This window comes from Eleutherodactylus coqui, chromosome 6 (assembly GCF_035609145.1).
Source record: "Eleutherodactylus coqui strain aEleCoq1 chromosome 6, aEleCoq1.hap1, whole genome shotgun sequence".
Taxonomy (NCBI): domain Eukaryota; kingdom Metazoa; phylum Chordata; class Amphibia; order Anura; family Eleutherodactylidae; genus Eleutherodactylus; species Eleutherodactylus coqui.
The window spans coordinates 171,166,207-171,310,385 of record NC_089842.1 but is presented as its reverse complement, the minus strand read 5'-3'; positions in this window follow the sequence as shown (position 1 = coordinate 171,310,385).

The following is a 144,179-nucleotide window of genomic DNA, read 5'->3' as shown; positions in this document are numbered from 1 at the left end:
TTAAAGTTCTTTCACTCTGTCAACTATTTCAATTTTAAGACTGAGGCCTGTTTTTCTATTTAGTTAGGGTAAATTCTAGTTGAGTCTCCATGGCTGTACAGAACAGAGAAGATAATTGGCCCACAAATCTATCTTCTGCCACTGATATAATGTGGGTTGAGGGTGTCAAGCGCTCGGGTGTGGATATTCTTGTTAGGGAAGTATGAGACTGTAATTTTTACCTGAAAAAAACCCCAACCTTTTGAACTTGGAGGTTTGGGGGAGTCCATGTCGGTCTGATTCAGATCTACTCTATGCTCTTGAGATCCTTGATAGTAGTAGATTAAGTTGCCAGAATAGGAAAGGTGGTTTTGAGAGCTGTAGAGGTTATGTTGGCTGATGCCATCTTGGCTTGGAGGCTGGGAAGTGAATGTGCTCAACTCTAAAGTGGGCGTCCTTGCTTGGTTGGTTGGTTTAGCAGTGTTTAAGGGGTCTGTTTGTGTAACAGAAGCAGGTGATGCTGTTTGTGAGGACAGTTATTGTACTGAAGCTAGCCAGCTGGAGGTTGGAGGTGGTGAGTAAACTGCAATTTGTGAGCACACAGGCTGCTCTGTGAAATAGGCTCGGCGAACTCATCTACTTCATGTCCCTAGTACTTAAAGGAGATGTCTCGAGGAAGCAGTTAATTTTTTTTTTTGCCCAGTCCCCCCCATTAAACATACATTACAAAGCCCCCCTGTAAATGACATTTCTAGCTGGTTCGTACTTACCGTTCCAGCGTTTCAGCAACTTATAAAAGTTTCCTCAAGATGGCCGCCGGCTCTTTCCCCGTCGCTCGCTGCAGCCCGACGTGCGCGCTCCCGAGACGCCGCCAGCTGTGTCTCCATGGCAACCGGACGCATCGCAGCCGCCGACCAGACGCCCCGCAGCCGCCGACCAGACAGCAGGTAACCGGCGCTAGCCCCCGGCTCCCCAGCGCTAGACCCTCAGCCCAGGTGAAGGCCCCGGAGCCCAGCGCTAGGTTCCGGAGCCCAGCGCTAGTTCCCCCGGCCTAGCGGCAGCCCCCCCCCCGGCCTAGCGACAGCCCCCCCGGCGCAGCCTGGCGCAGCGGCAGCCCCCCCCCGGCCTAGCGACAGCCCCCCCATCACAGCGGCAGCCCCCCCCCGGCCTAGCGACAGCGCCCCCGGCGCAGCGGCAGCCCCCCCCCGGCCTAGCGACAGCCCCCCCATCACAGCGGCAGCCCCCCCCCGGCCTAGCGACAGCCCCCCCGGCGCAGCGACAGCCCCCCCCGGCCTAGCGACAGCCCCCCCGGCGCAGCGACAGCCCCCCCCGGCGCAGCGACAGCCCCCCCGGCGCAGCCCGGCGCAGCGGCAGCCCCCCCCCCCGACCCATCACTTACCTGGGACGCTTCTCGGGGCTGCTGGGCTGGGCTGGGCTGGGCTTCTCCGCTGGGCAGCTCCAGTTTCTGCACCTTCCTCTAACAGAGGATGGTGCAGAATGGCCGCTTCAGCGCGCTCCCGAGCAGTGACAGCTCTTCTGCGCATGCGCAGAAGAGCTGTAGCGGGGAGCACACTGAAGCGGCTCGTGCTGAATGGAGAAGACCGGACTGCGCAAGCGCGTCTAAAAAAGCAAGCTGCCAGCGAATTTAGACGGAACCATGGAGACGAGGACGCTAGCAACGGAGCAGGTAAGTGGAATAACTTCTGTATGGCTCATATTTAATGCACAATGTACATTACAAAGTGCATTAATATGGCCATACGGAAGTGTATAACCCCACTTGGTTTCGCAAGACCACCCCTTTAATGTGACGGTGATATGTTTTGATTCTTATAGAAAACTTAGATCTAGATTTCTTTACCCTTCCCATAGTGAAATATGGCATTTAGAAGCAGATTTGTGGATACCAGCCATGGAGTACTAGCAAGGTACATCTCCCTTTGCCACTTAGTTAACCATGATATGGTTTTGACATTGCAGTACAAGAACTTGGAACAACGACCTCCAAGAGGAGCCACTGGTTCCATAACACAGTTATTGAAAGCATTGGCTAAGTCTACCAACCTCCCACAAAGATTTCTGGAGTGAATACTCGATGCAAGTTTGTACCTAGTAGTGAAACATCAACCTTAAGCCAGGATAAAATTACATTTTCCATTTTCACCCAGTTTCACTGTAATCTAGTACATTGTATTGTAAGATCAGAAGTAGTTTTAGATGTGGACATGTGGTTTGTTTTTATGTTTGCTTTATTTATATAGTCGCATTTCTTGTGTTTTTCCTATTCCCGTTTTGATTGTTTGGTTGAGTCTTGAAGACTTAGTTTATTAAATTTTAGAATATTCTCTGCACCTGGTTCTGTTTAAGTTCCTGACGTATGATACATTTTGCAGTATTTGTATAATGTTTTTTTCTTATGTTATCTCTTGCCCTGTCTATCTTGGAATTCCGCTTTATTTGTAGTTAAAGTCCCAATATTCCTTCTTGATAAAGACATTCTTTTAAACTTTCTCCATAAAAGACTCAGCATTTTCTAAGGATTCCATTATGGCTGCTATGTTACTCAGGCTGCTAAATTAATGGAATAACCTTGTCATATTTTCCATTACTTAATTCTCCTTTTTTATATCTATTTTCCTCTCAGAGCTTTTAAACAGTTTTACAGATATATGTGTAATTAATTATAAATAAGGAATATTAAAACGGGGAAATTAATATTCTTTAAACTGACTGGACAGTGTGTAGAAAAAAAATTATGTTCTCATCTGCGATGCAGCATATAGACAACATAACTTTTCAGAAAAGCGGCATCTACCATTTCGATGGATATTCTCAGATTATTATAGTTGTTCTATGCTACAGTAAGCTGACAAAGTGACCCTCCGGTTTCAGGACAAAATTCTTTCTCTAAGGCTGCCTGCACATGGGCAAATTTACATTGCGGAATCCGGAGCGGGCGTCCACCTACAGATTCTGCAGCAAATACCCTCCATAGCATGCTATGGAAAAGTGATTCTTCCTGCACACGAGCGAAAACCAACGCTGCTGCTGCCAGGGACTAATTCCGCATGCGGAATCCAACATGCAGGTGCAGGCGGCCTGAACCAGAGGGAATAGGGGTATATTATGCGCAGTTGTTTTTCTTTCCTGCCCTCTGACTGGTTTGGGGCCATACTTTCCGCCGTTCGAGATGACTGGAGCAACTACCTACGGCACACTATGTACTCCTCTGATTGGCCAGACCTGATCACATGAACAACTTAGGCCAATCGGAAAGCAAGTGTTGTGTATTAATAGGCTAACCTTATCAATGCACTGTGAAGATATGGTAGTCTGAAGATTGTTAGCCATCTTGGATGTCTGAAACCAGGACCAGGAACCAACGGATCAACAACTGTAGGTAATATACCTCCTTTTTTTCCAAAACCAGAGAATCACTTTAAAGGGGTTGTCTGGGATTAGAAAAATGTGTGTGTGTTAGTTTTTTCTATAAACCGTGCCAATCTGATTCATGGACTGTGTCTGGAATTACAGATCAGCCCCATTTACGTGTATTCATCTCAGCTGCAATACCAGACATACCACATGGATGGGAGTGGCAGTTTCTGGTGGGGAAAAAAAAAACAGCCAATCCAGATACCATTATGCCATAGTTACCTAAATCTTTGTAGGATAGAAAAACCTCATTTATAGGTTATAGTAACTTCTACTAGGCTCCGCTTGCTGATGAAAACTTGCAGCATGCTCTATTTTCTTGTGGTCTCTGCACGAACAGCTTCCATTACAGTCAATGGAAGCTGTCTACTCCGTGTCCCGTCTGCAAATGACATTGCAGACGGGCAGCGGATTCTAGAGGAAAAGCTGGACTTAAATAAAATAATAAATCTGTACTGTGCATGTCTGGCGGTGAGTCCTTCTGACCATACGCAGTACAGATGAAGATTCAAGAAAGCAGGTATGCGTGGACGCCACTCTGCTGTGTTCGTGTCTTCTCCAGATAAAAAGAAAACCATGTACATACAGCTTGTTTGGGGGTTCCATGCTGCACTTTGAAATTAGAAACATATACAGATATAATAGGCTGCTGCTATGGGTACTATATTACACCCTCATACAACTTTGACATTATATAAAGTCATAATAGGGCCATGTGCTTGAGCCTTGCATGTCTCTGTTTACATGTCCCTCTTATTAACAGCCAGTCAAACATATATGCCAGTAATAACACACATTCCGCTAGTTTCTAAAAGAATTATTTCCATTGCAGTGGTGGATGTAAGCTGGTTAAAGCCCACTTAGACGTGTAGTATTTCAGCTTTAAATAGCACTGCTGGCATTTGTGTAATGGTCTCCTCAGGTATCTCCCTCTAAGGAGGGTAAATCTCACCTGTAAAGTAACCCCAGCATTCCCCCTACCCAGCGGACAGGGGATGAGGCAGCGGTAATGTTTAAAACATTTATGTGTTTTGGCAATCTAAATATCTTTGACAGGTTCTTGGCTTTCTACATCCATAGATTCACCCCACGTTCAGATTCACCCTCCCCCTGCGTTCATACCATGAAATAATATATTCCAGACAAGGCTTTGTTTTGGGACTTTTATCCAGACAAAAAAATTAGTGGTTTGTACATTCTGAAAATATGAAGCAATACAAGTTTCCAAAAGAATTAATGACAACATCCTCTCATCAAGAATTATTTTCTGACTATATCAGGGTTTCACTTTTAATCCAATACAAATATTATTCTTTTCTATCTATGGGTTCTGGGTCACTGTTCTGAATTATGAAATATATGAGGAGCAAATAATGAGATTTCCCAATATATTCTACTTATCTGACACTAAACTGCAGAGTTTATAGTAGAGTCTAAAGACATTTATCATATGGAAATCTTGTTCTTTATGGTGTAAATTTCCATTTTTTTAATGGATTTCCCCCAAACGATCAGAACTCGGCAGGTAGATGATCTGCGTTTGTCCGCTTTGGAAAAATCTTTAGATGTTTAGAAGCGTCCCCAATAAAATCTGATGACAGACGGCCCTGCTGTGGAGCCCCCACAAACCAGGTGTGATCTGCCGAAAAACCTTAACAAGCATTTTATATGAATACTAGCTGATATAACCGGCCTTGCCAAAGTCAATTTGATACAGGTGTTTACCTGTTGTTTGCACGGAAAATTTTATGAAGTCAAGGTTACTTTAGAGTAAACGAGGAATAAAATATGTATACACATAGAGGAGCGTTAGATTCTCCTCAGGCTGCATGAACCAATGTTCCTCTGCAGAATGTGCCACCCCTCCCATTCGCCTCATTTAGAATGCTCACGCCAAATTTCAAGCTTGCACGACACCAAGAAGTTACATTATATAGGGGTGCACTTACTTTTGCAATTAGCATTGAATAATCGAGTTGTGACCCCTTTGCTTTTCCTATTTAGGACCTAAAGAATGATTATCCCAAATTTCATGTTTGTATGACTCCGGGAAGTTAGAGAATTAGATTAGGTGCATTACATAGAGGTGCCAAAACTTTTGCACTTAGCATTGAATAATCAAGTTGTGACCCATTTTACTTTTCCTATTTAGGACCTAAAGAATGTTCGTGCCAAATATTATGTTTGTCCACTAAAATTAATGATCTGTCCATGTAATGCATGACGGGCGGAGTCCTCCAGAAAGAGAGATCAAGAGATACTCTCCATAGCCGCTCTCTACTTTATATCATCTATTACCTCAGAATGCCCTTAAAGTGAAAAGTGCTTATTGAAATACTGTATAAGTTGTTCCATTTTTATAAAATGGCTCAGTGACTCTCTAGTATGATAGAGAGTTTAATGATGATGGAGAGACGTGACAGCACAGCATACTTTGCACATCAGTGTATTTTGAAAAGCATAGCAAACTATACTTTTCAATACGGCTAAATGAAAAGTCATGGGACAGAAAATAATATAAATAAATCTTATTTGTGTAGCGCCAACTTATTCTGCAGCACTTCAGTTAATTTTTATTTATTACAATGCCTGCAATACCAAGTCTGGCCACTGCAGTGGAAATAGAGCTGTTTGCTTCCTACAGAAATCAGCTTAGGGCACAAGCGCACCAGCTGATTGGCATGGGTTCCTGGGGATGAACACCCACCGAACTACTATTGATAACTTATCCCTGTACAAATTGACAACCCCTTTAAAGCTCCTACATATGAATACAGAATTTTTAACTGAGTTCTCCACCTACCATATGGCATTTATAATACCGGTGTCTTATTATGTGTCAGAGGAATCTTTGGGACCCCAAACCTTAGAGTTTGGGTGTGACTACTCTCTCTGTAGAGTAAAAGGAATGTAAAGGATTGTAATCTCATGTTGACTACTCAACAATCACCCGAACAACCTGTGCACAGCAGCCATAAGTGGTGCAAACTTTGGAAATGAATTCCTACAATATAATAGTATGTACTATTCTCTTTCTTACTTACTTTCCATATTACTTACAAGCTCTTTTTAATATGTTCATAAAAAATAACCCCATTTATGCAACATTTAGTTCATCATTTTGTCCAAATTACAGGTCAGGCATGAATATTATTCCATTGTGCCAAACTACTTTTATTGGAAGAACTAGTGGAAAATTCTGTATTTCAAATTAATTTAGCTTGTCGACTTTGCAACTTACAATCCAAAATATATATTACTATCCAGTGGCTCGTGTAACTTTTTAAACATTAAACTGAACTTATTAGACTAAGTATGTGGAGTATTAACCCTTTCCAATCCACTGTCTGACGTCTAAAGACATTCTGATTGAAGGCTGTACAGCTCAGATGTCACAAGACGTCCAGCAGGGTATTCTTACTGTATATTACTGGCCGCTCTGTTGTTGGGGGCCTCTCCAGCATGTCCCATACTTCAGTACTGGCTCTAGCCAGCAGATGGTGCTATTGTATAATGGCAGAAAAAGAAAGCCCCCTAGGAAACCCTGAATCCAAAATTGGTTTGCAAAGGGTTAAAGGGGAATTCCTTTTAAGGTATATATGTCAGAATGTATAACTCACAATCAATGCCAAAGGTTTGTGGAGGGTTTGGGGTAAAAGAAGGGTAGGCACTCGGATTTTTCAGAAAAAAAGGGTAAAAACATCTGTTCAGAATAACAATTACAGTATAAGCTACAATTATATTAGTAAATTGTAAACCGTAATGCCATCACGATATAACAATACCATGCAGTGTTCAAATAATACCAGTAAATAATCTTCAAAATGGTACAACTGAAACCCCAAATACTGTAGCTATATAGCGTATAAATAATATTGCCTTAGAGTGCACATTAATAACACCACTAGATGCTGCCTAAATAAGAACCCTGGATAGAACCCTAAGCTGTCATTATGGAAACGGAGAGCAAAGCTTACAGCTTTGGTCTGCGTTTCAGCAGGTTTCAATTTTTCCAGCATTGTAGCTACACAGAATATCATAATCTGTTGTTTTCTCTAAGTTTCCGTCTGAATGCTGTTTTCAGCATTTTAGACAGAACCTCTGGACAGAAACCATAGACTGGTTCACTAATGCAATTAAGCCTAACCCCCTTGTTGCAGTTTTTGAAGCTGAACATCAAAGATTTGTAGTTAGATTTTTTTCAAACTTGATGGAGGCCTCACCATTTATCCCTTTTGTCATCCCCATAATCCAGGCCTGCTTGCTATACTATGTAGAGTATAGAAAATTTTTGGAATAGATCCATTCATCTTACTCTTTGCAATAAATCTTGTTATTTGCATAGCGCCAACTTATTTAGTAGCGCTTTTAAGTAATTTATGTATTACCCCCCACCAAGCTGGGTACTCATTTTACCGACCTCGGAAGGATGGAAGGCTGAGTCAACCTTGAGCCGGCTACCTTAACCATTCAGGGATTGAACTTGCAACCTTCAGGTCGTGAGAGAGAGTTTAGGACTGCATTTCTGCTGCCCTAGCACTCTGCGCCAAATTATTGGTCCCTTATTGCTTTAGTGTGTTGAATCAACTCTCCGAGATATAAAATAACCCCTACTTCCCGTAGGTTCTAGCTCACACACCCTGACTGAGGTGCTCTATATCTGAAAAAATATATGTAGGTGTGATTCCACTTTAAAATTATAACAGGTTGTCTTCCTAATGTCTTCAGACTTGTTTTATAGGGTGGATCCCTGAGTATATTACACTGTCCATCTGAAGATTCTTCACAATATAAGCAGATGAATTTAAATAATATTGGTTGCAGCATTGGCAACCAGTTGAACGCAGTTTCGAGTCGAAGATTGCTAAAAGTTCGTTTCGCAGCAAACCCGAACCTCAGGCAGGAAGAAGTTAAAGATAGCACTGTTGCCTTTCAGTGTTGGGGCCCTAGGTTCAAATTTGACAATATCTGCATGTTTTTAGAGTATGAGAAGAAACGCATAGAAACAGAGGGAGAATATACAAACTCCATGCCAATTATGTCCTTGGTCAGATTTGAACCAATGCTATTAGTGCTAACAACTGAGCCACCATTTTTCCTTCCTGTCCCTTTTTCTGTTTTTGGTGGTGGTCATGGTTCAGAAAGGACAATGATTCGTTTGCTTCTATGAAACCGTAAATGTAGCATACTGTGATGCAATGTGTATGCTAATACTTTTTTTTAAAAATACTTTGTCGGCAATTTGGTGGGATTGGATGGGACAAGCTAGTCTTTGCTTCCATACGTGAACCTTGGAAGCCAATGACCTTGTCACTGGATCACCCGCTGTATTTCCTCTGACCACAAGATCTGCTGTTTTAGAGATGCTGTGACCCAATTGTTTAGCCTTAACAATTTGTCACTTGTCAAAGCCGTTCACATTCTGACACATCAACTTCTAGCACTGACTGTTCCAGAGGAGGAAAAAGAAGAAGGATGAGGAATAAGAAGCATGGTGGCTCAGGGGTTAGTACTGTTGCCCTGGGGTCCTAGGTTTAAATCTGACTAAAAACATCTGCATGGAGTTTGTATGTTCTCCCTGGGTTTGTGTGGATAATAATAGGTGAATATAGATTGTGAGCCCCAATAAGGACAGAAAAAATCAAGTGATACAATATACATGTGCTCTGTAAATAAAGATGATAATAATAATCTTTATTTCTATAGCGCCAACATATTCCGCGACGCTTACAAAGACGTGGAATACAGAAGGACAAAAGTACAAAAATCACAGAACCACGGTTACATAGTAATCAGTTGATGGACACAGTAGGGATAAGGGTCCTGCTCCAATGAGCTTACATACTACAAGTAATGGGGTGATACAGAAGGTAAAGGGGCTGGAGATGTGCACGGTATGGCGAGGTGGAGAGTGAGGGGTGATATACACATAGACAATGGTCAGGCATTTAGCCGTGTGACGGCAGAATCGGTATGACTGCAAATGATAGTGGCTGGCAAGGATTGCAGTCAGTAGGTCAGGGAGCATGTTATCAGGCGCCATACAGAGGGGTTTGTTTTGGGAATACGGTATGCCTGTTATTGGATGATTATTATGAAACACAAGGAAAGCATGAAAACTGCAGATGTTGTCAGATTAGAAACTAGGACCTGAGCACTGCAAGGCAATATTGATATTCACTGAATCACAGGAAGATGGCCTGGATCATTAATATTTAAGGTTATTGCTGAATTACCGTTCCAGTTGGAACTAAAAGCTAATTTAGACACAACGATTCTCGCTCAAAGCTGTTTTTTGAACGATAATCGTTGGGTGTAACTGCACTGACATCGTGCAGTTTTCGTTAACCAGTCGCTGATTGTTCTCTTTCAGCATACTGAAAGACAACAATCAGCCTTATCAGGAGTTCACAGTGGGATACAGCTGATACTATTGTTTCAGCTGTATCCCGCTCCGTGAACACAGCCAGCGTATGGAGAACACAGCGCTCCAGCTGTGTTCTGCATACCCCGTTCAGCGCTCCGAGCAGAGAACAGCTGGATGCAGAAGACAAGCGGCACCGCTTGTCTTCTGCATACCCCGCTCGGAGGGCAAAGTGATCACTCAATGTTTGAGCGATCACCTTGCCCTGTAAATGCACACGACGATTATCGCTCAAGAGTTGCTCAAAAGACATCTTTTGAGCAATAATCGTTTTGTCTAAACCAGGCTTAGCTCAGCCCAAACAAAACTTATCTCAAAAAAATTGGGTGAACTGTCAGAAGCAAACTTTTCAAAAGTTTACTCGTCCCTAATTGGGATACATCACTGACTTATAGCCTTCAACCAAGAGATTGCAGTGAATGTTCTATCTTTCAGGAAAGCTAGACATGTATCTGTATTTTCACGTTATCCTAAGTATCCAGTAAGTCATGCTTCCTGCCAAGCTTCTTGAAAACACAACCTTGTATTTTAACCATAGGTGTGAGCACACATTTTCCAGCAAACTGCTATAGGGAGAATGTTTATTTTTTAACACTTTTGTGCCTCAGCAAAACTACAAAAGTATAGTAAACTTTATAGGCCTGAAGGGAATTGGACAGAGATCTTGTGTTCTAAATCTCTAAAATTATAGCCTAAAATAGAGAGCTTTAAAAAGTTAATTGCACGTTCACCCTTGCACATCGATGCATTTTGAGTCATCAGAGAGCAGACTGTAAATCATTTTCAATTTTATATATCTCTTCTGTTTTTATCGGTGGGGGGGTTGAAGGATCTGGAAGGGGTCTAAAATATAAACCTCTTATGAGCTCTATTGGGCAATTTTGAAAGGAACCATATAAATGTCCATGAAACGTTTGTCCCACCTGCAACTTTGTGTAGGCTCTTAAAGGGACCCTAGGGAGTTCTAAAAGACTCAAGGAACTTTCTCTTTGTAGTCAGACAATTCCATTCTTTAGTTACAAGGATTTTGCTATATAGAATGTAGGAATCGTGTAAATGTCTGTCTGCATGGAAACAATTCCTGTAATTTTTTTTCTCCCTTTTTTCATGAAAACAGTAGTCCAGATTCAAGTCAAGCACTATTCCTTGGAGTCCAGCGCGGTCTAGGTTCATTAAAGCCCTTTGAAGATGGCTTTTATGATGCTTTATACACAAGCCTCTATAAGGAATAATTCATTTTCACGAGGACAACCTTTCACTAAGGTCAAAACTCTCCACTGGCAGAGTCCAGTTAAATGAATGTGCTATGTGTATGGTTCCTTAGGGAAAGACAAGCTTGGAAGGTTACAGCATAAAATTTCTATTGAATTCACAGGAAAGATGTGGAATTATAGACTTAGAGAAGAGTTGACAGCTTAATGCAGTGATTGTGCCTTGCCAGGGTCAAGAGAGAGGTTGATGAGTTTAGCTTCAGAGAAAAACCTCCCATCCCATTTTTCCATCCTAAGAACATAGTAATCACTTGTCGTGCAGACATAATTGTATGTAAGGTATGAGCCATATGTTTAAACTGCTTGTCGTCTCTTGTTATTTTTGGTCCTGCTAAATCTGTAGCCGAGGAGCAGTGAACTGAGGACTTGATTTCGTAATACGTATGACCAATTTTTTGTGGGGAATTAATTTTTTTGCAGTGATCTCAGGTCTAAAAGAGAAGATGTCTGTAGCTTGTGTACAGTTCTGATCTGACCAGTGTCATCTGTTTTGTGGTCATTTGTAAGCTTCAGCTCCCCACAACCACATTAGCTAAGGTTTCTTCTATTTGAAAAATTTTACTAATTGGTGACATCACTAATGAACTCTTTGGATCAAGTCACATTAAAGGTGATGTGAACCCTAGTGTTTGCCACAGGGCAAAAACTTTTCCTCCTGCAAAATTGATTCTCAGATATATCTACAGTTTTGAAGAGCCTTTACTGTTGGACTCTGAGTAATAAAACAGCATTCATGTCTGTAATCGCACGTTACCAGAGGCATAACTAAAGTTCTATGGGCCCCAAGACTATTTTTGAACCTCCCTCCATTTCCCCTCAAGCATATTAGTTGAATGCAAGGGCGCCAGTGGCATTACTAGGGTATATAATGATGCACATACCCCTCAAACAAACAAAAAAAAATCAATATACATACATTAGTTATATGTCAAAAACAAGGTAGCTATGTGCCCATTGTCTGTGTATGATAATATACCTCTAAGTAACACATATTGCTAAGCAAAACTCAGTATACCAAGGCCAATATTACCAATAATACCACTATACAAGGGCTAAATAATACTGTCGTATTCTGACTATTACAAATTACCACTACATAGTGACGGAATGATATGATCTATATCCTATTACTGAATAGAAATCGCTAAACAAATGCAAAATAATACTGCCACACAGTGACTATTACCAATATATGGTGACTGAATTTTATTACCTACATACTGTTACTGAACAAAAATCATTATGCAAAAGGTGACAATTACCAATAATATCACTATACAAAAGACAAATAATATTGCCACACCATGACTGCTACCATTACATAGTGACATAACATTACTACTACCTTGTTACTAAGTAAAACCACTGTACAATGACCATTAGTACAACCATATAGTGGCCATGGAGTATACTGGTAGATACCAGTCCTACACAGGCACTCCGCATACCAATATGGTACAATCATATCTATTGACTCACAAATGTTATCATGTGTGATTAGAGTCATTTTCTTTATTCTCCATCTGTCCCAGACTGCCATGACATCTTTTTTCAGCCATGATGTCTCTTTGCAGAATTTAACACACAGACTTTCCAGTACTCGCTCAACCTGTTTCCCATCTCTATGCAAACACTATCCATAGTCCTCCAGTTGGTAATAGTGCCTTCCTGGGCCAATAAAGTAATACATACCCTTTTCTGCCTTTACACAGTAATACAGCTCCCTCACAGTAATAATGCTTCGTTTGTGCTATCGACACAGCAGTATCTTCCTTTGTGCCCCAATACAGTAGTAATGTCACCCTTTTGTGCCCCCATACATAATAATGTCCCCTTTGTGCACCCTCCATATGATGCAGTCATATGATCATGCTGCCTATGTCCTCTGTATGTACTGAAGCTATGGCAGGCCATAGACATAAAGCATCTTGTGGCTTACCAGAGTAAGTGGCAGTGTAGTAGTGATGGAAATTATGGCCCTTTTTGGTTAGCTGGATAATTTGGCTCAGCTCAGCAATAAAAGTCAGCTCTTTTCGCTCCCAAACAGCTCTTCGTTTAATATACCACTGATGTTTGTGCCCTTTTCTTCTCTCTGTGCTCTGTAAACTGTACAGTCAGATGAGAGCAGTAAAGCACAGAGAAGAGGGAAGAATACCTGCAGCGTCCCATAGGGTGATTCCGGACATATATGTTGAGGAGCTGGGAGGGTAGAGTGGTCACTTTTCACGGTGGCACTTACCAGGCTCCCTCGTGGAGGGACACACATAGCCTCGGCCAGAGTAGCACTGGGTCTCTTCTAGACACCCCTAGGAGAGGGATGGCTAATAAACATAGAAATAGCATAGAAGGTTGTCTCAGTTGATGCCACCATTCCGTTACCCACCAGAATGACCCTCGGCGGTAAATAAAGGAGCCGCAGACTGTGTAACGTATCTCAGGTCCCTGGGAACAGTCAGGGCCTGGCAAAACTTTAGGAATATGCAGCAAAGACTAGGCAGCATCAGATGGATCTTCAAAACAATTTTCCAATCTTTATTCCTCCAACAAAGGTAAAACCTGCGACGTTTCGGTCATTGTGACCGAAACATCGCAGGTTTTACCTTTGTTGGAGGAATAAAGATTGGAAAATTGTTTTGAAGATCCATCTGATGCTGCCTAGTCTTTGCTGCATATTTCTACTGATTAGTTGGTCGTGATCCTGACTAAGCTGGGCTGCTGCATCCACCTGCTCCTCACCTGCATTGTTTGCAGTGGAATGACTGGGACTGGTCTGGAGTGAATCCATGTGAGTGCTGCTGTTGCCTTTATTATTCACTGGCAAAACTTTAGGAACCGCTCCTGGAACAGGAACTCTTCAGAGGAGGATAGGGGTAGGGTCAGTGAAAGGGCTTGCCCAAGAATCCGGGAGGAACCCCTTCCTCTTCAGGTCCAGTCACAGTTGCACCACCTGCTGCAGTGATTAGTATGCCACTGCACCTTAATTCTGCTACTAAAAAATTAGCTTAGATGTCTGGGTGGAAGGAGCACAAAAGTAGTAAAATGGATCAGAAACAATGGTTGGAAATTGTCCTGCTAATGGTGAAATTCAATAAATATAGCCATTGCAGATGCGGGATTCAAGGTCCCTTGCAGCTAGATGTGAAGATGTTTGGACCATGTACGAAAGGCCAGGCTGAATATTCAGAGGTCTGGGCTAAAGTTTTATATCTTTTCATATATTCCATGATTCATGTTATCCTGAGGAAATCCCAGTTGCAGCTTTGTTGTACAAACAAAAACATGTCTCTAAAATGACTCAAACTGGTATTGTATATATTCTTGGCTGAAAAGGTAGCCATTCTGTGGTCCGCAGTATTTATTGACCCTGTCAAAAACAATTTGTCATAGAATATCATTAATGGTAGCCCCTTGTTCAACAGTCCAGAGACGTTTTCATAAGTCTGGGAACCCTGGATAAGTTAGCTAACGCCTAGATGTTCACCTATTGTGGTTTAGAGATAGAATGAGTGGTGCTGCCTTTTCCCATTTTCTGAAGCTTAGCCAGAATCCAATGAACTCCCAAGCTGTTTGGCAGATTGTTAAAGAGAGGTTTGTCTCTTAGGAAAATTGTCAGAGAAAAAAAAATCACAAGGTGTAAGGTCCGAGGAATGTGGGGGCCAAGGAAAAAATTGACTATTGTCACGACCTGCACGGCCAATCCATCTGTTTGGTAGTCGCCTACTGAGCTCACTTCTTAGGTCATTGTGAAAATGAGGGGAAGGTGGGGAAACTCAGTCCTGCTGGAAGATGGAACCTGCGATTTCCTGTTCCAGCTGTGGCAGAATCTATATCTGTAGCGTCCAGGTATGAAATCCCCGGGATTGTTTCCTCATGGGGAAAGAAGGATCCGTACACTTCCCTACAGGTTATAGCGCAAAACACATTCACCTTCGGGGAGTCGTGCATATGCTCCATGTAGACATGTGTGTCTGACCCCAGATTCTGACGTTTGTTAACTGTGTCCGAAAGGTGAAAGGCGGCTTCGTTACTAAACACCAAACAATCCATGAAACTATTGTTTTCCATTACAGTTTGCTACTCTCACAGAAGGAATGTTGCCACACTTTGTTGTCCGTTTTCAGGGTTTGTAACAACTGCAATCGGTAGGGGTTATATCACAAACGTTTGCACAGTCTGCTGTGGGATGTCCAGGTCTCTGCTTGCTTTGACAGAGGATTTTCTGAGGACTTCATGTGTAACTTGCACAGACGCTCTCCGCTGTTTCCACACTTACTGGTTACGGACGGATGATTTTCGCTTACAGATGCAACCTTATTCCTTAAAATTGGAGCATCACTAATGAATTGTGTGCCAGCTGGGTGGATCTTCACCAAACTTTGCTCGAAACAGACGTTGCACACTAATAACAGACTGGTACACGTGAAAATCAAGGACACAAAACGACCTTTTGTCTTCATTGGCAGCCAATTTGTCTCATATTCCCCTAGCGATGACTATGGCAGAATAAAACTTTTTGGGCTTCATTTATCGAAACTGTCTAACAGTAAGACGGTCCTTATTGCCCATAGCAACCAATCCCAGCGTAGCTTTCCTTTTACCTCAGCAGCTTGAGAAACGAAATTGTGATTGGTTGCTATTGGCAACAAGGACGGTCTTATAGTTAGACAGTTTTGGTAAATGAAGATGTTTAAGTTTTCATTGATATTAAATGTATGTATCTGAGTGTCATTAAATGGGAGTGATGAGGGGTCACATCAGATCATTTGTAATAACCCTGATTATGTTTATTATTTTTCCACTGGCATTCATGACAAGACTATCATTGTAAGCAGGATTATTTTAGTATCCAACAATGGTGTTAGTAGGAACCAGGCTGTGAAACGCTTTCATTCCTTTTAGGACAATATAGTGCCTTCACCCACTTCCTTTTTACGTAGAAGGGAAGAGGTCTTAAAAGAGTTCGCCAAATATTAGGAACACTGTGCATCAACAGGGTCATAGAATTGTTGCAGAGGTTGTTCCATCACAAACATTGATGTCTAATCGGTGTCGCTTTACATGGCTTTTTGTAGAGGCAGCATGGTCATCCCAAAATGGTTATGACTGATGAAGTCCTGCAGAATCAGTTCAATCCCATGTGCTTCCTTCTTATAGGATTCAAGGTTTGACTGCTGCACTGAGAAGTAGTTTTGGCCACTCCAAACTCCTTGCTTTCTGCACAGTACCAAGATCTGTGTAAAGGTGCTTTCACAAGGGCAGAATCATTCCACCAGGACGCAGCACAATCTGGTCCTACAGAAAATTCTGCACCAAGATCCGCAGAGCTAACATGTGAATTTTAATGTGGAATTGAAAATAACTTAAAAGAAAGTCTGTCACTTGAATTTTTGACTAGCAAAGCAATATACTTTTATATGTGTGCCAACATGAGGAATCCAGCTATACCTTATTTTTGTTCCAATCTTGCTTCCCTCTCAATGTATCGCTCCATAAATTGTTTGCATGCCGTATGATAAATAGCATCAGACCATCTGATTGGCGGTCCTCCTCTGCCAGTGGCCTGGGCTCTCAACTGGTCTCTGCCAGCTGGAGAGGTCATGCGTTCCACCTCCATTGTGCTTGTGCCACGCTGACGATGGCGTATGTGCTTGACGTCAGTCCAGCTCAAGAAGATATCACAGCGCATGTGTCCTTTCGGTCAATGTGGCGCAAACGCAATAAAGGTGGTACGCATGATATCTCTATTGTGTTATGCGGCGACTGGGACACGGAGACTGGTCAGGGTTGATGGAAAGCAGAATGAAGCAAATGTAGTCTTAATGAAAACCTCATCCAGAGCACAAGGGACCTCAGACTGGGCAGAAGGTTCACCTTCCAACAAGACAATGACCCTAAGCACACAGCCAAGACAACTCAGGAGATGCTTAGGGACAACTCTGTGAATGTCCTTGAGTGGCCAGATCCCTGACTGAACCAAATCAAACATCTCTGGAGAGGCCTGAAAACAGCTGTCCACAGAGGGCCCCCATCCAACCTGACAGAGCTGGAGAGGATCCACAGAGAAGAATGGCGGAAAATCCCCAAATTCAGGTGTGCAAACCTTGAGGCATCATAGCCAAGAAGACTGGAGGCTCTAATCACTACCAAAGGTGCTTCAACTAAGTATTGAGTACAGGGTGTGAATACTTATGTCAATGCAAAATGTTAGGTTTTAATTTTTAAAAAATTTAGTCTACATTCACACGGGCACTTGAGTGCAATATTGGTCTAAGAAACCCACATAGATATCACGCTTGTCAAAGTCCGTTTCACCTGCAGATGCGAGGCATTTTTCATGTAAAAACGTCTTGCATCACCTTTAGGAAATTGCGATCCTCTGGCGCTTGTTTCACAAGTGTTTCCAATTGATTTCAATGAGAAACATCACATCACACTAGTGTACACATTGCACGGCATGCGATGTGTTCGACTGTCCCATTGAAAACAATAGGTGATGCGTTCCGAGGAACTAAAAAAAAAATAGGACATACAGAGATTTTTTTTGCCTCGCAGGGAAAAAAATTGCTTATGTCCATAACTCCATTCAAAAGACTAATGCGCTTGTGTGAATGTAGCCTTATAATTATTTCTACCCTTCTGGTTTCCCTTTGTCATTATTATGAGTATTGAGTGCAGAATGATGGGGGAAAACCTGAATTGTTTTTTAACAGGGCCACAACATAGCAGAATGTAAAAAAAGTGAAAGGGTCTGAAGACTTTCCAATGGATTCTATTATACAGTATATATTTAGGCGATGCTGTCACATTTTAGCATAACATGCCAAGATTTTTGTCTTGCGGACAGTGGGGCAGAATTACTATTGTTGTTTTGTAAGATTTCTGGCATTAGTTGCGGCAGCATTTTGGTGCAAATCATGTTAGACAAATTTATTAATAATTATAATTTATGCCAAAAAGAACAGAGGTTTCCTTCTCACTAGATATACTTCAGAAATGCCTAGAAAAGGAGAGGTATGAATTTGCCAAGGTATAAAATGTACCAAATTACTGGCATTTTCGACTTTTTAGGCACACAAAAGTGGTTCACAGTATACTGCTCAAGAGGTGATTGTAAGGGAAGAAACTAACAGAGGCCAACGATGTACCAAATCTGGGAAACAGGAAGCAATACTGAATGATTTAAAAGAATAAAAGTTTGGTACCGTGTTAGCCAGTTGGAAAAAAGTTTAATTGCTCTCAGTGAAACTTAATAGAAACTTAATAAAATTCTTGCAGATAAAGTTAGCAAAAACAAAATAAAGATGTTAGTGTTGTAACACAACATCTGATAGATTTGGCGCGTTTTCGGTCTGCCTACATAACCATGTATTAGACAGCCTTAGTAAATCTGCTCCAATATTTTCAAGCTTTTTGCTGGCACAATTTGCAGATGCTTTGGCTTTATAGACAATCTGTTGTAAGTCTACGTGGTGACAGCAGCTGTAGGTGGTTTGTATCCTCTGACTTACACAACCTAATCGTTTACCATTATTTGTACTTTGGTATTAAGGGCAAAAGCAAAACTTGAAACTCTGGAGTCCCAATGCAAAATTTGTATTGGGTGTCCCCACTGCCTTGTGCCATTTATAATACTATATGGCTTATTTGGTTATGCAGGGCCCGCGTGCGATTGCTACCTCTGCATTCTCATAGCTTCAATCCTGGTATTGCATGAATGTGTAGAATTGTGTAAGTTTTACTATAGAACTAATTTTTGTTATTTGTTATGTTCATCTTGTTGGTGGTTTGGGAAAGTGAAAGTGGGAGACCTCCATAGCTAGAAGAGCAGAGACAAGGGTATGAAGATATATAGAAGGGTGCTGTTACGTTCGTGTGGATTGGGAGCACCGGGCCTACATGAACATTACGCGGATAGGGAACACCAGGTGAAACAACCACCGATTAACACCTCTCCCTATCTTCTACAAAGGAAGATGACCAAGGACCTACCTGAGCAGGGATATCGCTCTAATAGGGGGGCGGCCCAGTGCTCTTCGGATCTGGGCCCTTGCTGGCCCAGGAACCCACACACCCTGGATAGGACACATACACATGCCACCACACACAGGGACAACTGGGCAGGATAAGAAAATACACAGAGCCAAAATCAAACCATACAGCAGCCAATACGCAAACACTAGTAGCAGATGTTAATGCTATAAATGCTAGGTATATGTTGAAATTTCGGCCAAAATATGGAAGCTAGCGGGCCACGTCACGGCACCTGGCTTTACCCAGCCAAGCAATCATTGGAGCACATCTAACCCCTCCCCCTTATTTTATGTATTGCAATTTCATTATGTCTGTATATGTTGGAATGATGCCTGATATAGTTATGCTTGATAAATCACCAATCTGTCACAGCACACACATCACCTTGTATTGAAGGGAAGGTTTGTCCTTAGTATCACGGTGCATGCCCACCACGATCCTGGATCCTGGATCAAATATATAGTAGAGCCAAACAAGAAGGAGAGAAGCAGCACTCCAGGGAATTATCTCAGAGTTGTCTTTATTGTGCCCACAACGTTTCAACCCTAGTTACACGGGTCTTTGTCAAGACTTGACAAAGACCCGTGTAACTAGGGTTGAAACGTTGTGGGCACAATAAAGACAACTCTTTGAGATAATTCCCTGGAGTGCTGCTTCTCTCCTTCTTGTTTGGTTATGCTTGATAAAGGTGAACTTACATCACCATAAAGCATTGCAACCTATCCTGTGTTTTAAAGAATAAAACCTTTTTGTTTCCTCAACATTCTACCTTGACCTTATGCTCTAGAGGGGGTTTATATAGACGATAGATCCCTCTTTACCCCAGTAAGTGACTTTTTTCAATCACTACATTCTTCTTACAAGCGCAGACTTTTTTTTCTGAATTGTTTCTATTATTCCAACATATAGTACAGAAGTGCCTGCATGGAGCTTATTCTAGGACAGAAGTCTCCAACTTGTGTCTCGCTGTTGTGGAATTACAGTTTTCAGTATGTCTGAGCATAATAGGAGTTGTAGTTTCACAACAACTGGAGGACCACAGGTTAAAAGCTACTATCTCTTAATAACCAGATCATTTAAATGCTGTGTGAGCAAAAGTAGCAAACTACCTTGTATTAGCTGCTCGTCTATCCTAAACATGTACTGTGTAATGTCTCCTGCACATGACTGTAAGGCATCTTTAACATACAGCCTAAAATTTATGCTGCCCATCTGCACCAAAATCTGCAATACAATCAACACATGACTTTGCTGAGGATTTTGGTGTGAATATAGTCCCAGATTTCACTCGTTGCATTGAAATGAATGGAATCCTCAGTGAAGGTCCACAGCATGTCTGCAAGAGCTAGAGTATGAGGTGGATTGCGAAATCCGCAGCATGCCAAGAATCCGCAGTGGATTTTTTTTTGTTGCTGTGAGCGAATGGGGTTTCTTAAAACCCCATTCACTAAGATTGTGCTGTATTTTCTGGTGGAATTTCGGTGTGCATTCCACAACAATCAAGAATGTGCAATGTGTGAATATATTCTAAAAGGGAATTTTGCTGAATATTGAGTGCCCGGGACTTGAATAAATCCTGTCATGAGAGACTAGAAAATTTTTTCTTGGGAAAGCTTTTCCTGATCTCCAAGGATGTAGTCCAGTCCGTTCCTTGGTTCTTAATTTATATCCCATGTACTAATACAGTCATATAAATGAATTGTAAGCGACACAGTGATGAATCAGGAATAAGTATTCTATTAAAGGGAATCTGTCACCAGGTTATTGCTGCCCGAACCACGGGCAACATGAACCCAGGAGAGGTAGGCACAGTGCCCCCATGGAAGTTTTATTCTGAAACCCTGTGGAATTTCAGAGTAGACATAGTCTGAAGTTTGATGGGGGAACTGAGCTCTGAGTCACAGAGGCCGGCCAAACTGGCCTCTCCCCGCTTGCATTATGTACACTGACGGTGCTTTCCCATTTTGTATATAGGGACAGAGCTATCAGTCTACATGCTGTGGGCGGGGAGAAGCCAACATGGCCGGCCTCTGTGACTCCAAGCTCAGTTCCCCAGTCAAACTTCAAAGTGTGTTTACTCTGAAACACTGCAACATTTTAGAATAAAACATCCACAAGAGCAATAGGCAGACTTGTCCCGGGTTCATGCTGCCCATGGTTCAGCCAGTATGAACCTGATGACAGATTCCCTTTAAATGATGAAAATATATTTTGTGCTGAAAAAAGTTCTTGTTACATTGTGAGCCTTTACATCATTTCTTGCTTTTGGTAAAAATCCAATATTGCTGTTTTTTAAAACAAATGGTCTTTAGTTACAAATATGTAGTTAATATCTCGAATAATACAGATGACATTCCATAGACACAGAGCTTGTCTAATTGGTTTGTCACATCCACAGCTGCAAAACAAAGACAGACTCACCATTACAACCAAATCCCCTGTTACAAAAACACATCTACAGAATTACTGATGTCAGCAATCTTTGGACCAAGATAAAATAGTAAAATAGGCCATCTTATCATAACGACCATTCAAAAACATTCAGAACAAAACTGAGTAATGGAAGAGTAAAGAAAAAAATGTAATCTACAGTTATTGTTAACTGATTTGTTGGCCCCATTGTTTTACGGAGGAGTAAAAAAGTAACTATACATTACTATTGAGAAGCACAATGAACAGTTGTGATAAGATGGCCTATTTTACTATTTTATCTTATTTTTAGGTCCAACATTCTGGATTCATTAATGTCATATTGTATTACAATATGGAGCTCCATAACCCTTGCATCCCTTCACATAGACTTAACTGAAAAAATTCCTCCTGCAGCTACCACTAGAGTAAGAACTAAATGGCTATTCTCATCTCAGACATTTATGGCATATTCATAGGATATGCCTGAAAAGTCTGATAGATGTGGGTCCCATCAATTGGACATGCACCTATCTGTAGAATAAGGTGCTCCTGACTCCATCCTGCTGAATGCCGCATCCAGGCTCAGCGCAGCTCTGTTAAACACTAATTACCTAAGGTGTTAAAAAGTACACTTTAACACCTTTTGTGGTTAAATGGGTTTCCAAAAATGGGCTGCAGTTTTTGCAGAACAGACACTACATCTATCCACGGTATGAGATGAGCTGCAATAGCAGAAAAAGCCCATGGACAAATACAATGCTGTTTAAGGCTTGTTTCACATGGGACGCACAAAACGTGCGCGAATGTGCACTCCATTCTTTTGAATTGACCTATTCATATGAGCGATGTTTTCCCTCACAGCGATGCTGTGAGGAAAAAAATTGAGGCATGTTCTACTTTTTTTGCAATCCTCGGAACACATCGCCTATTGATTTCAATGGGACCTTATAGACATTGCATAGCTCTCGCATGTTGTGCGATGTGCATGCGAAGGTTCCCACTGAAATCAAAGGGAAACACTTGCAATCATCTATTGTGCAAGAGGATTTGAATTTCACAGAAGCGATGCAAGTCGTTTTTGCCTGAAAATCACCTCGCATCCATAGGTAAAACGCACGTTGATGAGTGGGATATCGGATTCCTCTCATTCAGGCACAACTACGCTCCGTGCCGTTGAGCGTAGTTGCGCCTATTGCCATCTGAATAAGCTCTTAGACTGTATAGTACTCAGGTGTTCCATTTTTGCAGCAATATTGAATGTCTTATGTAAAAGCACAATTTATGATTGTATAGACTTTAAGGGTTCTTATTCTGCGTTCCGCGCCAAAATCCACAGCTTATTCTGGAGTGTAAATGTTGCACCACAACCTGCAAGGCTCAAGTCAATTCCGCATCAAAATCGGCATTGAGGCCGGATTCACACGACCATATATGCGCGTGCAATACGCAGTGAATAGAACTCTGTGATTTCAATGGGTTTGTTCACAAACATGTATTTAGTGTGCGCAATTCCGTTGCACAAAAAAATACACAGCGCAGGGAAATAGAATATATGAAATCAATTAGGCTAATTAGGCATTTCAATGAACGGGACCGTGGCTGTGTTTTTTTGCGTGCACAATTACACTGGATTTGCGCCTGCAAAAAGTACAGTAAAAATCGCAGTTATGCACGCCAATATGCAAGCCTAATGCCCAAATAAAGGCATAAATGCGCATCTGCTCATGTATAACCGGCCTGAGTCATGCGGATTTGGAATTCAGAATAAAGTCTGCTTTAGACACAACGATTATCGCTCAAAAGATGTGAGCAACTTTGGAGTGATAATCATTGTGTGCCTTTACAGCGCAAGGTGATCACTCAAACGTTGAGCGATCTCTTTGCGCTCTGAGCAGGGGATGCAGAAGACAAGCAGGGCCACTTGTCTTCTGCATCTAGCTGTTCTCTGCTCGGAGTGCCCGGCTGTTATACAGCTGAGCACTCCGAGCGGGTATGCAGAACACAGCTGGACCGCTGTGTCCTACATACCCCGGCTGTTCACGGAGCGCTCAGCTGGTATACAGCTGTGTGCTTCGCGTGGAGTATGAAGAACGCAGCTGAATCACTGTGTTCTTCATACCCCGGCTGTGGTCACGGAGCAGGATACAGTTGAAACAATAGTATCAGCTTTATGCCGCTGTGAACTGCTGATAAAGCTCATCGTTGTCTTTCAGCATGCTGAAAGACAACGATCAGCGACTGCTCAACAAAAACTGCACGATGTCAGTGCAGTTAGACACCACGATTATCGCCCAAAGGGCGGCTTTTGATCGAATTTTGAGCGATAATCATTGTGTCTAAATGGGCCTTAATTCCGCCTGTGTGAAAGGCCCCGTATAACCAATATGCTTACACTGATTCTTTGTTTGGGGTCAGCGGATGCTGTAACAGCACTGCCTTGTATGTTACTTTGCCAACTACTGTATGCCAGCAAAACGTATACCTTTCTGTCTGGGAGTAAAAACACTAATAGTTCCTCAATTCTCTGTTCTCTTTCAGCCATATTTCGGAGACCATGTTCCTGCAATTTTGCCAAGACCTGTCTCTGATCTGATGAAAATGTATTACATTCCACAGATGCTGAATGGTGGATTAGAGAAATGGGTGATTGATCTGCGCAGCTGAGGAGCAAGATTACAAACATGTTTTGCTAAAAGAGCCTGTCGCATGAGGGATGAGTTCATTAAAGCACTACGCTAAAGATAGACTTGTTGACAGGATGAATTAGTATTTTTGTTTTTGCAACAATGTTGGATGGCCAGGTTCTTTCTTGCTTGCCTTTTTACTTTATAAATCGAAGTTAACGATAAGAACAATCATCAATATTTTCACTATACTGAATGTGGATCATTAACAGTATGAAACATTTTGGATCTCTTTACTCAGCAGACAGCAGGGGGGACCAAGGTTTACTGGGAAATAGTAGCATAGGAAATCTAGCTAGAAGCTCTGGTAACTGTACTGGAAAATGACAAAGAACTTCAGATTATCGGTGTTTTTATACAGATCTACTCACTTGTGTGCTGGGATCATTTAGTAAGATGAGAACTAGGAATGTAGCTATGAGGGTGCAAAGGACGCAGCAACACCTGGTCCCTGGTGCTTGAAGGGACCCAAAGACCCAACTGCCACATAAAGCCCACCAATACACCTATCACAGTGGTGACTTAAATTAAAAGATTTAAATTTTATTTAGACAAATGTTAAAATGTAACACCTAAGGGCACAACACACAAAACAAAAACAAAGTGGAGGACGTGGTGTAAGGCTTGTGCAGCCACACCATTCACAGTCGCTACAGGTGAGTGTCTATAACGCAATGTGTGTGTGAGCGTTATGGCATAAACACCTAAGAACCAGTACTGGTGAAGAGAAATAGATCTCCACCAATACACCTATAGTATAAATTGACAGATTTCTCATTTGGGTCCAATAACTTCATAATATCATTGACTGGTAGAGCTGGAAGGGACTTTCAGGGTCATCTGGTCCAACCCCCTGCTCAGTGCAGGATTCACTAAATCATCCCAGACAGATATTTGTCCAGCCTTTGTTTGAACACTTTCATTGAAGGAGAACTCAACATCTCCAGTGACAACCTGTTAAACTCATTGATTACCCTCACTGTCAGAAAGTGTTTTTCTAATATATAATTTGTGTCTCCTCCCTTTTAGTTTCATCCCATTGCTTCTAGCCTTTCCTTATACAAATGAGAATAGGGCTGATCCCTCTGCACAGTGACAGCCCTTCAGATATTTGTAGACAGCTATTAAGTTTTCTCTCAGCCTTCTTTTTTGCAAGCTAAACATTCCCAGATCCTTTAACCGTTCCTCATAGGACATGATTTGCAGACCGCTCACCATCCTGGAAGTTCTTCTCTGAACTTGCTCCAGTTTGTATATGTCTTTTTTAAAGTGGGGTGTCCAGAACTGGACAAAGTATTCCAGATGAGGTCTGACTAAAGAGGAGTAGAGGGGGATAATTACCTCACCTGATCTAGACGCTATGCTTCTCTTAATACACCCCAGAATTGTGTTTGCCTTTTGGCTGCTGCATCACATTGTTGACTCATGTTCAGTCTATGATCTATTAGTATACCCAAGTCTTTTTCACATGTGCTGCTGCTTAGCTCAATTCCTCCCATTCTTTATGTGTTTTTTTTCATTTTTCTTGCCCAGATGTAGGACTTTGCATTTCTCCTTGTTAAAAACCATTCTGTTAGTCGCCGCCGACTGTTCAAGCTTTTCTAGATATCTTTGAATACTCTCTCTTCCCTAGTGTTAGCTATCCCTCCTAGCTTTGTGTCGTTGTTGGCAAATTTTATCAGTTTCCCTTCAATTCCCTCCTTTAGATCATTTATAAAAATGTTGAACATCAAGTTACCCCTTCAGAACAGGGAAAAAAATCATCATACACGCATCTTCCACCAGATTACAGCTTAGGCTTCATACACATGGCCAAATTACATATTATGTACAGGTCCAGATTTACATGAATTCATGAGGAAATTTAAAAAAAATCATACATATTATAGTGATCCAGAGGATCTAGTCAGATCAATGTTTCATATAAGTCAGATACTTTGATGCTTTCTTTATCTTTTAGTGTATAAATCTATATTAATGTTAATTTTGAAAATTCTGCTCAATATATTTCAGAATGAGAAAAATGAGCTATGCCAGCTAGTTGGTGAGAACTTTGTGGCCAGCGATAGCAAAAGCCCAGCATGTACGTATGAAGAGTACAGAAGAGGATGATCATCATATTAAAATAATTAAACTGGGAATAAGAAAAATATATTTTTATGTGTATATACATATAAGGATTTGTCAAGAATATAACAATAAAACAAAGCTCATACATTTTTTAAACAATACTTGAAAGTAAGCCAAGAGCTGTTGAATGTTAGAAATAGTCTAAAAATGGTGAAGCAATGCTTAGTTTTCTTTTGGTGCCCAAACATTTAGTACACTTTGTCAAAATTCTGTCTTAACTGAAGAAAATCAACTAGCAAATCAAAAAAGAAAACAGAAATAAGGGAAATAGAAGGTGACTCATGGAGGTTTAGCAGTGGAATAAGCCCTCAAGCATACCATTGTATTATGGCTCTGTGCAGCCTCCAATTTATGCAGAGCCATAGCTAGGCTACCGATCAGGGGTCACATTAATGGCCGGTAAAAATTGCAACTTGTAAGCCAGACGGTCAGCAACGAGACTAGCATTTAATTTACTTGTTCTGTAGTTCCAGTCCGGTGGCGGTGTGGGCCACCACTGCTGTAATCAGAGTATGACCCCCGATCTTTCCCCTGGCGTTTGTGTTCCTACACGCCGGCCTGTACATCGCACAAATGGAGAGGTCAGGAGTCACATCACAGCAGTGCCACTAGACCAGAACTGCAGGGCAAGTGAGTTAAATATTGTCGGGTTGTTGCCTGGATGGGAGTTACTTTTACTACCAGGACTATTAACGAGGGTCACTATTACTGCTGGATTGAGAAGAATCTTAAAAATTTGTGGACATTTATGAGGAAGGGGCTGCATCCCCTAAGTGCATTAAATAATGGCTGTTTTTTAACATTTAATAAAGAAGAAACAGGTAAAATTTATATCTATTTGAATATCATTTTACGAGAGTTGCGCCTCCATGTCCACAAAATGTTACGATTCTTCTAATTGTCATGCTCATTAATGATTTGACATTAGTGGACTGGCAGCACATTATTTTATTTTTTCCTATAAGGAAAGCTAATTTTCCTGTACAGCAGCAGCAGAAGGAGCTCCACCACTCTTTATATTTACTTTTCTTTGGACTATTACTATAGAGGCCACTATGAGGGTCACTATTACTACTGGGGCTACTAACAGGGGTCACTATTACAACTGGAGATACTATGGTGGACACTATTACTAATAAAGCTGCTATGGGGGGATTACTATTACTACTGTGGCTGCTAATGATGGTAGCACTGCTGCCACTATTGGTGGAAATATTACTACTGAATCCACAGGGTCACTACAACTACTGGAGCTACCAACATGGGTTACTATTACAACTGGGGCCATTACAGGGGTCACTATTACCACTGGGGCTACTAGCGTGGGTGACTATTACAAATGGGGCTATTATGAGGGTCACTATTACAACTGGGGCCATTACGGGGGTCGCTTTTACTACTGGGGCTACTAACGTGGGTGACTATTACAAATAGGGCTATTATGAGGGTCACTATTACTGCTTGGGCTGTTATGGGGGTCACTATTATAACTGGGGCCACTAATAGGGTCACAGTTACTACTGCGGCGAATATTGAGGGCACTGTTCTCCTGGGGCCATATGAAGGACATGATTACTACTGAGCCCACTAATGGGGTCACTTACTACTGCGGCCGCTACTGGGGGCACTATTACTACTGGAGACACTAACGGTCTAATTATTACGATTGGGGTAACTATTACTACTGGGGCCATTAAGGGGGGGTCACTGTTGTTATTGGGCCTCTACTGAGCACACTATTACTCTGTCACTTGAGACAAGTCTTAATAGTTTAAATATGTGATGGGTATCTTGTGTATTGGTGCTTTCAATGGCAATAAAATGAGCGTTTTTTTAGGGGGAGGTTTGTGTGTGTAAGGGGGTATTTTACACCTCCCCTCAGGCAGCATAAAGGCTTCGTGCACCCTGCCACTGATTATATACAGAGGTTTTCTCTGTCAGCATGCTCCATTAGATAACCCTAGGGGGTAAGAGATGCCATACAAAACAGTGCATGGAGTAGTGTGGAGCGATCTGTGTGCCTCCCTACAACCTCTGTGCATACCACTATACTCTGTGCCTAAAAGAAGAGTTTGGGAATATCATTTGCAGGTTCCATTCTCTTTGTGTAAAAGAGATGTAGGAAAAAAATCACTGCCTTTTTCAGATTTTTAAATAACCCCACGTATATTGATCTCTACAAAACTGGATATTTTTTTTCTAAACAACGCTAAAATTGAAAAAGTGAATTAGCAGCAGTAAAATTAATGTTATGAAAGACATCTTTGTTTTGGTCTGCAGAGAACATATGCCAGTGAAAAGATTAAGTTGGCCTTAAAATATTGCTTGTTTACAGACCTTTAAACCTTGGCATCTTTATCGGTTTTTCTTAGAATTATGATTTATGTGTGTGTGTCCATGTGTATATACTTAACAGCAAGTAGCCAAAATGTCAGATGCTATGCATTTTCTTTTGGCAGCTTGCATTTTATGCCTGCAACAACATCCCCTACTGGGATAAGCATTCATGCTTAAGGTTGGCTTAGTGGATGGAGGAAAAAATATAATGGGAGTACTTAATGGCAGCGACATTCATTTGTAGTCTATAATTTAAATAACCTACTAATTTCCAGCTTCCACAACAAGAGATCTGTCTGAGAATAAGAATTTAAGTTAATCTTTGAAGAGTTAAAATGTGAATTCAGGTAAAAACTGGAGCTTCCCACTGTAGGGCAGCATGGTGGCTCAGTAGTTAGCACACTAGGACACTGGGGTCCTAGGTTCAAATCTGCATGGAGTTTGTATGTTCTCTTTGGGTTTCCCCCCACAAACTCCAAAAACCTGCTAATAGGTGAATTTAAAAATTGTGACCCAATGGGTCACAATTAGAGATGAGCGAGCACCAAAATGCTCGGGTGCTCGTTACTCGGGACAAAATTATCGCGATGCTCGAGGGTTCGTTTCAAGTAACGAACCCCATTACCCCATTGAAGTCAATGGGCGACCTGAGCATTTTTGTATATCGCCAATGCTCGCTAAGGTTTCCATTTGTGAAAATCTGGGCAATTCAAGAAAGTGATGGGAACGACACAGCAACGGATAGGGCAGGCGAGGGGCTACATGTTGGGCTGCATCTCAAATTCCCAGGTCCCACTATTAAGCCACAATAGCGGCAAGAGTGCCCCCCCCTCCCAACAATTTTTACTTCTGAAAAGCCCTCATTAGCAATGCATACCTTAGCTAAGCACCACACTACCTCCAACAAAGCACAATCACTGCCTGCTTGACACTCCGCTGCCACTTCTCCTGGGTTACATGCTGCCCACCCCCCCACCCCCCCGCACGACCCAGTGTCCACAGCGCACACCAAAGTGTCCTTGCGCAGCCTTCAGCTGCCCTCATGCCACACCACCCACATGTCTATTTATAAGTGCATCTGCCATGAGGAGGAACCGCAGGCACAAACTGCAGAGGGCTGGCACGGCTAGGCAGCGACCCTCTTTAAAAGGGGCGGGGCGATAGCCCACAATGCTGTACAGAAGCAATGAGAAATATAATCCTGTGCCACCGCCATCAGGAGCTGCACACGTGGGCATAGCAATGGGGAACCTATGTGCCACACACTATTCATTCTGTCAAGGTGTCTGCATGCCCCAGTCAGACCGCGGTTTTTTATAAATAGTCACAGGCAGGTACAACTCCGCAATGGGAATTCCGTGTGCACCCACAACATGGGTGGCTCCCTGGAACCCACCGGCTGAACATAAATGTATCCCATTGCAGTGCCCTGGACAGCAGAGCTAACGTCAGATTAAATGCAGGTGGGCTTCGGCCCACACTGCATGCCCCAGTCAGACTGGGGTTCTTTATAAGTAGACACAGGCAAGTACAACTCCCTATTGTGAAGTCCGTGTGGACCGACAGCATGGGAGGGTCCCAGGAAGCCACAGGCGGTACATAAATAAATCCCATTGCATTGCCCAGCACAGCTGAGGTAATGTCATGTTTAATGCAGGTGGGCTTCGGCCCACACAGTATGCCCCAGTCAGACTGGGGTTCTTTAGAAGTGTACACATGCAGTTACAACTCTGTGTGGACCGACAGCGTGGGTGGCTCCCTGGAACCCACCGACGGTACATAAATATATCCCATTGCATTGCCCATCACAGCTGAGATAATGTCATGTTTAATACAGGTGGGCTTCGGCCCACACTGCATGCCCCAGTCAGACTGGGGTTCTTTAGAAGTGGACACATGCAGTTACAACTCTGTGTGGACCGACAGCGTGGGTGGCTCCCTGGAACCCACCGACGGTACATAAATATATCCCATTGCAGTGCCCAGCACAGCTGAGGTAATGTCATGTTTAATGCAGGTGGGCTTCGGCCCACACTGCATGCCCCAGTCAGACTGGGGTTCTTTAGAAGTGGACACATGCAGTTACAACTCCGTGTGGACCGACAGCATGGGTGGCTGCCAGGAAGCCACCGGCGGTACATAAATATATCCCATTGCAGTGCCCAGCACAGCTGATGTAACGTCAGCTTTAATGCAGGTGGGCAAAAAATTAATTGGATTACACTGTAGGCGAGGGCCCCCCAAAATTGGTGTACCAACAGTACTAATGTACATCAGAAAAATTGTCCATGCCCAACCAAGAGGGCAGGTGAAACCCATTAATCGCTTTGGTTAATGTGGCTTAATTTGTAGCTAGGCCTGGAGGCAGCCCAGTTAAAAAAAAAATTGGTTCAGGTGCAAGTTTCAACGCTTTAATGAGCATTGAAACGTATAAAAATTGTTTACAAAAATTATATGACTGAGCCTTGTGGGCCTAAGAAAAATTGCCCGTTCGGCGTGATTACATGAGGTTTCAGGAGGAGGAGCAGGAGGAGGAGGATGAATATTATACACAGATTGATGAAGCTAAAAGATCCACGTTTTTGATGGTGATAGAGAACAATGCTTCCATCCGCGGGTGCAGCCTACGTATTGTTTAGGTATCGCTGCTGTCCGCTGGTGGAGAAGAGAAGTCTGGGGAAATCCAGGCTTTGTTCATCTTGATGAGTGTAAGCCTGTCGGCACTGTCGGTTGACAGGCGGGTACGCTTATCTGCGATGATTCCCCCAGCCGCACTAAACACCTTCTCTGACAAGACGCTAGCCGCAGGACAAGCAAGCACCTCCAGGGCATACAGCACGAGTTCAGGCCACGTGTCCAGCTTCGACACCCAGTAATTGTAGGGGGCAGAGGCATCACGGAGGACGGTTGTGCGATCGGCTATGTACTTCCTCACCATCCTTTTACAGTGCTCCCGCCGACTCAGCCTTGACTGGGGAGCGGTGACACAGTCTTGCTGGGGAGCCAAAAAGCTGTCAAAGGCCTTAGAGAGTGTTCCCCTGCCTGTGCTGTACATGCTGCCTGATCTCCGCGCCTCCCCTGCTACCTGGCCCTCGGAACTGCGCCTTCGGCCACTAGTGCTGTCGGATGGGAATTTTACCATCAGTTTGTCCGCCAGGGTCCTGTGGTATAGCATCACTCTCGAACCCTTTTCCTCTTCGGGTATGAGAGTGGAAAGGTTCTCCTTATACCGTGGGTCGAGCAGTGTGTACACCCAGTAATCCGTAGTGGCCAGAATGCATGTAACGCAAGGGTCACGAGAAAGGCATCCTAACATGAAGTCAGCCATGTGTACCAGGGTGCCTGTACGCAACACATGGCTGTCCTTACTAGGAAGATCACTTTCAGGATCCTCCTCCTCCTCCTCAGGCCACACACGCTGAAAGGATGACAGGCAAGCAGCATGGGTACCCTCAGCAGTGGGCCAAGCTGTCTCTTCCCCCTCCTCCTCATCCTCCTCATGCTCCTCCTCCTCCTCAACGCGCTGAGATATAGACAGGAGAGTGCTCTGACTATCCAGCGACATACTGTCTTCCCCCGCCTCTGTTTCCGAGCGCAAAGCGTCTGCCTTTATGCTTTGCAGGGAACTTCTCAAGAGGCATAGCAGAGGAATGGTGACGCTAATGATTGCACCATTGCCGCTCACCATCTGGGTAGACTCCTCAAAGTTTCCAAGGACCTGGCAGATGTCTGCCAACCAGGCCCACTCTTCTGTAAAGAATTGAGGAGGCTGACTCCCACTGCGCCGCCCATGTTGGAGTTGGTATTCCACTATAGCTCTACGCTGCTCATAGAGCCTGGCCAACATGTGGCAGATTAAACCGATGTTGCAGGGTGCGAAGGGTGGCAGCGTCCGTGTGGGACTTGCGGAAATGTGCGCAGAGGCAGCGCACCTTTCCGAGCAGGTCTGACAAGCGTGGGTAGCTTTTCAGAAAGCGCTAAACCACCAAATTAAAGACGTGGGCCAGGCATGGCACGTGCGTGAGGCTGCAGAGCCGCCACCAGGTTACGGCCGTTGTCACACACGACCATGCCCGGTGGGAGGCTCAGCGGCGCAACCAGCGGTCGGTCTGCTCTGTCAGACCCTGCAGCAGTTCGTGGGCCGTGTGCCTCTTCTCTCCTAAGCTGAGTAGTTTCAGCACGGCCTGCTGATGCTTGCCCACCGCTGTGCTGCCGTGCCGCGCGACACCGACTGCTGGCGACGTGCTGCTGCTGAGACATTTTGATTCCGAGACAGAGGTTGCGTAGGAGGAGGAGGAGGGTGGTTTAGTGGAGGAAGCATACACCGCTGCAGATACCACCACCGAGCTGGGGCCCGCAATTCTGGGGGTGGGTAGGACGTGAGCGGTCCCAGGCTCTGACTCTGTCCCAGCCTCCACTAAATTCACCCAATGTGCCGTCAGGGAGATATAGTGGCCCTGCCCGCCTGTGCTTGTCCACGTGTCCATTGTTAAGTGGACCTTGGCAGTAACCGCGTTGGTGAGGGCGCGAACAATGTTGCGGGAGACGTGGTCGTGCAGGGCTGGGACGACACATCGGGAAAAGTAGTGGCGACTGGGAACTGAGTAGCGCGGGGCCGCCGCCGCCATCATACCTTTGAAAGCCTCCGTTTCCACAACCCTATACGGCAGCATCTCCAGGCTGATAAATTTGGCTATGTGCACGTTTAACGCTTGAGCGTGTGGGTGCGTGGCGGCGTACTTGCGCTTGCGCTCCAACACTTGCGCTAGCGACGGCTGAACGGTGCGCTGAGAGACATTGGTGGATGGGGCCAAGGTCAGCGGAGTTGAGGGTGTGGGTGCAGGCCAGGAGACGATAGTGCCTGTGTCCTGAGAGGGGGGTTGGATCTCAGTGGAAGGTTGGGGCACAGGGGGAGAGGCAGCGGTGCAAACTGGAGGCGGTGAACGGCCTTCGTCCCACCTTGTGGGGTGCTTGGCCGTCATATGTCTGCGCATGCTGGTGGTGGTGAGGCTGGTGGTGGTGGCTCCCCGGCTGATCTTGGCGCGACAAAGGTTGCACACCACTGTTCGTCGGTCGTCTGCACTCTCAGTGAAAAACTGCCAGACCTTTGAGCACCTCGGCCTCTGCAGGGTGGCATGGCGCGAGGGGGCGCTTTGGGAAACAGTTGGTGGATTATTCAGTCTGGCCCTGCCTCTACTCCTGGCCACCGCACTGCCTCTTCCAACCTGCCCTGCTGCTGCACTTGCCTCCCCCTCTGAAGACCTGTCCTCAGTAGGTGTAGCAAACCAGGTGGGGTCAGTCACCTCATCGGACTGCTGCTCTTCCTCCGAATCCTCTGTGCGCTCCTCCCTCGGACTTACTCCAATTACTATTACCTGAGTGATAGACAACTGTGTCTCATCGTCATCGTCCTCCTCACCCACTGAAAGCTCTTGAGACAGTTGCCGGAAGTCCCCAGCCTCATCCCCCGGACCCCGGTAACTTTCCAAAGGTTGGGCATCGGTCACGACAAACTCCTCCAGTGGGAGAGGATTTGGAACCATTGCTGCCCATTCTGGGCAGGGGCCCGAGAACAGTTCCTGGGAGTCTGCCTGCTCCTCAGAATGTGTCATTGTAATGGAGTGAGGAGGCTGGGAGGAAGGAGGAGCAGCAGCCAGAGGATTCAGAGTTGCAGCAGTGGACGGCACAGAATTCTGGGTGGTCGATAGATTGCTGGATGCACTTTCTGCCATCCACGACAGGACCTGCTCACACTGCTCATTTTCTAATAAAGGTCTACCGCGTGGACCCATTAATTGTTAGATGAATGTGGGGACGCCAGAAACGTGCCTCTCTCCTAAGCCCGCAGCAGTCGGCTGCGATACACCTGGATTAGGAGCTCGGCCTGTGCCCACACCCTGACTTGGGCCTCCGCGTCCTCGCCCACATCCACGTCCTCTAGGCTTACCCCTACCCCTCAGCATGCTGTATTACCAGTAGTGCAGAAACAGAACGCTGTAATTAAATGTGCCGCTTATTGGCCTGTGGTTGGAGGCTGACTTCCCTTACGGAACGCACAGCAGAGCCAGGAAACAATTTTGCGCACGCCTGTAGTGAGACATAGGTGCGTATGACTGAGCTAGTGGAATTCACAGCGCAGAAGCAGTCAAGTGGCCAAAGGCCAGTAGTAGGCCTTAAGTATTTTGCTTCTATTTTTTTAAAATGCTGAGCTGATACAGCAGAAAGATACTGTAGGCAGCGTATAATATTATGTATACTGTTTCCCTCTGGCGGGATGACGGCGGTGATGTAACGGAGACAGCAGAGCCAGGAAATAATTTTGCGCAAGCCTGCTGTAACGCTTAGCTGCGTATTAATTAGGACTACTAACCCCAGCAGACAGATACTGTAGGCAGCGTATAATATTATGTATACTGTTTCCCTCTGGCGGGATGACGGCGGTGATGTAACGGAGACAGCAGAGCCAGGAAACAATTTTCTGCAAGCCTGCTGTAACGCTTAGCTGCGTATTAATTAGGACTACTACTCCCAGCAGACAGATACTGTAGGCAGCGTATAATATTATGTATACTGTTTCCCTCTGCTGGGATGACGGCGGTGATGTAACGGAGACAGCAGAGCGAGGAAACAATTTTGCGCAAGCCTGCTGAAATGCTTAGCTGCGTATTAATTAGGACTACTACCCCCAGCAGACAGATACTGTAGGCAGCGTATAATATTATGTATACTGTTTCTCTCTGCCGGGATGATGGCGGTGATGTAATGGAGACAGCAGAGCCAGGAAACAATTTTGTGCAAGCCTGCTGTAACGCTTAGCTGCGTATTAATTAGGACTACTACCCCCAGCAGATAGATACTGTAGGCAGCGTATAATATTATGTATACTGTTTCCCTCTGGCGGGATGACGGTGGTGATGTAACGGAGACATCAGAGCCAGGAAACAATTTTGCGCAAGCCTGCTGTAACGCTTAGCTGCGTATTAATTAGGACTACTACCCCCAGCAGACAGATACTGTAGGCAGCGTATAATATTATGTATACTGTTTCTCTCTGCCGGGATGATGGCGGTGATGTAACGGAGACAGCAGAGCCAGGAAACAATTTTACGTAAGCCTGCTGTAACGCTTAGCTGCGTGTTAATTAGGACTACTACCCCCAGCAGACATGCAGTAAACTGATGACGGTCACAGGCAGCCCAAATATAGTATTTTTCCCCAATTTTTTTGAAAAAGCCCACTGCCTATATAGCCTGTATATCTCTTTCCCTGCCTCACCAGTACTGGCCCTATACTCTGTACAATGACTGCAGACTGAGTACGCAATGCTCTGCACGCCCGATATACAAAAAAAAAAAATTGTGCAACACTGCTAAAAGCAGCCTCAACAGTACTGCACACGGTCAGATGGGGCCCTAAGAAGGACCGTTGGGGTTCTTGAAGCCTAAAATCACTCCTAACGCTCTCCCTGTAGCAGCTCCGGCATCAGCAGCACTTTCCCTGATCTCTGTCAGAATGCATCTGTGGCGAGCCGCGGGAGGGGCCGATTTATATACTCGGGTGACACCTGATCTCGCCAGCCACTCACTGCAGGGGGGTGGTATAGGGCTTGACCGTCGCAGGGGGAAGTTGTAATGCCTTCCCTGTCTTTCTATTGGCCAGAAAAGTGCGCTAACGTCTCAGAGATTAAAGTGAAAGTGACTCAAACATCGCGTGGTGCTCGCCTCTAGTAACGAGCATCTCGAACACGCTAATACTCGAACGAGTATCAAGTTCGGACGAGTACGTTCGCTCATCTCTAGTCACAATTAATAATAATGTAAATTGTAGCGGAATATGTAAAAATAAAGGTGATTATTAATTATACCTTACAGGTCCCTGATGACTATATATTTGAGCTACTGCTTAATAGCAGAAGATTACACAATCCACTGTCTGACGTCTAAAGACATTCTGATTGAAGGCTGTACAGCTCCGATGTCGGAAGACGTACGGCAGGGTATTACTGGTCGCTCTGTTGTCAGGGGCGTCTCCAGCATGTCCCATACCCCATTACTGGCTCTAGCCAGCAGATGGCGCTATTGTATAATGGCAGAAAGAGAAAACTCACTAGGAAACACTGAATCCAAAATTGGATTGCAAAGGGTTAAAGGGGCTGTCCACTTTCTACTGTTCTTATTTAGTTATGAAATCAGACTTTTTTTTAAATATACATTGTGAGGGATTAGCGTTTAGAATCGGTAGCAACTTGGGCATAAGCAGTCAGAGACAGTGACACTTGCGATAAAGTCTTTAGTCCAGGCTTTGCCTGGGTTTATTTCCAAGCAAACAAAACGAAATACAGGCCTTAACATCAGGCAAACACAAAGTAAATCCTGCTCGTCTGAGCACTTACTATACAGGTAGCGTCCCTGTCTACACAGTGGTAACAAAAATGGCTCCTACACACAGCCAGCCAGGACTCTCAGACCTGCAAAGGTCTCAGCTCTCTCAGCCCACACGCTGGGCTAGCCGGGCTCCTGCTCCACAGAGCCCTCTCTCTGGCTCTCAGCCAGATGCTCTCTCTGGCTCTCAGCCAGACGCTTTCCTCCCTAGGCCCTGTAGGCCCAGGCTTTATATGGCCTGGTACCAGCCCCACCTGGTACGTGGGAGTGACCATCCCACCCTTCACTTTGGTCACTCCAGGAAAAGCCGGCCCGGATTATGTGGCTTGGAGCCACCTACTCACTACAGCGTGTCAGTAACTTAATGTTACTGACACCATACTGCCGGCTTCCTCCACCGAGCCCAGGCTGCTCGGTGGCACGTACCTGGCCAAGTGCTCCCCAAAGCCTCATAGGAGAGCATCCTAGGCGAAATATATATGCCCTCCAGCACTTTGCCGGTCACCTTCTCACATACCCTCCCCCTCTGTTCGAGCCTGTGGGGTCGGACACCTTTAGCCGTCATACAATGGGTCCTTGACAAGGCATCGGCATTGTCCTGTAGTTTTTCTGCCCTGCGTTTTATGACACCAGTACGCCCTGGTATATCGGAGAACACATCTGAACTACGTTGTATAAATTCCCTCGACTCTTGTTGTTGGGATTTGGACAGGGACCCTGATACACACACCTCTGGGACCTCACTATGGGGGGTGCTCACTGCAGTCAGGGCTTCTCTGTCCTTCCATGGCTTAATTAGGTTTACATGGTACAACCGTTCTGGTTTCCGCCTACCTGGCTGGTATACCTTATAATTTACCTCTCCGACTTTCTCAATTATTTCGTAGGGCCCTTGCCATTTTGCTAGGAATTTACTTTCTAGGGTGGGCACCAACACTAGTACCCGATCCCCAGGGTTGAAGGTTCTCACCTTGGCGGACCTGTTATATACCCGGCTTTGGGCTTCTTGAGCCTGCTGTAAATGTTCTCTAACAATGGGCATGACTGCCGCAATTCGATCTTGCATCAGGGAGATGTGTTCAATAACACTCCTGTAGGGGGTGGACTCGTGCTCCCAGGTCTCCTTAGCTACATCAAGGAGCCCTCGGGGATGTCTACCATAAACTAATTCAAAGGGAGAGAACCCAGTGGAGGATTGTGGGACTTCACGGATTGAGAACATTAAATATGGCAGCAGACAGTCCCAGTCCTTCCCATCCTTATTGACTACCTTTTTTAGCATGCTTTTTAGGGTCTTATTAAATCTCTCAACCAGGCCATCCGTCTGTGGGTGGTACACAGACGTCCGTAAGTGCTTAATATTCAGCAGCTTACACAATTCCTTCATGACCTTTCAGCTTATTGTAGTCCTTGGCATCCTGCTCACCGAGGTCGAAGTAGGCCTTTTGGGGTTCTCCCGTCAGGAAAGGCGCTACTACCTCAGCCCACTGAGGCGCCGGTAACTTCTCCAGCTACAGCAGCAAAATGTCCATTAATTGGTGTATGTCTCTTTAAGACCGCTGCCCGCATCCAAACACCATATGTGAGGGATTAGCGTTTAGGATCGGTAGCAACCTAGGCATACGCAGTCAGAGACAGTGACACTTGCGATAACGTCTTTAGTCCAGGCTTTGCCTGGGTTTATTTCCAAGCAAACAAAACGAAATACAGGCCTTAACATCAGGCAAACACAAAGTAAATCCTGCTCATCTGAGCACTTACTATACAGGTAGCGTCCCTGTCTACACAGTGGTAACAAAAATGGCTCCTGCACACAGCCAGCCAGGACTCTCAGACCTGCAAAGGTCTCAGCTCTCTCAGCTCTCTCAGCCCACACGCTGGGCTAGCCGGGCTCCTGCTCCACAGAGCCCTCTCTCTGGCTCTCAGCCAGATGCTCTCTCTGGCTCTCAGCCAGACGCTTTCCTCCCTAGGCCCTGTAGGCCCAGGCTTTATATGGCCTGGTACCAGCCCCACCTGGTACGTGGGAGTGACCATCCCACCCTTCACTTTGGTCACTCCAGGAAAAGCCGGCCCGGATTATGTGGCTTGGAGCCACCTACTCACTACAGCGTGTCAGTAACTTAATGTTACTGACACCATACTGCCGACTTCCTCCACCGAGCCCAGGCTGCTCGGTGGCATGTACCTGGCCAAGTGCTCCCCAAAGCCTCATAGGAGAGCATCCTAGGCGAAATATATATGCCCTCCAGCACTTTGCCGGTCACCTTCTCACAACATGTATTTAAAAAATCAAGTTGCATTCCTTTCTTATACCAGTGCAGTTGTCCCTGTTTACACTGTAGAATGGATCATGGACTATACCATATTGCCTTGTACTTCACTGGTAAAACAAAAGTATGCAAGCAGAATTTTTAATACTTGTATGTTAGAAAATGTTTGTGTTTTTCTGTTCTATAACCAAATAAAAAAACAGCACAATATGTACAACCCACTTAAGGTGTGACTGTCAAGGAGGGACAAATGGTTGTTAAGAGCAAATGTTGTATTGTGGAATTCATTTCTTTTACTGGCACAATATTGAATGGCAGAAAAGGACCATCTGAAACATTAGGTTGCTGTCAGGGAACGCGGTGCGGAATGGCACTCGCCGTGTCCCCCCGCCAACCTGGCTACCCAGGTGCCTGCCCCCTGGGCACGGGAGTGTGCGCCCGGAGCTGGCGTCCCAGATTGCGGTGACCAGGGGAGGTCACCAAGACCAGGGCTCCCCTGCATTGCACCCCAGCAGTCCAGGTAATAGGATTGGCAGTGCGGTCCCCTAGAGCCGCTGGCCCTGACAGTTGCCCTTCTGCTTTTACTTTATGACATGAATGAATGGCCTAATTTCTAGAAGTACCCGCATTTCTGATAAAACTACTAACGACCATTTGCCAGTTAGTATGTGAGTGTTTCTCATGCCCCACCCCTGGTGACATCATTGCTCCACCCCCTGTTGACATCATCGAAGGTCCTACAATATATATAAAACACAGAGCCTGACCAACAGAAGAACAACACACTTAGGGCTCTTGGAAGGGGAGGACAAAAATAGCAAAATGAGAATACAACTAAGTCTTTATTATCTCAGACACAACTCCGCAGTCCTGACAGAAGACACTGACCTACCGCCACCACAGAGATCCGGCAGGCTGAAGGACCTGCAGTGATGTCACTACTGTGGGAGGAGCCATTAAAGACCTGACTTTTTTAAAATTTCATCCCTGCTTTTCAAGAGACTTAAGTTCTTTATTGTTTGTCTACATAGCTATATGAGGGCCTCTTTTTGCAGAAGTAGTTGTATTTTATAGTGGCAGCATTTAATTTACCCTAAATTTACCAGAAACTGTTTTGCAAATTAAGTGGGATGAAATGGAAAAAAAATGAAATTGCGCTGTTGTTTATGGGTTTTGCTTTTACAATATTCATGTTGCTGTAAAAGTGATATATTCACTTTATTTTTCAAGGTCACTATAATTACAGTATTATCAAATTTATACAGGTTATGTCTTAAAACTGTTAAAAAAATTAAAAGCCTGTTTTCTGTCAGTAGGTTCTGTGACTATAACTTTTTTATTTTTCCTTGAATCGAGGAATGTTTTTGTTGAGCAAGCTTTAATTTGTAGTTATACAATTTTGGTAGTTATTGGACTTTTAGCACTTATTAAATTTATGTTTTTTAGGAGATGGGGCTCAAAATTCTGTGTTATGGCATTCGCTCTGCAGGCTACATACTACAATATGTTAATAGTTGCACTTTTTGCTTTGCTTATGCAGCAATATGCACTTTGCTTAGATTTTTTATGTGGAAAAAGTTGTTTTTTAACTTAATATTTAAAAGTTTTACAATTTTTTTTATTAAACATGTTTTATATATTCTTTAAAGTCTAGTAGCAGGGCTTAAAGGGGTTGTCCCGCGAAACAAAGTTGGGGTATACACTTCTGTATGGCCATATTAATGCACTTTGTAATATACATCGTGCATTAAATATGAGCCATACAGAAGTTATTCACTTACCTGTTCCGTTGCTAGCGTCCCTGTCTCCATGGTGCCGTCTAATTTTCAGCGTCTAATCGCCCGATTAGACGCGCTTGCGCAGTCCGGTCTTCTCCGTGTTGAATGGGGCTGCTCGTGCTGGAGAGCGCTCCTCGTAGCTCCGCCCCATCACGTGTGCCGATTCCAGCCAATCAGGAGGCTGGAATCGGCAATGGACCGCACAGAAGACCTGCGGTCCACCGAGGGTGAAGATCCCGGCGGCCATCTTCGCAAGGTAAGTAAAAAGTCACCGGAGCGCGGGGATTCGGGTAAGTACTATCCGTTTTTTTTTTTCAACACATGCATCGGGTTTGTCTCGCGCCGAACGGGGGGGCTATTGAAAAAAAAAACAACCCGTTTTGGCGCGGGACAACCCCTTTAATTGACTGCAATACATGGCAAGTCTCCAAAACTTCAGCAGACCCTGAGTTGCTATGTCAATCCACTGGAATCAGGCGGAGAAGGGGGGTGTAGGTGGGAAGACAAGAGGAAAGCCCCCTTTGTCTAATGACTGAGATGTCATGGTCAACATTCACCACAGGACCTAAATGGTAATGTCTCCAATCAGCATTATCTCCTATCATAGTACCTGCTGGTATAAAGTGAGCTTGGCTCCTAAGCCCGCTCCCCGTGACCACATGGTGTACATATATAAATTATGCACTCAATTTTAAAATAAACAGTGAAGCATGAATATTAAAAACCAATATGACCAATATCAATTGTGCTGGCACATATCACCTAGTCTAGGCTGAACAACCAAAGTATCAAAAAGGAGAAGAAACGTTATCTTACCACTCCTGACCAGCTCACCCCAGTAATTGCGGAAAGGCTTCCTACACTTCCAGGGGGTTAATCGTAGGTCTCTGTGGAAATTGAGTGGGACCATAACATCTGCCCCCAGTCCTCCCTAAGCACTATTATGCCCTGTTTAAGATGTACGCGGGATAATTGCCACAAAGAGGGTCACTCTGCAATTTCCTTATTGTGGAAACCCTATTGTTCCCTACAGATCTCATATTCCTATTTAGTTAATACTAATCCAACGCATTTCATACTGATAGCAGGACTCATCAAGGGGCCATACATACAGATACTAACAAATCATAGATAATGGGCATAGTGCAATGATACCAGCTGTAGTGTCAGAGGTATAACACACAGTTGTGGCTCATATGCTCACAGTCATGACCATGTGAGCAGGTGAACCAAAACTGAGACAATCCTGCGTTTTGCAATTGGTTTTCATTAAAATTTTTCTACTTTTTAGCTTCTGCCGCCTACTTGTATATGCACTACAATGCCAGCCACAGCATGCTGTTCCATCTTTATTCTGCCAGACAGCTCAGTCTGCATAGCCCTTTCTCACCACTCCTGAAGGCTAAACTAGGTTGACATCCTCTTTTATTTGCCTTTATTTTAGATTAGATTAGCTTTCAAGAGAGAAGAGCAGGGCTACAGACTAATCAGTCACAGAGCTGTCTGACGGAATGAGGTTAGAACGACATTGAGTGATAAGTGTTGTATATACATGCACACTGCAGAAGCCGAAAGGGGAGAACATTTTTAATGAAATCCAATTACAATTCTGCTTCATTTGTAAAATTACATGCAAGGAAATACAAAGGGTTCAAAATGCTTCCATAGCCTTTAAATGGGACCTGTCATAGTATAAAGTCAGCCAGGATGGTAACATCGCTATACAGTCATGACCTCTTTGACTCTATTCCTGTTTTTTTCCCCCACACTTCCCCCTGTTCGCCCTGGCCGGCTTTTCTTAAGTTCCATTTCTAATGCTGCCAATGTGTCTGGTGGGCGTCTTCTCCACCTACTATCAGTGGGTGATATCGGACTGCCATAGGTAGTCCTATGTGCCACTATATAGTATCTATTTACAGTCAAAGTGCTAACGACCACTTGTCCGTATGTCCGTGAGTGAGTATTACATGCTCTGCCCCTGATCACATGACGGTGATGTCATCACAGGTCCTAAAGCATAAAACATACAGTGTCTGACAGCAGCAGTGTGCTGACAGGACTTGTGATGATGTCACAGTCATGTGATCAGTAACCGGCTCTTAGCTCCGCCCATGATCACATGACAGTGGCGTAATCACAGATCCTAAACCAGCAGAGGTTGATGAAGAATGTATGTAGCAGAGCTATGTGTGCCACGCGCATGTAGCAGAGATGTGTGTGGTGTGTGTGACATGCACATGTAGCAGAGCTGTGTTTATGTGATGTGCTTGTAGCAGAGCTGTGTGTGATGTGCATGTAGCAGAGCTGTGTGTGACGCGCATGTAGCAGAGCTGTGTGTGATGCGCATGTAGCAGAGCTGTGTGTGGTGTGTGACACACGCATGTAGTAGAGCTGTGATAAACACTGGCAAATTGCAACATATACTGTTTGAAATATTAGTGTGATTGCTAGATCACATGGCCAGTAATTACATTGACATTGTGTTTCAGTAAAAGAATTGTCAATCAGTTATTAATAATATAAAAATCACATAATGATACAAAAACATTTAGAGGAATGTTCTCAATAAACATTAGTTTGTTGAAGTTTTGGCCAGAAGGTAATTAGTATACTTTTTTGCAAGTCTCTTGTTATTGAGAATTAGCATACCATTTTAGTAGTACAGTATTTCAATTTATTAAAAGTGATATCAGTATTAGTTTTCCCTAAAACATGTTGCTTGGCCTTACTGCCTTTAGTCGTGGATCCATTTGTTGTATTTCATCCAAGGCCTCAACTATATGAAGATGTTTGGTTTAAAAAAAAATCTATTCTGGTTTGAAGTTCACTCAGTTTGGGGAACATGATGACAAACTTTTTACATCCAATATGCCAACCTGACACATATCAATATTACCAAAAGGATATTCACCAACAACATCACATGAACAGCAAGGTTCGGTCATACCTGGACTGTGCCCTTCCTCCGGGAGATACAGATTGCAGACTCCATGAAGATTGGCAAGAACTGGCCCAGTTTGCCATGGGTATATTATCTTGCTCCACTCCAGTATAGCATCAGAGAGGGTATTGATGTCGTCACCCTGTAAGCAAACAAGACTGTCCACAAAAAGCTTGGAAAAACTCACGTTTGTGAAAATGTATCTAGCATTGCTATTGTCAACTTGCTACTACTACCACCACCCCCCCTGTTGTCAACTTTTGACTACTACCAGTGCACCACATCTGCAGCCGCCCACTACTACCAGGCCTACCCAACCACAGTATTAACCAATAACTTGTCCGCAACTGGTGGATGCGTATACCTGCAATATAAGTTCCTGGCTCATCTCCAGCCACGCTTCTTTAATTTTAGTGTTTCCTCAAGCACATGTGTTGGGATTGGCAGGCCTGCCTAGTCCCTGAAGTCTGGTGGTGTTCACACAAGATGGTTTTTATCAAGGACCACCCTCAACTTATCCCAGACCCCAGAAGAGCCCCTTCGTCTCTTACTGCAGGAACTTCCCCTGGACCACATGACCTGACCAGCCAATAACTGTTGCAGCAAACTCAACATGCTTTCAACAATGGAGGGTCAGCATCGAGATGTCGGGTTAAGACTCAATTCACATCTGTGTCGGAGGCTCCGTTCAGAGCTTCTGGCGCAGACCAGACATGAAATGCTAGATGAAAAAGTGGTGCATGCAGGCATTTTTCGTCCTGTAAAAATGTCAAACAGGTGCGGGAACCAAACGGACCCCATTACAGTCAATAGGGTTCATTCAGCACGGTTTGGTTCCATTATGAGATGGATCTGTTCATCCAGGAGATTCTGTTTCCATAATGGAGCAGAAAAATGGCATTTCTAGTGCAGATGTGAATTTAGCCTAACAGCACCCCTTCCCCACCACAGATTGTTTCCCAGTTATTTTCCATCTCCAAAGGGAAAAGTGTGCAACTGTTTCTGGACTTTCTAAAGAGAGTTTGAAGTACATAGTAAATGTGGGAGGTCTGTTTATTGTAAATGTCTAACATTTATTGCAGTTTTAGTACTTCAAGTAAATTCAGAATTCAATGTAAATTAGTTTTGAAGAGTTTGTTTCGTTTGAAAATATATTGTAGGTGAAGAAAAGTTTATAACACTGTATTATACCACTTGTCATCACTTTTTATTCTATGTAGTAAATATAGGGAAATGTAAGTGTCATCTACAAGTAGAGCTCCTCAAGCTTGATTTTCTACTGGGACCTCACCAGTGGTCCGTATCAGAATGTAAACTATTGTTTAATCCTTTAATGATGGGCCCATTTTAGGCTCTAATGACCAACCAATTTGGCAGTATTTCTGATCATCGCATTCCTAGATCCATGATTTTATTTTCCTTTCGGAGGAATTTTTGTTATTAATGGCATCATTTTAGGGTGCATATAATTTTCACTTTTTGGTGGAGGAAATGGGGGAAAAAATGTCCGCCCTTAATTCTTAGATTTCCTTTTACAGTGTTCTACGTGCAGAATAAATAATGTGGTAAAATTATTCCTTGGACAGCACAATTCTGGGGATACCAAGTTTTTAACCCCTTCCCACTCCAGGACGTACATTCACGTCCTGGAGCGTCGGGGGTATGTATGCAGAGAGGTAGCAGGGCATGTAAAGCGATGAGATCGGGGGAGCCGTGCAGGTGTCATGGCTGCCAGGGGCCTTTTAAAAGGCCTCAGGGCTGCCTTTAGAGACTGCCCATCAAGCCATCCCTGTGGGGTGGCTTGATAGGCTGCCTGTCAGAATGCAGCATTACGTCATTCTGCAGGAGCGATCAAAGAATCGCATATTCTAGTTCCCCAGGGGGACTTAAAAGTAAAATTAAAAAAAGAGCAATAAAGTTTTTTTAGTTGTAAAAAAAAAGTTATAAAAGTTTGAATCACCCCCCTTTTGCTATATCTATAATTAAAAAGTCTAAATAATAAAATAAAAATACATATTTGGTATCGCCGCGTCTGTAAAAGTCCGATCTATCAAAGTAGCACATTATTTACCCCGCACGGGGATCGTCGTCCGAAAAAAAAAATAGAGAAAACCAGAAATGCACTTTTTCAGTCACTCTTTATCCCAGAAAAAACGCAATAAAATGCGATCAAAAAGTCGTACGTATTCTGAATTAGTACTAACAGAAACTACAGGACATTCTGCAAAAAAGAGCCATCGCTGAACTACGTTGACGGAAAAATAAAAAAGTTATTGCGCGCACAAGATGACGGCAGAAAATAATTGAAAAAATTAAATGTCTTTGAAAAAAAAAAGAGGAGTGTAGTAAAAAAAAACAACTACAAGTTTGGTATCGTAGCAATCGTACTGACCCATAGAATAAAGTTATCATGTCGTTTTTGTTGCAGTTTGTGCACCGTAGAAACAAGACGCACTGAAAGATGGCGGAATGTCGGGGTTTTTTTTCACTTTACTCCACTTAGAATTTTTAAAAAGTTTTTCAGTACATTATGTGGTACAATAAATAGCACCATTAAAAAATACAACTCGTCCCACAAAAAACAAGCCCTCATACAACAACGTCAATGGATAAATAAAGGAGTTATGATTTTTTTAAGGGGGGGAGGAAAAAACGAAAATGGAAAAAAAAGGGCCATGTCATGAAATGGTTAAAAATGTTTTGCTATTTTTGCATACTACAGGTGTGTGCATGAGCTAAGCTTTTTTTGTGGAATAAACTATGCTCTTTTTGTGTACACATTGGCGTATTTTAAGGTACTTTTTCTGCCCACAAGGAAAATTCATCAGTGGAATTACGCAGTGTACCACGCATCTCCTTGCGTATTCTGTGCCCATTTGTATACCCCCTCATTGAATTTTATGGGGACATTTTGTGTGCAAATGCGCAGAAAAGTAGAGCATGCTGTGTTTTTTTGTGCAACCTAAATGCATGACCAAAATACAGAAATTTGAACAAATCCATTGAAATCAGTAGGTTCTATTCTCTGCATAATGCGCACGTAAATTTTGTGTGTGCATATACGTCCGTGTTAATACGTCTTAACTAGAGATGAGCGAACGTACTCGTCCGAGCTTGATACTCGTTCGAGTATTAGCGTGTTCGAGATGCTCGTTACTAGAGGCGAGCACCACGCGATGTTCGAGTTACTTTCACTTTCATCTCTGAGACGTTAGTGCACTTTTCTGGCCAATAGAAAGACAGGGAAGGCATTACAACTTCCCCCTGCGACGTTCAAGCCCTATACCACCCCCCTGCAGTGAGTGGCTTGCGAGATCAGGTGTCACCCAAGTATATAAATCGGCCCCTCCCGCGGCTCGCCACAGATGCATTCTGACAGAGATCAGGGAAAGTGCTGCTGATGCCGCAGCTGCTATAGGGAGAGCGTTAGGAGTGATTTTAGGCTTCAAGAACCCCAACGGTCCTTCTTAGGGCCACATCTGACCGTGTGCAGTACTGTTGAGGCTGCTTTTAGCCGTGCTGCACAATTTTTTTTTTTTGTATATCGGGCGTGCAGAGCATTGCGTCCTCAGTCTGCAGTCATTGTACAGAGTATAGGGCCAGTACTGGTGAGGCAGGGAAAGAGATATACAGGCTATATAGGCAGAGGGCTTTTTCAAAAAAATTGGGGAAAAATGCTATATTTGGGCTGCCTGTGACCGTCTTCAGTTTACTGCGTGTCTGCTAGGGGTAGTAGTCCTAATTAATATGCAGCTAAGCGTTACAGCAGGCTTGCGCAAATTGTTTCCTGGCTCTGCTGTCTCCGTTACATCACCGCCGTCATCCAGGCAGAGGGAAAAAGTATACATAATATTATACGCTGCCTACAGTATCTATCTGCTGGGGGTAGTAGTCCTAATTAATACGCAGCTAAGCGTTACAGCAGGCTTGCACAAAATTGTTTCCTGGCTCTGCTGTCTCCATTACATCACCACCGTCATCCCGCCAGAGGGAAACAGTATACATAATATTATACGCTGCCTACAGTATCTGTCTGCTGGGGGTAGTAGTCCAAATTAATACGCAGCTAAGCATTTCAGCAGGCTTGCGCAAAATTGTTTCCTGGCTCTGCTGTCTCCATTACATCACCGCCGTCATCCCGCCAGAGGGAAACAGTATACATAATATTATACACTGCCTACAGTATCTGTCTGCTGCGGGTAGTAGTTCTACTTAATACGCAGCTAAGCGTTACAGCAGGCTTGCGCAAAATTGTTTCCTGGCTCTGCTGTCTCCGTTACATCACCGCCGTCATCCCGCCAGAGGGAAGCAGTATACATAATATTATATGCTGCCTACAGTATCTGTCTGCTGGGGGTAGTAGTCCTAATTAATAAGCAGCTAAGCGTTACAGCAGGCTTGCGCAAAATTGTTTCCTGGCTCTGCTGTCTCCGTTACATCACCGCCGTCATCCCGCCAGAGGGAAACAGTATACATAATATTATACGCTGCCCCACAGTATCTATCTGCGGGGGGTAGTAGTCCTAATTAATACGCAGCTAAGCGTTACAGCAGGCTTGCACAAAATTGTTTCCTGGCTCTGCTGTCTCCGGTACATCACCGCCATCATCCCGCCAGAGGGAAACAGTATACATAATATTATACGCTGCCTACAGTATCTGTCTGCTAGTGGTAGTAGTCCTAATTAATACGCAGCTAAGCGTTACAGCAGGCTTGCACAAAATTGTTTCCTGGCTCTGCTGTCTCCGTTACATCACCGCCGTCATCCCGCCAGAGGGAAACAGTATACATAATATTATACGCTGCCTACTGTATCTGTCTGCTAGTGGTAGTAGTCCTAATTAATACGCAGATAAGCGTTACAGCAGGCTTGCGCAAAATTGTTTCCTGGCTCTGCTGTCTCCGTTACATCACTGCCGTCATCCCGCCAGAGGGAAACAGTATACATAATATTATACGCTGCCTACAGTATCTGTCTGCTAGTGGTAGTAGTCCTAATTAATACGCAGCTAAGCGTTACAGCAGGCTTGCACAAAATTGTTTCCTGGCTCTGCTGTCTCCGTTACATCACCGCCGTCATCCCGCCAGAGGGAAACAGTATACATAATATTATACGCTGCCTACTGTATCTGTCTGCTAGTGGTAGTAGTCCTAATTAATACGCAGATAAGCGTTACAGCAGGCTTGCGCAAAATTGTTTCCTGGCTCTGCTGTCTCCGTTACATCACTGCCGTCATCCCGCCAGAGGGAAACAGTATACATAATATTATACGCTGCCTACAGTATCTATCTGCTGGGGGTAGTAGTCCTAATTAATACGCAGCTAAGCGTTACAGCAGGCTTGCACAAAATTGTTTCCTGGCTCTGCTGTCTCCGTTACATCACCGCCGTCATCCCGCCAGAGGGAAACAGTATACATAATATTATACGCTGCCTACAGTATCTGTCTGCTGGGGGTAGTAGTCCAAATTAATACACAGCTACGCGTTTCAGCAGGCTTGCGCAAAATTGTTTCCTGGCTCTGCTGTCTCCGTTACATCACCGCCGTCATCCCGCCAGAGGGAAACAGTATACATAATATTATACGCTGCCTACGGTACCTATCTGCTGGGGGTAGTAGTCCTAAATAATACGCAGCTAAGCGTTTCAGCAGGCTTGCGCAAAATTGTTTCCTGGCTCTGCTGTCTCCGTTACATCACCGCCGTCATCCCGCCAGAGGGAAACAGTATACATAGTATTATACGCTGCCTACAGTATCTGTCTGCTGTATCAGCTGAGCATTTAAAAAAAATAGAAGCAAAATACTTAAGGCCTACTACTGGCCTTTGGCCACTTGACTGCTTCTGCGCTGTGAATTCCACTAGCTCAGTCATACGCACCTATGTCTCACTACAGGCGTGCGCAAAATTGTTTCCTGGCTCTGCTGTGCATTCCGTAAGGGAAGTCAGCCTTCAACCACAGGCCAATAAGCGGCACATTTAATTACAGCGTTCTGTTTCTGCACTACTGGTAATACAGCATGCTGAGGGGTAGGGGTAGGCCTAGAGGACGTGGACGCGGGCGAGGACGCGGAGGCCCAAGTCAGGGTATGGGCACAGGCTGAGCTCCTGATCCAGGTGTATCGCAGCCGACTGCTGCGGGATTAGGAGAGAGGCACGTTTCTGGCGTCCCCACATTCATCTCACAATTAATGGGTCCACGCGGTAGACCTTTATTAGAAAATGAGCAGTGTGAGCAGGTCCTGTCGTGGATGGCAGAAAGTGCATCCAGCAATCTATCGACCACCCAGAATTCTGCGCCGTCCACTGCTGCAACTCTGAATCCTCTAGCTGCTGCTCCTCCTTCCTCCCAGCCTCCTCACTCCATTACAATGACACATTCTGAGGAGCAGGCAGACTCCCAGGAACTGTTCTCAGGCCCCTGCCCAGAATGGGCAGCAATGGTTCCGAATCCTCTCCCACTGGAGGAGTTTGTCGTGACCGATGCCCAACCTTTGGAAAGTTCCCGGTGTCCGGGGGATGAGGCCGGGGACTTCCGGCAACTGTCTCAAGAGCTTTCAGTGGGTGAGGAGGACGATGACGATGAGACACAGTTGTCTATCACTCAGGTAGTAGTAATTGGAGTAAGTCAAAGGGAGGAGCGCACAGAGGATTCGGAGGAAGAGCAGCAGTCCAATGAGGTGACTGACCCCACCTGGTTTGCTACGCCTACTGAGGACAGGTCTTCAGAGGGGGAGGCAAGTGCAGCAGCAGGGCAGGTTGGAAGAGGCAGTGCGGTGGCCAGGGGTAGAGGCAGGGCCAGACCGAATAATCCACCAACTGTTTCCCAAAGCGCCCCCTTGCGCCATGCCACCCTGCAGAGGCCGAGGTGCTCAAAGGTCTGGCAGTTTTTCACTGAGAGTGCAGACGACCGACGAACAGTGGTGTGCAACTTTGGCGCGCCAAGATCAGCCGGGGAGCCACCACCACCAGCCTCACCACCACCAGCATGCGCAGACATATGATGGCCAAGCACCCCACAAGGTGGGACGAAGGCCGTTCACCGCCTCCGGTTTGCACCGCTGCCTCTCCCCCTGTGCCCCAACCTGCCACAGAGATTCAACCCCCCTCTCAGGACACAGGCACTACCGTCTCCTGGCCTGCACCCACACCCTCAACTCCACTGACCTCGGCCCCATCCACCAATGTCTCTCAGCGCACCGTCCAGCCGTCGCTAGCGCAAGTGTTGGAGCCCAAGCGCAAGTACGACGCCACGCACCCGCACGCTCAAGCGTTAAACGTGCACATAGCCAAATTTATCAGCCTGGAGATGCTGCCGTATAGGGTTGTGGAAACGGAGGCTTTCAAAGGTATGATGGCGGCGGCGTCCCCGCGCTACTCAGTTCCCAGTCGCCACTACTTTTCACGATGTGCCGTCCCAGCCCTGCACGACCACGTCTCCCGCAACATTGTACGCGCCCTCACCAACGCGGTTACTGCCAAGGTCCACTTAGCAACGGACACGTGGACAAGCACAGGCGGGCAGGGCCACTATTTCTCCCTGACGGCACATTGGGTGAATTTAGTGGAGGCTGGGACCGAGTCAGAGCCTGGTACCGCTCACGTCCTACCCACCCCCAGAATTGCGGGCCCCAGCTCGGTGGTGGTATCTGCGGCGGTGTACGCTTCCTCCACCAAACCACCCTCCTCCTCCTCCTCCTCCTACGCAACCTCTGCCTCGCAATCAAGATGTGTCAGCAGCAGCACGTCGCTAGCAGTTGGTGTCGCGCGGCACGGCAGCACAGCGGTGGGCAAGCGTCAGCAGGCCGTGCTGAAACTACTCAGCTTAGGAGAGAAGAGGCACACGGCCCACGAACTGCTGCAGGGTCTGACAGAGCAGACCGACCGCTGGCTTGCGCCGCTGAGCCTCCAACCGGGCATGGTCGTGTGTGACAACGGCCGTAACCTGGTAGCGGCTCTGCAGCTCGGCAGCCTCACGCACGTGCCATGCCTGGCCCACATCTTTAATTTGGTGGTTCAGCGCTTTCTGAAAAGCTACCCACGCTTGTCAGACCTGCTCGGAAAGGTGCGCCGGCTCTGTGCACATTTCCGCAAGTCCCACATGGACGCTGCCACCCTGCAACATCGGTTTCATCTGCCAGTGCACCGACTGCTGTGCGACGTGCCCACACGGTGGAACTCTACGCTCCACATGTTGGCCAGGCTCTATGAGCAGCGTAGAGCTATAGTGGAATACCAACTCCAACATGGGCGGCGCAGTGGGAGTCAGCCTCCTCAATTCTTTACAGAAGAGTGGGCCTGGTTGGCAGACATCTGCCAGGTCCTTGGAAACTTTGAGGAGTCTACCCAGATGGTGAGGAAACAGAGGCGGGGGAAGACAGTATGTCGCTGGATAGTCAGAGCACTCTCCTGTCTATATCTCAGCGCGTTGAGGAGGAGGAGGAGCATGAGGAGGATGAGGAGGAGGGGGAAGAGACAGCTTGGCCCACTGCTGAGGGTACCCATGCTGCTTGCCTGTCATCCTTTCAGCGTGTGTGGCCTGAGGAGGAGGAGGAGGATCCTGAAAGTGATCTTCCTAGTAAGGACAGCCATGTGTTGCGTACAGGTACCCTGGCACACATGGCTGACTTCATGTTAGGATGCCTTTCTCGTGACCCTTGCGTTACATGCATTCTGGCCACTACGGATTACTGGGTGTACACACTACTCGACCCACGGTATAAGGAGAACCTTTCCACTCTCATACCCGAAGAGGAAAAGGGTTCGAGAGTGATGCTATACCACAGGACCCTGGCGGACAAACTGATGGTAAAATTCCCATCCGACAGCACTAGTGGCCGAAGGCGCAGTTCCGAGGGCCAGGTAGCAGGGGAGGCGCGGAGATCAGGCAGCATGTACAGCACAGGCAGGGGAACACTCTCTAAGGCCTTTGACAGCTTTCTGGCTCCCCAGCAAGACTGTGTCACCGCTCCCCAGTCAAGGCTGAGTCAGCGGGAGCACTGTAAAAGGATGGTGAGGGAGTACGTAGCCGATCGCACGACCGTCCTCCGTGACGCCTCTGCCCCCTACAACTACTGGGTGTTGAAGCTGGACACGTGGCCTGAACTCACGCTGTATGCCCTGGAGGTGCTTGCTTGTCCTGCGGCTAGCGTCTTGTCAGAGAGGGTGTTTAGTGCGGCTAAATGGGGGAATCATCACAGATAAGCGTACCCGCCTGTCAACCGATAGTGCCAACAGGATGAATAAAGCCTGGTTTTCCCCAGACTTCTCTTCTCCACCAGCGGACAGCAGCGATACCTAAACAATACGTAGGCTGCACCCGCGGATGGAAGCATTGTTCTCTATCACCATCAAAAACGTGGACCTTTTAGCTTCATCAATCTGTGTATAATATTCATCCTCCTCCTCCTGCTCCTCCTCCTGAAACCTCATGTAATCAAGCCGAACGGGCAATTTTTCTTAGGCCCACAAGGCTCAGTCATATAATTTTTGTAAACAATTTTTATACGTTTCAATGCTCATTAAAGCGTTGAAACTTGCACCTGAACCAATTTTTATTTTAACTGGGCTGCCTCCAGGCCTAGTTACAAATTAAGCCACATTAACCAAAGCGATTAATGGGTTTCACCTGCCCTCTTGGTTGGGCATGGGCAATTTTTCTGACGTACATTAGTACTGTTGGTACACCAATTTTTTGGGGCCCTCGCCTACAGTGTAATCCAATTAATTTTTTGCCCACCTGTATTAAAGCTGACGTTACATCAGCTGTGCTGGGCACTGCAATGGGATATATTTATGTACCGCCGGTGGCTTCCTGGCACCCACCCATGCTGTCGGTCCACACGGAGTTGTAACTGCATGTGTCCACTTCTAAAGAACCCCAGTCTGACTGGGGCATGCAGTGTGGGCCGAAGCCCACCTGCATTAAACATGACATTACCTCAGCTGTGATGGGCAATGCAATGGGATATATTTATGTACCGCCGGTGGGTTCCAGGGAGCCACCCATGCTGTCGATCCACACGGAGTTGTAACTGCATGTGTCCACTTCTAAAGAACCCCAGTCTGACTGGGGCATGCAGTGTGGGCCGAAGCCCACCTGCATTAAACATGACATTACCTCAGCTGTGCTGGGCAATGCAATGGGATTTATTTATGTACCGCCGGTGGGTTCCAGGGAGCCACCCATGCTGTCGGTCCACACGGAGTTGTAACTGCATGTGTCCACTTCTAAAGAACCCCAGTCTGACTGGGGCATGCAGTGTGGGCCGAAGCCCACCTGCATTAAACATGACATTACCTCAGCTGTGCTGGGCAATGCAATGGGATTTATTTATGTACCGCCTGTGGCTTCCTGGGACCCTCCCATGCTGTCGGTCCACACGGACTTCACAATAGGGAGTTGTACCTGCCTGTGTCTACTTATAAAGAACCCCAGTCTGACTGGGGCATGCAGTGTGGGCCGAAGCCCACCTGCATTTAATCTGACTTTAGCTCTGCTGTCCAGGGCACTGCAATGGGATACATTTATGTACAGCCGGTGGGTTCCAGGGAGCCACCCATGCTGTAAGTGCACAAGGAATTCCCATTGCGGAGTTCTACCTGCCTGTGACTATTTTATAAAAAACCGCGGTCTGACTGGGGCATGCAGACACCTTGACAGAATGAATAGTGTGTGGCACATAGGTTCCCCATTGCTATGCCCACGTGTGCAGCTCCTGATGGCGGTGGCACAGGATTATATTTCTCATTGCTTCTGTACAGCATTGTGGGCTATCACCTCGCCCCTTTTAAAGAGGGTCGCTGCCTAGCCGTGCCAACCCTCTGCAGTGTGTGCCTGCAGTTCCTCCTCATGGCAGATGCACTTATAAATAGACATGAGGGTAGTGAGGCTATGAGGCCAGCGTGTGGCATGAGGACAGCTGAAGGCTGCGCAGGGACACTTTGGTGTGCGCTGTGGACACTGGGTGGGTCGTGCGGGGGGGGGGGGGGGGGGTTGGGCAGCATGTAACCCAGGAGAAGTGGCAGCGGAGTGTCATGCAGATGCAGGCAGTGATTGTGCTTTGTTGGAGGTAGTGTGGTGCTTAGCTAAGGTATGCATTGCTAATGAGGGCAGATGCACTTATAAATAGACATGAGGGTGGTGTGGCTATGAGGCCAGCGTGTGGCATGAGGACAGCTGAAGGCTGCACAGGGACACTTTGGTGTGCGCTGTGGACACTGGGTCGTGCGGGGGGGGGGGGGGGGGGGCAGCATGTAACCCAGGAGAAGTGGCAGCGGAGTGTCATGCAGGCAGTGATTGTGCTTTGTTGGAGGTAGTGTGGTGCTTAGCTAAGGTATGCATTGCTAATGAGGGCTTTTCAGAAGTAAAAATTGTTGGGGGGGGCACTCTTGCCGCTATTGTGGCTTAATAGTGGGACCTTGGAACTTGAGATGCAGCCCAACATGTAGCCCCTCGCCTGCCCTATCCGTTGCTGTGTCGTTCCCATCACTTTCTTGAATTGCCCAGATTTTCACAAATGGAAACCTTAGCGAGCATCGGCGATATACAAAAATGCTCGGGTTGCCCACTGACTTCAATGGGGTTCGTTACTCGAAACGAACCCTCGAGCATCGTGAAAATTTCGTCCCGAGTAACGAGCACCCGAGCATTTTGGTGCTCGCTCATCTCTAGTCTTAACGCTCTTATAATGGCACTAACTGCTGGGCTGCACTTACAGGTTCAGCCCAGCAGTTGTCAGGAAAACGCGAGTGCTAGCGCCAGCCGCTAGAGCTCATGTAACAGCAGCCTAATGGTGCTATTATAGAAGTGCTAGAGGCGGCATTTTCAAACAGTTGCCGAAATGATCTGGTAATTAGCACTATTACAAAAGCTTTAACACTACTCCTGTATTAGCCCTCTTATGAGAGCCAACTAACATGCTATAATGTCGGGCAGTACTCCCCAACGGGCAGCATATCTTCATACACCTCAAAAGAGTTAATCCCATTTTTGTTGCAACCTGATGCTTGTGCAAACCTTTGTGAAGGCCTCCTTCAGGTTGACACTTTTGATCTAGAAAGCATTTTTGCAATCCCTGTCACCCCCTCGACTTGTTAGAGCATTAGAACTCCTAGCATGCCCTAAGGCCTTAGTCAGACGGGCGTTTTTTCGCGCGATTTGCGGATTGCATGACGGATGCGCATCCACAAATCGCGTGACCGGGGCCCAAAAATCGCCCGAAAATCTGCTCCTAGCCGCGTTTCATGAATTCATGAATGGGTGTGAGTGAGACCTGCCTCTGATTGGCTCAGCGCTGAGCCAATCAGGGGCAGGTCTGACTCAAACCCCTTTCACACCCACTGCAGGCCGGCCGCGCTGAACTCCGTCTGCCGGGACAAGGTGAGTATATATATATATTTTTTTATTTTAACACATTTCTGGATGAATTGCAGGGAAGGGCTTATATATTTAAGCCCTTCCTGACAATTCATCCCGCGCACGTCGGCAGCCCATTGCTTTCAATGGAGCCGGCTCCATTGAATTCAATGGGCAAACATCGTTCTTCTCTGCCACAGCTGTTACAGCTGTGGCAGAGAAGAATGATTTGTCTTCTATATGTTCTCAATGGGGTCGGCGCTGCTGCCGCCGGCCCCATTGAGCGCATATAGAGAAGAGAACAGGAATCGCAGATCGCAGATAGGTGCGATCTGCGATTTCTGTTCTATAATTTATCGGACGAGCGCATAAAAAGCGCTCATGTGTCCGATACCATTGCAAAGCAATGGTTTTAAAAAATCGCTGGACGCATGCGCATGTGCAAATCGGGTGAAAAAATGCCCGTCTGACTGAGGCCTAAGGGTGCATTCACACGAGCATGTGCATGTGCATACATAGGTGCGCACAAAATCGCACACCCACGTACGTTCACAAACACGTGAATGCAAGTCCTGTGCAACATTGCTTGCAATGGGGCTATGGCTGATGCTGGCAACCCCTGCAGTGATTTTCAGGGAAGGGCTTGATATCTAAGCTCTTTCCTGAAAATCATCCCTGGTTTGTGTAAAAAAAAATTATATATATATATTTATATATTTATATTATATTAAAAAATATATATATATATGTGTGTGTGTATATATATACACATACATATATACTCACCTCCCCGCCGCTGCCGTGTAAATATTTCCCACGGGAAGTCCTCCTTGTCAATGAACACTGACAGCACTGTCACAGTGTTCAGTGACAAGGGGCCTCGCTGCGGGGAGTAAAGAATCCCCTGCCACAGCTGTCACAGCTGTGGCAGAGGATTTCTTCATCTCCACGGGCAGTCCCCTTGTCACTGAACACTGTGACAGCACTGTCACAGTGTTCAGTGACAAGGGGACTCTCCATGGGGAGAAAAGAATCCCCTGCCACAGCTGTGACATTTGTGGCGGAGGATCATAATGTTCTCCCATTGCGCTTCTGCAATCCCATTGAAAGCAATGGGCTGTTGGCAAGCCCTACAGGGATTTTCAGGGAAGAACTTTGAAAATAAGCCCTTCCATGAAAATCATCCCTAGAATGTGTTAAAAATAAAAAGAATATATACTCACCTCTCCTCAGCTGCCGGGGCTCAGGCGCATCCAGCCGTGTCTTCTCTTTGCACTGCTCTGAATCTCTTTCAGCAGGCAGGGATTTAAAATCCCCGTCTGCTGAAATGGCTGTATTTGATTGGCTGAGCGCTCAGTCAATCACAGGTAGCACTTAACCATTTTTTGAATGACAGCTGAGTGCTGCCTGTGATTGGTCACAGCACTCAGCCATTCACAGGCTGCTCTTAGCCATTAATTGAATTCAATGAATGGCCACAAAATGAAGTCCACATGTCATTATTATTGCTCTATGAATGCTATAATAGCAAAATCCAAAGCAGTTTGGTGCAATTGCAATTTTTTCAATTTCATTCCACTTAAAGGGGTATTCCCGTTAGAACAAGTTATCCCCTATCTGCGGGAGACAGGATAATCACATACTTGCTGGGTTTCAGACCGCTGGGCCCCCACTGATCCCGAGAACGGGGTCTGGTCAAGCACTCAGCAATCTCTGGTGCTCTCATTGAAATAAATGCAGCAGCAGCGCAGCTGTGCGACCTTCTCCGTTAATTTGGGAACCTGTTTTTGGTAATGGTAGGGATCTCGTGGATACAGGGATAATTGATTGTTCAAACTAGAATATCCCTTAAGAATTTAATGGTACCATTAAAAAATAGAACTGAGCCCACAAAAACAACTTTCATATAGCTGTGTTTAAGGGGAAAAAAATATGGCACTTAAAAGGCAGAAATGAAAAAAAAAACAAGAGTAAAATTTTTTTTTAAATGGCTGGTCATTCAAGGGTTAATGAAATAAACGCTTTCATTTTATAATCTCAAATATATATGAGTCTTCAATGAATTTGAATATAGGCCAAATATAACAATAGCAAATAGTCTTGTGGCTAGACCATTTCCAATAAAGTAGAAAAATGTGATAACTATATTGGTATTCCAAGCAGGCTCATATTTGCCACATGGTGCTACTGACAGCAGAAAGGAAATTTTTTTTTTCTCAACTCTCTCCTCTGCATCTCGCAGGACATGCTAGTAAATCTGATGCCTTTATAGGGGAGGATGGAAGGGACGGGGGCATTAACTGCAAAAGAAAAAGAAAAGCCTGAAATGTCCTCCTTTTCTTCTCCAAGAGGTGTCTAAACCGCCAACTGTCACTTCCTTCTTCAAGCATCAACATTTTAAACTCCTCCCACTTGAGACATGCACTAATCAGAGGGCAATCATTTATTAATCGTGTTGGCACTGCAAATCTGACTCTTTTCACAGTGCGATGCGCGCGCTCTCCCATACAAGTCTATGAGAGTGCATGCACGGCACTGTGAAAAGAATCAGATTTAAAGTGTTGGCATAATCTTCAGAAGAGAACAATGCTGGATTGCGAGAGTGGGTGAGTATACAAAATACCTCACCTGACTCCCTGCCACATCCCCTAACACCACCATAACCTAAGGCCCATTTACACCAGCAGATGATCGCTCAAACGACACTTTTAATGACAGCTTTGAGCGATCGATCATTTTGCATAAATTATTAAGTAGCTACTCAGCTACTTAACCCTTTGCAATCCAATTTTGGATTCAGAATTTCCTAGGGGGTTTTCTCTTTCTGCCATTATACAATAGCGCCATCTGCTGGCTAGAGCTAGTACTATGGTATGGGACATGCTGGAGAGGCCCCCCGACAACAGAGCGGCCAGTTATTTACAGTAAGAATACCCTGCCGGACGTCTTCCGACATCAGAGCTGTACAGTCTTCAATCAGAATGTCTTTAGACTCAGACAGTGGATTGGAAAGGGTTAAGTACTAATTAGGTGTGTAAATGAAGCCTTAGCTGAATGCAGTTAATAGCCCAAGGGCTATTATCTGCGCTCAGATCCTTTGTTCTCCACAGGGAAACAATGCTATCAGCACTCCCTGTGGAGAACTTCTAGCTGCACTTTAACTGCAAAATCATGCAGCTATTAGGGACCTTTTGCAGGTAGCAAATAAGACACAAAGCTGAATGTCAGTAACAATTATTTGAAAACTTCAAAATTGTACAGAAAAAAATTGATGCATTTTTAAGTTTTGGGTTTTTATTTCATTTGTTTTTAGTAAAGTTTTTCAAACTGCATGCATTTTTTTCTGTTTAATTGTGTCTTGGAGAAAACAAGGCCTGTTTGAGGCAACCTTTATACACAAGGAATGTGCCTGCCTTGTTTTGGGGCTTTGCCAGGTTTATATAAATTCTGACAAAAAATGCAGCCCCCAGAAGAAGTTGTCGTTTTGCTGTAAAACTCAGCATGCAGTTCCATCTCAGGCAGATATGCAGATGATTAGAGTTGTGGTGTGATTAGATGGACGTTCTTGTCATCTGAAGCCCTGAAAGTGGTTGCACTCTTGGCCAATAAAAAGGCTCTCAAAGACTCCTTGTGTGTAGTGACCTCTTTTTCTGCTTGTGTAGAGCTTGTTGACCACTAGACGCCTCTACAACACAATCCAAGAGATTTCGCCCAGTTAACAGAGTCTGAGAGGGGCTCATTATTGGAATGTGAAAAGCTGGATGGTCATATTGATGAATTCACCCTACCTGGGCCAATCTGACCACACTGTTAGGAGGTGTTGGGACCAGTGGATGCATGAGGGCACACAAGGTGACCAGGCTCAGGACGCTCTCAACAAACCACCAGTAGAGAGGACTGTCTGATCATCCAACAAGCACGAAACAGCTCCAACTGTTTCGTTGTCCACCATTCAGAGACAGAGGGCACCATCATAATAGGTCTCTGTGTCTGGTTGAACTATTTCCAGGCCCTTCACTGAAGGACATTTGGTCTCTCTGCGCCCAATACATGTACTGCCTTTGACACCCACCAAAACCTCTATTTATAGTTGTGCCGTGAACGACAAAACTGGACTGCTACTGAGGGGAACCAGGTTGTCTTTAGCGATTAATCCAGGTTTAGTTTGTGCACTAACAACGGCTGTGTTCATGTCTGGAGAGCTAGGGGTGAGTGCCTCACTCCTACCTTTGCTGTGGAGTGGCATACTGCCCCCTGCTGGTGTGATGGTCTAGAGGGCCATCACATACAACAGTTGGTCACCCCTAGTAGTGGTACGAGGGACAATCACAGCTTAGCAAGATGTTCAGGACATCCTGCAGCCACATGCGTTCTTCTCATGGCGGCCTCCAAGAGGCATTTTCTAGCAGGATAATGCTTGCCCGCACACACAGGGGGGGTCACAGGAATGTCCCCACAACATTGTCACACTTCTGTGGCTGCCCAATCGCCAGATCGATCACCAATAGAACATGTATTAGACTATCCAGGAAGCCAACTTCAACAGCCTAAGAGTTTGCACAATCTAGAGATTCAGTTACAGCAAATGTGGCCAATATGCCACAGGATACGATACAGAACATGTATGCCTCTATGCCCGCCCATATCACATCATGCATCCAATCTAGAAGAGGCCCAACAGGGTACTAGAGCCTCCATCCCCACCCATATCACATGTTGTATCCAAGCTAGAGACAGCCCAACAGGGTACTAGAGCCTTCACGCACGTCCATATCACATCTTATATCCAATCTAGAGGCGGCCAAACAGGGTACTAGAGCCTCTATGCCCGCCCATATCACATCTTGTATCCAGGCTAGAGGCAAAACAACAGGGTATTAGAGCCACCATGCCCACCCGGATCACATCTTGTATCCAAGCTAGAGATGGCCCAACAGGGTACTAAAGCCTCTATGCTTGCCTGTATCATATCTTGTATTTAAGCTAGAGGTGGCGCAACAGGGTACTAGCGCCTCCATGCTCACCCGTATCACATCTTGTATTCAAGCTAGAGGCAGTACAACAGAGTACTAGAGCCTCCATGTCCACCTGTATTGAATCTTGTATCCAAGCTAAAGGCAGTACAACAGGGTACTAGAGCCTCCATGTCCACCTGTATTGAATCTTGTATCCAAGCTAAAGGCGGTACAACAGGGTACTAGAGCCTCCATGTCCACCTGTATTGAATCTTGTATCCAAGCTAGAGGCGGTACAACAGGGTACTAGAGCCTCCATGCCCCCCGTATCACATCTTGTATCCAAGCTAGAGGCGGGACAGCAGGTTACTAGAGCCTTCATGCCCGCCTGTATTACATCTTTTATCCAAGCTAAAGGCAGTACAACTGGGTACTAGAGCCTCCATGCCTGTATCACATCTTGTATCCAAGCTAGTGGCGGTACGATAGGATACTAGAGCCTCCATGCCCGCCTGTATCACATCTTGTACCCAAGCTAGAGGCGGTACAACAGGGTACTCGAGCCTCCATGCCTGCCTGTATTACATCTTAAATAAATAAATTCTCCTTTTGCTGTGATATTGTAATCACTTCCTTTATCAATGTTACAGTCACCAGATTCTTGCTCATTATTACTATGTGCGAGTAAAGATAGATCTTGCCGGACTATACACGAGTATATTTTTGGTCCATATTACGCATGTATTTTTTTTTATGCACATAATTCGAACAGTAAAAACCCCACTTATTTGTGTTGGGGTATTCAAATGTGCATTTGTCCTATTTGGTCCATATCACGGACTGAATTGCTCATTAAAATCTATAAGATTGTGTAAAATGCAGCAAATATGCAGTTCTATGTGCATTCAGTGTGTTTTTATGCATTTTGGCAGAAGGCAGTGGTTAAAAAAACTGTGATATCAATTGGGCCTTCACACTTTTTATTGCGCACATGAAAAAATACAGTGAATACGCCCGCAAAAAAAACCCAGATATGCTGAAAATACTCATATACATGTAGTAAAATACACCCGTGTGAATAAGCCCTTATAGTCCTGAACTTGTCCTGCGGCAAGGCTTGTTAGAAGACGAAGCACTGATGTACTGTAAGAGTTTATTTAAATGGACGTGATTTAGTCCCGTTATGCAGCCGTGATAGTCACAGCTGCATAAGGTGGCGATATGATATCCTTGATTTCAATGGTTTCGTTTTTACTCGCAGTAGTCTTGCCAGTTAATAGTACGGGCGAGAAAAAAATAGGACTTGCCCTATCTTTCCCGCATGTAGTTAAAGCTACACGTGGGAAAGATAGGGCAGGACCTATCTTCCCTCTGTTTTATTCAAACTCGCGCGCTATAGCGGGGGTTTGAATACTCCAATAAAAAAAAAAAATGTTCATGTGCAACTACACTCCGTAGCGGCGAGCGTAGCTGTGCAACCATACAGCCATGTGAAGAAGCCCTAAGGGCTAATTCACTGGGGCAATATTTTAACTTAAAGGGGTTGTCCCGCGGCAGCAAGTGGGTCTATACACTTCTGTATGGCCATATTAATGCACTTTGTAATGTACATTGTGCATTAATTATGAGCCATACAGAAGTTATAAGAAGTTTTTCACTTACCTGCTCCGTTGCTAGCGTCCTCGTTTCCATGGAGCCCGCCTAATTTTCGGCGTCTAATGGCCAAATTAGACGCGCTTGCGCAGTCCGGGTCTTCTTCTTTTCTTAATGGGGCCGCTCGTGCAGGATGCCGACTCTGTGTAGCTCCGCCCCGTCACGTGCCGATTCCAGCCAATCAGGAGGCTGGAATCGGCAATGGACCGCACAGAAGCCCTGCGGTCCACCGAGGGAGAAGATCCCGGCGGCCATCTTCAGCAGGTAAGTAAGAAGTCACCGGAGCGCGGGGATTCAGGTAAGCGCTGTGCGGTGTTCTTTTTTAACCCCTGCATCGGGGTTGTCTCGCGCCGAACGGTGGGGGGGTGGGGGGGGTTGAAAAAAAAAAACCCGTTTCGGCGCGGGACAACCCCTTTAAGTTCTGTCTAAGTTTGTACCTGAACAAACTTGGACAGAACTCGGACCCATTAAAATTAATCAGTCTGAGCAGACAAGCAATTTTTTTTCTTTTACATGGACCAATGGACCGTGTAAAGAAATCGCAGCATGACCATAATCAGACATACGATATCCACTGCCAACGGGTATCGGGCAACATGCGAGTTGTGCCCAAGAATCTTGGATGTGACTCGCACACGGCCATATGGATACGGCCTAACTAGCAGTGAACCTTTTGTGAGCTGGACATGGTGAAAACAGTTTTTTAGCCTGAATATAGAGTTTCAATTTATTGACAGGAAGCACAGATGTTAAGGAATTGAAACGCAAAGTTTTCATTAATCAGCGATTAAGTTCAATTTAAATACAACTTTGGAAACTCTACCTTAAGGCTTCTTTCCTGTTTCTTTCTAGCTTGGAGAAACAGACATGAATTTCATTAATTATTAAAGCTTTTTGGTGTGCTTTTTAATATATATTATATATGTGTATATACATATATATATATATATATGTATTTGTATGTATGTATGTGTGTGTATATATATATATATATATATATATATATATATATATATATAAATTTTCTTCAGGCATCCTCTTCTTCTATAGAGAATATATGGAAAAACTATGGGAAAATGCCTAAAAAAAAAGGACATGATTAGCGCATGCTGCAATTTGAAAAAAAAAATGCTATGGATCCAAAGAACTCACAAATAGTGAAAAAAAACAGCACAAAGCACACTGTAGTGCATTTCATAGCTAACTTCCTATTGACCTACAGCTAATATATGGTTGTTGTGTTTTGCAAAAAAAAAAAAAAACTTGTCTAAAAAGCTGCAAAAAGGGAAATTTTTCCTAAAAACTCTATGGGGCAGATATATGAGCGATTGCTATAGGCAGGTTGTCTCACCAAAATTGTCAATGAGTAACATTGTCCACTTTATTTAGAGGGATTGATAAAATAATCCAACAGTCGGAGTAGTATGCACACTCCGACATCACACTGAGTTGCAGATTTTCTTTTGCATTGTCAAGTGCTAATGGATCAGTGCAGTACTGCCCTCAAGAGGCGATATTTGCAAACAACTTCATGAGATGAATAATGTATCTGGCATTTAACAAAAAGTTTTTCAATTCAGTGAAGTTAACGGTACATTAAGGGCCCATTTATATGGGTGAAGTTTTCTGCATTTCGCACCGCAAATCGCTGTAAATTCCACACAGCTCTGTGCGGATTTTGATGCAGAGTGAAAATGGCTTAAATCAGCCTGCAATTGTGCATCAAAATCTGCAGATAGCCCTGCAGATTTTGCTGTGGAATCCCGCAGCAGCAAATTCCGCTGCAAATAAGGGAGATGGAACAATACCTCCATACTGGAAGGCAGCAATCCAATAGGTGGCACTATGGAGGTATTGTTCCATCTCCCTTATTTGCATATTATCCAGAGAAGCATGAATGGCCTTTTAAGTCTCCTCACTCACCATCTAGGTGCTCTCCCTAAGGAGAAAAGATAGTGTTTCTCACCCACATCATAGGCATCTCTCTAGCAAAGCCAGAATCCTGCTCAACACTGCTGAGTAGCAAAAAGCCCGAAACAGCTGTTTGTGCATGGGTTCTGGCTTTGCTTTCAATTTCTGGATATTGTTACGAGGCTTGTATAAAGAGTCTAACATTGACTTTGGGGATTGCTGCCGTCCAATAGTTGGCACTGTGGAAGTATTGTTCCATCTGTCTTATTTGCGTAGAGACACGTCAAACCTCTGTGTGCCCCTCTTTAGCTGTTGGGAGGAACCAAAAAATAGCGAAGATGTCTGAAGGAGCACAGCGCTTAGGCGAACGTTGCAGCCCTCTTGTTCTAGCGATTAGTGGGGTTTCAGCAGCACTGATCATAACCAGTAACCAGAGAGTAGTGAAAAGTGTCGGGCAGAGGTCAACTGTTCCCAGAGAATTCCATATAGTGCAAAACAGTATTGTTTTTGTCTACATGAATCCATGCGCCGTCCATGGGGTCATAATTGTGTCCAGGGAGAGATGTAGTTTGCACAGATAAATATTGCATTGTGGTGCCAATTTAATGCCTACAATACTCAATGTTGGGCATAAAGCTCCTCCATCATAGAACTAGCTACCACTTCTTTCTCAATCCAACATTATTTCTGAAGCTCACACTGGCAACTCCTGATAAATCTAGTAGTGTCCTTGACCTAGTCTTGCTCACACTTAGGGCTCCTGCACACTTGCGTTTTTCTTGCACGTTTTTTTTCATGCAATATTGCTGCATTTTTCTAATGGGACTTTGTAATGTTAAAAATGTATTGCAAGTTGCTGCTTTGCAATTTTTGTGCGGTGTTTTTAACATTAGAAAGTCCCATTGACAATTGTGCGAAAAAATGCAGCGATACCGCGTGAAAAAAACGTGCAAGAAAAATGCAAGTGTGCAGGAGCCCTTAGGCTAGTTTGACACTGGCAATCACGATTGTGCCGTTGGAAAATCACAGCAAAATTGTGTCTTTGTTACCACGAATAATCTTGCATCGCATTGCTTCTGCCCGTGATAAAAACGCATGATTTTTTATCGCAAAAGTCAATTGGATTTTCTAATGTTAAAATCACATCGTAATGCAAGTTTATTGTGTTGTGATGCAATAAAAAGGAGGCTCCATAGGGAAACATGGGAGATAAAAAAAAAAACCGCAAAACACAGAAAGATAGGACATATTGTGATTTTTCTTTCACTCCACATCACATGAGTGAAAAAAAATCGCATATGTGAAGGAAACCATTGAAAATGATTGGTTTCATAATTCTGCGTTTTCACTCACTCTCGTGTTGCTCAAAAAATGCGCAATTGTCTTGCAAGTGTGAGGGCACCCTTAGGCCTCATGTCCATGGGGAAATTTCCCATGCAGAATCCCGCAGCAGGTCCCTCCTAGCCCGCAGACATGTGGCAAAGAAATAGATTATACTTACCTGTCCAAACGCTGCGGGTCTCCTCTCCATCGCGGCCGGATCTTGTTTCTTTTGCCCAGCAGATGTGCTCGGCATGTTGGTGGTGTGCCGTACACACTTTTTAAAAAAACTCCTGCTTTCACTCCGTCCCGCAGTGCAGCACAATAACAGCTGTGGGTGTGCCTTCAATGAAAGCTGGGGGAGCCGTCCATGCGGGAAGCCCGCACAAAATGGAGCACGCTGTGGGTGTTTTCCCGCGCGTGCGATCCGCACACCAGGGAAAAATTACATCTGCAGGTATTTAATTACTTGCAGGTGTCCAATGATTCCCTATGGGCGCGGATCACGCAATTTACAGAGTTGCACATTATGCCGTCCTGCAGAATATTCAACACCAAAATCTGCATTGCTAACGTTCGTATTTTGATGGAGAATTAAAAAAGGCAGAATTCTACTGGCAATTCCGCATCAAAATCTGCAGTTAGCAGTGCGGCAGAACATTTTGTCCCATGGAAACGCACCCTTTAGGTGTTTTCGCACAAGTGGAATATATGAGATACACTAAGATTTAAAAAAAAATAAAAATTAAATAGCTTTTATTGGGTTTAGTTGCATTTACTTTGAAATCAATAGGTTTCATTCTCTGCGTATTGCGTGCATAAATTTTGCATGCGCACATAACTAATATATGGTTCATATGTTTTAATGGTCATGCTGGTTATATCGGCCTTTTGGATCCCATGTATATACACATATGTGTATATGCAATATATTGACATATACACTCATTGTAAAATAAAAATCCATTCCTTAGAAGTTGAATGGAATAAAACTTTCTCAGTGTGATTGTAACATTGATATAAGTAAGTGATAACAATATCAGAGCAAAAGGAGAATTTATTGTGGAAAACTGAACACTTGCAGGGAGGCTCTAGTACCCTGTTGTACCGCCTCTAGCTTGGATACAAGCTGTGTTATGGGTGGGCATGGAGGCTCTAGTACCCTGGTGTACCGCCTATAGCTTGGATACAAGATGCAATACAGGCTGACATGTAGGCTCTAGTACCCTGTTGTGATACGGGGGAGCATGGAGGCTCTAGAAACCTGTTGGGTTGCCTCTAGCTTGGATAAAAGATGTGATATGGATGGGCATGGAGGCACTAGTACCCTGTTGTCCCACGTCTAGCTTGGCTACAAGATGTGATATGGGGGGGGGCATGGAGGCTCTAGTACCCCATTGGGCCATCTCTAGCTTGGCTACAAGATGTGATATGGGGGGGCATGGAGGCTCTAGTACCCCATTGGGCCATCTCTAGCTTGGATACAAGACGTACACCTCCAATTCAAAACAAGAATACAGTAGCACCACGATCAAAATCCCTTCTGGGAGAGCAGTAAAATTGCATATGACTGCGTGCTCTGTGCAAAGGATTCGGACAGATGGATCCAAAATTCAGCAGTCCAAAAAGAGAGTGGAGAGCAGCAGCTAAGGTACTAGGTTTAATCCATACTCACACAAGGATCATCAAATGAAAATGTTTATTCCCAGCGTAAGCTCCACTGCATAGCAACATTTCAACTGTACATCCAGTCTTTATCAAGCAAGGAGGCTCTAGTACCCTGTTATACAGCCTCTAGCTTGGATGTAATATGTGATACGGGCAGGCATGGAGGCCCTAGTACCCTGTTGTACTGCATCTAGCTTGGATGCAAGCTGTGATACAGGGGAGCATGGAGGCTCTAGTACCCTGTTGTACTGCATCTAGCTTGGATGCAAGCTGTGATACAGGGGAGCATGGAGGCTCTAGTACCCTGTTGTACTGCATCTAGCTTGGATGCAAGCTGTAATACAGGGGAGCATGGAGGCTCTAGTACCCTGCTGTACTATCCCTAGCTTAGAAACAAGATGTGATACGGGCGGGCATGGAGGCTCTAGTACCCTGTTGTACCGCCTCTAGCTTGGTTGTAAGATGTGATAGAGGCGGGCATGGAGGCTCTAGTACCCTGTTGCACCGCCTCTAGCTTGGATGTAAGATGTGATACAAGCGAGCATGGAGGCTCTAGTACCCTGTTGTACCGCCTCTAGCTTGGATGTAAGATGTGATACAGGTGAGCATGGAGGCATACAGGTTCTGTATGGTATCCTGCGGCATATCGCTCCACATTTGCTTTAGCATTAGCATGTGGAGCGGGGGAAAGTTATTGGCTCAAATCTTAGCAAATGAGATACTTTGACAAAAGATAAAGGTAACCCTGAGTTCTTTATGACAGGGCATACATAACAATGTATTTGGTTAATAGGCAGAATGTAGGTGACAGACGTAATAGCTCAGCCAATCCCTGCTGCTCTTTACTTTTTGTTAAAATGGCTCACTGCAGTCGATAGTAGAAAGCATCAGGGGAGCAGGCACTGGTGTACCAGGAGCGGCAGGGCATTGGGTGACCTGAATATTGCTTTTATTTGTGCCGCACTGTGAGCTGATGTTGAATTTCTTTCTGCCTATATAATTATTTATGGTAGTGCTGTATGGTGACTTTAGCCATGATAGGAATTACACGACCAAATATCACTGTGTAGCCCTACAACCTCAAACTCAGAGCTTATTCACACAGGTGAGAATTCATGCGAGTTTTGTTTGTTGCGAGTCAAGAAAACTTGCAGCATGTTCCATCTTTGAGCATTCCTGCATAGTGTCTTGCCCATTGTTTTCAATGGGACCTTGAAAAACATTGCATGGCACTCGCATGCCAAGTGATGTGCATGCGATTGCCATGCAAGGTTTCCCATTGAAGTCAATGGTAAACACTTGTGATCCCCTGAAACATGCGCCGGAGGATTGAAATTTCACAGAAGTGATGCGAGGTGTTTTTGAATCAAAAACGCCTTGCATCGGTGTGAAAAACGCACGTCGGCTCGATATCGTGCTTGCTTATGTGAATGTAGCCTCATATTGAAGTGAATGGGAGTCACAGCCTAAAGCTTTAGTTACAAAGACTGGACAACCCCTTTGACTTATTAAATACCTGGTGCAAATTTTAGGTGGTTTGAATGTTCACTTATTCATTAACTTGGCTGCCATAATTACACTACAGATGAATACATAACATCCATCATCTGCTATCCTGCTTGATGACTGTTTCCACTATTTTCCTTTTGTAAATCCTGTACAGTTAGCTCTAAATATACTTTATGCAACTCAACAAAAATCTTAGGGCAGAGCAAGGGGGAAAAAAGTATGTCATTCAAGCTAAATTGCAACCTAATAGTTTCTTCATGCCACATACATCAGTGGAGTTAAATCGATTTGTCTGGTGTGATTCAACACGTATATAATTGGCCCACAGCACTTGTAATACATGTACTATTGGATACAATTTTCTCCGCAGAAACAAAGCGTCTGAAATTTCAGATCACATTTAGGAATTACTGCAGGATAAATAAGGTTCTGCGTTACAGTCATGCTGTTCTCAAAATCCCTACCAAGAGGAGAAAAGTGTTCTGCAATGCAAATTGTACAGTTTGCTCTTCCTTCTATCACAGTTCATCAGGGTGGATTTCTTAGTCAGTTCTGGGCATGGTTTCAAAGCCTCAGTTGTTGCTGAAACAGAGATTTTCATCGTTCCTTGCCAGGACATGACACACATCATTTTCTAGGCAGCGGATATAATATTACTTTACTCCTTTGGTGCAGAAGACACAAATGTTTTTGCTGTTAAAGATGTTAGTTTTTGTCTAGACCGGTAGTGGTTAAAGTCTTAAAGGAGTTCTTATATAGATATGCAAATTATAAAAAATATTATTCCACTTTCATACTGTACCTTCCAAAGATGCAGTTGTCAATCATCTGGGGTGAATAAAGCCAACTAGTTTCTGAACAGCGAATGTATGAAAAAATAGGCAAAGAGCATTTCTCCTAAAGTCATAGAGGGAAGTCCTCTGTTAGGGACCCCACTCCATTAGCCACTGTGGCAGAGACGGGTGGTCCTGCATTACACGGATGCACTGGCGTAACTATAGGGGATGCGGTTACACCCGGGCCAGGACCCTTAGGGGGCCCATAAGGACTCTCTTCTCCATATAAGTAGCCCAGTACTATGAAGAAAGCATTATAGTTTTACAGTTTGTACTTTGGGGCCCAGGAGCTTCAAGTTACGCCTCTGCGTAAAGGGGTTAAGAGAGGTTGGGGGGCCCCAAGATAAACTTTTGCACCCCGGTCCATGAGATTTAGCTACGCCCCTGCACGGATGGGTGTTCATGCAGAGAAATTATCACCAACAGTAATCAGCTGATCATCTCGGCAATCTGGCTTCCAGCTAAAAGCAGGTTGCCTTCTGGATCTTTCACACAGGATGGAATATTCTGTAACAGCGCTGCGGAATATGCCCTCCTGCAAAATGCTGCTACAGTGCGGATTTTGGTGCGGAATTAAAAATAGCAGAATCCTGCTGACAATTCCACATCAAAATCTGCAATTAGCCGTGCGGATTTTGGTGCAGAACTCAGAGACAGCGTATTCCACAGCGCTGTTGCGGAATACTCTGTCCTGTGTGAAAGGTCCCTTTGGGTGCTTCCACAGGTCAGAATTAGCCTGAATCACACACCCAAATCTGCACCTTATCCGCTGCTGAAAATTTCGCATTAAAAACTGCAAGTCTACTTGCAGATTTTGATGTCGAATTGTCAGCAGAATTAAGACAATAACAAATATACGTCAGAATGGAACCTTGAGGACTTTTGTGTGGAATGTATCACAGCTTGTGGTGTGTCCTGCGGGCTAATTCCGCCCATGTGAAAGTATTCTTAGAGCATGTACATGTTTTGGAATTGGCTACGAAAAATCCAAAGAATTTTACAGTACGGATAATGTGTTTGAGATCTTAAGAAATCCCATCGACATGCTGTGGAAAAAATCTGCAGCGTAAATTGATGTGCAATGCAGATTGTAAATACGAAGCATATCTATTGTATATCCGCAGCATAAATTCCAAACAGAAGAGGAACAGAAGCCGTACAGGTAAGAGTTTTATCAACCTAAACCTAAGTGAGCCTGCGAGCTGAATGATTGGCTGACATAACTGGACTGTATCATAAGTATATGAGATAAATGTGGCTATAGGCACAACCCCTTTTAACTCAAAGAGGCACGAGACGTGTTTTTAGCTCAACTCCTTTGTTTTTATTAAAAAATAATCCAGCATATAATAATAGACGCGTTTCAGGGCCATTGCGCCCCTTCCTCAGTATTTTAGCTGGGAATACACAGCCAGCAGTGGTGTGTTCTCTTTGCAGAGGAGTGGAGTGTGACTTCGGATTAGTGACTTTGGAGTCAGGGACTTAAGGAAAGTCATTTGTATTATATTACTGTTTATCTATCTGAATTTTTGCATATACTACTTTTTTATCTAATCTATCTGTATGGTCTCTATTTAGAATGTGTTCCATGATTGACAATGCCATCCAATGAGAGCAGGATGAGCAGGCAGCTAGATTGGTGACAGTTAGGGTTCTCTCATACATGAACACGAACACAGCAAAGCCCGCGATTTCAATCTTACTTTCGCTTTTTTTAGAACACCCCATTATTGTGATGGGTGATGAGGTGCGAAAAACGGTCAAAGATGTCGCAGACTGGGCTCAAAAATCGCGGCGCTCGAAATAGGCATCCAGCGTCGCGATCAAACGCATGTCTGCAAGGCCCCATTGATTTCAATGGGAACGTTATACCACGATTAATAGGGTGTTCAAAACGCCACATTAATCATGGTAAGAAGCGCCTGTGTAAGAGAGGCCTTAGAAGGGTGGGTAGAAGGAAGAGAACCAGAGAAACTAGTCCTGAACTGGCACAACTTAACAAGTTTGCAATGTTGGCAGATGAGAGGGATGCCATTACAGGATTCGCACTGCTGCAGCACAGTATTACCTCTGACTGCCAGGGGGATGTCTGATCCTATGAGAATGAGAATAGAAGCACTGGGGAAAATGGTCTTTTACCTCACTGTCTTTTCTTTTTACCTTCCTCTGGATCAACATTGGAGGGTAATAGGCTGAGCTGGATGGACATATGTCTTTTTCCAGCCTTACATTCTATGTTACAATGTTACATGCTGTGGATTTAAAATCTACACAAAAGGTCAATTTACACTGTGGACTCTTTCTGCAGCTTGTGGATGGGGTTTAGCAACTTCAGCAAAGTTCGAACCAAAACAGAACTTTACTGGTTCACTTTACTCAATACTAGTCCTGAACACTGGTGTATAACACTGTCTAAGACAGTAATATACACCAGTTTTAAGGGTTTTGGTGAACTTACGGTTTAGTTCAAACTACTTCAGGCAACCCAAACTTTTTGCAAGAGTGACAGAATTCTGATGTAGCGTCGTAAAAAGGCGCCACATCAGAATAAAACCCATTAGTGACGGCCATAAAAAGGCATACGGGTGGTTACTGTGGGGTTAAACTGAAAGTAAAGAACTTTGGGAAGTGGAGTTCCGATGTATTTATTCATACAAACTAGGACATGTCAGGAGAAGACAACACAGCATGAAACAAAACTAGTTCAGAAGATATTTAGCCTCTCACATCTCATGAATTATCCTTTAGTAACAGTTGTCGGTTATTACATTGTCTTCGTTAGGTCAAAGGACGACAGGACCCATTCCAAGAGCAGCTTTGAATATGGTCACAGTAAAGAAAACAAAGCTGATATATTGATGTCATTTTAACCTCCGTGGCTTCACTCACGAAGTCTTCAAGGCTGATGCCACATGCTTCTAAGACCTAGCACTTTTTATCATTTTTTTTTTTGAGCAGATTATCTAACTGCTGTTGAGATAGAAAAATTGTACTCGGAAATAACAAATAACCCTATAGACTCGTTGTTGAGACTCTTGAAGGAATATCAATTATTTCTTGGTGCATAGAAAACATATCAGTTTTACCACTAGTTATTGGCATAGCTATGCACTCAATGTATTCTTCATAGGAGAGAATGGATAAATGCAGTCATTATTAACAAAATGCTATACAGTATTTTATCAGTAGTGAAGGCCTACTTATGTGCAAAATGCTCTCACGTTTTAGACCAGATGAAGGCTCATATATAGAATATCATCATAATGCAAGTGCATATATGGGCTGTATATCTCGTGGCAAGAACCTTTTAGGTTCCTGTCAAGGAAAGATTTTACACATACAACTTTGTAAGAGGCTTTCCTTATTACACTTAAAGGATCTGATCCCAACTGTATAGGCATCTCACACTCCGATTAGCATTACAAGGCTCAAACTCCTTGGATACACATTGTTTTCAGTGAGTAAAAGAAATGAAAAAGGAATGAAAAAGGAGGGTGGAGCAAGACCCAGTGAGGGTAGTGGAATATTTATGGAGTACACAGAGTTTTCAATGATTGAGTATTTTGAATGGTGGAGGTGCTGCCAACCAGATGACGCTCCACCAGTGTGGGCGTAAGTGTAGCAAAAAGGATGTGAAAAGAACTGGTATGGAGGCGCAACACTCTAAGCTACTAGAAGATGTAGATCAAAGTCCAATGTGTGATGGTGAAAGCACTTCTTTTTTATTATTTTTTCAGAAATTAAAAACCAGCAATGGAATACGCGTTTCGGGGAAGAACCCCTTCGTCAGTTCGGCTGGATAGGACTGTGTGATAAGTACAAATAGATAATGGAGGAGTGATTAACAAAGAAAGGGGAGGAGAGGGGAGAGGAAAAAAAAAAAAAATTCATATACGTAATGAAGTCTCACAAATGTGTCAATAAGAACAATAAATATATGATGAAAACATTGATCTGAACAGTGATAAGATATATATGAGACAAAAAACATAAAAGAATATGAGCATCCGTACATGTAAATTAACATGAGATTTATACAAAACAAATATCTGTTAAAATAGGATGAAGACAATCCTGAGTAAAATACCAATCTTAAAAGTACCAATATGAGAGCGGATGGACTCAAAATCGTGTGGTTGCTTTCAGCTGAATGGAATGACTACAGAATTAAAATGCATGTACAACCTATTGGGAAATATGATATGATTGCTACACCCAAGGGGGTGCATAAATAAATGTGTATATGTATGTAAAAATGAGAAAAGAAGAAAAAAAAAAAAAAAAAAAAGGGAATCTATTGGAAAGCTACTTCAGAATGGTGTGCATTGACAGCATTGGGTTCATGGTGTGGGATAAAGTTAGGAAGAGAAAAAAAAAAAAAAAAGGGGGGGGGGGGGGAGAAGGGACACCTTTATGTAACCAACCAAAATAAGAATAAAACTAATTAGAAATTGAGATAAGGGGCTCACCAACAGGATGCCTAGGGGTGACACGATTCCAAAGACATATAGGATGTGTCGGAGGTCCTGAAAATGAAGAATTGTCAGATTAGGGAAGATGTATGGATAATATATGGCAGAGGTTCTAGCAGGGTAATTAAGTGCAGGGGGGCAGTTAGATTGAACTGAGCACTAGAGGGATTTTTTTGCTCCTGATAAAGTCATACTAGGAAGGAAGGGGAAGGGGGGAGGGGGAAGGAAAGGAATTGATGTGTAAATCTAAGTTATAGGATAAAGGAGAAGTTTGCTTACCTTACATACATATACACATTTATTTATGCACCCCCTTGGGTGTAGCAATCATATCATGTTTCCCAATAGGTTGTACATGCATTTTAATTCTGTAGTCATTCCATTCAGCTGAAAGCAACCACACGATTTTGAGTCCATCCGCTCTCATATTGGTACTTTTAAGATTGGTATTTTACTCAGGATTGTCTTCATCCTATTTTAACAGATATTTGTTTTGTATAAATCTCATGTTAATTTACATGTACGGATGCTCATATTCTTTTATGTTTTTTGTCTCATATATATCTTATCACTGTTCAGATCGATGTTTTCATCATATATTTATTGTTCTTATTGACACATTTGTGAGACTTCATTATGTATATGAATTTTTTTTTTCCCTCTCCCCTCTCCTCCCCTTTCTTTGTTAATCACTCCTCCATTATCTATTTGTACTTATCACACAGTCCTATCCAGCCGAACTGACGAAGGGGTTCTTCCCCGAAACGCGTATTCCATTGCTGATTTTTAATTTCTGAAAAAATAATAAAAAAGAAGTGCTTTCACCATCACACATTGGACTTTGATCTACATCTTCTAGTAGCTTAGAGTGTTGCGCCTCCATACCAGTTCTTTTCACATCCTTTTTGCTACACATTGTTTTCAGACTGCCAAATGCATCTCAATTAGAGATGAGCGAACGTACTCGTTTAGGGCGATTTCGCAATCAAGCGCTGCTTTTTTCGAGTAAGTGATTACTCGGGCGAAAAGATTCGGGGGGCGCCGGGGGTGAGCAGGGGGTTGCAGAGGGGAGTGGGGGGAGAGAGAGAGCTCCCCCCGGCGCCCCCCGAATCTTTTCGTCCGAGTAGTCAGTTACTCGAAAAAAGCGGCGCTCGATTGCGAAATCGCCCTAAACAAGTACGTTCGCTCATCTCTAATCTCAATGCATTTTTGTGCTTCTAATATAGATGCTATGATCAATCAAGCTCAATTATGGATATCAGACATCCACCTCATCAAACACATTTGAAAAAATTCTAGCTGCTGAAGAAAACTATATACAGTATATGGAATATGTAAGCATTTAAAAATTAACATTTAATGGTATATTCTTAAAAATAGATGTGGCTTAAGACATAAAAATACATAAACACAAGTGAATGGAAATGTCTACCCAATCTAAAGTTCCGGTATACAGTGCATTGTAAGGAAGATATGTAACAGTCTCCAAGCGCTCGTCCAGAACTCGAGGCAAACTCCAAGTGATGGTTTGCTCACCCTAAGTAACCCTGTACAGTCCTCCTATAAGGCCCTAATGCCTAACAGAGGGCAACTGCTCTGAGAAGAGTGACCCTATCCAGAACCTGTCCCTATTGAGAGGTGCCCTAAACATCTCTAAAAGTGACCCGAAGCATTTCATCCCTCTGTTTAGGATATCCTCAGCGGACATATAGCAAAGAAAGGATGTACCGCAAAGTATAAAAAAATTGATGCAGGGTCTAGATGAAAAGCACTTCAACATCAAACAGAGCTCAATACTAATAGTCCCAGGTAAGTATATGCTACATGGACATAAGAGATGGTGAGTGACACAATTTGTACACCCCCTGGTAATGGGCAGCCACCTATATCACAAATCAATGCGGAGTTTCAATAAAAAGCGCTTCCGCAGTAAACAGGAGAAGAAAAGGCTCAATAAACATACACACAATCCTAGGTAAGTATCTACTTCATGGACATAGGGAATGGTAACAGAGTTCCCATACCCCAGATAACAGACAGCCACATGTCTTATAGAATATGCGCTCCTGGTTAGCCTACAGCAAAAGTGAGTGCTACTGCCCCGTAGTATTGGGCCTTACATAGTAGTCAAACAGAGAAACAGCAATTTTTGCATTGTTCTTTTTTCTTTTATCGTGCTTATTGTGCAGTACAAATAATACGCTAACTTTATTCATTGGGTCAAATGGTTATGGAAATGCCAAATGTATGTATAGATTTTTTTTATTACTTTGGCACAATAGAACTTTTTATTAAAAAAAAAGAAAAAGAATTGTATTTCCATTGCCACCTTCCACGACCCATAACATTTTAATTTTTATACCAAATGAGCCATAGGAGGACTTGTTTTTTTGCAAGACAAGCTGCAGTTTACTCTCTTACCATTAGAAGTACATGCTATTTTTTGAAAATTTTTATTGCATTTTTTGGGAGGTAGATGAATGAGATAATATTTTTATAGTATGAGTCATTACGAATACGGCGGTATGTAATATGTTTATCTATTTTTTTATGATAAAGAATCACAGACTGGTAGAGTTGGAAGGGACCTCCAGGGTCATCTGGTTCAACCCCCTGCTCAGTGCAGGATTCAGTAAGTCATTCCAGACAGATATTTGTCCTGCCTCTGTTTGAATACTTCCATTTAAGGAGAACTCACCACCTCCCGTGGTAACCTGTTCCACTCATTGATGTCCCTCACTGTCAGAAAGTTTTTTTCTAATATCTAATCTGTGTCTCCTTCCTTTCAGTTTCATCCCATTGCTTCTAGTCTTTTCTTGTGCAAATGAGAATTGGGCTGATCCTCCTGCACTGTAACAGGTTTTCAGATATTTGTAGACAGATACTAAGTCTCCTCTCAGCCTTCTTGTTTGCAAGCTAAACATTCCCAGATCCTTTAATCGTTCCTCGTAGGACATGATTTGCAGACCGCTCACCATCTTGGTAACTCTTCTCTGAACTTGCTCCAGTTTGTCTAGGTGTTTTTAAAGAACTGGACACAGAATTCCAGATGAGGTCTGACTAAGGAAGAGTAGAGGGAGATAATGACCTCACGTGATCTAGACTCTATGCTTCTCTTAATACATCCCAGAATTGTGTTTGCCTTTTTGGCTGCTGCATCACATTGTTGATTCATGTTCAGTCTATGATCTCTGAGTATACCTAAGTCTTTTTCACCTGTGCCGCTACTTAGCCCAATTCCTCCCATTCTGTATGTGCTTTTTTCATTTTTCTTGCCCAGATGTAGGACTTTGCATTTCTCCTTGTTAAATACCATTCTTTTAGTCACTGCCCACTGTTCAAGCTTTTCTAGATCTTTTTGAATACTCTCTCTTCCCTAGTATTAGCTATCCCCCCTAGCTTTGTGTCATTGGCAAATTTGATCCGTTTCTCATCAATTCCCTTCTCCATTTCATTTATAAAAATGTTGAAGAACACTGGGCCTAGGACAGAGCCTTGTGGTACCCCACTTGATGCATTCTTCCACTTGGATTTGCAGCCATTTATGACCACTCTTTGAGTACGATCACTCGGCCAGTTGTGAATTCACCTAATAGTTGCCTTGTCAATCCCATACTCGGTCATTTTTTCAATAAGTATGGTATGAGATACTTTGTCAAATGCTTTACTAAAGTCAAGATATACTATATCCACCGTATTTCCCTGATCAAACCAGTCAGTGATTCTGTCATAGAAGGAAATTAGATTAGTCTGGCATGACTTGTTTGTTACAAACCCATGCTGGATTGTAGTTTCCTGGATCCACCTTATTCCCTTTTTTGAAGATAGGGACAACATTCGCGCTTTTCCAATCTTCTGGGACTTCTCCTATTCTCCAGGAATTTTCAAAAATTATGATGAGTGGTTCAGCAATTAACTCTGCTGCTTCTTTTAGTATCCTAGGATGTAATTCAACTGTACCTTGAGACTTAAATTCATTTAAGTTAGCTATGTGTTCCCTCACCATCTCTCTGCTTATAGATAGTCTACATTTTTTTATTCCCCCAATAGCACAGGGAAGATCAGTTGATGTTCCATCTACTTTCTGAGAGAAAACAGATACAAAATAGGAATTTAAAAGTTTGGCCTTCTCAACATCATTATTAAGCAATTCGCCGTTTTCATCTTGTAAGCATCCAATAGCATCTTTGACTTTTCTTTTGCTTTTGACATACCCCCCAAATCCTTTTTTATTGCTTTTGGCCTCTGTTGCAAACCTCAATTCATTATTAGGTTTAGGTTTTCTGAACCTAGCCCTACAGTTTCTGCAGACTGCATTATATTCTTCTTTAGATATTCCCCCCTCTTTCCATTTGCTAAACATATTTTTCTTCTTTTTTAACATGTGTGCAAGTTCTGTGTTCATTTATTCTGGTCTCTTTAAATGCTTCCCATTCTTCCTTCTTTTAGGGATTGTTAACAATTGTGCTTTAAGAATCTCATTTCGCAATATTTCCCAACCTTCTTGGACATTTCTGTCCTTAAGAACATCCAGCCTTTGGATTCTTCCTACCTTCTTTCTAAGTTCATTTAAATCTGCCTTTTTGAAATCCAACCTTGATGTCTGAGTTTTCTCAGGTCTTCCTCCCCTTGTTATCCTAAATTCAAGAATAGCATGATCACTGCCTCCTAAGGTCCCAGCCACCCTTACTTCCTCAACAATTCCCTCCCTGTTGGTAAGAATTAGGTCCAAGATAGCAAATCCCCTTGTTTTTTCCTCTACCTTTTGAAAGATAAAGTTGTCAGCAAAAGCGGATAAGAATTTGTTGGATCCATTACTTTTACCTGAGAGAGATTCCCATCAAATGTCTGGATAGTTAAAATCTCCCATAATCACTGTGTCATGCTTTTTTGAGTTCTTGGCCATCCGATGTAGAAAGAGTTCATCCATATCTTCTGCTTATCCAGGCGGCCTATAGTAAATGTGTACAATGGTGTCCTTTCTGTTGTTCTCTCCTTGTATTCTTACCCAAATTGTTTCTACAGAACTCCCATGCTCTGAAGCTTGAATCTCTGTGGAGATTAATGTTTTCCTAACATACAACGCAATACCTCCTCCCCTTTTTTTAAGTCTGTTTCTTATAAATAAGTAGTATCCTTCAAGCCTTGTGTTCCAATCATGTGTATCATCCCACCAAGTTTCCATGATGCGTATGACATCATATTTCTCTTCCTGTGTTAGGAGCTACAATTATCCTTTTTTGTTTTCCATGCTCTGTGCATTTGTGTAGAAACATTTTATTTTGTGATCGGTGTCTCTTGCTCTTGCTTGAATTTTTTGTCTGTGTTCTTTCTTTCCACTTCTAGTAGCAAGGTTCTAATAGCCTTTCACTTCCCTTCCCATATTGTTCTAGTTTAAAGCTTTCCTAGTGAGTGAAGCAAAGTGCCCACCAAATATATACTTTCCTGTTTTTGTAAGGTGCAACCCGTCTCTAGCAAGCAGTCCATCATATAGGTAATTCACTTCATGGTCTAGAAATCCAAATATTTGCTGACAGCACCATCGACGTAGCCAGTTGTTCACCTCTAGAATCCTGTTCCATCTTTTTATTCCATGACCATCCACTGGGAGGATGGATGAGAAGACCACCTGTGCTCCTAATTCCTTCACTTTCCTGCCGAGGTTTTCAAAGTCTCTGCAGATAGCTGCAAAGTCCTTTTTTGCAGTGTCCTTTGTCCCCACATGTATTAGTAGGAATGGGTGGTGTTCTGTAGGACTGAAGAGTCTTGACAGCCTATCAGACACATCTTTGATTTGTGCACCTGGAAGGCAGCACACCTCTCCTGAGGTGTCAGGTATGCAGACAGCAGCCTCTGTTCCTCTCAAAAGGGGAATCCTCCACAACCACTACTCTCCTTTTCTTCTTCACCATAGCCCTTATTTTTCTCCATTCAAGAGGACTCTGTGCGCTTACTACACAGTTCTTTGTCGGGTAGAGTCATTTCTTGCTGTATCTCTTTCTCCTGAGCTCTGTTCTTTGTGGGTAGAGTCATTTTTGCTATACCTCTTTCTCCTCTGCTCTGTTCTTTGTGAGTAGAGTCATATCTTGCTATAGTTCTTTCTACCCTACTCTGTTCCTTGTGGGTAGAGTAATTTCTTGCTGTACCTCTTTCACCTAACGGCACGCGGTCTGGCGATGTCCTCCGAACAGCTAGACCCAGCTAATCCCAGCAATCTTCCCACTTAAAGTGACTCTTTGCTCTTCCCAAAATGCACAGGGAATTTGCAAATCATCTTCCTGCAGCTCTAATCTCTGGGTTTGTAGGGGGAAAGTGTTTTTTTCCCCTTTTTTTCTTTTAAAATAAACTTTATTTAACTCCTATTTTGTCCCTCTAAGGGACTTGAAGATGCAATCATTGAATTACTGGTATACTACATTGCACTACTTATGTAGTGCAATGTAGTGTACTTCTCACTTATCTGCAATTAGACCCTGACAGAAACATACCCAACACCTGAGGCCTTAATAAGGCCTTCGACGGCCATGGGATTCCATCACACCTCACAATCGCATTGTACTGTGACGATGGATGGCATGCCGTGATTGCTATTGATTGCGGCATGTAATGGGTAAATGGTCAGGAACAGCAATTTATCCACTCCTAGCTGTTATGACACCCAGAACCCGGCCCATCCCATCACAGGCTTCCCATGTGGGCCTTAGACTAGGCCAGTGTAAAAACCCAGCAGCACACTAGAGCATACTAGAGGAACAGACTTATTCTGCTTTTAACCAAAACAGCTCAAAAAATATTGTAGAGTTGAGCTAATAGGAGTGATCAAAGAAAACACTGGACTCATAATTATGAGTGCACTATATTTATAAAGGCAGTCCTACCACCAACCCTCTCAGCAGGCTACTCAGTGGTATTGATACACAGTGCCCCAAAAATCAATGCTGTTCTGCACAGAGCGAGGTGGTAAGAAGTGGTCTCCTCATGAATACACCGGACTCCTAACTAGTCCACTGTATTCCTTGATCACTCCTATTATCCAAATGGCGCAATATTGTTGCACTATTTTGGCTAATAGTAGAAGAGATGTCTCTGTAATATGTTGACCTTGCATAGGGCAGCACAAGGGGGTGACTGATGCACTGTAATGTAAGGTAGTTTCACGTGTGCTGGAGCCTCCGTTTGGAGGTTCTGTCACAGATCCTGCACATGCAGCACTTTTTTTCTACGTAAAATAACGGGGAGCTGAGCGGAAACAGAACGGTTAGAGGATCTGGGAATGTTTAGCTTGCAAAAAAGAAGGCTGAGAGGAGACTTAATAGCGGTCTACAAATATCTGAAAGGCTGTCACAGTGCAAAGGGATCAGCCCTATTCTCATCTGCACAAGGAAAGACTAGAAGCAATGGGATGAAACTGAAAGGGAGGAGACACAGATTAGATATTAGAAAAAACTTTCTGACAGTGAGGGTGATCAATGAGTGGAACAGGTTGCCACAGGAGGTGGTGAGTTCTCCTTCAATGAAAGTCTTCAAACAGAGGCTGGACAAATATCTGTCTGGGATAATTTAGTGGATCCTGCATTGAGCAGAGGGTTGGAACAGATGACCCTGGAGGCCCCTTCATACTCTACCATTCTATGATTCGAACAGACCCCATTATAGTTAATAGGGTCAGGTCGGCGCTGTTTGCTTCTGTCATAAGATGGACCCATTCGGCCGGGGGATTCCTTATTTCTGCTCTCCAAATGGAGCAGGAAAACAGAACCCCCAATACAGATGTGAAAGCACCCTCACTGTTCATTTTGAGGAACACCCCAAACACAATACATGCAGCAGACCTGTATTTGATGTTAAGACAATGAAAATAGGAACTACAGCTCCTTTCACGTAATTCTCAGAAACTCTGCCCTACAGTATGTCTCTTGACAAAAATACAGATCTTGCTTTGGCACAAGGGAGTGAGAAAACATTCCCTAAGGAGAGGTTAATGGATGTTTGCCTTCTTCTTTGTGCCATGATCAGATTCTGCTTTATATCAAAGAAGACTGGGAGGAGAGCAAAGCTCCTGAATGTAAAGTGCAAGGAGGCTGGCCTCTATGAGGTTTAACAAATTAAAAACATCAAGTAGAAAAAACGAGTGGCAAAACATAGCAGAATAAGTAATAAAACCATAGAAAAAATATTCAATATACTACAATGTAAGCACTAAAAAACACAAAAAATTATTTCAACCAGAGAATGAGAATACAATGAAACAATGTTGCAGATACCCCTGGAATTACATTTATGTGTGACAATACAAAGAGATTACCATGGTCATAGAGATAATGGCCCATTGTCAAAGGCTCAAGACCTGACAATAACCACCAGTCATGTATAGAACCTTCACTATTACCAAATGGTCAGTCTTAAAAACAAATCTGGAATAATAGCTTTCCCAAAATTATCTTAAATTGAAATTTGTTTGTCACCGAGATGAAAAATATGTATCAGTAAACACACTGAGATGGACATGGTGCCGCATAATAGAGTTGACTTTATAAGGTTTTCAACAAAAATATTGTTTTTTTTCTCATTGAATTTTTTTTTTAATGGAAAAACACAGTGCTCAGACCTCAGAAATATCTTTGAGACCGGAATGGTAAAATAAGAGATCTTGTTTCATACAGTATGTGTGCTGGGATTCTGCAATGTGAAAAACACCACAGAAATGCAGTCCTATTCAAAACAGTGATCTTTTAAACACAGCAGAAAAAAACTATTAGGCCTCATGTCCACGGGGAAAATCAGATCCGCTGCAGATTCTCCATGTAGAATCTGCAGCGGGTCCCTCCTGCCCCGCGGACATGAGCGCTGAAAATAACAATAAATAAGAATAAACTCACCTCCCATCCGCTCCGTTTCTTCTCTTCGCTGCGGCGTCATCTTCTCTCGTCGCGGCCGGATCTTCTTTCTTCGGCTCGGCGGATGTGCATGATGACGTCGGTGACGTGCCCCGCGCATGCGCCGGGCCGAAGCAAAATGATCCGGCCGCGACTGAGAGAAGATGGCGCCGCGCCGAAGAGAAGAACCGGAGCGTGTGAGTAAAATATGATTTTTGTCTCCCGCGGATCCGGATGGCTTCCATAGGCTTCAATAGAAGCCCGCGGGAGCCGTCCCCGCGGGAGACCCGCATGAAAATGGAGCATGGTCCAGATTTTTTCATGCTCCATTTTTAAAAAAATCACTTTTATTGACCATCCGCGGGTATTTATCTACCCCGCGGGTGGTCAATGCATCCCTATGGGGCGCGGATCCGCGGGCAGGAGAAGAGTTAAAATCCGCTGCGGATTTTAATTCTTATTTTGCCCGTGGACATGAGCCCTTAGGGCTCTTCTCCTGCCCGCGGATCCGCATCCCATAGGGATGCATTGACCACCCGCGGGGTAGATAAATACCCGCGGATGGTCAATAAAAGTGATTTTTTTAAAAATGGAGCATGAAAAAATCTGGACCATGCTCCATTTTCATGCGGGTCTCCCGCGGGGACGGCTCCCGCGGGCTTCTATTGAAGCCTATGGAAGCCGTCCGGATCCGCGGGAGACAAAAATCAGATTTTACTCACCTGCTCCGTTTCTTCTCTTCGCCGCCGCGTCATCTTCTCTCAGTCGCGGCTGGATCATTTTGCTTCGGGACGGCGCATGCGCGGGGCACGTCACCAACGTCATCCTGCGCAGCCACCGGGCCGAAGAAAGAAGATCCGGCCGCGACGCAGAGAAGATGACACCGCATCGAAGGAAGTATCCTGAGCGGGCGAGAGGTAAGTTTATTCTGATTTATTCTTATTTTCAGCCCTCTTGTCCGCGGGGCAGGAGGGACCCGCTGCAGATTCTCCATGGAGAATCCGTAGCGGGCCTGATTTTCCCCGTGGACATGAGGCCTTAAGGTCTATGAGAGCAAAACACACCATACACCGAGCATGCTGCCTTTTGAGAAACCAATCCAAAAGCAGCACAAAAATCTATTTAAATTTTCCGTAACATTTAGTCCATAGACAATGCCACAAAAATATCAGATACATTTTTATTAAAGTTATATGTTTGAATACAATTACCCCTTTACTTCTACACATTTATACATGCATAAGCATAATATACATAGAACATATTATTACCAAAGCCAAACAATGCAATCATAACTATATTTAAACAAATCATAATTTTCCTATCCCCAATAGAAAAAAAACATTTTTTTCTTTTTTTTGTGTGTCTAAATATAACTCTTCTCTTCCTTCTCACTTTTCTTCCTCACCTTCTCTCAATCCCAGCTTTTCTACAATACCTCAATGCAGCCAGCTCTCAATATGAACTATCTATTATATATCAGACCATTTTCCCCAAATTTCCCCTAACTTAGTCAGACCGCCTCTTTTTTGATATATCCCCCTTTCCAAAGATATAACCTCCCTTTGTCGCTTTGTGACAAAATCACCTACGGTCGGGGGGCAGGTTGTGTCCAACAAGCAGTTATCAGCTTCCATGCCTGATACAATGCTCTCTGTATTCCCCCAAAAAATGTGTGCCAATCAAACCCATCAAAACTAGAGATGAGCGAACACCAAAATGTTCGGGTGTTCGTTATTCGGAACGAACTTCCCGCGATGCTCGAGGGTTCGTTTCGAACAACGAACCCCATTGAAGTCAATGGGCGACCAGAGCATTTTTGTATTTCGCCGATGCTCGCTAAGGTTTTCATGTGTGAAAATCTGGGCAATTCAAGAAAGTGATGGGAACGACACAGCAACGGATAGGGCAGGCGAGGGGCTACATGTTGGGCTGCATCTCAAGTTCACAGGTCCCACTATTAAGCCACAATACCGGCAAGAGTGGGCCCCCCCCCTCCCAACAACTTTTACTTCTGAAAAGCCCTCATTAGCATGGCATACCTTTGCTAAGCACCACACTACCTCCAACAAAGCACAATCACTGCCTGCATGACACTCCACTAACACTTCTCCTGGGTTACATGCTGCCCAACCGCCCCCCCTCCCCCCCACAGCGCACACCAAAGTGTCCCTGGGCAGCCTTCAGCTGCCCTCATGCCACACCACGCTCATGTCTATTTAGAATTGCGTCTGCCATGACGAGGGACCGCAGGCACACACTGCAGAGGTTGGCACGGCTAGGCAGCGACCCTCTTTAAAAGTGGCGGAGCGATAGCCCACAATGCTGTACAGAAGCAATGAGAAATAGAATCCTGTGCCACCGCCATCAGGAGCTGCACACGTGGGCATAGCAATGGGGAACCTATGTGCCACACACTATTCATTCTGTCAAGGTGTCTGCATGCCCCAGTCAGACCGGGCTTTTTAATTCATAGACACAGGCAGGTACAACTCCCTATTGTGAAGTCCCTGTCGACCCACAGCATGGGTGGCTCCCTGGAACCCACCGGCGGTACACAGAAATATCCCATTGCATTGCCCAACACAGCTGAGGTAGTAATGTCGTGCTTAATGCAGGTGGGCTTCGGCCCACACTGCATGCCCCAGTCTGACTGGGGTTCTTTATAAGTGTACAGATGTAGTAAAAACTCCGTGTGCACCTACAGCATGGGTGGGTGCCAGGAAGCCACCGGCGGTACATAGAAATATCCCATTGCATTGCCCAACACAGCTGAGATAGTAATGTTGTGCTTAACCCTTTCCAATCCAATTTGTATATGGTTTTCCTAGGGGGCTTACTCTTTTTCTGCCGTTATACAACGGCGCTATATGCTGGCTAAAGCCAGTACTGCATGAGCTGACACGTAGGATAGGCTCCGACAGCAGAGAGGCTGGCAATATACAGTAAGAGAACCCCGACGGACGTCTACCAACAACGGAGCTGTACAGCCTTAAACCCTAATGTCTTCACAGGTCACACAGTGGACTGGAAAGGGTTAATGCAGGTGGGTTTCGGCCCACACTGCATGCCCCAGTCAGACTGGGTTTCTTTATAAGTGGAAACAGATGCATTTATAATTCCCTGTGGACCCACAGCATGGGTGGGTGCCAGGAAGCCACCGGCGGTACATAGAAATATCCCATTGCATTGCCCAACACAGCTGAGGTAGTTATGTCGTGCGTAATACAGGTGGGCTTCGGCCCACACTGCATGCCCCAGTCAGACTGGGGTTCTTTACAAGTGGACACATGTAGGTTAAACTCCCTGTGGACCCACTGCCTGGGTGGGTGCCAGGAAGCCACCGGCGGTACATAGAAATATCCCATTGCATTGCCCAACACAGCTGAGGTAGTAATGTCGTGCGTAATACAGGTGGGCTTCGGCCCACACTGCATGCCCCAGTCAGACGGGTTCTTTAGAAGTGTACAGATGTATTAAAAACTCAGTGTGCACCTACAGCATGGGTGGCTCCCTGGAACCCACCGGCGGTACATAAAAATATCCCATTGCATTGCCCAACACAGCTGAGGTAACGTCAGCTGTAATGCAGGTGGGCTAAAAATTAATTTGATTACACTGTAGGCGAGGGCCCACAAAAATTGCTGTATCAACAGTACTAATGTACATCCCAAAAATTGGCCATGGCCAGCCAAGAGGGCAGGTGAAACCCATTAATCGCTTTGGTTAATGTGGCTTAAGTGGTAACTAGGCCTGGAGGCAGCCCAGTGTAACGAAAAATTGGTTCAAGTTAAAGTTCCAATGCTTTTAAGCGCATTGAAACTTATAAAAATTGTTCTGAAAAATTATTTGAGTGAGCCTTGTGGCCCTAAGAAAAATTGCCCGTTCAGCGTGATTACGTGAGGTTTCAGGAGGAGGAGCAGGAGGAGGAGGAGGAGGAATATTAGACACAGATTGATGAAGCAGAAATGTCCCCGTTTTGGATGGTGAGAGAGAACGTAGCTTCCATCCGCGGGTGCAGCCTACGTATTGCTTACGTATCGCTGCTGTCCGCTGGTGGAGAACAGAAGTCTGGGGAAATCCAGCCTTTGTTCATCTTGATGAGTGTTAGCCTGTCGGCACTGTCGGTTGACAAGCGGCTACGCTTATCTGTGATGATTCCCCCAGCCGCACTAAACACCCTCTCCGACAAGACGCTAGCCGCAGGACAAGCAAGCACCTCCAGGGCATACAGCGCGAGTTCAGGCCACGTGTCCAGCTTCGACACCCAGTAGTTGTAGGGGGCAGAGGCGTCACCAAGGATGGTCGTGCGATCCGCTACGTACTCCCTCACCATCCTTTTACAGTGCTCCCGCCGACTCAGCCGTGACTGGGGAGCGGTGACACAGTCTTGGTGGGGAGCCATAAAGCTGGCCAGGCCCTTAAAGACTGTTGCACTGCCTGGGATGTACATGCTGCTCGATCTACGCACATCCCCTGCTACCTTGCCCTCGGTACTGCGCCTTCTGCCACTAGCGCTGTCGGCAGGGAATTTTACCATCAGCTTGTCCGCAAGGGTCCTGTGGTATAGCAACACTCTCGAACCCCTTTCCTCTTCGGGAATCAGAGTGGGCAGGTTCTCCTTATACCGTGGATCGAGCAGTGTGTACACCCAGTAATCCGTCGTGGCCAGAATGCGTGCAACGCGAGGGTCACGAGAAAGGCATCCTAACATGAAGTCAGCCATGTGTGCCAGGGTACCTGTACGCAACACATGGCTGTCTTCACTAGGAAGATCACTTTCAGGATCCTCCTCCTCCTCCTCCTCCTCAGGCCATACACGCTGAAAGGATGACAGGCAATCAGCCGGTGTACCGTCAGCAGCGGGCCAAGCTGTCTCTTCCCCCTCCAACTCATCCTCCTCATGCTCCTCCTCCTCCTCCTGTACGCGCTGAGAAATAGACAGGAGGGTGCCCTGACTATCCAGCGGCATACTGTCTTCCCCCGCCCCCGTTTCCGAGCGCAAAGCAGCTGCCTTTATGGTTTGCAGGGAATTTCTCAAGATGCATAGCAGAGGAATGGTGACGCTAATGATTGTAGCATCGCCGCTCACCACCTGGGTAGACTCCTCAAAATTACCAAGGACATGGCAGATGTCTGCCAACCAGGCCCACTCTTCTGAAAGGAATTGAGGAGGCTGACTCCCACTGCGCCGCCCATGTTGGAGTTGGTATTCGACTATAGCTCTACGTTGTTCATAGAGCCTGGCCAACATGTGGAGCGTAGAGTTCCACCGTGTGGGCACGTCGCACAGCAGGCAGGGTGCGCAGGGTGGCAGCGTCCGTGTGGGACTTGCGGAAATGTGCGCAGAGCCGGCGCGCCTTTACGAGCAGGTCTGACAAGCGTGGGTAGCTTTTCAGAAACCGCTGAACCACCAAATTAAAGACGTGGGCCAGGCATGGCACGTGCGTGAGGCTGCCGAGCTGCAGAGCCGCCACCAGGTTACGGCCGTTGTCACACACGACCATGCCCGGTTGGAGGCTCAGCGGCGCAAGCCAGCGGTCGGTCTGCTGTGTCAGACCCTGCAGCAGTTCGTGGGCCGTGTGCCTCTTATCGCCTAAGCTGAGTAGTTTCAGCACGGCCTGCTGACGCTTGCCCACCGCTGTGCTGCCACACCGCGCGACACCGACTGCTGGCGACATGCTGCTGCTAACACATCTTGATTGCGAGACAGAGGAGGAGGAGGAGGAGGAGGGTGCTTTAGTGGAGGAAGCATACACCTCCGCAGATACCACCACCGAGCTGGGGCCCGCAATTCTGGGGGTGGGTAGGACGTGAGCGGTCCCAGGCTCTGACTCTGTCCCAGCCTCCACTAAATTCACCCAATGTGCCGTCAGGGAGATGTAGTGGCCCTGCCCGCCTGTGCTTGTCCACGTGTCCGTAGTTAAGTGGACCGTGGCAGTAACCGCGTTGGTGAGGGCGCGTACAATGTTGCGGGAGACGTGGTCGTGCAGGGCTGGGACGGCACATCGGGAAAAGTAGTGGCGACTGGGAACTGAGTAGCGCGGGGCCGCCGCCTCCATGATACTTTTGAAGGACTCCGTTTCCACAACCCTATACGGCAGCATCTCAAGGCTGATGAATTTTGCTATGCGGACGGTTAACGTTTGAGCGTGCGGGTGCGTGGCGGCGTACTTGCGCTTGCGCTCCAACAGTTGCGCAAGCGACGGCTGGACGGTGCGCTGAACTACACTGCTGGATGGGGCCGAGGACAGCGGAGGTGAGGGTGTGGGTGCAGGCCAGGAGACGGTAGTGCCTGTGTCCTGAGAGGGGGGTTGCATCTCAGTGGCAGGTTGGGGCACAGGGGGAGAGGCAGGGGTGCAAACCGGAGGCGCTGAACGGCCTTCGTCCCACCTTGCGGGGTGCTTGGCCATCATATGTCTGCGCATGGTGGTGGTGGTGAGGCTGTTGGTGTTGGCTTCCCGGCTGAGCTTTGCGCGACAAAGGTTGCACACCACTGTTCGTCGGTCGTCAGACGTCTCTGTGAAAAACTGCCAGACCTTAGAGCACCTCGGCCTCTGCAGGGTGGCGTGGCGCGAGGGGGCGCTTTGGGAAACACTTGGTGGATTATTCGGTCTGGCCCTGCCTCTACCCCTGGCCACCGCACTGCCTCTTGCAACCTGCCCTGCTGATGCCCTTGACTCCCCCTCTGAAGACCTGTCCTCCTGAGTAAGCGTTGCACACCAGGTGGGGTCAGTCACCTCATCGTCCTGCTGCTCTTCCTCCGAATCCTCTGTGCGCTGCTCCCTCGGACTTACTGCCCTTACTACTACCTCACTGCAAGACAACTGTGTCTGATCGTCATCGTCCTCCTCACCCACAGAAAGTTGTTGAGACAGTTGGCGGAAGTCCCCAGCCTCTTCCCCCGGACCCCGGGAACTTTCGAATGGTTGGGCATCAGTGACGATAAACTCCTCTGGTGGGAGAGGAACCGCTGCTGCCCAATCTAAGCAGGGGCCCGAGAACAGTTCCTGGGAGTGTTCCCGCTCCTGAGCAGGTGTTATTGTAGTGGAGTGAGGAGGCTGGGAGGAAGGAGGAGCAGCAGACAGAGGATTCGGATTGGCAGCAGTGGACGGCGCAGAACTGCGGGTAGACGATAGGTTGCTCGAAGCACTTTCTGCCATCCAGGACAGGACCTGCTCACACTGCTCATTTTCTAATAACCGTCTCCCGCGTGGACCCATTAATTGGGCGATGAATGTGGGGACGCCAGAAACGTGCCTCTCTCCTAATCGCGCAGCAGTCGGCTGCGACACACCGGGATCAGGAGCTCGGGCTGTGCCCACACCCTGACTTGGCCCTCCGCGTCCTCGGCCGCGTCCACGTCCTCTAGGCCTACCCCTACCCCTCAGCATGCTGTATTACCAGTGATTTGATTTCAGAGGCAGGAAATAAATTGGCGCAAGACTGCAGGCCAAATATAATGTTTGCCCTTTTTGGAAAACGAAAGGCCCCACTGCCTCTAGTGAATGAATTATCTAAGTTTAATAACTGTGCTGTGTCCCTGCTAATGTGTCACAGAACGTGAGGGTAGCAGAGTTATTATAACTCTGGCAGAGCAGGTATTTTTTTCCCAATTAAGGAAAGCAAATGGCGAAGCCAGCAGTAAAGCGTAGCTGGGTGCGTCTGATTTAGCAATGTTGTTCACGCAGCTCACACGTGTCCACAGCCCTTAGGACGGACAGAGGCTGGACAAATAGATTTGTTTTCAGTTTTTTTCCACCAAAAGGCAGCACTGCGTATATTCAATGAACATGAGAAGTTTAATAACTGTGCTGTGTCCCTGCTTATGTGTCACAGAACGTGAGGGTAGCAGAGTTATTATAACTCTGGCAGAGCAGGTATTTTTTTCCCAATTAAGGAAAGCAAATGGCGAAGCCAGCAGTAAAGCGTAGCTGGGTGCGTCTGATTAAGCAATGTTGTTCACGCAGCTCACACGTGTCCACAGCCCTTAGGACGGACAGAGGCTGGACAAATAGATTTGTTTTCAGTTTTTTTCCACCAAAAGGCAGCACTGCGTATATTCAATGAACATGAGAAGTTTAATAACTGTGCTGTGTCCCTGCTTATGTGTCACAGAACGTGAGGGTAGCAGAGTTATTATAACTCTGGCAGAGCAGGTATTTTTTTCCCAATTAAGGAAAGCAAATGGCGAAGCCAGCAGTAAAGCGTAGCTGGGTGCGTCTGATTTAGCAATGTTGTTCACGCAGCTCACACGTGTCCACAGCCCTTAGGACGGACAGAGGCTGGACAAATAGATTTGTTTTCAGTTTTTTTCCACCAAAAGGCAGCACTGCGTATATTCAATGAACATGAGAAGTTTAATAACTGTGCTGTGTCCCTGCTTATGTGTCACAGAACGTGAGGGTAGCAGAGTTATTATAACTCTGGCAGAGCAGGTATTTTTTTCCCAATTAAGGAAAGCAAATGGCGAAGCCAGCAGTAAAGCGTAGCTGGGTGCGTCTGATTTAGCAATGTTGTTCACGCAGCTCACACGTGTCCACAGCCCTTAGGACGGACAGAGGCTGGACAAATAGATTTGTTTTCAGTTTTTTTCCACCAAAAGGCAGCACTGCGTATATTCAATGAACATGAGAAGTTTAATAACTGTGCTGTGTCCCTGCTTATGTGTCACAGAACGTGAGGGTAGCAGAGTTATTATAACTCTGGCAGAGCAGGTATTTTTTTCCCAATTAAGGAAAGCAAATGGCGAAGCCAGCAGTAAAGCGTAGCTGGGTGCGTCTGATTTAGCAATGTTGTTCACGCAGCTCACACGTGTCCACAGCCCTTAGGACGGACAGAGGCTGGACAAATAGATTTGTTTTCAGTTTTTTTCCACCAAAAGGCAGCACTGCGTATATTCAATGAACATGAGAAGTTTAATAACTGTGCTGTGTCCCTGCTTATGTGTCACAGAACGTGAGGGTAGCAGAGTTATTATAACTCTGGCAGAGCAGGTATTTTTTTCCCAATTAAGGAAAGCAAATGGCGAAGCCAGCAGTAAAGCGTAGCTGGGTGCGTCTGATTTTTACAGGTTGCAGACGCAGCTCACACGTGTCCACCGGCGTTAGGCCGGACAGAGACAGGACAAATTTAATTATTTTCCGTTTTTTGGCACCAAAAGGCAGCACTGCGTATATTCAATGAATAACAACTGTGTTGTCGCCCTGCCTATACAATTCTTTCCCTGCAGTATCAATGGAGGGTGCAATGGTCTGCAGAGGCGATTTTGAGAAGCAAAAAAAAATGCAGCACAGCTAACAGCAGCCTGGACAGTACTGCACACGGTTAAATATGGCCCTAGAAAGGACCGTTGAGGTTCTTGAAGGCTACACTCACTCCTAACACTCTCGTTGCCTATGCAGCACTTCTGTCCCTAATGCCAGGTGCAACGGTCTGCAGAGGCGATTTTGAGAAAAAAAAAATTGCCACTGCTAACAGCAGCCAACACACAGCTATCAGTGGCCCTAATAAGGACCTTTGGGGGGTCTTGAAGCCTACACTAACTACCAATTCTTTCCCTACAGCAGCTCCGGTACAAACAGCACTGTCCCTCATCTAACTCACACCGCATCTGAGGCGAACCGCGGGAGGGGCCGACTTTTATGTTCGGGTGACACCTGATCTTCCCAGCCACTCACAGCAGGGGGGTGGTATAGGGCTTGAACGTCACAGGGGGAAGTTGTAATGCCTTCCCTGTCTTTCAATTGGCCAGAAAAGCGCGCTAACGTCTCAGGGAAGGAAGTGAAAGTAACCAGAACACCGCATGGTGTTCGTTACGAATAACGAACATCCCGAACACCCTAATATTCGCACGAATATCAAGCTCGGAAGAACACGTTCGCTCATCTCTAATCAACACCCCCCAGTATACAAGTTCCGAGATTAAGACCAATATCAACATGATACATATTTTCCTAATTATCTCTAGTACCCTTTTCCAAAAGTTATACAATTTTACACAATCCCAGACCATATAAATCTGCACCATCCATGTCACATTTCAGACACTGAGTTTAATCTAAAACCCATATTAAACAACATTAATGGAGTACAATAAACTCTATGCACTAAATACAATTGCAATACTCATTGACTTTCAGATAGAGATATCATGTGAATCATGCACAACACTGCGGCCCATTTATATTCGCTAATATGACCTAAATTTCTTTCCCAGTTTTCTTTCACCTTTATTGGGAATTGCTGTAAATAATAAGTATGCATCTGTCTATAAATAAGATATTACAATGTTAGTAGCTCCAGAGCACCCAAGAAAATTCACCAAAGGGTGTCGGACCGTAAGCACAGATACTGACCGGGCCTAAGTTGCAAACGGACGTCATAACTGAAAGAACTGGAAAATATAAGTGTGACTTATTTCGCAGCGCTTTTAGGTAATTTGTTTATTACCCCTCAGCAAACTAGGTACTCATCTTGCCGACCTCGGAAGGATGGGAGGCTGAGTCAACCTTGAGCCGGCTACCTGAACCAGGTGGGGATTGAACCAGCAACCTTCAGGTCATAAGTGAGATCTTAGGAACATAATAAAGCTCTCTAAATTATTCAAAACTGAAAAAAGACCCCCCAGAATGTACCTATTAAAAAAAGATTACCTCTCTCTTCTCCCATGGTGAAAATTCCTCCAACTTAGAAAAAACTTTGGCAAAACTTCTCCAGAGAGGGATGTATATAGTAAATCCCTCTAGTTGCAATATCTGCTTAAATTTATTCCATAATTTAATTATTAACAGTCGGATATAATCTCTTTTTGTCTCCTTTCATCCTCCTCTGACATACCGTTATATGGGGGCCAAAGCTTGTCATTTTATAAACTAATCTACCATTATTTTTTTTTAAACATGGGGCATATTTACTATTCAAAATACAACAGTTTTCTGGCACAAATTACACCAGAAAACTGCCTTACATGCTTTGCTCCACATTGACTATGCATTTTCTATCTTGTCCAAAAAAGGGGCATGGCCTAAATTGCACCAAATATTGTGCAAATTGCAGGGAATTGTGCCAAAATGTTAAAATAAGACAACTTCTAGGTGATCTGAGCTTTAGATTAGGCAGTCTTAAATTCAACAGAGTTAGCGTTCAGCAGAGCTTCTGTGAAAAATCTAGTCTAAATTTGTCCTTTTTAATATCTATTGCTAACATAAAGAAACCAAGGCCCCCATAAATCCGGATGTCTGAAGTTGTCTATGACAATTAGCAGCAGATTGCAAATAGCTCTCGAAAATCAACTCCGAGATTGTCCCTGCAAGTTGGTGAATCACAAATGACATGTCTGCAAGTGCTGAAATCTCAAACCCAAAAGCCTACAAAATAACTGGAAGAGCTAAACGCATAAAATTATTATACAGGGTTGTTATGATTGCCAGAGAACTTTCAGACCCATTGCTGTACTCTATCTTAGAAGAAGCGTGGTTTCATTTATCAGGTCACGTGAATTCACAGAATACGAGGTGCTGGTCAACTGAAAATCCCTACCTAACTCACGAAACACCACTGCATGACCAGAAAATTTGCATTTGGTACGCAGTATCTGCAACACGAATAGTGGCTCAATTTTCTTTCAATCAACGGTGCATACCGCAGTTTATCTGGAAATATTCCAACAGTTCTTCCAGTCCCAGTATTGTCGGAGGTGGGCTACTTTCTCTATGGCCCACCCTGTACTTTGTATATAAGGTATTTTATTAGGCTCATGTCATTTGTATTTTTTTAATTCATTTTCTATAATATGTCAGGTCATATAAATAATCTTTTGGTGGATTTTTAAATCATTTTATATATTTGGTCATATAAATAATCTTTTGGTGGATTTTTACTACTTTTGATGTTTGCCTTCTCTCAGTTGTTTTTCTAACAAGGTCACAGTGACCCAGACCTCTTGATGTTAATAACATCTAAATGAGAGCTCAATAAATTTAAGTGCTGTTCCACTGCAGCAAAACCGTACAACTGCATAAAGAGATTCCGGTAGATCAGCGTGATGCTCTGTAAATAGTAAGGACTACCACTATTATCCACCTCGCAGTTGGGAATACAGTAGACACTTGTATGGTTCTACTGCTCGCTCATCTGCCTGCAGTTTATCAAACTATTCCCATAATTACAGATTAGGTGAACCACCCAGGACTTCCTTCTTGCTGTCTTATATAATTGTACTCTTACCAACTGGCTGAGAAAGTCCAGGTCCCTACGAACACTTCCTGGTTAATATTAGACTCATTTTTTCCACTTTAATCTATGATGGTTGATAGAAACCAGCCAGATATACAACAAAGCCCATGAAAGCTAAAGGTGTGTTCACTGAATAGTAACTTATTGAAATGTGCTGGGGAATAATAGATAATAGAGGAAATTGTTGTTCATAGCTGAATAGAGCACTACTGGGACCAAAATATCTAAAATCACAAAAAAAAAAAAAAAAAATCGCTGTATGTCAAGAAATCCATATTTGTCAAGGCAATACCAGCAAACAAGAAAAACTGCTGAAAAAGTCACTATGTGTGCGCTCAGACATGGCGGACTTGCTGTGAATTTTCTGTCGTGGAAAAAAATCAACAGCAAATCTGCGCCATTTGGTGTGAATTTTGACATGAATTTTTGTGTGGAATAGATGGAGATATTGATACTGATTTTTCAACTGCGGAAAATCCACATGAAATCTACTGTATGTACACTAACTCAAAAACACCTTAAATACGTGACTTAAACTTTGGGAGTGAATCCAGGACTCACACATGGCTGTATTACAGCTCTACTGAGTAGGGTAGGAACAAGGCTGTCATAGGAGGTCCATAATGTCTCTATTATATCTTCAATTTCATATGCAGTCAAACTGAGGCTTTGTGACCTGTTCCACTTTTCCTGTTTGTATTCTTCTCTGTACATATGAACTCCAACAGAGTCTGTACAACTCCATACTGTGCATGAGCCCTAATATTTGTTATTTCTACAGCTTACATGTGGGAAGTATGAAGCATCCGTTGAAAATTAATGGAGTATCTACTGGTAGTAATTTAACTTTCAACACATAGAACTAATAGATCTCCTACAGCCGTGAGCCCCATTGAAAGCAAAGGAATGCAGGCAAACCCCGCAGTGATTTTCGGGGAAGGGCTTGAAATATAAGCCCTTCCCTGAAAATCATCCCTAGCTGCTGTAAAAAATAAAAAAATATATATTCTCACCTCTCCGCCCCTTTCGGGGTTCTGGCGCTTGTTCTCTCTTCCATGTCGGCACTGTAGTGAAGCACTTTCAGCAGGCGGGGATTTAAAAATCCCCACGTCCTGAAAGGGTTGTGTCTGACTGGCTAAGCGCTCAGCCAATCACAGACAGCGCTCAGCCATTTATTGAATGATAGCTGAGCGCTGACTGTGATTTGCTGAGCGCTGTGACTAATCACAGGCAGCACTCAGCTGTCATTCAATGGCTGAGTGCTGCCTGTGATTGGCTGAGCGCTCAGCCAATCAGACACAGCCCTTTCAGGAGGCAGGGATTTTAAATCTCCGCCTGCTGAAAGAACTTCAAACCAGTGCCAGGGAGCCAAGTGTCAAAACGCGCCAAGCCCTGACAGCAGCAAAGAGGTGAGTCTATATTTTTTTCATTTTTTTACACAAGCTAGGGATGATTTTCAGGTAATATTATATTTCAAGCCCTTCCCCGAAAATCGCTGCCTAGGTTACCTGCAGCCCATTGCTTTCAATGCGGCCAGCTACAGCGCTGGCCCGATTGAAAGCAGTGGGAGAAGATCACGGTCCTCTGACACAGCTGTGACAGCTGTGGCAGGGGATTTCTTCATCCCTGCAGGGAGTTCCCTTGTCACTGAACACTGCAAGAGTGCTGTCACAGTGTTCAGTGATGAGGGGACTCACCACAGAGATATTTTACGCACAGCACGGACCTTGCTGCTGCACAGATGTGCTATCTTTTGCAGGTGCAAAGATTTTGCGCCTGTAAAAGACGTACATGTGAACACTACACAGGGAACCAATGGTAGTATCAGACGCACATAGGTGAGCGCAAAAAAGCTCTCGTCTGACTGAGCCCTAAAACAGTTAAGCTGTCAAAATGATTTTATATATATATATATATATATATATATATATATATATCACAACAAATGTAAAGGTTTCCTATGGACCCTTGCTAACACGTCAAATTGTTCATTATGCCCATTGGCACCCCAAGTTTCTAAGTGACATAAGGCAATTTATGCACCCCAAGATGTATCCTTTATCATCTCATTAAAAAAAATCCAAATTTCAGAGGTGTAGAGAAATGAAGAGAATTTCATAAGTTCAAAAAGTAATTGAATTTTTGCCTACTCACAGAAAATAATAACAGTGGATGTTGACAGTCTACAGTCTGGCATGAAAATAATAGTTTCTCTAGGATATTTACTGATGTCAAAAGTTGTAGGTTGCTGTTTCATTTGTCTGATCGGCGAATGGAAACTCTGTACTAAATTATAATCAGCAAACTACATTTCTGAGAAGAGAATTTATCAGAACAGTATCTTCAATTAATCACTTGATAATGTATTATTTCTGAAAAGGTCTTAAATTTGTCTTTAAGTTAAACATTGCCTTTTCCGCTAACTAACCATCCCTAAGCTTCCCACAGCCATCTACACAGCAATCAGAGCCGTCTGCTTCTGCTCTGTTTTTTTTGCTTGTGATAGTGGGCGCCTAAACAGCTGAACAGTCGGGTTCCAGAGAGGCGAAACATTGCCGATCAACTATGGATAACACATCCTGAGGATCGATCATAAATGCAAGTAGGCCGGAAAACTCCTTTAAGAGAATCAAATAGCGTCAGAGTTCATTGAATGATATGTAAACCTTGCCTCTGATTCTATATATTTCGCTTTGTGTTTTTTTCCACTTTGGTAAAACAGTAGTCCCAATGAGGATAAGACTACATCCCATAGAAATAATGGATTATTCCTGTAAGGTATTCGTTAACAGTTAGGCCAAAATATGTAAGCTTGAAACCCGTCTCAAGTGTCTTTATTGTTTTAAAAATTATTTATATAAGGGGCTACCCACAAGGAGTTAACACAGCCTCTATGATGGCACAAGCCAGAGTCAGTCCCTAAACATAGGGGATAGTGGAGAAGGACCTTTTGAGCCTGCCGTCTCCACAGGCCCTAAGTCACTAGCAGTTCTGAAAGATATAAGAAACTTAAAAACTGTTTCATAGCTGCAGTCCTGGAAGTGCGAGCTGAAGAGAGACCATGGACATTGCGGCCTGCAGAGTCTCATTGCTGCCCGGAGGTAGACAGCAGGTACAACTCCAGGAGAAGCCTCGTCAACAGGAGAGAGAACAGGATCTGGGACACTGCCCACAGCAAACTGTGTGAATACGCTGTAAGGAGGTTTCCAAGCTACAGGAAAGACAGCGGCTACAAGTGCCCTGCGGATGAAGCTAGTGCAGAACTAGATAAAGCTGACGGAGATCATCCATGGAGGACACTGGAACAAGTGACGAACTGTGAGTGAGGCCGACCTCCGTCTGGGCAGGGGATGTGCACACTCATACGAACTGAATCATGGTACCGGTTGTGTATATACAGACATGTTGCAGCAGATTGCATTTAAAGGGATATCACTCGCAGGTCATGAGCAGAGACCAAATGGGATCAATGTGAGCCTTAAGAATAAAAATGCTGAGCACAGCTAATTAAAATGGTAACTGAGGAGTATTAACTCTTAGTTGGGACCCAGCATATTCTAACCTGTGAACTATATATCTATATTAGTGTTATAGGAAAAATTCTTACAACAAACCGTTAGCACTGTGTTTCAAACATTGTGGCTCTTTTACTGGTTAAATGAATATTGTCCATCAATTGACAAGGTGATAGCATAGCCTTACTGTAGAACAGTCAGGTTGTTTGCTTATATCTATTTCTCATTTACACTCAAACTGTTATTTGCTTACGGTGTTCTTCAATAAATACTGTATATATTTTTGTAATTTGTAAAGCCCGCGTTGCGCACCCCATGCCTCAATACTTAGCTTTTACCTTAGCTGTGGGTTAGTTATGTTACTGTTACTTTTGTATGGCTTTTTATACAGGGACCTTGTATTTACAGAGGCGTAACTATAGGGGATACAGAAATAGCAATCACATCCAGACCCTGGGGACTCAAAGGCCCATCTGCTACATAATTGGATTATTATGACGGTACCAAATTTATTTAGTTTTTTTCTGCTGTACTACTTTTAAAATATTAAATATCTTTTAAAAATAATTATTTTCTGCCACCATCTTCTAACCACCATAACTTTGTCTCTCCGTTGATGGTGTTGTTTGAGTGCTTGTTTTTTGTGGAATGTCTTGTGCTTTCTATTGGTACTATAAGACTTTTAAAGCCCTTTTTTTCTTGAGGATGAGATGATCAAAAACATGCAATTTGGCATTCTGTTTTTATCATATGGGATATATGATTAGAGATGAGCGAACGTATTCGTCCGAGCTTGATATTCGTGCGAATATTAGGGTGTTCGGGATGTTCGTTATTCGTAACGAACACCATGCGGTATTCGGGTTACTTTCACTTCCTTCCCTGAGACGTTAGCGCGCTTTTCTGGCCAATTGAAAGACAGGGAAGGCATTACAACTTCCCCCTGTGACGTTCAAGCCCTATACCACCCCCCTGCTGTGAGTGGCTGGGAAGATCAGATGTCACCCGAATATAAAAGTCGGCCCCTCCCGCGGCTCGCCTCAGATGCCTTGTGAGTTAGATGAGGGACAGTGCTGCTGGTACCGGAGCTGCTGTAGGGAGAGAAATAGCAGTTAGTGTAGGCTTCAAGAACCCCAAAGGTCCTTATTAGGGCCAGTAATACCTGTGTGTTGGCTGCTGTTAGCAGTGCCTTTTTTTTTTTCTTCTCAAAATCGCCTCTGCAGAGCGTTGCACCCGGCATTAGGGACAGAAGTGTTGGATAGGCAGGGAGAGTGTTAGGAGTGAGTGTAGCCTTCAAGAACCTCAACGGTCCTTTCTAGGGCCATATTTAACCGTGTGCAGTACTGTCCAGGCTGCTGTTAGCTGTGCTGCATTTTTTTTTCTTCTCAAAATCGCCTCTGCAGAGCATTGCACCCTCCATTGATACTACAGGGAAAGAATTGTGTAGGCAGGGCCACAACACAGTTATTATTCATTGAATATACGCAGTGGGTCCTTTTGGTGTAAAAAAAGGGAAAAGAAATCTATTTGTCCTGCCTCTGTCCGTCCTAAGGGCTGTGGACACGTGTGAGCTGCGTGTACAATGTTAAAAAATCAGACGCACCCAGCTACGGTTTACTGCTGGCTTCGCCATTTGCTTTCCTCAATTGGGAAAAAAATACCTGCTCTGCCAGAGTTAATAACTCTGCTACCCTCAAGTTCTGTGACACATTAGCAGGGCCACAGCACAGTTATTAAACTTCTCATGTTCATTGAATATACGCAGTGGGTCCTTTTGGTGTAAAAAAAGGGAAAAGAAATCTATTTGTCCTGCCTCTGTCCGTCCTAAGGGCTGTGGACACGTGTGAGCTGCGTGTACAACGTTAAAAAATCAGACGCACCCAGCTACGGTTTACTGCTGGCTTCGCCATTTGCTTTCCTTAATTGGGAAAAAAATACCTGCTCTGCCAGAGTTAATAACTCTGCTACCCTCAAGTTCTGTGACACATTAGCAGGGCCACAGCACAGTTATTAAACTTAGATTATTCATTCACTAGAGGCAGTGGGGCGTTTCGTTTTCAAACAAGGGAAAAAATTATATTTGGCCTGCAGTCTTGCGCCAATTTATTTCCTGCCTGTGAAATCAAATCACTGGTAATACAGCATGCTGAGGGGTAGGGGTAGGCCTAGAGGACGTGGACGCGGCCGAGGACGCGGAGGGCCAAGTCAGGGTGTGGGCACAGGCCGAACTCCTGTTCTAGGTGTATCGCAGCCGTCTGCTGCGCGATTAGTAGACAGGCACGTTTCTGGCGTCCCGACAGTCATCGCACAATTCATGGGTCCACGCGGGAGACGGTTATTAGAAAATGAGCAGTGTGAGCAGGTCCTGTCGTGGATGGCAGAAAGTGCTTCGAGCAACCTATCGTCCACCCACAGTTCTGCGCCGTCCACTGCTGCAAATCCGAATCCTCTGTCTGCTGCTCCTCCTTCCTCCCAGCCTCCTCACTCCACTACAATGACACATGCTCAGGAGCGGGAACACTCCCAGGAACTGTTCTCGGGCCCCTGCTCAGATTGGGCAGCAGTGGTTCCTCTCCCACCAGAGGAGTTTATCGTCACTGATGCCCAACCATTCGAAAGTTCCCGGGGTCCGGGGGAAGAGGCTGGGGACTTCCGCCAACTGTCTCAAGAACTTTCTGTGGGTGAGGAGGACGATGACGATGAGACACAGTTGTCTTGCAGTGAGGTAGTAGTAAGGGCAGTAAGTCCGAGGGAGCAGCGCACAGAGGATTCGGAGGAAGAGCAGCAGGACGATGAGGTGACTGACCCCACCTGGTGTGCAACGCCTACACAGGACAGGTCTTCAGAGAGGGAGGCACGGGCAGCAGCAGGGCAGGTTGCAAGAGGCAGTGCGGTGGCCAGGGGTAGAGGCAGGGCCAGACCGAATAATCCACCAACTGTTTCCCAAAGCGCCCCCTCGCGCCATGCCACCCTGCAGAGGCCGAGGTGCTCTAAGGTCTGGCAGTTTTTCACAGAGACGCCTGACGACCGACGAACAGTGGTGTGCAACCTTTGTCGCGCAAAGCTCAGCCGGGGAGCCAACACCAACAGCCTCACCACCACCAGCATGCGCAGACATATGATGGCCAAGCACCCCACAAGGTGGGACGAAGGCCGTTCACCGCCTCCGGTTTGCACCCCTGCCTCTCCCCCTGTGCCCCAACCTGCCACTGAGATCCAACCCCCCTCTCAGGACACGGGCACTACCGCCTCATGGCCTGCACCCACACCCTCACCTCCGCTGTCCTCGGCCCCATCCAGCAGTGTAGTTCAGCGCACCGTCCAGCCGTCGCTTGCGCAACTGTTGGAGCGCAAGCGCAAGTACGCCGCCACGCACCCGCACGCTCAAACGTTAACCGTCCGCATAGCAAAATTCATCAGCCTTGAGATGCTGCCGTATAGGGTTGTGGAAATGGAGTCCTTCAAAGCTATGATGGCGGCGGCCCCACGCTACTCAGTTCCCAGTCGCCACTACTTTTCCCGATGTGCCGTCCCAGCTCTGCACGACCACGTCTCCCGCAACATTGTACGCGCCCTCACCAATGCGGTTAGTGGCAAGGTCCACTTAACTACGGACACGTGGACAAGCACAGGCGGGCAGGGCCACTACATCTCCCTGACGGCACATTGGGTGAATTTAGTGGAGGCTGGGACAGAGTCAGAGCCTGGGACCGCTCACGTCCTACCCACCCCCAGAATTGCGGGCCACAGCTCGGTGGTGGTATCTGCGGAGGTGTATGCTTCCTCCACTAAAGCACCCTCCTCCTCCTCCTCCTCCGCAACCTCTGTCTCGCAATCAAGATGTGTTAGCAGCAGCATGTCGCCAGCAGTCGGTGTCGCGCGGTGTGGCAGCACAGCGGTGGGCAAGCGTCAGCAGGCCATGCTGAAACTACTCAGCTTAGGAGATAAGAGGCACACGGCCCACGAACTGCTGCAGGGTCTGACACAGCAGACCGACCGCTGGCTTGCGCCGCTGAGCCTCCAACCGGGCATGGTCGTGTGTGACAACGGCCGTAACCTGGTGGCGGCTCTGCAGCTCGGCAGCCTCACGCACGTGCCATGCCTGGCCCACGTCTTTAATTTGGTGGTTCAGCGCTTTCTGAAAAGCTACCCACGCTTGTCAGACCTGCTCGTAAAGGCGCGCTGGCTCTGCGCACATTTCCGCAAGTCCCACACGGACGCTGCCACCCTGCGCACCCTGCAACATCGCTTTAAGCTGCCAGTGCACCGACTGCTGTGCGACGTGCCCACACGGTGGAACTCTACGCTCCACATGTTGGCCAGGCTCTATGAACAGCGTAGAGCTATAGTCGAATACCAACTCCAACATGGGCGGCGCAGTGGGAGTCAGCCTCCTCAATTCTTTACAGAAGAGTGGGCCTGGTTGGCAGACATCTGCCATGTCCTTGGTAATTTTGAGGAGTCTACCCAGGTGGTGAGCGGCGATGCTGCAATCATTAGCGTCACCATTCCTCTGCTATGCATCTTGAGAAATTCCCTGCAAAGCATAAAGGCAGCTGCTTTGCGCTCGGAAACGGGGGCGGTGGAAGACAGTATGCCGCTGGATAGTCAGGGCACCCTCCTGTCTATTTCTCAGCGCGTACAGGAGGAGGAGGAGGAGCATGAGGAGGATGAGGAGGAGGGGGAAGAGACAGCTTGGCCCGCTGCTGACAATACACCGGCTGATTGCCTGTCATCCTTTCAGCGTGTATGGCCTGAGGAGGAGGAGGAGGAGGATCCTGCAAGTGATCTTCCTAGTGAAGACAGCCATGTGTTGCGTACAGCTACCCTGGCACACATGGCTGACTTCATGTTAGGATGCCTTTCTCGTGACCCTCGCGTTGCACGCATTCTGGCCACAACGGATTACTGGGTGTACACACTGCTCGACCCACGCTATAAGGAGAACCTGCCCACTCTCATTCCCGAAGAGGAAAGGGGTTCGAGAGTGTTGCTATACCACAGGACCCTTGCGGACAAGCTGATGGTAAAATTCCCACCCGACAGCGCTAGTGGCAGAAGGCGCAGTACCGAGGGCAAGGTAGCAGGGGAGGTGCGGAGATCGAGCAGCATGTACATCCCAGGCAGTGCAACAGTCTTTAAGGGCCTGGACAGCTTTATGGCTCCCCACCAAGACTGTGTCACCGCTCCCCAGTCAAGGCTGAGTCGGCGGGAGCACTGTAAAAGGATGGTGAGGGAGTACGTAGCCGATCGCACGACCGTCCTCCGTGACGCCTCTGCCACCTACAACTACTGGGTGTCGAAGCTGGACACGTGGCCTGAACTCGCGCTGTATGCCCTGGAGGTGCTTGCTTGTCCTGCGGCTAGCGTCTTGTCGGAGAGGGTGTTTAGTGCGGCTGGGGGAATCATCACAGATAAGCGTAGCCGCTTGTCAACCGACAGTGCCGACAGGCTAACACTCATCAAGATGAACAAAGGCTGGATTTCGCCAGACTTCTGTTCTCCACCAGCGGACAGCAGCGATACGTAAGCAATACGTAGGCTGCACCCGCGGATGGAAGCTACGTTCTCTCTCACCATCCAAAACGGGGACATTTCTGCTTCATCAATCTGTGTCTAATTTTCCTCCTCCTGCTCCTCCTCCTGAAACCTCACGTAATCACGCTGAACGGGCAATTTTTCTTAGGGCCACAAGGCTCACTCAAATAATTTTTCTGAACAATTTTTAAAAGTTTCAATGCGCTTAAAAGCGTTGGAACTTTAACTTGAACCAATTTTTCGTTACACTGGGCTGCCTCCAGGCCTAGTTACCACTTAAGCCACATTAACCAAAGCGATTAATGGGTTTCACCTGCCCTCTTGGCTGGCCATGGCCAATTTTTTGGATGTACATTAGTACTGTTGATACAGCAATTTTTGTGGGCCCTCGCCTACAGTGTAATCAAATTAATTTTTAGCCCACCTGCATTACAGCTGACGTTACCTCAGCTGTGTTGGGCAATGCAATGGGATATATTTATGTACCGCCGGTGGCTTCCTGGCACCCACCCAGGCAGTGGGTCCACAGGGAATTATAAATGCATCTGTTTCCACTTGTAAAGAACCCCAGTCTGACTGGGGCATGCAGTGTGGGCTGAAGCCCACCTGTATTACGCACGACATTACTACCTCAGCTGTGTTGGGCAATGCAATGGGATATTTCTATGTACCGCTGGTGGGTTCCAGGGAGCCACCCATGCTGTCGGTCCACAGGGACTTCACAATAGGGGGTTGTACCTGCCTGTGTCTATGAATTAAAAAGCCCGGTCTGACTGGGGCATGCAGACACCTTGACAGAATGAATAGTGTGTGGCACATAGGTTCCCCATTGCTATGCCCACGTGTGCAGCTCCTGATGGCGGTGGCACAGGATTATATATCTCATTGCTTCTGTACAGCATTGTGGGCTATCGCCCGGCCCCTTTTAAAGAGGGTCGCTGCCTAGCCGTGCCAACCCTCTGCAGTGTGTGCCTGCGGTTCCTCCTCATGGCAGACGCACTTATAAATAGACATGAGGGTGGTGTGGCATGAGGGCAGCTGAAGGCTGCGCAGGGACAACTTGGTGTGCGCTGTGGACACTGGGTCGTGCGGGGGGGTTGGGCAGCATGTAACCCAGGAGAAGTGGCAGCGGAGTGTCATGCAGGCAGTGATTGTGCTTTGTTGGAGGTAGTGTGGTGCTTAGCTAAGGTATCCATTGCTAATGAGGGCTTTTCAGAAGTAAAAGTTGTTGGGAGGGGGGGGGGCCCACTCTTGCCGGTATTGTGGCTTAATAGTGGGACCTGTGAACTTGAGATGCAGCCCAACATGTAGCCCCTCGCCTGCCCTATCCGTTGCTGTGTCGTTCCCATCACTTTCTTGAATTGCCCAGATTTTCACACATGAAAACCTTAGCGAGCATCGGCGAAATACAAAAATGCTCCGGTCGCCCATTGACTTCAATGGGGTTCGTTATTCGAAACGAACCCTCGAACATCGCGGGAAGTTCGTTTCGAATAACGAACACCCGAGCATTTTGGTGTTCGCTCATCTCTATATATGATGCATTATTTTGACAGATTGAACTTGCAGTAATGGATGTAGTTAAAAATATGTTTTATATATATATATGTATATATATTTTTTATTTATTTATTTATTTATTTTTTTTAATTATTATTATAATAAATACAGGAAAAGGAGTTTATTTAAACTTTTAATATTCTTTGTTTTTTACAATAATGAATATTTTTAATTTTATTTTTATTCCCTTAAAGGGGTTTTGTCATAAAAAGAAATTCTATACTTACCTATTCCTCCCCAGGCAGATTCCTTACCACATCTTTTCCTCGCTGATCTTCTCCAGTCCCCTGGGTCACCTCACTGCCAGCCGGCAAGATCCTCTTCTTCTTGTTATGAAGTGTGCATTCCTGACTTTCTTCTCCCTGCCTCGCAATGTATGTAGCATCCCTGTGATGTAGCGCTCACTGCCTAGGAAGGAATGCTGATCTATTGCAGAGACTGCGCATGCTCTCTGTCTTGCCACAAGAGTCCATATACTATTGCAGGGAGACAGCACACATGCGAAGTCTCAGCAATAGCTTGGCACTCCCTGCTAGTCTGTGAACGCTACGTCACTAGTGAAGTAGCGTACATTGGTCGGCAGGAAGAAGACTGCCTGTGAATGGATGCTTCCTCACAGGAAGCAGAAGAATCAGCCAGCTGGAGGTTAGGTGAACCTCTGGACTGCAAGAGACAGGAGAAGATCGGCGGGGAGAAGATGCAGTAAGTAGACGAAGGAATAGGTAATTATAGGATTTTTTTTTTTATGACGGAACCCCTTTAAGGGAACTTGAGATAGTTTGATCGCTTATGTCATATACTGCATCTGGATTTCAGTACTGCGGTATATGGTATGTTTGGAGGCATTCAATTAAGGCACAAATACATGGCAATGCTCAAAGCCTTCAGAAGGGCCTGGGCTGTGATGACGACTGAACAGCACCTCACGACCTCATGTGCCTGGGATGTAAATATACGTTCTGGGTGGTGAAGTGGGTTAAACCTTCATTGTCTAGATCACAGGTGTCAAACACAAGGCCCGCAGCCTCATTTTCTGTGGCCCGCCGGCTGTGCAGCAAGTTCCCTCACCTCCGTGCTGCTGCTGTCAGAAGGCGATCTTCTCTCAGCTTGTTCTGTCTAGTGCAGACAGTAATAGAGGAGTGCCGATAGCAGACTGACAACGGCCGCAGAGGAGGGAAGAAGAGTGCAGAGAACATGAGAGCGATTCTGAGGAGGAGCAGCTGCAGGGTGAGAGCCTGGTCAGCGCTCTCACCAGCCCTAACTCTATTCATGGCTGCAGGCCTGGGGAGACATCAGGGGCCCAAGTATGCAGGAGGGCCCCAAGAAGAGAGCAGCCGGTATACCTGCCAGTGGGACCACATTGGATGCAGAAAGTATAAAAATGTGTATAAAAGTGCAGAAGTGTCCTTGTGTGCGTATGTATGTATGTGTATATATATATATGTGTGTGTGTGTGTGTGCGTGCGTCTGTGCGTATGCGTCTGTGCGCATGTATGTGTATATTAGAGGGCGTACATATGTGTGCGTGTATATATATATATATATATATATATATATATATATATATACACGCACACTATTATATGCACACACATATACGCACAGAGACACACTAACATGTATTTTCTGTCCATGTGCAGTCTGTGTATTTCACGGTCAGCACAGGAACCCATTATAGCCTACGAGTTTGGTCCATGTGAAAAAATAAATTCCTGTATGTCCTATTCTCATTTGTATTCACAGATGAGAATAGGACATATTTTGTACAATGCCTATGTGCCGTCCAATGCAAGTTGCATCCAAGATCCTCACTTGGTAATGTGAATAAAACCTAATTCCCTGCATAAATTCCTATTTTATAGAAGCATTCTAAGGTGAGCACATAACTAAATATTAGAGAGCAGACAACAATGGACAGTTTGAGAGGAGTGGCAAATATAGATTGAACATAGAATAGAGAGAAAGAACATTATATGTCTCAATTGACACGGTATCAAAAATCCATGGAAAATGTATTGGTCAGCCTCACAGCTCTACATCGCGCTATTTATTTTCCATGGATTTTCCAATTTGTGAGATTACACGTATCTGCGTATTAAGTGCTGTAGATAACTTTCTGTGACGGATTGACCTGGAGACATACTAGTTAAGGCACCAGACTGCCGTCCTCCTTTATTGTGTCGCTACCTATAAGTTCTTGTCTGTAGGACAGCAGAAGTACTATCCCATCTGGAATTGCGGTGCATTATTGCTTTGTGCTCCTTGGGGTCTGCTGTAGATACTATTTGCTTAAATGTCTGAGAATCTGCCATGTTGATAAATTCCAGTAGCAGCTGCTGGAATACATCAACACATGAAGATATCAGATGCTCTGGCCAGCAGAAGTCCTCATGACAGGCCGTCCCCACAGAGAGGCCATAAAACAAAATATAAAAAGCAAGCATGAGTAATCACCAGCGCATAGCAATAACATGAAAAATGTATGGTTGATCTAAGCAGACAGGTCAGAGTTGTAGCAAGAAATGAGGCATCTACCGATAAATAAAATGAATATTACATGTGTAAGGATTCTTCATAGAAGTTTGGGATTATAGCGAAATTGTTTGTAGGTTAGGCAAATCCAACTGGTATGTCGAACAAACTTTTATGTCAAATACACAGAAAGCGTATGTGTACAGTGAGTAGATAAAAAGCTGCAAGCACATAAATCCTCACTTGGGATAGTGATGTGCAGAAAGGTGAACAGGTAGATCCCCAGTGGGCCCTGAGCCAGGAGTGGGCCTCTAATCCCCTCAACCCCAAACGAGCTGCATATGGCACCGTAAACTCGCTGCAGGCTATACAGATAGGCGGCATATCAGTCAGTCTATACCTTCATATAATAAAGTGGATAGTTATCTATTTAGAAAGTCACACAGGGTTGTTGAAAGTATATCTAGGCACATCGGGAGTCCGGCCACTATGATACCATCCTAGGTCCCAACTTTATTAACTGTACATGGGACCCCAGAATGAATTTTATAGGTGGGCTTTAGAGAATCCAGTCTGATACTGTATGCAGATGTGTAACTTTTACTATGAAGAAATGGACGTTGACAAGTTATCTTGGAATCTCTAGAACTATAGTCTGTGCAGGATAAAGAGGTAAGCCATGACACTTGCATTTATCCCTCCGCCAGACTTCCTCAACAGCTTCTTCTACGCATAGGGTTGGATTGGCTTCTCGAATGCGGGAATACACTTTCAGGACAACTTTCTTGGTCTGGCTTCTAATAGTCCGCCCTTTCCGATTGCACAAAAATTAACAAAAAAGAAAATTATTTCTCGAAGGTTATAGCACGTTCAAAATGTCAGTTGCTATTTTCAAAATCACGTGTCTCATTACTCACAGATTTGAGAGTAGAGGGGGGCCACAGAAAAGTAGGACGGCACCTCACTATAAAAAGGTGTCTAAAAGAAATAATGGTTGCACATAACAACCAATCACAGCACAGCTTTCATTTTATCTCAGCAGTATAAGAAAAGAAAGCTGTGCTATGATTGGTTGTTATGGACAACAGAGGGAGTTTAGGAGCTTACTGCATACTATTATACAAGTGAAACTTTACTAAAGGACCACCTCTTTAAGAAGACCATCCTCCTATCCAGGCAGGACTTCCTGTGACAAATTTTCAGCTTCACTATATGCTATGTATATTGGCCATCTTTTTTAAGAAGACCAACCCCTCCAGAAGATCACTGTCAATGCAATTTTGGGTGGTCATCTCAAAGAGGTTTCACTGCACATTGAGTTGAATAATGCTATGCATGAAGCTCCCTCTAGTGCTGTAGAACTCTTTTAACCCCTTGCTGACAGTCGCAATACATGTTAAGCAGGGTGGTGGAATTATGGTGAGGCGGAGGAGCTAAAGGTGTGAAGGCCGCCAGTTCCATCATGGATTTCCTTCTATTCCTGTCATGGTAATCTTACTGATCCACAGAAAAAAGTGATATTTGAAATAGGACTGCACACACAAGGTATATTTGCTTTAAATCGTGTAATATTCTTCAGTGGTATGCTAACTAAAAGACATGGCCACATTTCAGGTAGAGGATGTACTTTCCCAAGCCAAACAGTGGAGAGAACCGGGACCTCATTATAATCGTTTCACATAGGATCCATTTGGTCTTAATATATCCATTTATTTTATTAGGGCACACTTTTTAATCTAATGTAATGCTAATTATTCTCTTTTAGATTCAGATATTTGAATGTTTTTATAGTTTGTATCAATTTTATACTTTGACCCTTGACCCTCGGGACCCTTGTGTTTCATGGGCGGCAAAATTTATTAATATTTTAGAGAAGACTATGATGAGGTGTGTGTAATTTATTGAACAACAAGATGCGGTGAAACTAGGGAGCAATAAAACAAAACATAAAATCAACACATGTATATGGACAAACTCTGTAGCACATATCATAAAACAGCTGAACCTAATGTATAGGAACAAGTAGAAAGCCAGTCTGCTGGTTCAGTCTTAAAAAGTGGTGGTGTAGTGACCCAGAGGGCACTAGGGACCTCGCTATAAGCCCTTATAGGAAGATGGGAGGCACCCTTTACAGGGAAAACCCTATTCTCCCTGGCAATAGGGTTAAATAAAATCTGCCTAGCAACAGTGCCCCTGGTGATTGGCTATCACCAGCTAATTTTTGGGTTGGTTAGTCTTTCCTGGTGATAGAATTTATGTGACTGGGGAAAATTGTCAATGGGTGACCACTGTAAGAGCTCCTGTGATTGGAAGAGAGAGATTAGGAAGCCAAGCACATGCAGTAAGCAGGGGAAGGGAAGCGAGGAGTTGGTGGAGAGAAGTGATCAGAGAAGGAAATGCTGCAGAGATGAGCAGAAACCAAGGCCTGGCTGAGAAAAGAGTACAGAGCGGAGAAGGGCCTATTTCAACCCTGCCAGGATACACTTGAGTCGGGGAAGACCCTCATGTAAGCCAGAAAGATAACGGACACCGTAACTATGAGTTTAAGAAGTCCCTCCACAGTCAGGAGTTAGTTTCCCCTCAGGAGAGCCTGCACCGTACTTCACATCTTACGAAGGAGTTCAGCATCCAAATTTAACCCATCATAAAAGTGCTAGTTTCAGCTGGGAGAATAACACCAGAGTCCAGCAAGTGTTCCACTCAGTCTTTCAACATAATCTTATTATGCAGTGACTGCTGAGAAGTTAATGGTCATCTTCAATTGTCATGTGTGAATATATTATGGATTTTACCAGTTTGTTTACCAAGTGTTGTGTGAATTGTACTCCTCTTGTAAATCTAAGTAAACTGTGCCTTCAGGTTTATTTTACCACCATCTGATTTGTCTCCTTATTCCACTAAGGAAATACATTACATTAAAGGGGTTGTCCCGAGGCAGCAAGTGGGTCTATACACTTCTGTATGGCCATAATAATGCACTTTGTAATATACATTGTGCATTAATTATGAGCCATACAGAAGTTATAAAAAGTTTTTTACTTACCTGCTCCGTTGCTAGCGTCCTCGTCTCCATGGTGCCGACTAATTTTTGGCCTCCGATGGCCAAATTAGCCGCGCTTGCGCAGTCCGGGTCTTCAGCAGTCTTCTATGGAGCCGCTCGTGCCAGAGAGCGGCTCCGTGTAGCTCCGCCCCGTCACGTGCCGATTCCAGCCAATCAGGAGGCTGGAATCGGCAGTGGACCGCACAGAAGAGCTGCGGTCCACGAAGACAGAGGATCCCGGCGGCCATCTTCAGCAGGTGAGTATGAAGACGCCGGGATTCAGGTAAGCGCTGTGCGGGTGGTTTTTTTAACCCCTGCATCGGGGTTGTCTCGCGCCGAACGGGGGGGGGGGTTTAAAAAAAAAAAAACCCGTTTCGGCGCGGGACATCTCCTTTAAGGCACTGACGTTACGACAAACCAACTCCAATTCATTTAGCCTGAAACCCCTTTGCAATCTCACCTAAAGCTCGAGCTACCCTTGTAGGCTGAGTAGCCACCACCATGACTAGGCGAGAGTTGCAACCGCCCACTCAAGCTACTCCCCATTAACTCCTGCTTGCTGCGGCTGTAAACAAATTCAATGAGTCCATCCTCTTACCAGCAATGCTGCCACATGGGAGATGAAAGATGATGGCTGTCCCATTTATCTCAGACTGCAGAATGAGCTTTTCTCTGACAATTTCTCACTTTAAAGAAGGGATTGGAACAGCAGAGGGACAAAACACTGACAAGCAAAGTCAGCCACTAGATGGAGACTGTGTGTATACAGACAGAGCAGTTTAAAGGGAACCTGTCACCTTGGAACAGCACCATAAACTAAGTTATGGTGCTGTTCGGGGAGGCAACGGGCACTGGCGGATGTATTTTTATACTCACCTGCTCTCCCATTCTCATGCCATACCTTGGTGAAGTCTGCAGCAGTCTGAAAATCTGACTCTATTCAGACTGCTGTATGCGCATACTCCCATAGAAGTCTTCTGAGATGACAGCTTCCTTTTAATGCTGAAGCCATGACAACCCTTGCATTTTACCTAAAGGAACCATTCTGGTTCTGAAACAAGTTGTAACTGACACAATGAATAAAAGGACTCCTGTTTTTGCATATACTACCTCTGCACTCTTTGCTTATTCCTATACCGGCTGTGCCTGGATGTGATCCATTTTTGGACATCTGATATTATTTATGTTCCGTTGACCAGACGGACTGGGCTAATTATCAAGGCACAATCAGTTTAGCTTACTGCATTTCACTACTGCTATTTATCTGGTTAGCCTAGTGATGCTCTATGTCTGCCCTTGTGGTTTTTTTAACTTTCAGATATTGTAATTTTTTGCTGCACAAAGGTAAAATCCACAGCATTTCAACACTGACATGCATTGCAAATAAATGTTTTTGCCACTACACAATTTTCCACAGCAGTAAATCTGCAGTTGATCCAACATGTGGCAACATTCCCTTAGGACATACACTAAACAGACATTTTTTATTTTTTTTAAATACAATTTTTGTTACAGGACCCTCTACCGCAGCTGTCATGTATGAGAGCTGCAGTAGGGAATTGAAGAATTCCTTTGCTGCATCTGTTACAGATGTTGCAGATGTAGCAGCAGGGAATTCTTTTTACTAGCGGGGATGAAGGAAACATCTGCCGCATGCGGCAGATGTGTTCTTCATCCCCGCTGGTGACACGACAGCGACAGACAGGAAATTTTTTTTTTCATTCTTTATTTTTTTTACACTAAAATTCAGTTTTTTCAGGGAAGAGTTTATATGTAAAGCCCTTCCATGAAAAACAATTCAGGGGTGCCGGCAGACCATTGTCTTCAATGAAGCCGCCGGCAGCAGTCGCGGCTCCATTGAAAACAATGCACGCAGCTACATACACACGTGTTTTTGCTTGTACAGAGGTGCGCACATAAGTATGCACCTATGTACGCACAAAAAACACGCTTGTGTGAAGCCACCCTCACTCTCCTCCTTCTCACCTCTCTCCCTCACCATTTCCGAATCCCATTAGCTTTTCTACAATACCTCAATGCAACAAGAACTCAGTATAAACTATTCATTTTATATATCAGACCATCTTCTTGAAATTCTCTCAAACTTAGTCAAGCAGCCTATTTTTTATATATCCCCGGCAGACTGCATCCAATACAATAAATCATTTTGTGTATCGGCAAGATATACAGTGGGGAAAAAAGTATTTAGTCAGATACCAATTATACAAGTTCTCCCACTTAAAAAGATGAGAGAGGACTGTAATTGACATCATAGGTAGACCTCAACTATGAGAGACAACATGAGAAAACACATCCAGAAAATCACATTGTCTGATTTTTAATGAATTTATTTGCAAATTATGGTGGAAAATAAGTATTTGGTCACCTACAAACAAGCAAGATTTCTGGGTCTCACAGACCCGTAACTTCTTCTTTAAGAGGCTCCTCTGTCCTCCACTTATTACCTGTAGTAATGGCACCTGTTTGAACTTGTTATCAGTATAAAAGACACCTGTCCACAACCTCAAGCAGTCACACTCCAAACTCCACTGGGGTGAAGACCAAAGAGCTGTAGAAGGACACCAGAAACAAAATTGTAGCCCTGCACCAGACTGGGAAGACTGAATCTGCAATAGGCAAGTAGCTTGGTGTGAAGAAATCAACTGTGGGAGCAATAATTAGAAAATGGAAGAGATACAAGACCACTGATAATCTCCTTCAATCTGGGGCTCCACGCAAGATCTCACCCCGTGGAGTCAAAATAATCACAAGAACGGTGAGCAAAAATCCCAGAACCACACGGGGGAACCTAGTGAATGACCTGCAGAAAGCTGGGACCAACGTAACAAAGGCTACCATCAGTAACACACTACGCCGCCAGGGGCTGAGATCCTGCAGTGCCAGATGTGTCCCCCTGCTTAAGCCAGTACATGTCCGGGGGTGACGGAAGTTTGCTAGAGAGCATCTGGATAATCCAGAAGAGTATTGGGAGAATGTCATATGGTCAGATGAAACCAAAGTAGAACTGTTTGGCAGAAACACAACTCGTCGTGTTTGGAGGAGAAAGAATGCTGAGTTGCATCCAAAGAACATCATACCTACTATGAAGCATGGGGGTGGCAACATCATGCTTTAGGGCTGTTTCTCTGCAAAGGAACCAGGATGACTGATCCGTATACATGAAAGAATGAATGGGGCCATGTATCGTGAGATTTTGAGTGCAAACCCCCTTCTATCAGCAAGGGCACTGAAAATGAAACGTGGCTGGGTCTTTCAGCATGACAATGATCCCAAGCACACTGCCAGCGCAATGAAAGAGTGGCTTCGTAAGAAGCATTTCAAGGTCCTGGAGTGGCCTAGCCAGTCTCCAGATCTCAACCCTATAGAAAACCTTTGTAGGGAGTTGAAAGTCCGTGTTGCCGAGCAACAGCCCCAAAACATCACTGCTCTTGAGGAGATCTGCATGGAGGATTGGGCCAACATACCAGCAACAGTGTGTGCCAACCTTGTGAGGACTTACAGAAAACGTTCAACCTCTGTCATTGCCAATAAAGGATATATAACAAAGTATAGGTGACACGACATCGCCATGAGTAAATTGCAGCGATATCGCATCGTGGTGATCTATTCTTTTTTTTTTTTCTACAGCTAGGGCTCAGTTTAGGGCTTTGACAGTAGGATTTCCTCCTGTCAAAGTTGCATTGCATCGCATGAAAAACGCGTTTTCATGTGATGAAACAGAGAGGGAGGCTCCATAGGGAAACATGGGCTACAAAACATTGCTAGTCGCGTGCATATCGCGAAATCTGCAAGGTTTTTGACTCGCAATGTCGCATGCTAGAAAACATCACAAATGTGAAGGAACCCATAGGAAAGCACAGTCTTCACATACATGGGATTTGTAGCATTGTCACATTGTGAGAATAATCACGCGATTTTGTTGCCCGTATGAAAGAGGCCTAATACCCATGTTAAACAATTTTAATGGAGTACGATAAACTCTATGTACTAAATACAATTGCAATACTCAATGACTTTCAGACAGAGATATCACTAGAATTATACACAACTGTGTCCCATTTATTTTCGCTAATATGAGCTAAATCTTTTTGCCATTTTTCTTTTACCTTCATTGGGAATTGCTGTAAATAAGAAGAAAGCATCTGTCTATATAAATAAGATTCAGAGCAGTGCAGGGAGAAGACAGGCTGGTCACGCCTGAGCCGAGGCAGCTGAGCAGAGGTTAGTATACATATATATTTTTTATTTTTAACACCTTCTAGGGATGATTTTCAGGGAAGGGCTTATATTTAAAGCCCTTCCCTGAAAATCCCTGCAGGGCTTACTGGCAGCGCATTGCTTTTAATGGGACTGCAGAAGCGCCGATCCTATTGAAAGCAATGGAAGAACATCACAATCCTCTGCCACAGCTGTGACAGCTGTGGCAGGGGATTCTTAACTGCCTGCAGGAATTCCCCCTCACTGAACACTGACAGGGCTGTTACAGTGTTCAGTGACAAGGGAATTCCCTGCGGGGAATATTTACACGCACCACGGACCTATGGTGCATGCATGTCCTTAATGTGAAAAAAATCAACGCATACATTCACCAGTCAATGTGTATCTGGACGGGTAGCTGCGGTATCAACAGTTTCCTTGCAGTTTTCCCTGTCCCCTAAAAAAAACGTGATTTTTTTTTCCCTGTTGGATTCAGAAGGAATGTGTCTAAAAGTGGAGGCATACAGAGTTGCAGTGTGACTCAACAGATATTTATGGGTGCAGCATTACAGCACCATCCAAGTTGAAATGTAAGTTTTGTGTACATGAGTGTTAATACAGTATGTGTATTTAATTCCAAATTCAACCAACTAGCTTGCTGGCACAAATGATTTCATGTAAACACAATTGTTTAAGCCATTTAAAGCCAGCATAGTACCCAAATGACTTGTGTGCCACAGTGACTCGAAAACTGTGCCAAAGGAATTTCTCATGTTTAATTAATTAACCCCAAAGTGCCTTGTTAGCGCCAACAAAGAAATCCCTCAACATTTTTTTCTGTGACTTCTGGGTGCAAAAAGGATGAATTAATTAAATTTTGACTATTTTCACAGCATTGCAAGAAAAGACTGTGCAAAGTGTAAAGAGCGCAATCATACTGGAATGTAATGTACAGCATTGGTAAGAATCGAAAAACAATACAGCTATTGTATTTGCATATTGACCCATATGCGTTGCAAGTTATTAGCAGACATTTTGGCCTGGGAACACAAACATATGCTTTGTTTTCCATTTTTAAAAGTAAAACATGTTTTTGAGTATAATTCCAGATGTGCTCCCTAAAGAAAATCCAGGCTCCATTAATACAATACTTTATTTTACCACCTTGTGACATGTTTCTCAGCTGCTCGGGTTACAGGTACATATGTGGAACAGAAGAATAAAACACACTTAAATAGGACAGCAAAAATTATATCTCAGGATTTTTTTCATCTCGTAGTTTCTTTGAGTGACACTGTTTCCCTCAATACAATCTCCTTTAGGATGCTGCTTGAAGTTACCACAAACTTTCCATAAATTGGCAGAACTTTTGAAATTGCATTCAATTGCATTGCAATTCCTAAAAGAAGGAAGGATAGGAAGCATCTAAAAAGACTAGAAAGGATGAACACAGAACTTGCACGCATGTTAAAAAGGAAGAAAAATATGTTTATCAAATGGAAAGGAGGGGGGTATATCTACAGAAGAATATAATGCCGTCTGCAGAAGCTGTTAAGCAAGAGTCAGAATAGTGAAAGCTAATAACGACCAAGAGACGTTGTTATTCCCGTGATCGTCGATGCTGTGCACAACCTCACACTGGAGAATCGGCGAATATCAGCAGAATAGCAGACATCATTGAGATTTCTCATGAACGTGTTCATGGATAATGACTAGAGATGAGCGAACGTACTCGGTAAAGCACTACTCGTCCGAGTAATGTGCTTTATCCGAGTACCTCCCCGCTCATCCTGAAAGATTCGGGGAGCGCCGCTGCTGACAGGTGAGTTGCGGCGGGGAGCAGGGGAGAGCGGGCGGGAGAGAAGGAGAGAGATCTCCCCTCCGTTCCTCCCCGCTCTCCCCTGCAGCTCCCCGCTCCGCGGCGCTCCCCGAATCTTTCAGGACGAGCAGGGAGGTACTCGGATAAAGCACATTACTCGGACGAGTAGTGCTTTACCGAGTACGTTCGCTCATCTCTAATAATGACACAACCATTTGAACATGAAGAAGCTATCTGCAAAGTGGGTCCAAATGCTTGACAACAGATCAGAAAAGCATGTGAGTGAAAACATCCTGGTCCATTTTTCAGCGTTTCCAGACTGATAAGAACTTTCTGGATCGACTGGTCACTATGGAAGAGACCTGGATTTATTTGTATGACCCTGAAAACAAGGAACAGTCAAAAGAGTGGAGGCAGAGTGGTTCTCCTCGCTCAGAGAAGTTCAGGGTGCAAAAATAAGCCACTAAGGTGATGGCGTCTGTGTCCTGGGATAAGGAGGGCGTCCTGCTAGTGGACTACCTTCAAAATGGTTCCTCCATAAATGCAAGGTATTACATTGAAGTTTTGAACCAATTGAAGGCAGCTCTGAAGGCCAAAAGATGCAGCAAGATGTCCAAGGAAATTTTGTTCCTGCAAGACAACACCTCCGCTCACACTGCACAAGCGGCCACGGCAAAACTGGTGGAGCAAGGCTTCCAGCTGGTTGACCACCCACCTTATTCACCAAATCTAGCTCCCTCCGACTATCATCTGTTTCCAAACCTGAAGAAACACCTCAAGGGTACCAAATTTCACACCATTTCTGATGCCATAGTGCTACGGATGACTGATTTGAGGCACAACCGAAATCCTTCTTTTTGCAAGGCTTACAGAACTTGGAATACCAATGTAAGAAGTGTGTTGACATCAGTGGAGAGGATGTGGAATAAATGTAAAGTTTCATCTTCCTATCTTTGTAGGCTGCTACATTGTGAGAAAACAAAATTGTGGCATGCCGAATATTGCTGCGATTTACGTTGTTTTGTAGCCCATTTCCCTATTGAGCCTTCCTTCGTGTTACATCACATTACACCAAATTGCAGTTTTTGTGTGCTGCAATGCAACTTTAACGTTAAGAGGTCCAACTGTTTCCCCTAAAATAAGCCCTAGCTACATTTAAAAAAATACATCATCTAACAGGCGCTGTCCACGCCGCCTCACTTCTCCTCTGAAGCTCCGGCATTGAATAGCTGTGATTGGTTCATCAAGCACTGTATTGATTGGTTCTTGAGTGCCACAGCTCAGCCAATCAGATCCAGCGCTTCCTGGAGGCGGAATTTATGAGCCTCCTCACCAGGAAGCAGCAGTTGAAGGCAACAAGGAAGCGTGCCTGAGTTTCGGGAAGAGAAGTGCGGTGGAGCAGACACCGCCTGTTAGGTAATGCACTGTTTTTTGTTGTTTTTTTTAAATGTAGCTAGGTCTTATTTTCAGGGTAGGGCTTATATTGCCCCCCCCCCTAAGATCCTGGCAAAAGAGCGTGACTAAATTGCAATATCGCAAAGAAATCGTGGGAATACAGCTGCAATATCGCTGTTGCCCATGTGAAAGAGGCCTTATACACATATTAACACATATTAAACACACACTTTTGCTACTAAATCTTTTTTTCCAACCACGGGCCGGTGTATAACTCAGAGTCTTAAGGCTTCTTCTCATGGGCGTCATTTAGTCCTTTTATGTGGCCGTGATAATAATGGCTGCATAAGGGGACGAAACCACTGATTTCAATGGTTTTGTTTTCATTAGCAGTATTCTCACCCGTTAATAGTACGGGCGAGAAAAGCTAGGGCAAGTCCTATTTTTCCCCAGCCGGTTAATACAATGTGTGAGAAAGCTAGGGTTGGACTTGTCTTCCCGGTGTTTTATTTAAACTCTTGCACTATATCGTGGAGTTTGGATACTCAGAGAAGAAAAAGAAAACCTGTTAATGTGCAACTACGCTCTGTAGAGGGGAGCGTAGTTGTGCATATAGCCGTGTGTTTTTGCCCTTAAGGTGCACACCGAACTGCATTTCACTTACATACTGGTGTTACAGCGGTTTTAGAAGGCATCTGGTTGCGTGACCCAGACCTTTGGCAACGCTGCTCCATGAGTGTGCTTGCTTGCATGAGTCACATATCCTGGCCTGCCCTTCGGTCCTCAGGACCAATTCATCGCTACTAATGCAGTCTCTAGTGCCAGATGCCTCCATGGCTCATGATGCTCTCAGTTGTAGGTCAAACAGGTCTGGTACCCGGTTGCTCTGCATTATGAGGAGATGGCCGCTGGTGCCGCTTTCCTTCCACGGCACCTGCAATATCAGCCTACTGGCTGCTGCTGGGATCTCTTACAGTCTGATTGGCTATGTCTACTGCACTCCCACGCTCTTTCATAATGGTGCAGCTACAAAAACTAGGAACAACTAGATGAAGAATCAGATTTTTTCCTTTTATTTGAGATCTTTTTGCTTGTTCTAATAATCATGGGCTGAAGCTAGTAGTCATATATAATAGCCCAGTTATAAAGTGAATATTTACCAGTAAATAGTCCGATGACATTTTCTTTTTTTTACAAATGGTTCTTCTCACAAATATTCCTTATTCAACCATTGCCATCCCCTATGACAACTACTGTTACTTTTACTGACCACTGGAACAAATACAAGTATACTCGTGATGTTGCCATTTCATTCCTTCTCGATAACGTAGAGGGCCACTAACAATAAAGGGATTTTTCTCTGGGGGACTTTGCATGACAATAATTTGAATAGTCAGTATAGAATATTACTTTAGACCGTCTCCCCCATAGCCAATATCACCAGGAGTTTCTGGGCCTTAGGGTATGACGTCCTATTGACGTGATAAAAAAACGCAGCGATATCGCGATCGCAAGTGTGAAGGCACCCTTAAAGGGAACCCATAACCTACCTAAAGCACCATAAACTAGCTTAGGATAGGTGACAGGGAGCCAGGTGCTTTATTTTTCATGCTCACCCGCTCCCTGGCTCCTGCAGTCCTCACCTGTAAAGTCCGTTTGCCAGCCAAAAATCTGACTCGTTACAGAGTCCCATGCGAGCGTCCCCCCTTAGACTTGTAGACACCTTCCCTAACAGCACCATAAATTAGTTTACGGTGCTTTAGGCAGGTGATAGGTTCTCTTTAATTTAAAACAGCTTGTTTTCAAGAGACAATCCCATAAAATGGGCAATTAAGCTTCTAGAACGATAGATCCAACTTTAATTTGTCCCATAGGCTTCATGCATCTGACCAAGTTGTGTTCTCTCTTGCACAACTCGGGACTAATGCACCCCACTGCAAAATCTGTTACAGAACCCCCACCTGTCATGCATCATTTATAATACTAGACTCTTATGTACCTTTGCGCGCCCCTAGGCACCATGATTGGTTGTAAAAGCTATCTCAGCATCGTTTGATGCTTAATGGTACCATTTTACACATAATATGGTGCTAGGAAGAATACCTCTGTAATACAGAAGCCAATGGGGCCTACCACAATAACCCAGAACAAAGTATGTGTTATGCATGAAAGTAGAGGGATACAGAGGAACAGTATAGCATTATTTTGGCAACTTATTTTATTTTTTTCATTTATATAGCTCAACAATATTCCACAGCAATGTACAAAAGTTTTAATATCTCACCTTCTTCCGATTTGGGTCATAGTTTAAATAGGGATAAAGCATACAAGTGCCATGCAGAGCCACTGTTCTATTAAACTTTAAGTTCCATCTACCCTCATGCAAGATAGCCGATGTCACGGGCGGGTAGGCAAAGAGTGTAGTAGGAATACAAGCAGCAGGAGAACAGGTGCATGGAAGTGGCAGTAACAAAAAGCGCTTGCAGCACTGATATGAGAGACGCTTTGCCCCCTTTCTTGGTGTCAGCGGTGATATGACTAGCGTGGAGAAAGAGCCCTGCATTAGAGATAATAAAGAGCTAAGTCCCACCTCCTTGGAAGTAGTGAGAAATTTCAAGATGCAGCAGGCACCCTATAAAGCTATAAGAGCTGTGTTATAGAGGGGCAGTGGTGACAGCAGCATCAGAGTTAGAGACAGTAATGCAGCAGCAAGTAGACTTTTTGGGACCTGAGAAACGCAGCAACAGAGCAGCTTGTTAAAGTAGTGGAGGCCATCCGTGGAGAAAAGTGCAAAGGACCACCAGAGAGCCCTGATCACCTATGGGCCGACAGTGAAGAAACAACCAGATCACTGGTGCGAAGGACCCCACAGAGAATGGGAGGTTAGGGAGTCCCCCTCTTCCCAGAATTCCAACACGAAGCATCAGTACCAAAGATGGAGTATCAGCAGAGAGGCTGATCTTCGGCAAAGTGTTTGCAGCAGTGTATTTATTCTCCTGGGACTGCTTCGCTTATTTCCCAAAACTATGTTAAGGCATGGTAAAAATTAATCTCTACTCTGATAAAATACATTTCACTTTACACCAATATCAACAGCTCTATGCTGCACCCCAGTCCAATTCGGATGCCTAAGCAAATGCTTTTCGCTTCCACGACCTTCATACTCCGCCAACCCGAAAATGATCCCACTATCTCATCTAACTATAGGCCCATATCCTTCCTAAATATTGACCTCAAACTTTTTACATACATCATGGCTTCTAGACCTTATAAACTTCTCCCTTCCCTGGTGCACCAAGATCAGGAGGGATTCATCCCAGGCAGAAAGACACCCGATTACGTTCTCAAAACATTGAATCTTATTCACATGATAAACTTCCAAAAGTCTGTGAAAAAGGCTGGTTTACAGCAGAAACATGTCTGGCACTTTGGAGGTTGTCATGTTTTAAAAGTAACGTTAATAAAGAAGATTTCCCCACGTGAAGCTGACTTTTACTGAAACTCCAAAAAACACCACTAACAGTTCTCACTACTGATATTAAAAAAGCTATTGATAGCCTGTCTTACTCATTCCGAATGGGATTTGAAGGCCCCTTCCGAAACTTCATTACAACCCTAAATCTTGACATCAAAGAGAAAAATAAATAAATAAAAAACTAAAATAACCATTAGGCCCCATGCACACGGGCACGCATGGATTCCGCTACTGAATCCCGCAGTGGAATTCTTGCATGCCTGCAGACATGTGTATTTAAAGACAGGTTCTTACCTCTCCAGATCCAGCGCTGGTCTCCTCCGTCACGGCCAGATCCTCTTTCTTTAGCACAGCGGATGCGTCCGGACACGCCAGGCAATGTGTCTGACGCGTGCACAGTGCCTTTTTCTTTTTAATCTCCTGCTTTCCTGCGGATCCGCGGCATGTTCGCAGTGACAGCTGCGGGTGTGCTGCAGATTGGATGGCTTCCATTGACTTCAATGGAAGCCGTCCCTGTGGGATCCGCAGGAAAATAGAGCATGCTGCGATTTCTTCCCACGCGTGCGATCCGCATTCTTTTAGCTGCTCTGCGGGCACCCATGTCTCCCTATAGGCGGCTTGATTTGCAGGTGCTCTCCGCAAATCAAATCTGCCCGTGTGCATGAGGCCTTACTCCGACATGCTCTAATACGCTAACAAAGTGCTTATATTGTATTGTACTCCTCCCCCCCCCCCCCAACTTTCCCCTCTGTTGGTTTTGTATTTGTAAATGTTTAAAATTGTTCTTTAGAGATATTTGATTTTATCGGCAGGAATGTTGCCAAGGTTTAAAATTCCTTTCAATAAATATTTTTGAAACATAAAAATTCATCTCTACACCCTCTATCAGCTACAGTACTTAGACAGTCTTCCTACCAGATGTACTAATCAAATTGTTTGTGTTACATTCATGCACGGCTTATCCACCTGAGCTGCACAAATGAACTAAGAAAAGGGATTCACACCAAGACATAATGGGTCCAGAAAGGACCACATTGACAAACATAAAAGAAGAGTTATCCCTAACAACTTATGGGTGAGGACCCTGCCTAAGGCAGGGTGATCGTCCTGCCAAGAATGGCCCTGCATCTCATACCCAAGGGCCTACTACCGTATGTCCCTAGCTGGAAAGAGAACAGAACTAGACAGATGTAAGATAAATTGCATAGGTACTCAAGACACAGATGTCGCATGCTCACCCCACACACAGAGGGGGATTCAGGCATCTGCACACCTATAGACAAAAGGAAACATTCAGACCAGGTATCTACATACCTGCAGGTGAAGGGGAATTTGGGCATCCACACACTTATGGACGGAGGGGAACACAAACAACACGAAACATGAATTCCAACCTGGATCCAGCCAAACACCAGTATAACAGAGTCTAGGCTCTAACACAAACAAGTGTAGTGGCCCAGAGTTAACAGGGCCCCTCCATAAGGTTGCATGTTTGTCTTGTGCAAGCATATTGTCAGTGTCTTTTGTGCTGTGTGCATTTAATGTGTATTGCACCTCTGCAGCAATGAATGGTTTAACGTCAGTTATGTTCGGGAAATGTATCATGTTGTATGTCATGTGAGATATATGTGTTTGCAAGGTGGATGAGAGAGGCTGTCTGTCTGTGATCTGACTTCTGGCAAGGAGGAAGTTAGAGTCTGAGCCTTGAGTGGGAGTCTGCCCACCCACAGACACTACCTGATCGATCCGTGTGTGGTGGCATGGATGAAGCTGAACGATTGTGTAACCTGGGATTATTCCGCCTGGGATGTACCGGTGCTACCACTAAGCACTACGTGAGGAAGGGATCATTGCTTGGCGGAGAGTTGGAGAAAGAAAGAGAATCACCGGGATCAAAATCTCTCAGATAACTAGACTGTGGATTGTCTGGATTTCCCTGAGTATCCTCCCTGTCACACCAACTCATTCTGTTATATCTGTGTCGATCCTGCTGTTGAACTGTTATCCAGTTACAGTAAACGAACATTACCGACCATTCCCAGTTTGTCCAGAAAGTTATCCCTGTGTGAGGACTAAGCTATTTCCTGCAACCAGTTTTCACCACAGAGGATGGAATGCTGGCATCACGAGTTACAGAAAGATTTAAGGTAACCTCCGTTTACATTTTCCCTGCGACCTCCCCTGGCAGTAACTTAGATGGGTCCCGAGCTACCCCCAGGGAAGGAGATGGTAGCGCCACCGTGACAAAGCCCTTATCTACCCCGCCATCTCCTCAGCCATGGGCCTGCTCCTCAGACACTGCACAAGCAGACTACACCTATCTGACACAACATAGAGCTAGACTTCAAACCGGATCCAGACAGAGAGCTGCACAGCACACATCCTTACACACCCAGCTTGACTACAGAGTGACCTACACCCAGGTATGGGTGTGACTGGGTTAAATATACTCACACCATGGCTGATTGGATAACCAGGAGACACACTTCCCTGTCAACCAATCAGTCCATACACCATAGGAGATGTTTTTGAGCTGTCTGGGTGTAGAGTTCTCCAGCCAGCCAATCACCACCAGTCTGCTGCACATAAATACCAGCCTCTCTGGGTTGAGAGTGCTGGTTTCTTCATTTCCCTAGGCATTTGACCGGCGGCAACTATGGTCCAGACCTGTGCAATATGTGGCCGCTGCCTGCTGCTCACCACCACCAGTTAACAAATAAATAATGCAGAGATAGAGGGAGTACTTAGCACCAGAGCAAGATCACCAATTCAACAGGCAAGTGTAAAAGCTTTATTGAATCATGGGATACATTCCCCACTATTCAATAAAATTTTTACACTAATCTATTGAAGTGGTTGTCCTGCACTGGTGCTAAGTTCTCCAACTGTATTCGCATCAGTAGAAGGCGTAACAGAGCTTTCACATGGAATGGGATTGTCTGCAGGACACAGTGCAGATTCGGATTTTGTTGCATTTTTAAGTAACATAGTATGTTAGGCTGAATGAAGACAATGTCCATCTAGTTCAGCCTGTTTCAAGCCCCTTATTGATCCAGGGGAAGGCAAAAAAAACCAAGAGACAGAAGCCAATTAGCCCATTCAGGGAAAAAATTCCTTCCCTACTCCAAAATGGCAGTCAGAATAATCCCTGGATCAACCTTTGACAGTTCCTACCTGAATGTAAGGCCTGGATCAACAACCCGCTGGTCAACTAATGTCTATATCCTGTAATATAGCGCTCTAGAAAGACATCTAGTCCCCTCTTAAACTCCTCTATGGATTTTGCCATCACCACGGCAAAATCCATTAGGCAGAGAGTTCCACAGTTTCACTGCTCTTACGGTGAAAAACCCCCTTCTGTGTTGGTGATGAAACCTGCTTTCTTCTAGACGTAGCGGATGCCCTCTTGTTACCGTTGCAGTCCTGGGTATAAACAGATCATGGGAGAGATCCTTGTATTGTGCCCTCATGTATTTAAACATAGTTATTTGATTGCCCCTTAGCTGTCTTTTTTCCAGGGTAAATAATTCCAACTTTGTTAGCCTCTCTGGGTATTCCAGTCCTCTCAATCAGTTTATTAATTTAGCTGTCCTTCTTTGAACCCCATCTAGCAATGCAACATCTTTCCTGAGCACCGTTGTCGAGAACTGTACACAGTATTCCATGTAAGGCCTGACAAGTGCCTTAGATAGTGGAAGAATAATGTTCTCGTCCCTCGCCCCTATGCCTCTTTTAATGCACCCCAAAACTTTATTAGCTTTTGCAGCAGCTGACTGGCATTGGTTGCTCCAGTTAAGTCTACAGTCCACCAGTACCCCCAGGTTTTTTTCCATATCCCTTTTCCCTAGCAGTACCCCATTTAGTGTATATTGGTGACATCCATTTCTCCTGCCCATGTGCATAACATTTATCAACATTGAACTTCATTTGCCATTTTTCTACCCAAGCCCCTAGCTTATCTAGGTCCTCCGTTGTAGTAATTATCCTGCATAATTTTGTATCTGCAAATATTGATATTTTACAGTGCAGCCTCTCTATCAGGTCATTGATAAATATATTGAACATAATGGGGCCTAGTTCTGAGCCCTGTGGCACCCCACTAGCAACGGTGGTCCAATCAGAGTATGAACCATTTGTTACCACCCTCTGCTTTCTATCTCTGATCCAGTTCTTTACCCAGATACACACGTTTTCACCAAGCTGCCTCATTTTATATATCAACTTATTATATGGCATGGTGTCAAATGCTTTAGAGAAATCCAGATATACGAGAGCAATAGACTCTCCCAGGTCCACCTTAGAACTTACTTACTTAATCGTAGAACCTGATCAAATTGGTCTGACATGATTGACCCCTCATGAACCCATGCTGGTGAGGAGTTATTCCGTTGTTCTCCTTGAGGTATTCTAGGATGATGTCTCTCAGAAACCCCTGAAATATTTTTACAGTTATTGAAGTGAGACTTACCAGCCTGTAGTTGCCAGACTCTCTTTTGGACCCATTTTTGTATATTGGAACCACATTGGCAATGCGCCAATCCAATGGTACAACCCCGGTCTTGATAGTGTCCATAAATATAAGAAATAGCGGTCTAGCTATTATATCACTTAGTTCACTTAGAACCCTTGGGTGTATTTCAGCTGGGCCCGGCGATTTATCGATTTTAATCCTCTTTAATCGGCTCTGCACTCCTCCTGTGTTAGGCATGCAATATTTAGTGGGGGTTTCGTTTTATTCTCCTGCATCTCGTGTGACATTTCTTTTTCGTTAGTGAATGCATGTGAAACTAATTAATAGATTTGCCTTCCTCCTATCTCTTCTATGATTTATCCTGCATTATTTGTTAAAGGGCCAGTGCTCTCAGTGCAAATCCTTTTGCTGTTAATAATTGAGGAATAGTTTAGGGTTATTTTTGCTCTCTTTGGTCCTTCTGCCTCCTCCTTAGCAATTTTGATCTTTTCTTTACATATTTTGTTATTTTCCCTGTATGATTTTAGCGCTTCTTCACTGCGTTCTTGTTTTAAGAGTTTAAGTGCAGAATGTGTTTTGTGGAACATCTTGTACAATTTATTATTGCTTTTTTTCACAGGCTTTAATTGCAGAATTATGTCCTTAATTCAACAACAGAAAGTTTTTCTTCTGCAGGATTTTATTTGCAGTTTTTAGGTAAACCCATGCAGATTTTAACAGGTGCAGATTTTGACTCAAAATTAGTTGCTTATCTGCAGCTGATTTCGGCAGATGCAGCACTCCCTTTGCCTCCTAACTCTTTGCGCTATCAGTACAGCCTTTCACCTGGTACCCGGTGAGCAGAATCAATCAATGGCTGAGCGCTGCCTCTGATTGGTCACAGCGCTTAGCCAATCAGAGGCAGTGCTTTCAATACCTAGCCAAAAGAGACGCAAAAGAAGAGTGCCGGGGACTTGCTAGAAGACGTGCCAGATATGACAGCGCTTCTAAGGTGATGTATTTTTTTCTCTCTACAGTTATGGACTATTTTCGGAGTAGGGCTTATATTTCAAGCCACCCCCCTACCTGAAAATGTTTGCTGCGGGGAGTCCCATGCCACTGCTGTCATAGCAGTAGCAGAGGATCGTGATCACCTCCTATTGATTTCAATGGGGCTGGTGCTTCTGCCACCGGCCACATTGGAAAGAATGGACAAGATCGCAAAAACAATGGACATCCTGCGATTTTGTTTTAACGCTGCATCGCCAGCATTAAAACATCGCACATGTGAATGAAGCCATTGGCTTCATAATTTTGCGATTTCTCGCAGCCTCTCAGCGATTTCATCGCCAGTGTGAAGGCACCCTAGCACTCGCACGAAAATAAAACTCATTGTTTTCAAAGGGTCTACTTGCATGGGTGATTTTTCTTGCTCGGTGATGCTGCGAGGCGAAAAAATTGCAGCATGTTCTAATTCCATGCTAATCTCGCACAAGAATAAAGAACGTGTAGATACATTGTCTCCCACACATCGCATAGACGGATTGTCCATGTCCTGTGTGTTGCGATTCGCGCCCAATAATGTCAGATGCGACTCTCGCTCACCCATATAAGGCTATACTACTTTCTTGTTCTTTAAATCACGATATTTATACAGTAAGGTAATGATTACTAAGCCTCATCGCCAACTTTAATGTTTTCTAAATTCCACCCAGCTGTATTCTTCGTGAACTGCTTAACGCTGCATAAAATTCTATGAGCAATATTTTTCAATAGATAAATAACAATATGGCAAATACAACCTTATAATATATCACTCAGGAAACGGTTCCTCAACTCACCGGGAGGAAATGATTGAAGATTAGATTCCTGTTACAAATGTTCTGCAATTTACAAGATGGTTATTTATTTAGGGTTTTTATCACATGGAAGCGGTTAGTACCTGGAACGTAGACAGGATTGTGTTATGGTCAATTTTCTTTTGTTCCAAAATATTATGGGATAAAGTTGTTTTTCTGGCCACGTGAATGAATGAAACACACAGACAGGCAGCATTCTTATGGCAATGATTTGTATGCAATGTGTTTCTTATAAGTGAAGTGTGGTCTGTGGGACGGCTGCAGGGTAGAATAAGTGCATGAACAGGAACAGAACCTGGGGCCTTTAAAAATTGGGAGGCTTCTTATAGCATTGCCTGCATTTAGCTATAATGACCTGAGGACAAGCCAAACTATCTGAGAATTGGAAAAGAATGCGACTACATTAGGGATTGTCTGACAAGACTCTGCAGGAACGGTGATTGCTTGATGCCGGCTTTACATATTTCTTAAACAGGCAGAAATGAATTATACATGGATGCAATTAGCATCGATGTATGAATTAATGAACAGACATGCTTGCTAAGTGGTTGTCCCATATGGACATGTAGGGGGGCTATTTACTGGGGATCTGCTGTATTAGCTCAAGTGGGGAGCTGTTGCAAACAGAGGCAGTTTTGATGTTCACCAGGGGTGTAGCTAAAGGCTCATGGGACCGGGTGCAAAAGTCTATCTTCGGGCCCCCAACCAAAGGCGTAACTTGAAGCTTCTGGGCCCCAATGCAAAACCTGTAATAGAGCCCCCAACTATAATGCTTTATTCATAGTACTGGGCACCCTATATGGAGAGGAGAGGCCTTATAGGCCCCCTAAGGCTCCTGGGCCCGGGGGCAACCGCATCCCCTGCATCCCCTATAGTTACGTCAGTGATGTCGACTATTTCAAAGAGCACAATCAAATATGCATGCAATACGCAAGGAAATGTACAAAATACTGCGCAAAACTGCAGGGAAAAGAACACATCTGGACATTATTAGACTAAATAGACTTTTAAATCCGGTCGTGGCGGGGTGTCACGTGAACTGGCCCTGCGCGCACAGAAAAGTATAGTTCTATGCACAAATCAATCTCATCAACCCCGTTCACTGAGCAGTGGGGTGCAGGTTAGGGCTAAATCAGAGTTTTGCTATCGGGCCCATTAATTAATAATGATCTTTTTGACAAATCTTTTCACTTATACCCAAAATAGGTTACTGATGCCCAGAATTGCATATCTAGTGGAATGTGGTTCCCAAGATAAATTTCACCACACCGTAAACTGGAAAACATTAATAGCAACAATTATTCTCACTAAGGTGTCCTACACAGAGCCGAGTGCAATATCAACCTGATATCACGTCCGTGAACGTGTGATGTGCACGCACATGCAAAAACTACAGTAAGGGCTTAAATATACTGCCGTGGGTGCAACTACGCGCAGCAGTACGTAGTTGCACCTCAACCAGGGAAAGTTAGTTTTCATAAACGTGCTTTACGTGCGCTTTCTGTGCACGCACAAAAAATATATCCTACTTTATTCTTCAGCATTTTGAGCAGCAAAGGCCACCATAGAAGCCCACGGGAATGCGCAAATCTGTGCACAAAACGCAGGAACATGAGAACGTATTTGGACCTCATTAGGCTAAATAGCCTTTTAAATCATGGCGGGGGTGTTTTGCGTGTGCATGTGAACAAGCCCTGCATGTGCAAAAAAGTACTATGCGCAGATGCATGAGCAAATCTACCTCGTTCACTGCGCAAATATGTTTCACTGAAGCATGCGCAATTGCACACACAGTCTGAAGAAGCCCTTAGGGTGCACGTGGCATGGAAGTGCATCGGACTTTACTTGTGAACTTCGCCTCTTTCAATGTAGAGGGGTGAAATCTGTAGGGAAATCAGACCCAAATCTGTACCAAAATCAGTTACTACGCATTTGCTGTGGATTTGCAGCAGATTTTTTGTCCCATAGTCAGCTGTGGAACACACACATTTATTTCTAAACATTTCAGCCATCCCTTAGCTGGCGCCAAGACTGCACTGCACAAATGGAAATCAATTTTTTCCCTCTCCAAAAAGAGGTTGAGACTAAAAAAGTGTTTAATCAGAAGCTATAGGGAGGGAGGCCAATCCTGTCAGTATATTGGGTTTCAAAAGATTACATTTTGGCAAAGTTCGTGAGGTTTAGGGAAGAAAAGGCATTTTGGTTTCTAAAGTTCTTATGTAACCTGCTGACTGCTGGGAAGATAATATTAGACGTTGATTGCTTTTTATTTTTCTTGACTGAGCCGTATCAGGAGTAAAATAGAAATTAATTGAAGTGCTGAAAATAGTCTGGAATAAGACGGATGTGTCACCTGCCAATGCTGCAGTTTGCATGTTGATGGTTGTTACAATGTGTCAGCCTGGAATCACTCTTACACAAATGATACATTTTGAACCATAAAATAATTTTTCTTATAAGATTAAAGTTGCCCATCTGTCAGTTATCTAGTATGTATGGGGGCATGCCAATTATTCTCCAATGGCAGATGTTAGAGAAAATGAGAATCAGCATGTTGGACTTTTGACATGGAGAAAAGTCTACAGATTTATTTCTTTTTATCTATTTTTTTTAATGGTTAGACATTTTTCAGATATAAAGATCCCAAAAATGTTGCCTGCAGCCACCAGAAGTAATGCATATTTTTATACGTTCATAGTATGACAGTAGAGATGAGCGAGCACCAAAATGCTGGGGTGCTTGTTGCTCGAGTCTATGTATGGGACCAATGCTACGCATAGGTGATGACTTGTGAAACACCTGAAAACATCAGAAAGTCATGGAAACACCACAGAAACGGATAGGGAAGGGCAGGAGCAGTATGCATGGCTGCATCTGAGGCTCCCAGGTCCCACTATTAAGCCAAAATGGGGGCAAGTGTCTGGCAGTCACCGCCTAACAATTTACGTGGGACAAACCTTCATTAGCAAGGCACACGCGCTGGCACATCTTAGCTAAGCACCACACTACCTGCAACCAAGGACAATCACTGCCTGCGGGTGACACCGCTGCCTCTTCTCCTGGGTTACATGCTGCCAACCCCCCCGCCCGACCCTGCGTCCACAGCGCACAGATAAGTTTCCCTACGCAGCATTCAGCTGCCCTCATGCCACACGCTCGCTTCCTAGCCACATCACCCTCATGTCTATTTATAAGTGCGTACTGGATGAGGAGGAAGCGGAGGCATACACTGCAGAGGGTTGGCAGGGCCAGGCAGCGACCCTCTTTGAAAGTGTGGGCGATAGCACACAATGCTGTTGAGAATTGATGATAAATTGACGTACAATCATCATTCCAATCCTGTGGGCATAAAGGGGACTCAGGTGCCAGCACTTCTACACATCTCCACAATGCAGCAATACTCTGTGTAGGAAGCACGTGAGTGGGCCCAGGGTCCGGCTTAGTCCCAGTCTCCACCTTGTGTGATCCAAGGTGCTGTGAGTTACATAGCAATGGGAAATCCATGTGTCCCCACACAATTCATTCTGTGTAGGTGTCAGATAGCTCAACACCGCAATGGGAAGTCTTTGAGTTCCTTGGGCTTGCCTATGCTGTGGGTGCACAAAGATGGTATTACACAGGAAGAAATCGGAGTGCCCAAAAATGGCAGAGTTTCACCCTGCCAAGGACCTCGGCCCACATTTCTGCCCAAGTCAGTTAGTGTATTTGTGCCAGACAGGTAAAACACCGCAATGGGAAGTCTTTGTGCACCCACAGCATAGGTAAGCCCCTGGAACCTAAGTTAAGTATTACACATAAAGAAATCAGAGCGCCCAAACATGGCAGAGTTTCACCCTGCCAAGGACCTCGGCCCGCATTTCTACCTCAGTCAGTCAGTGTATTTGTGCCAGACAGGTAAAACACCGCAATGGGAAGTCTTTGTGCGCCCACAGCATAGGCGAGTCTAAGGAACTCAAACATGGTATTACACATGAGGAAATCAGAGTGCCCAAACATGGCAGAGTTTCACCCCGCCAAGGACCTCGGCCCACATTTCTACCCTAGAAAGTCAGTGTATTTGTGCCAGACAGGTAAAACACCGCAATGGGAAGTCTTTGTCCACCCACAGCATAGGTGAGCCCCTGGAACCCAAGTAAAGTATTACACATAAAGTAGTCAGAGCGCCCAAACATGGCAGTTTCACCCTGCCAAGGACCTTGGCCTCGGCTCACACCCTCATTAATCGTGGGCATAAAGTGGACTCGGATGCTAGTGCAGCTGTGAACGGCCCAAACCAGTGTCTCAGATAACTGTGGTAACACAAGAGAAAATACATCTTGCCCAGCACTGATCCCCAGACACCAAGCAGGAGGATGAGATGGCATAATAAGGCCGACAAACCATGACCAAGGTAGGACCCGCAATACTCTGTGTGGGAAGTACGTGAGCGGGCCCTGGGTCAGGCTTGGTCCCGGCCTCCACCTTGTGTGACCCATGGTGCCGTGAGTTAAATAGCTATGGGAAATCCATGGGTCCCCACACACTTCATTCTGTGTAGGTGTCAGATAGCTTAACACCGCAATGGGAAGTCTTTGAGTTCCTTGGGCTCACCTATGCTGTGCTGTGCACAAAGATGGTATTACACAGGAAAAAATCAAAGTTCCCAAACATGGCAGAGTTTCACCCCGCCAAGGAGCTCGGCCTTGGCCCACATTTCTGCCCAAGTCAGTTAGTGTATTTGTGCCAGATAGGTAAAACACTGCGATAGGAAGTCTTCGTGCACCCACAGCATAGGCAGACCCCAGTAACATTTCTGTAGCAAGAGTATAGGCGGACCCCAGTAACATTTCTATAGCAAGAGTATAAGCAGACCCAGTAACATTTCTGTAGCAAGAGTATAGGCAGACCCCTCGAACCATTCAGTAGAAACTGCATAGGCGGCCCCCAGTAATATTTCTGTAGCAAAAGTATAGGCAGACCCCTGTAACATTTTTGTAGCAAGAGTATAGGCGGGACCCCAGTAACATTTCTATAGCAAGAGTATTGGCGGACTCCAGTAACATTTCTGTAGCAAGAGTATAGGCAGGCCCCAGTAACATTTCTGTAGCAAAAGTATAGGCAGACCCCAGTAACATTTCTGTAGCAAGAGTATAGGCAGACCCCAGTAACATTTCTATAGCAAGAGTGTGGGCAGACCCCAGTAACATTTCTGTAGCAAGAGTATAGGCGGACCCCAGTAACATTTCTGTAGCAAAAGTATAGGGAGACCCAAGTAACATTTCTGTAGCAATAGTGTAGGCGGACCCCAGTAACATTTCTATAGCAAGAGTATAGACGGACCCCAGTAACATTTCTGTAGCAAAAGTATAGGGAGACCCCAGTAACATTTCAGTGGCAAGAGTATAGGCAGAGCCCAGTAACATTTCTGTAGCAATAGTGTAGGCAGACCCCAGTAACATTTCTATAGCAAGAGTATCGACGGACCCCAGTAACATTTCTGTAGCAAAAGTATAGGGAGACCCCAGTAACATTTCAGTGGCAAGAGTACAGGCGGACCCCAGTAACATTTCTGTAGCAAATATATAGGCGAATCCCTCAAACCATCTAGTAGAAACTGTACAGGCGGACCCCAGTAACATGTCTGTAGCAAGAGTATAGGCGGACCCCAGTAACATTTCTGTAGCAAGAGTATAGGCGGACCGTAGTTACATTTCTATAGCAAGAGTGTAGGCGGACCCCAGTAACATTTCTAAAGCAACAGTATAGGCGGACCATAGTAACATTTCTATAGCAAGAGTGTAGGCGGACCCCAGTAACATTTCTGTAGCAAAAGTATAGGCAGACCCCTGTAACATTTCTGTAGCCAGAGTATAGGCGGACCCCTGTAACATTTCTATAGCCAGAGTATAGGCGGACCCCAGTAACATTTCTGTAGCAAAAGTATAGGGAGACCCCAGTAACATTTCAGTAGCAAGAGTATAGGCGGACCCCAGTAACACTTCTATAGCAAAAGTATAGGCGAACCCCTGTAACATTTCCGTAGCAAGAGTATAGGCGAACCCCTCAGACCATTCAGTAGAAAAGGTATAGCAGACCCCAGTTACATTTCTGTAGCAAGAGTATAGGCGGACCCCAGTAACTTTTCTTTAGCAAAAGTATAGGCAGATCCCTGTAACATTTCTGTAGCAAGAGTATAGGCGGACCCTAGTAACATGTCTATAGCAAAAGTATAGGCGAACCCTTCAAACCATTCAGTAGAAACTGCATAGGCGGACCCCAGTGACATTTCTGTAGCAAAAGTATAAGCAGACCCCTGTAACATTTCTGTAGCAAGAGTGTAGGCGAACCCCTAAAACATTGGTGTACCAAGAGTATAGGCGAACACCTGAAAAAATTTGGTTACCAAGAGTGTAGGTGAAGGCCAGAAAAATCAGTAAGATAACAGTATAGGCAAGGGCCAGAAAAATTGGTGTACCAAGTGCACCCCTGAATAAATTGCTCAACCGCGAGGGCAAGTGAAACCCAAAAACATTTTTTAAAGATATAGCTCGCTGTTGCTTAATTTGTAACAGAGCCTGGAGGCAGCCCTGTGAAGAAAATTGGTTTCTGTTAAAGTATCAATACTTTTGAAACTTCGAAAAATTGTAAAAAACTTTTAAACAGAGCCTTTTGGGCCACAGAAAAACTGGCAGTTCAGCGTGATGACATGCTGTTTAAGGAGGAGGAGTAATCATATCCAAGAGTGATTGACAAAGCTAATTTCCCCTTTTTTGTGGTGATAGAGGATGCATTTTTCTCCTGTTGCAGCGAAAAGAATCATTAGGTTTGGCTTCATTCCGCCGGTGGAGAAGAGAATCCTGGGGAAATCCAGCCTTTGTTCATCTTTATGAGTGTAAGCATGTCGGCACTGGCAGTTGACAGGCGGGTAGATTTATCCGTGATGATTCCCCCAGCTGCACTAAACACCCTCTCTGACAAGACGCTAGTGGCAGGGCAAGCCAGTACCTTCAGGGCATACAGCGCAAGTTCATGCCACGTGTCCAGTTTGACACACAATAGTTGTATGGAACAGAGGCATCACGGAGGATGGTGGTACGATCGGCTACCTACTCCCTCACCATCTTTTTACAGTGCTCCCTCCGACTCAGCCTTGACTGGGAAGTGGTGACAGTCTTGCTGGGGAGCCATAAAGCTGGCAAAGGCCTTGGAGAGTGTTCCCCTGCCTGCGCTGGGCATGCTGACTGATCCCCGCTCCTTCCCTGCTACTTGGCCCTCTGAACTGTGTTTTCTGCCACTAGCGCTGTCAGATGGGAACTTTAGCATCACTTTTTCCACCAGGGCCCTGTGGTATTGCATCACTCTCGTACCCCTTTCCTCTTCGGGAATGAGAGTGGAAAGGTTCTCCTTATACCATGGGTCGAGAAGAGTGTACACCCAGTAATCCATGTTGGCCAGAATGCGTCTAACGCAAGGGTCACGGGAAAGGCAGCCTAACATGAAGTCAGCCATGTGTGCCAGGGTCCCAGTATGCAACACATCGCTGTCCTCACTAGAAAGATGACTTTCAGGATTCTCCTCCTCCTCCTCATCTTCATCCCATACACGCTGAACAGATGAGAGGCAAGCAGCATGGGTACCCTCTGCAGTGTCGCCAGCTGTCTCTTCTCCCTCCTCCCCCTCTCCCTCCTCCTCCTCCCCCAAAACGTGCTGAGATATAGACAAAAGGGTGGTCTGGCTATCAAGTGACATACTGTCATCCCCCATCTCCTGTTCCAATCGCAAAGCGTCGACCTTTATGCTTAGCAGCGAACTTCTCAGCAGGCAAAGCAGCGGGATGGTAACACTAATTATGGCCGCATCGCCGCTCACCATCTGGGTAGACTCCTCAAAGTTTCCGAGGACCTGGCAGATATCTGCCATCCATGCCCACTCCTCAGTAAAGAATTGCGGAGGCTGACTACCACTCCGCCGCCCATGTTGCAGCTGGTATTCCACTATTGCTCTACGCTGCTCGTACAGCATGGCCAACATGTGCAGCCTAGAATTCCAGTGTGTGGGTATGTCGCACAGCAGTCGGTGCTCTGGCAGCTGAATTCGACGTTGCAGGGTCCTCAGGGTGGCAGTCTCCGTGATGGACTTGCGGAAATATGCGCAGACACGGAGCACATTGCCAAGCAGGTCAGACAAGTGGGAGTAGTTTTTCAGATTGAAGACATGGGCCAGGCATGGCACGTGTGTGAGGCTGCCGAGCTGCAGAGCTGCCATCAGGTTACTCCCATTGTCACACACGACCATGCCCGCTTGGAGGCTCAGTGGCAAAAGCCAGAGGTCGGTCTGCTCTGTCAGACTATGCAGCAGTTCGGGGGGCCGTGTGCCTCTTGTCACCTAAGCCGAGTAGTTTCAGCACGGTTTGCTGACGCTTGCCCACCGCTGTGCTACCGCACACTACCGACTGCTGGCGACGTGCTCACACTTCTTAATTGAGAGGTAGAGGTGGCGGAGGAGGGGTAGGGTTTGGAGGAGGTGGCATAAAACGCTGCAGATACCAGCACCGAGGTAGGACCCGCTATTTTGGGTGTGGGTAAGACATGAGCGGTCCCAGCCTCCACCAAGTCCACCCAATGTGCCGTCAGGATATAGTGGCCCTGCCCGCCAGTACTTGTCCACGTGTCCGTGGTTAAGTGGACCTTCCCAGTAACCACGCTGGTGAGGGCACGATTTATGTTGCGGGAGACGTGCTGGTGTAAGGCTGAGACGGCACGCCGGGAAAAATAGTGGCGACTGGGGACCGAGTAGCACGGGACTGCCGCCGCCATCATGTTTTTGAAAGCCTCCGTTTCCACAAGCCTGTACGGCAGCATCTCCAGGCCGATTAATTTGGCAATATGCACGTATAAAGCTTGTGCATGCGGGTGGGTGGCGGCATATTTGCACTTTCGCTCCAACGCTTGTGTTAGCCACAGCTGAACGCTGCGCTGAGAGACATTCCTGGATGGAGTGGAGGACGGTGGAGGTGAGGGTGTGGGTGCAGGCCGGAGGCGCTCGTGCCTGTGTCCTGGGAGGGGGATTGGATCTCTGTGGCAAGTTGGGGCACAGGGGAAGAGGCAGTGGTGTGACCCAGAGGCGGTGAATGGCCTTCGTCCCACCTTGTGGGGTGCTTGGCCATCATATGCCTGCGCATGCTGGTGGTGATGAGGCTGGTTGTGGTGGCTCCCCGGATGATCTTGGTGCAACATAGGTTGCACACCACTGTTCGTCGGTTGTCCGCGCTCTCACTAAAAACATCCACACCTTGGAACACCTAGTCCTCTGCATGGAGGCTTGCCGTGAGGGGGTGCTTTGGGAAACAGTTGGGGGATTCTTCGCTCTGGCCCTGCCTCTACCCCTGGCCAGTCCACTGCTTCTTCCAACCTGTCCTGCTGCTGCATGTGCCTCCCCTTCTGAAGCCCTGTCCTCAGTAGGCTTAGCAAACCAGGTGGGGTCAGTCACCTCATCGTCCAGCTGTTCTTCCTCCCAATCCTCTGTGCGCTCCTCCTTTGGACTTACTGCCCTTACTACTACCTCACTGACAGACAACTGTGTCATCATCCTCACCCACAAAAAGCTCTTGAGACAGTTGCCGGAAGTCCCCAGCCTCATCACCTGGACTCTGGGAACTTTCCAAAGGTTGGGCATCGATCATGACAAACTCCTCAGGTGAGAGAGGAACCGTTTTTTCCCACTCATGCCAGGGACCCGAGAACAGTTCCTGGGAGTCTGCCTGCTCAGAATATGTCATTTTCATGGAGTGAGGAGGCTGGGAGGAAGGAGGAGCAGCCAGAGGATTCAGAGTTGCAGTCCGTAGGCCGGGAGTAGTGGACTGTGTAGAAGACAGGGTGGTCGATATATTGCTGGACGCGTTTTCTGCAATCCACGACAGGACCTGCTCACACTGCTCTGTTTGTAATAAAGGTCTACCACACGGACTCGTAAATTGTGATATGAAGCTGGGGAGCCCAGAAACTTGCCACTCTCCTAATCCCGCAGCAGCTGGCTGTGATTCACCACACCCAGGATCTCGGCCTGTTCCCACACCCTCACTTGGACGCCCGAATCCGCGTCCTCAACCCTTACCCTACTCATCATGTACAGCACTGACAACTGTGGCTTAATTCACCGCACACAGAGACTTGTAGATAGCAGAGGCTCTATGATGTGACTTGAAAAAATTAACCCACTGTCTTGCGTTGATACCTAGGGGTAAATTACTGCTTGCAGAGACTTGTAGATAAGAGAGGCTGTATGGAGTGGGAGAAGACTCTAAAGCCAGTGGATAGTGCTGGTAACTGCTGCTATCTCAACCCCATCAAGGAAAGGGTATTGTGAGATGCTCTGCACAGCAGCAGAGCTGAAATACTTTGCAGTGGCCCAGGAAATATTACAGTACTGTTTAGCGGTGAGACCTCTGTCTAATGCACTGCAGACACAGAACAGTATAACTGAAGTAGTTTGCAGTAGGCTAGGAAATGTTAGAGTGATGTTTCACGATGAGAGCTGGTTGTACGGCACTGCAGGCTGAGAACGCTATTACTGAAAGGCTGGGAACAGGCCTAGATGCGTAATACAAAAATTGATGCACTACTGCTCCCAGCCAGCCACAACTGTAAAGCACAAGGTCAGATGTAGCCCTAAGAAGGACCGTTGGGGTTCTTGTACGGAGGATCAGGACTGTATAACATTCCCTATAGAAGCAGCTCTGTCCCTAAACTCTGCGTTATGCACTGCAGACTGAGAATGCTATAGTGGAAATGGCCTGCACTGCCCGAGATGCTTAAATAAAAAAATTGGTGCACTATTGCTCCCAGCCAGCCACAACAGTGATGCACACTATGAAGAGTAGACCTAGGAAGGACCGTTGGGGTTCTTGATGACAAGATCCTACTCTAACATTGTCCCTATATCAGCAGCAGCACTATCCCTAACCTCTGCCAGCATGCGTCTGAGGCAAGCCGCAGGCGGGACCACTTTAAGTACTTAGTGGTCACCTGATCGGCCCAGCCACTCACTACTGTGGTGGGGAGAGGGCTGGCTCGACACAGCAGGAAGTGGGAAAGGAAATGCAATTGAGTCGAGTACCGTGTGGTGTTCATCTCGAGTACCCTAATACTCGAACGAGCATCAAGATCAGACGAGTGTGCTCGCTCATCTCTATATGACAGTATTCAGTAAGTTTCTTCTAGTGGTGGCTTCACCTAGTCAAAAATAACTTTATTATTTAGCTTTATATATGTCTAATTTATAAGTAGTGCTATTAAGGTCTGCATCCGAAAAAGACACCTGTGTTCACTATACAATATATAATTAAATGAATTAGGGGAGATGTATCAAAAATGGTGCAAAGGAAAAATGGGACACTGCAAGGAATCTTTCTTACATATTTAGGAACAAATATGTGAATCTCTACGCTTTGGTTCGAAACACAAAGTACCTTTACATGTGGCAAACTCGCTGCCGGCTTTCCGCAATGGAATGTCCGCAGAATAAATAAGGGTGAAGAAGCTTCCAAGATTAAGTAAGTAGGTGGATAAGGAAGGCTATTATGGTATCCTACTGGACTGATCCTCAAGAATTTGAGAGAGCACATTCCGCTCAGTCCGTTTTCACCCAATGGGTGTACGAGTAAGTGAGGGCAGTTCTATTAGAATACATTTGTGAGGTGGCCACCTGGAGCTCTCACAATACATTCATCAACCACTATAGGTTGGACTCCCGATTCTCAGCCAAATGCAACTTTCTATCGTTCTGTTTGAATGTCTCTCAGTGGTAAGGTCAATCTAACGAAGGTTCTTCTTGCTTGATCCCCATAATTGTGCTGCTGTAGGAAGTAAGGAAAGTGTTGATTTAGAATGTTAATCTGTTTTCCCTCAGTTGCAGCAGCAGCACAAGGTTTCCTTCCCTAGAGATATTGTTAGGTTGTGCTCCTGGGACCTGTGGTTTTAGAGATTTCCAGGAGCACACCTTCACAGGTGAGTGATAATTGAGCTAGCTAGCTGGGTGTGGATTTTCTCCAGCCAGCCAAACTCCCCTGGTCTGCTGCACATAAGTACCAGTTTCTCTGATTAGAGGATGCTAGTCATTGTACTCAATTTTTTCTCATTCTGTTCTATTCCCACTAAGTTGGTATGCATGTTAGTCTGAAGTGCCTGTCTCATCTTCCCTGAGGATGGTCTGGACACCTGCAGTTGCTGTCTGCATCTTATTCAGAACCCCTTCTCCCTTCCCCTTTGAAAGGTGTGGCTTTCGAGTCATCTGATGTCACGTATGGTCAGATGAGTGATTCCTGACGCGGTTTTCATGTGAAAACACCACGCATCCATTGATTTTACGTGGATGGCGAGAGAGATAACAGGTTGTGATTCACAGCCCAATATGATCCTTGCCAGTGTGAAATGAGCCCTTACTGAAAAAAATCTGTGGAATCAGTTATTTCTTAGGCTGCCTTCCCACTGGCGAGAAAATAACGTGATGTTTCAGCGGTGTGAGAAAACGCAGAATTATTAAACCTATGCTTTTCAATTACTTCATTCCCTTATGCGATGTTTCCTGTCTTGCGATGTTGCAAGATTTGGAAATCGCTGCATGCCATATCTTTCTGTTTTTTTGCTATTTTTTCTCACCCATGTTTTCCTATGGAGCCCCCAATTTATTGCATCATAACGCACGAAGCAGTGATGTGATGCATTTTTAACATTAGCAACAACAGTTGTCCTCTATCACTTGAGAAAAACGCATTTTGCTGCGATGCACGATGTCCCTTAAGCATCGCATGAACAAAAATGCGATATTGCCACAATTTTCTTATGGCGATATCGCGCTCGCCATCGTGAAAGAGCTCTTAGACATCAATAAAAAAGCATCTTTAAAAACAAATATTTTGGTATTTTCACACACTTTGAGAAAAAAATCTGTGTGGAGTTTGCATAGAAATTGAACTGCTGTGAGAATTTTAAATCCACAGTTTATCTATTGTGACAACACGGGGGTTACATATGACGCCAAATGGTCACTTCTCTTCTTTACTTGCACTTTATTCACACAATTTTTAACAGCATAAAAGACTGGGTCTCCAGATAAATAATAAATGATTGCAACAACAAAAGTCTGTTCACGTTTTAACCCTTCATAGTCTGTAAGGCAAGCAGATAAATCCTCAGCTGAGGAGACCATATAAGTCCACAGAGTCTCAGACCTGTGAATGTCCAGAGCGCAGCTGGTCCTTAGTCTGTCGTGCCTTCAGACCCTTAGTCCCAGGGCAGGCGTACTTCAGGGGGTCTTGCTTGAACCACGTAGTTCCTGGTCCATAACGTCTCTCCGCTCACAAAGGGAATCACCGCAGCCTGGATCTCCCAACCACACACCTCTCCTAGGTGTGGAGGTGAGGGGCGTCTCCCTCTCCACCTCTGGCCTTCTTAGTCACACACTGGGCCTAGCAGCCCCAGCTCCACTGAGCTGTCACACTGTCTCTGGTGTTGAGGTGAGGGCCGTCTCCCTGTCCACCTCTGGCCTTTTTAGCCACAAACAGGTCCTGGCAGCCTTACAGCTCCACTGAGCTGTCACACTGTCTCTGGTGTTGAGGTGAGGGCCGTCTCCCTGTCCACCTCTGGCCTTTTTAGCCACAAACAGGTCCTGGCAGCCTTACAGCTCCACTGAGCTGTCACACTGTCTCTGGTGTTGAGGTGAGGGGCGTCTCTCTGTCCACCTCTGGCCTTCTTAGCCACACACAGAGCCTGGCAGCTCCACTGAGCTGACACACAGGGCCTGGCAGCCCTGCACTCTCTCACTGCACTGGGAACAACCCTTTTTTATAGCACTGACCACACCTGTGGGTGTTTTCCCTCTTGTTTCAGGTATCAGACTGATTGTCTGTTGCCCCCTACAGGCCATCTTCTGTAGTGCACCCCTACACTATTTATGCTGCAGATTTTTACCACAGATTTAACCCCTCAATGACTGGGGTGGGATCCATGGTAAATTTGTAGCAAAATTTGTATGCAGATTCACTGCAAACCTTCAGTGAAATCTGCAACAGTTTTTCTTCCAAATTTACATCTCGTGCTATACCCTGAGGTTCTTTTCACACGGCCGAAAAAATTGCATGAGATTTGTGTGTTGTGAGATGAACAAATCTTGCACAAATATGAACCCCATTCTTTTGAATGGGTTCATACAAATGAGCGGTTTTTTTTTTCCTGCACAGCATCAGGTTGCGATGCTATGCAGAAAAAAAAATTGTGGCATGTTCTATCTATCTATGAGATCACAGTTAGCAGCCCCATTGCTTTCAATGGGGCTGGCCCATTGCAAACAATGGGAGAACTCTGCGATCCTCTGCTGCGGCTGTGACATCTACGGGGTTTTTACATGGATGGCGAGGGTGATATTGGGCCTAAGGCATCCTTCACACGGGCAAGAAAATCACGCAAGATTTCTGCATTGCAAGACGCACAAATCTCACACAAAAATCTGAACCCCTTTTGGGTCATACACATGAGCGATATTTTCCTGCATGGCACCACGATGCGAGCTTATGCAGGAAGCAAATCGCGGTATGTTTTATCTTGCTGCATCTCTCATTGTTTTTAATGGGGCCGGCGGCAGCATCGCACCACGTGCTAGGTGCACGCAATGCGAGGTCTATCATTGAAAACACTGGGAGAAACTCTTACAGGATTTTCAGCCCCAAAATCTGCACTCCCAACGATTTTGGTGCGGAATTAGAAATAGCAGAACACTGCCGGCAATTCCACATCACAATCTGCAGTTAGTAGTGCAGATTTTGGTGCGGAATTCAGCGACTGCATAATCGGCAACACTGTAGCGGAATATTCTGTCCCGTATGACAGGTCCCTTAACCCTTTCCAATCCACTGTCTGACGTCTAAAGACATTCTGATTGAAGGCGGTACATCTCCGATGTCAGAAGACGTGCGGCAGGGTATTCTTACTGTAGATTA